This window comes from Callorhinus ursinus, unplaced genomic scaffold (genome assembly GCF_003265705.2).
Source record: "Callorhinus ursinus isolate GAN/ISIS: 27379988/994484 unplaced genomic scaffold, GSC_fseal_2.0 scaffold8, whole genome shotgun sequence".
NCBI lineage: Eukaryota > Metazoa > Chordata > Mammalia > Carnivora > Otariidae > Callorhinus > Callorhinus ursinus.
The window spans coordinates 1904177-2030559 of record NW_027397070.1 but is presented as its reverse complement, the minus strand read 5'-3'; the positions used below and the strand labels follow the sequence as shown (position 1 = coordinate 2030559).

Below are 126383 nucleotides of genomic sequence, written 5' to 3'. Positions count from 1 at the left end.
CATCAAGGAGCTGACCTACCAGGTGCGGGCATGGTGGCTGCTCTGGGGGGCAGTCAAGGGCAGATGTGAAAGCACTTCCTCTGCCCCACTTCCTGGCCACACAGGCCCCACGCACAGCCACTGTCCGGGAATGCCACTCAACCCCCTGGCACCTACTTCTTGAGAAGCTGTCTTTAGATTAATTTTCTTTCACATTCCCTGGAGTCCATTTGGCTTGAGTCCATGATTTTTTCTAGCGAATGAGAACCTATTTCTACTTCTTGAAAGCTCTTTTAACCAGCATTTCCTCGGGTTTTTTTTTAAGAACCCAAAGTGTTACCATAAAGGCTTTAGCACAGTCCACAGAACCTTTCTACCTGCCTGAAAGGGAAGGACATAGTATGGCACTTTCAGGATAAAAGTCAGAGATGGGAAAGACTCAGACCTTCCCCTGGAACTTGTGGGACAACAGATAGATGGCCTTAGATAAAGATGATCCCAAAATGTTCTAAGACCTGCACCTGTGTAGCTCAGAGCTTTTGCCCTTGACCTGTTATTTTCACAGTGCGCCTAGGAAGGAAGGACAGAGAAAGGGGGTATTGGTCCATTTAACAGCTGGATGTGAGAGACACGAGAAAGAGCTACAGCTGGAGAACGGCAGATCTATTGTGTACATAAGTGGGAGCGGCACCCTAGCACATGCAATGATGATGAGATAGAAATGATCAGGTGACATTAGAGCCAGTGATCGTGGTGCCCAAATCTGCCCAATGCAATCTACGTATCTGATAGGTTAGAATGGTCTGCCTATGACAGTACCGCCTTCACCCTGTGTTCCTCATTAGTCCTCCCAGCTCACTCTAAAACCACCAGCCAAGAGCATCGACGGGGCTCCAGGCTGGGGCTGCAACAGCCCCAATAACCTCCATGTTATCAGATGAAGGAATTCAATTTGGTTCTGGGCCCCTTGCCCCACTTCCAGCTTTAGGGCCACAGCCCTCTTTGCTTTTTAGATCTGGACTGAGGACCTTGCCGTGGCCTTTTGACCTACAAGTTGAGGCAGAGCTGGAATCCAACACCCCCCTTCTTTGACCTGGCCCAGCGGAGGGAGGGAAGACAGCTGAGGCCTGGGGAGAAGAGTGACGGATTGAGGGAGGGCACAATGATTGCACTTGCTCCTCCCCCAAATTGGCTTCTCCCATCCATCCGCCCCCAGACAGAGGAGGACAAGAAGAACCTGCTGCGGCTGCAGGACCTGGTGGACAAGCTGCAGCTGAAGGTCAAGGCCTACAAGCGCCAGGCCGAGGAGGCGGTGAGTTCATGATTTTCTCTACTCTCTGTCAACACACCTCCCATGTGTGAGAATCCACGGTGTCAGGCCCAGCCTGGGGGCTAGATGTTTCACGTGTCCGTGTGCTCAGAGCTGGGTCGGGCACTCTGAGCGAGCAATGCCTACAGACTGCTGAAAACCCGTACCCCCATAGACCTGAGGGAAGGCAGTGTAGCTGCTAAGCAGGCCACGGGGCCAGACAGTGCTCAAGGCTGGAAGGTGGCCGTGGAAGTGAGCCCAGGAGAGGACCTGACCATAGGGCAGTGGGGAAGATTCTGGGTGGGCAGAAAAGTGTGAAAGTAAGGTGTCGATGAGCACACATGTGCAGGAAACCCCAGAGCTGGGAACATCTCCGGAGCTGGGAGCATCTATCAGAGTCCTAGTTGGGCAGATGCAGTGAAGCTGGATTCTGAATGGGACTGGACCAGGCAGCATGTAATTCATCTCAGGCAGTGGGTGGCCATGCAGGATTCTGAATGCTGGGCAAGCTGAGGAGGGTGCCAAGCCGGGAGCAGGATACCCTTGACAAGGCTGTTGCAGGAACGTAGAGGGGTGGGAGCCCTGAGCCCTGGCTCAGGGACAGGGAATCTCTCAGACTGGGAGGCTGGGAATTTCCACCTCCTCCCCCTCCCCCTGCTGCCTCTCACCTCAGCCTCCCCATCCCCGAACCCCCACAGGAGGAGCAGGCCAACACCAACCTGTCCAAGTTCCGCAAGGTGCAGCACGAGCTGGATGAGGCGGAGGAGCGCGCAGACATCGCCGAGTCCCAGGTCAACAAGCTGCGGGCCAAGAGCCGCGACATCGGCGCCAAGGTGGGTCCCTCCCCTGGGCCTCACTAGTCGCCCCGTGTCAGCACATCCGCCAACATCAGTGGCCCTCAGAATGGGCACTCCTTACCCTATATTATGGCAGACCTGGGGGTCCCACGGCACCCACACCTGAGAACCCCCTGAACCTCTGAAGAAAGCCCAGTCCCACCCACTAAACTACAAAGGCCCCCAAGTGAGACCCAAGATCCCCAAGGCCAGAACCTCTCCCTCTAAAGCCATCCCCTTTAGGCCCCTGAAAGCCCTAGAGATTCCTCCCCACACCCTGCCTCCCTCTTGCCAGCTGGCCCTTCACACCTTTTACTCCTTTCTCAGCAAAAACTGCATGACGAGGAGTGACACCGCCTCAGGAAGCCCCCTCTTGCCAACCTGTAATAAACCTGAATGCCGGACTCTGCCTGCGCCCTGTCCTTCCCGCCACCGCTGCCAGCCGGCCAGGAGCTGTCTTAAAGCTCCCCAGCGGAGGGAGGCCCTGCCCCTGTGTCAGAGCTGTGGGAGCCCAAGCTTTCCACATCTACAGAGGAGGCAGCCGAGGCCCGGAGAGCCCTGGTCAGGAGGGGAGAAAACAAAGGTACCAGAAGGGTGAGCCGATTCTGTGTGCCGAGAGAATTTTCGTGTCGAAGCTGAAGCTCCCGTCCACCTACCCCAGCTCTGGGCTGCAGGGGTTCAAGGTGTCCTGGGACACCCGTTCCCTCCCAGATGAATTTCCCACTGACACCAGGAGAGGCTCAGGGCTCACTGGGGGTGGAGGTCCATAAAGGGGTTGGTACAGGTCCCATTCTGTCTAGACCCTTAGGAGTAACCGACAGGGAGTCCCAGGCACAGTCGGCTGGGGCCCAGGTCTGACCTCGGCCTCTGTGGTCAGCACCTCACTGTGAGGGGATCCTAAGACCCTGGGACCAGCTGACACCAAGCCTGAATCAGCAGGCTCTGTGGACCAAAGCCAAGCGTTGCTTGTTTCATTTTGGCCTCTCACACGGGCACAGATGGGCACAGGCACATAAGCAGGTACACACTGTAGATCACACTTCCACTCTCTCTGAGCTCCCACCAGGGACAGTCTAGCCCAGGTTATATGCCTGCCCAGGGGGCAGGGCTGGTCCCGGCCCCATTCGGCTCCAGGCGAATCCCTGCCCCCTGCTGGGCTTTATAGCCCAGGTTCTCCTAACCACCTTCTCATCCCTTCACCTGGCAGCCCATCTCCTAAACTGCCCTAAGCCCCTGCTATGCCTCCTCTAAAGCCTTGACCCCACCTCCCCCAAGGGTGCCCAATCAGTGTTGAGAGTGGACTATGCATAGAGCCCTGAGAATGTTAGCAGAAACCCAGAAAAACACAAAATCCAGTTGGTTCTAGCCCTGGGGAGGCTGCCAGTCCTGGTGAGGAGCTCGGATATGAGGACAGGAAAGTTGGAGAAGTCAGACCCAGACAGACCCACGATTATCACCAAGGGGAGCAGAGCCGTTCTACTGGAGTTGTAGGGTTCAGGCAGGGCTTGGGGGCTGGGGCCTGCCTCTGGAAGGAGCACCCCAGAAAAAAGGGAAGGTATTTCAGAGCAGGAGCAAACCAGCACCAGAGGGATAGCAAGCCAGCTTGTATGAGCCACTGAGTTAGGCCACATGGGTGGGCAGGGACATCCCAGCTGCCCTGGATTATCATGGGCCAAGCAGGACTGTTTCCTGGGTGGTCGCAGTGCCTGCTCTCCAAACACCCCCAGCCAAACTCTCCCATAGCATTCACTGCAGGCAGGCATGGCTGTCCTTCACTAGCCTGTCTCCTTGCCAGGCTGTGAGTGCCCAAGGACAGGCCTGCCTGTCACCTCTGAATCCCTGGGGACCAGCACAGGGTCTGCACACAGGAGATGCTCAGGAAATGTTTGCTGAGGCCCTGGCAAGCTGGGAGAGTGGACCCATTGGTGGAGGGAGCTGGAGATGAGGCTGGGCCATTTTTTTCCTGAGTTAGCAGGAGTTCCGTACTGTATCCTGATCACCTGTAGAGATGTGCGGCAAGCTCGGTTCTCGTCCCAGCTCTGTCACAAGTGAAGAGGTCACTTCCTGTAATTGGGCTTGTTTTCTCTTATGTGAAATGAGGGCATGGGACCAGCTGATGTCTAAGAGCTCTTCCAGAGCCAGCATTTCGGGAAGTTCTGCCCTCATCTGGTGCCAACGGCTCGCCTCTCTCCTGTGGCCTGTGGGCCAAGTCCTCCCCACACCACAAGGGGGAGCTCTACACACGCCCCAGGCAAGCACCTGGCTCCAAACCCACTAACAAACCTGTGTGCGCAGGTGTGCCAGGTGGGCACTCACATGGGAAAGGTTGTGCCTTCTCAGACACAGGACTCTGGGAGCCCAGCCACCAGGCCCACCACAAAGTGACCTGGCACACAGAGATCGTAGAGCGGAAGTCTGGTGTTGAAGGAAGTCTTCAGCACCTCAGTCCAGTCCCCCTCCCTCACGGCTCAGACCTGGTTGCAGAGGAGGGACCATGACCATTTTTGTGAATACTTCCCGGCTTTCCTGATCTGCCTAATTCCTAGGGAAGAAAAAGACTCACCAGTAGGATTCGAATATTTTAATTTGGGAATGACCAGCTTCTTCCTGCCCTCCCTCCCCAAAACACCTCCTTCCTGGTAGAGCTTCATCGGGAGACAGAGCTCAGAGCACTGAGCCCCACAGACAAGTCCCTGGTGACTTCTCAGGCCAGACTCCATCTCTGAAGGCCTGGCTGGGGAGCAGTGGGCTGTGCGCTAGTGAATCCAAAGAAAAAGTGTCTGGGCTGCACTGTTCCTTTTGTCTGGCTAGTCCTAGGAGCCAGGTAGCTCAGGGTCACTGCTGGTCCTCTGTGAATATGGAGCCAGGCCGGGAAGGGCGTGTCAGGATCAGGGAGCCCCGGCACAGGGTGGAGGGGGCACGTCCTCTCCCCAGAGCACAGACACTCACCCTGGGTGGTCCTGGGAGCCATCTCGGTCCGGTAGATCTTGAAGGCATCGTAGGCAAAGACGGAGACCAGGATGATGCCAAACACCTGTGGGAGTAGGCACGTAGGCGTGGGGATGACGCAACGAAGGCCGCCGGCCATCACATACTAGGGAGAGGGAGGTGGGCGGTACGGGGCACGGTGTGAGCCCAAGCCCGGGGCGCTGGCTTGGGCTTGTGGGGAGGCACCGAGAGTGTGCAAACGCCAGCCAGAGGCCCTTAGAGCCTGGGGAGCTCTGTGGGGCTGGACTCACAAAAGCAGCGATGGCAGCTCCATCCCGGGAGGTCACAGCTGCAAAGGACACCACCAGGAAGATGATGATGGCACTGACACAGCGGAGGAAGTCCTGGGGGATCGGGGTGGGGGGGGATGCAGGGTCAAAGGGAAGTCAGAGGGCAAGAGAACATCACCCTGAAGTTTTCCAGGCTATTCAGGGGCTTGACCCTCAGGCACTGTGAACCCCTACATGGAGATACCCCTGGGCACGATATAAAGCACTTGAGAGAGAGCCAGGGAAGGGATGCAGGTGAACGCAGAGCGGCCAGGACTAGGAGCCAGGACTCCAGGTGGGGCAGGGCTGGGGCATGCGGGCCAGGAGGTCCAGGGGCAGGGGTGGGGCGGGACCTTCGGTGAGTGGGAGGTCGTCCCCCTTGTCAGTGCCTCATAGCTGTGAAATCCGTGTAGGGGCTGGGCCCCATACTGCCCCAGGGAAAGGACAGAGGCTGGGAGGGAAAAGGAAAATTTTGCCTTCAGAAAAGAAAGGGACCAGAATGGTGAGGGGGCAGGTCCCTCACCAGACAGGGCCAGTTCAGCCGATCGAAGCGCAGGTAGTACTGGGTGGCGTAGAGGAAAAGGAAGGCGAGCGTGATGAAGAACTCCAGCAGTGCTGCGGCCATGTAGGCGGAGATGGAGGCCGTGAAGCAGATGAAGATGATGAAGGTCAGGGCCTGCAGGACCAAGTGTGTGAAGCTTGCCAGGAAGGGGACACAGGCCTGGCCAGATTTTTTGCCTTCCCCTCCTCGGGAACTCCCCCAGGCTGGCCCCCACCACCCATCCTTGGAGGTCTGCCCATCCCTGGTAGCGGGAGCCACACTCCAAGGCGTTTGCCCATTGAGGGCAGTCTCCAGCTTCCCAGCTCCCCCTGCCCCTGGCTCCCAGCAACCCCAGCAGTTTGACCAAGCTGCACCCCTCCAGGGGGCACCATTCTATGGAACCCACAAAAGAGGTGTCCTGCTGAAGCCCAGGGTACAGAGTGAACATCAGCCCCTGGAGTCACGCCCACAGCAGCCCTGCACCCCAGGAGGGACCCCCATCCCACAGTACTTTCCCCACTCCCGGATGTCTGAAACTCCTCTAAACAAAAATCAAAACAAGGCCTTTGGTTCACACCAAGAGACGAGGTTTAGAAGGCAGATGCTCCATGGTGGACTCTAAGGGACGCTTCAGCTCTGGCGATGTCGGTGACACATAACTCAGTGAACTTAGGTTGAGACTAAGGTCTTGCTAAGTGACAGGGGAAGATCCTGTCCCGAGAGCAGATGTTCACGGGGGGGGGGGGGCAGACACAGATAAAGGGGGGCTGCAGGAAGCATGCCCTTTATGTCCTAACTTCAGTTCTTCCTCCTGCCACTGAAGCTGCTGTAAGGGCCTTCAGATGGAGAGGGAGCCAGAGGGCCGGCGGGCGGGGAGGTGAGGGCAGGGCAGCTGGGGCAGGAGAGGTGTCCAGAGAGCCCGGGAAAGGGGACCGCTGAGGGGCGAGCCCAGTGGGGGCACTGGGCAGGGGGGGGGGGGGGGGGGGGCTAAACGCGGGGGGGGGGAGGGGGGGGGGGGGGGGGGAGGAGGATCAAACTGGGAGAGATGGAGGTGCCAGGTTGGGGAGGTGGCCGTTACCAGCTCAGTTTCCAGCAGGATGCCTTTGAGGGAGGAGAGGAAGGTCTTGTCCACGGCGAAGCCCTGGAGCCCCGCAGCTGCCCCCTCTGCGGGGGGCCCGTCCCAGCGATCCCGAGCACTGAGCATCTCCGTGGACCCCACCAGGCACAGCCCCCACTGCCACCAGCCCGAGAAGGGAACTGGGAAGACGAAACCTGGAGAGATGGGAAAGCAAACAGGAGCAGGGAGGCACTTGGAGAAACCTGCAAGAGAAGCAGGCAGGCCGGCCGAGGGGCCTGCGGGAGAGGCTTGCCCAGATGGGCCTTCTCCCAGCTGCCCAGAGTGCCCCTGCTGGTGCCTGCACCGGCCCCCCCAAGAAGCACGTGGGGAAGGGAGGGGAGGGGCGGGGCGGGGAGGAGTGGTCAGCCCTCCCCTTGCTGGAGCCCAACCCCCACCCAGAGAAGGGGAGCAGGGAGGAGGGGGGAAAGGAGGAGGTCCACACAGAAACTGGGAGGAGCTGGGAGGTGAGCCGAGGAAGGAGCTAGACTAGGAGCCCCCCAAGGACCCAAGCCTGAAGAAGTTTGCATCCCCCTCCCCTAACTCCTGTCTTCCTGGCTGTCCTTTCTCCCTTTTCCTTTTAGGGAGGGTGGGAGCTGGAGCCCGGCCCAGGCAGCACCCCCCAGGACCAGGCTGTAGCAGCCAAGACTGAGGACAAAGGCAGATTGTTGGGGGGACAAGGGGGCGCTGTGTGCCTGCTGCAGTGCCTCAATGGGCCTCTGTCTGTCCAGCATGCCAGGAGGGCAGCCTGACCCCCACCCCAGGGAGCCAGAGAAAGGGAGGGATGGGAGGCCACAGCGGAAACTCTGGAAGGCAGAAGGACAGGGTAGTAGGTAAGGGCTGACCGTGCGGGAAGAGAAGGGATCAGGCTGGGGAGCCTGGTGTTCAGGCACCAGGGACGCCAAGACAAATTAGGCCATTTTGAACACAGATTATTTATTTGGATAAGTGTCTCCATTCTCAATAACAGCCTCTTCCTCAGAGCCTAGTAACTGCACCAGGTATGTGCAAAGTAGATGTCACTGAGTGCTGGATGGATGGATGGATGGATGGATGGACGGACGGACGAACACATGAAATGAGGGGCTCTCCATTGGCAAAGGGGGAAGTAGCAAGAAAGTGCTTGTGCTGTGCCAGGGCAGCTGGGGATGGGAGAAAAGGAAGAGATGGGGGTGGTAGGCTCTAGAGCCTTAAAGACCTTTCCCAAGAGGAAATGCCAGGATGTCCTCTTCTGGCAGCCATAAGCAGCTCTGTTGCTTCACCCCACATTTCCCACCCACTCCAAAAAGTGAGACGTGCGGTTCCCCCCAAAGTCCCCGATCCTGCCCCACGGTCCTGCTGCTCCAAGTAGTGCTTTGGAGGGGTCGAGCATTCAGGCGTCCTGGCTCACCGTGGCGGGTGGTCCAACCAGGAACCAGGCACAGGCGGCACGGCTAGGCCATCACTCGTGGCCGCACACACACACAAGCCAAGGAGACACGGTAGAGCTTCTGTTCCAGGCAGTAGCCATCATAGGCACCCTGCTTGCCAGGGCATGGCCGCCGGTAGAAGACGGTCTGGTTGTGGTAGAGCAACTCCGAGTTGCCCAGGGGGTCCATGTGGGAGCCCGTCTGTAGGCTGACACAGTGTGAACACAGGCAGCGGGCGTGGTACAGGTCCTGGGGGAGCCGGTTCAAGTCCCTGTCCAACCTGTGGGGGTAGCACTCAATCAGACCCTGGAGGGAGGCTGGCGGGGCGGGCAGGCAGGGGATGGGGTGGGGTGCCGGAGTGGTGATGCTGGAGGAAGGAAATGTGGTGAGGTGGGCCTGGCTTTTGTCCCAGCTCTTGCACCCACTTCCTGAGTGACCCCCTCCCCTCTGGGAGTTATTTTCCCCTGCGGGCAGTGAGGGGCAGGGACGGAGGGGTGGTTTTCTGGCCTCGGAGCCTTGCAGAGGCAGGGGAAGGTGAGCGATCTCCACCACACAGGCACTGCTTCCATCTGATGTACCCACTGGGCTCGGGCATGAGGTTTCTTTTTGTAATTGTTATTACATTATTAGGGTTTTTTTTAATTATTATTATAAAGTAAAAACAGCTCTTACATCCCAGTATGAAACACTGTAAAGTGAGGACATCAGTCTCCCTACCAGTCCCCCTCCCCAGAGGGAGCCGCTGTCAACCATTACTTGCACATCCTTCCAGACACTTTTCATGCATCTGTTATAAGCACATGTAAGCGTGCACGGTAAGACTTATTTACTTATTCTGAAAGGGTTTTGTGGCCAAAACAAGACTTGAAATGTAGACCCTCCAAAGGTCTGGTCCTCCCAAGGACTAGCAGGAAACAGCCGCTGGGCTCTAAGACCATTCTCTATGCAGACAAGCCCTCACGAGCTGGGGCTCAGCTAGAGCCGCGTTTCCCGGCGTGGGGTCCCTAATAAGTACCCTGCAAGAAAGGGGGCCCGGGGCCAAATGAGTTTGGGAAACGCTGAATTTATGGTTTCTTTTCTGCGGACTTCTTGCAACTTTCAATGTGCTGGGCACATTATGAATCTCCGAGGGGTGAGGGCTGGAACAGCTTTCCCCACACTTCACTGTCATCACTTTTTTCTGAGGAACAGCCTGTGGGATGAGTATCGCAAAGAACACTTTGGGGAAGATCAGCCAAGTAGTCATCAGGGGTTCGCGGCCCCCAAACAAGAGTTCTGGACCCCAGCCAAGTCAGCCATCTGGCACCCAACCTCTCCAAAGTGGTTCCCACCTTGTTGGAGTTAGCCCAGGACCCAGCCAGACTTCCAAGACCACTTCAAAGCATGATGACCTGGAGTCTCCACCTGGGATCTAGTCTCAGCCTAAGCTGACCTTCTCCTTACCCACTGAACTTGTCCAGCCATCCCCAAAGCCAAGGTCAAGCCGGAATTAGACTTATGGGGAATGGGAACCCAGGCACCCCAAGAAGACGCAAGACAGGGATCCCTAAGGCCCTAATTTTTAATATTTTGCACATTGTTCCAATTTCTGTGCTTCCTAATATGTTTTGCAGCATGGCACCGATAGAGAATTTTAATATTTGTGTGGCACACTGAACGAGAGTAAGACCGCCCATAATCACAGATAACCACCCCCAGAGTGGAGGCTTTCACTAGCTTGGTACACTTATAACCCATCCAGGGACCGGGGCAGTCACATTGGGTATTGGGGTGCTTCATACCTGTAGCATACCCTTATTCCCTGATATTTCAGTTAGAAAAACATGTCCCATTTGTGGGGACAGAAGAAGAAGGAAGGGGAGGAGGAAGAGAGGAAAAGGAGAGAACCGACCTTTTTTGTACTAAGTACAGATTTGACGTACAGTATTTCACCTGATCTGCATGTTGGCCTGGGGGGTATTACCTCATTTTACAGATGAAAAAAACTGAGCTTTGAAACCTTAAGGAAGTGGCTCAAAGTCACCCACTAAGAGTGAGAGCTAGAACCCAGACTAGGCCTTGCCTAACACCCAAACCTTTATGGCCTCTCTGAGGGGCAGGCAGGCTGCACTTGGGTGGAACCCCTCCCCCCCCCCCCCCCCCCCGCCCCGGGGCCTCTCACATACACCCTGATGGACAGACATGCTAGCATTCGGGAGGGGGCGACAGACTCACTCATAGCTCCAGGGAGAGATAGACCTGCTGTTGAGGGGTCCGTCTTCACTGGCCCTGCAGGATTCTGGGTGGTGGGTGAGGCTAGTGGCCTCTTGGGGGAGCTTGAGCACAGTGTTCCCCTTCAGAGACTCGTGAGCGGGGTCCTGCCTTTTGCTGGGGCAGCATCTGGGCCAGTGGGTGCAGTCCTTCCGGATCCGAAAATTGAGGCTGTGGGTTCCCATGGCCATTACCAAGAACACGATCACCTACGGGGAAAGGCCAGTGAGAGAACTGCTCTCAACTAATCAGGGTGCTCCCTCCCCAGCTGTTCCCTGAGAGCCTGGTTTCCAGCTCCACCTGGACCCCAGCCCCAAACCCAGAGCCTGGCCTCTCTCCACCCTCAGCAACGCCTCAGCACCTGTCAGGCCCCCTCGCACTCACCTGGTTCATGCCTGATGCTTCTCGCCCAGCCACGGTGCTGCACTGGCTGACAGGTGGGGCCTTGTGGAAGCAGGCTGACTGGAGCAGCTGGGGCGCCCTGGTTTTATTTTCAGCAAACCTGTTTTGTTTATTCAAATTTATTTCCACGACCTTTTGGAGGGAGTGACCTGACATTAAAAAACAAAACAAAACCAAAAAAACCCTGCAAGTGTTTCCAAAAGCTGCTTAAATGTTATATTCATGGAAGTTATAATTCACATCACACCTGGGGAGCCTATTGGGGAAAATCTGTTCTTTGCACCTTTCTGGGTGTGGGGTCAAAGTAATAGTATTCTGCTATTCTGGGCATTGGAGAACTGGCATTATGGGAATTTCTCTGGTTGGCTTGGTACCCCAAATTCGGGAACATCATCTGGTCTGTCTTCAGGAGGCCTCATTTCCATGCCCCACCCAGGGCCTTGTCTCAGCCATTCCCTTTCTTCTCAGAAAGCCTCCTGATCACCCACCTTAGTGAACACTTCCCTCTATCTACTTTGACCCTTAACCCTTCTGTTCTCTGACCCCTTCCTCGCTTTCGATGATGCCAACATCTAGGACCCCCATCACCCAAGACTTCTTTCTCATTGTCCATTACCCACTCCCTAACTTCCCCTCACCCTCTCCAGTGGCTGCCTCACCCTCCACCTCACCCTTCCCTGACCCCCTTTGGGCCAGGGATGCAGGATGCCTAAACCCACAGGACTGCCAGGAATGCCCTGACCCCATCAGTTTGTTGGCTGGACGTGCAGGTCTGTTGGAAGAAGATGTGGGTGGTTGCTTCCATTGCATGAAGGAGGTGAAGCCAGGAAGGGGAAGGGCTTAGTTCTTAACAGCTTCACCTAAGACCCAGCAGGAGGTCCCAGCTCCAGAGCAGGCCTGCCCCTACCCCAACTCAAGGGCGCTGGGGACAAGGGCCATAGCTGGGGTAGCTGCCCTTCTCAGACCATGGGACAAGTCCACCCAACCTCAGCTCCACCCCCAGCTCCGTGGGCCACTGTTGGCCAGGAAGGGGCATATGTGCTCAGAAATGCTTTAACTAGGCCTAACCCCAAAGACGTGAGTCAGCCAGGGGTCACTGCTCCTGCGAGACACTGTGCCAAGAGCGGGCCACCTACTTCCCTCCAAGCCTTTTCTCTCCTATCGATCTTGCCCATTGATCCCCTGCATCCCCCACACCCACAACCCACCCCCCCACACACACTCATACCCAGACATGGTCTCTAGAATCATGTTTTCTGATTTGCATGTGCTTTCCCTTAGAAAATACTCCTCTAGTAACCAGGGACTCCGAAAGTAAACAAAGGGAACCAGGAATAAGTGAAACTGCAGAGTGAGGAGGAATTCTTCAAATGCTGCAGGGAAAAGCAGCTGCAGAGCAGAGGAGTGATGAGATCGGGGGCGGTCTGGAGAATTGGGAGAAGCTGTTGTAGTGGCTTTGGGGAAGCCTGGAACTGGGGGTGAGGCGGGGGCGTAGGGGAGAGAGGTGGTAGCTGGGAGAGCAGGAGCTCTTAGGAAAAGCACTGAGGCGGGGAACATGCCACCCCACTCCCATTGCCCCGCTGTCTGCCCTATGCTCCCCAACGCCCTCTCGCTTCTGCACGCCACTGACCTCAGCTCCTGTGTATCATGTGCCAGGCTAGGGCCAAGCCCTCTACATGCATCAGCTCATTTTATCCTTACAACAAAACCACGAGATGGAAACTAATACACCCATATTACAGATGACAAAACTAAGGCCCAGAGAAATTTAGTAACCTGCCCAAGGTTGCACAGTTAGGAGGAGGCAGAGCTGACTTTTTACTCCAGCCCTGACCAGCTCAAAATCTAATCTCCTGGCACACAGGTGCCACACTGGGCTGACCCCCAGTCAGCTGCAAATGGAAGAGAAGTGCCCCCCCCCCCCCCCCCCCCCCCCCCCCCCCCCACCCCCGTCTGTGCTTTCCTGCTTACCCAGGCTTGGGCCGGGACAGGTCTCACCTGAACCTGCCAGAGGCCACCATGGGACATTCCTGCCCACTCGGGCACTCAGCCCTGCGGTCTGGGATCCACTGCTCTAGCTCCATATTCCCCCGCCTTTGGCCTGGCACATGGTTACCAGGGTGGCTTTTGGTGCTCCTGAGAAACCCCTAACCCCAGAGAAGGCTGTGAGGGGGCACTGCTCTCCCACAAGAGCTGGATCCCTATGGGTGTCCCCCAAACCAATAAGAGCCTCAGAGCCTGACATTGGCCCAGATCTTCCCATCTTGGCCCTGTCCAGGAGGGGTGCTCGAAAGAACTGGAAGTGCTTGTTGGGCTTGTTGATGCTGCCAGAGACCCACACCACCTTTCAGGAGAGGTCTTTGGGGTGTCCTCCTGCCTCTGTACCCGGACGTCCTCTGAGGAAAGCCCTAAGGGGCAAAGGGAAGGCCCCTGCGAGCACACAGTGGCTCCCAGGGCTGGCCTTTCCCCCCACTGTGGTGATCGGCTCTGACCTGAGAACCCGGGCTCTGAGTCACACGCACCCCACCCCCTCCGGTTTGCTCAGCCTCTGTCCTTATCTCCCAGCCGCTCTGTGAGATTCCTTTAGGTGATTCCCTGCCATGAGAAATATTTTCCAGAGGGTTTTCCTCCTGGGGGAACTAGTTTTGGAATCCCTGAGTCACTTCAGCTTCCAGGGAACCCTTGGGGGTGTGGGGAGATAGGGGTGGCAATGGGAAGAACGCTGGAGGCGGAAGCAAAGGAAAGTTCACCTCACACCTGTCCTCACTTGCCTAGGCATGGTCCCCGCAGCCAGAGGGGGCTGGCCAAGCCCCTGGGGGGAGGGATCCGCACCCAGCAGGGAGGGGCAGGGGAGATGGGATGGGAGGCAAGACCCTGCGGGCTTGCAGGAAGCCAGAACGTGGCTGTCCTGCCCTTCCACAGAAAGACACGCCAGTCCTCACCTGCTCTCCCGAAATACTGCTGAAACCACAGGACTCAGCAGGGTCTGCAGAAGCTCATCTGCACACACCTGATGTGAGGGCCCAGCACCGGCGGTTAAAATGCTGAAATCCTTCTGCCCCCACTGGTAAATCCATGCTGTCCTCGGTCCCGGGGGCATCTCTGGGATCACAATCTACCTATAAGCCAGCAACTGAACACCTGGCCCGGATGGAGGCCTCTAGAATACTGCTCCCGTGCCCTGATTACTAAGTGATAATGGTCCTGGTTGCTAGTTATTGGTAGTATCACCTTTAGTTACGAAGATGCTTAGGCTTAGGAGCCTGCTTTCAAAGAGAACCTTCTCTGGGGCCCCTGGGTGGCCCAGTCAGTTAAGTGTCCAACTCTTGGTTTCGGCTCAGGTCATGATCTCCAGGGTCTTGAGATCAAGCCCCACATCAGGTTCCACGCTCCGCAGGGAGTCTGCTTGAGATTTTCTCCCTCTGCCCGCCCCACTCTCTCTCTCTCTCTCAAATAAATAAATGAGTCTTTAAGAAAGAAAGAAAATAAGAGAGAGAAACTCGTCTGGCCTGGGAGACACGTGGAAAATCCGGGTGAACTGGACAAATAGCCCCGCAACTCCCTCCCCTCAGCCCAGTGCTGCTGCCCGCCCATGGAAGCCCTGGGCTTGCTCAGATTTCTCCCATAGTCACCGCTGCCCTGTTCATTCATCCACTCGGCAGCTATTTATTGAGCACCAGTATATGTCAGACACTATTCTGAATGCTACGAGTACAGAGGAGGACAAGCCAGATAAGGTCTCTGCCCCTCGTGAAGCTCACGTTTTAGGAGGAGACAGATGAGAAACAAGGAAACCAGATCATTTCTGATAATAATTAGTGCTATGAAGAAAATGCAACAGTGTTATGAGACAGGGGGCGAAGGAAGGTAGAAGGAGGGTGCTGCTGGGACCTGGAAAGCCAGGGAAGGCCTTTCCGAGGATGAGGAATTTGACTTGATGATGGAAAGCATGTGGGGGAAGAGTGGTCCAGGCAGAGGTGGCAAGATAGGCAAAGTCCTAGAGCTGGGAAAGAGCTGGGAGTATCTGAGAGCAGAAAGGACGATGTGGATGGGGAACAAAGGATAAGGGGAGAGCCAGATGAGATAAGGCAAAGAGGGGGGCAGTGGCCAGATCGCAGAGGGTCTTACCGGTTGTGACAGAGCATTTGGATTTTATTCCAAGGTCCTGACTGGATTCAAGCATGATCTATGTGATGTGAGTTTCTCAAGGGCATGCACTGTGTCCTTGGCCTTCTGCTGCCCCCATAGGGCTTGCATCAAATAGCAATAATAATAGTTGCTTTTATCCAACATTTACATAGCATGGGCCAGGCTCTGTTCTCAGGAATCTCTTAATCCTCACAAAAAGTCTGATGCTATTGATTTCATTATTATTTATTTGTCAGAGAGAGAGAGTACAAGCAGGGGGAGCGGCAGGCAGAGGGAGAAGCAAGCTCCCCACTGAGGATTAGTCTTGATCCCAGGACCCCGGGATCATGATCTGAGCAAAAGGCAGACGCTTAACCGACTGAGCCACCCAGGAGCCCCTAATGATTTCATTATTATTCCCACTTTACAGACAGGGAACCAGAGGCTCCAGGAGGTCATGCCAAGGTCACTAACCAGTGTTGAAACCAGGATTAGAACCCAGACAATCTGGTTGCTGTGGGGTCCCAAGAGAGGAGAACTGGAAGAAGCTCTGAGTACCTGAGTTTTGAGGAGCAAGAGGAACAAGAACACTCATGATATGGGATGGAAGAAACCAGCAGCTGGCCCTGCTGGGAAGGGGAGAGAAACTGGGGCCCAGAAAGCCAGATGGAGGGGTTCCTTCCTTGCTACCCCTGGAATATGGCCCGGACAAGCCCTGAAGGGGAGGGCCCAGCTGCCTGAGGCTGCCACCCACCGCCCACCCAGGGTCTAACTGCCCAGCCGGGGTTCTGCCCAACCTCACCTGGAGCCCAGAGCTCTCCCTGAACAGGTAGAATCGCCTTAAACCTCTGCAAAGGAGAAGGCAGAGATGAGGTAAGGATGGGAAAAGACTCCTCTTGGCCTCAACAAAGAAACACTTTCAGTTTTCATGAAAGTACAAGCGGGGAGGAGGGGGCGGGGGCAAGGAGCCAAGGTGAGGAAAAGCCACGGAGGGAGATCTCTGTGCTAGGCATTTCACATATATTTACTCTTCACCGAAGACACTGCAGCAGATGAGGAGCTGAGACTCAGAGATGTTACATAACTTGACCAAGGTCACACAGCTAATAAACCAGGATTCATTCCTGAGTCCGACTGGCTCCATTCCATGCCTGGGCACTCCAGAAGCACTGTCTCGTTATCCTGCAGGTTTGTACTCTGCTTCCCCTCACCTACATTTATTTCCCCGGGCACTGAGCTCGGACAGTGAGCCCCAGTGCCCTCCTCCCAAGCCACCATTTCGCCTGGTCCTAGCACTTCTTTCCTGCCTAGTCCTGCCTCTTTGGCCCCCATCTATTTCTCCTTGTGCCCCTCTGAGCATTCATCTTTGGGAATTGGATTTCCTGCCCACCTCTATCTTGGGCCCCAATTACCAGGCAGAGCAAAGCAAGTCACTCCCCAGCAACTGAATGTCGGTGTTGCAGGCAGCCGGCCTCCCCCCATCCGCGCCCCCGCCCTGGGGCTGGGGTCTGGAGGAGATTGGACTGGGATGCGGAGCTCTCCCTTCAGATCCATCTGGAAATTTATAAGTTCCTCTACCATCCTGAGGGGTCTAAGTCTATTCAGAATCCCCAGGCCCATGCTCAGGTCTGCACCCCAGCTGTGAGCCAAGCCCAGAACCAATACTGTACTGTCCATCCCCCCACTCACCCCAGAATCTCTTCCTAACCCATCCCATAGGTACCACTTCTCCCCTCCGCACAGGATTCTTCACAGGTGCCCAGGTGACAGGGAGGGGGAGCCAGCCCCCTCCCCTGCTAGGACATGCCTGGATGTGTGGGCCTGTGCAATGGGAGGAGAGAAGGAGGGGAGCACCTGTTCAAGGCCTCAGGTTCACAAAGGGCCTGCAATTAGACTTCTGATGTTATCTCCATATGAGGTTATACATAGAGTCATCGTCTGTTTTATAGGTTTGAAGTGTTAATTTGTTCAAGGTGAACACTGAAAATCTACTACAATTTTTCAATCCTGTGTGGCATCTCACTTTTCAACACCAGGAACCTCAAAAATGGAAGAAGGGAGGCTCCCTTCCAGCCTAAGAGGCCTTGAGGTGTGCCCCAAAAGGAAGAAGCAGGAGATGGGGGTGGGTGGAGGGAAACAGCACACACTAAGGAGAGTGGGGACCCAAGAACCCTGTCCTTTCAGCTGATCCCAGCTCCTCTGAAAGAGGTCTGCCCTTTTGTGCCCGCAGCCCGCCCTCCTGCTCCCCGAGGCCGAGGCCGCAGAGCGAGCCAGAGTGAGGGCGGGGGACAGGCCCAGACTGGCAGAGGAGTGTAAGAGGCGGCACGACCCGCCCGCCCGCAGCTCTGGGACCAGGCTCAGACCCCCACTCGTCGTCCCCTCCCCGCTCGCCCCCCAGGCACGGCCAGCCAACCCTGTCACCGCTGCGGAGGCAACGCCAAGGAGAGGAGACGCTCGGCTGAGGACCCCAGAAAGGAGGAAGGAGCGCGCTCCCTCCCACGGGAAAGACATGTGGGGCTCATGAAAGGGACGCGGAGAGGGGCGCGGGGCTGGCGGGGCAGAGCGGGGGCGTGGCGGGGTGAGGGAAGCTCCCAGGAGCGAGCGCACCAGACCACGGGAGGTCCGTCGCGACGTCCGGAGCGAGAGGCGCCGGGGAGCGGGCCCGGGAGGGGGCGTGCAGTTTGGCCCGAGGGTCCCGAGCTGAAACTCAACACCCGCCTTTGGAGGGATCGTCCTCCTTTCTCCTCCGCCCCTTCCCTTCCCCTCCCTTTTCCCCTCCCTCCTTTCTTTTAATCCCCAGGACTGAGCCCCGCGCCGGAGCGGAGAGGGCCCGAGGGGAAGAGAAAGGAACTGCCCCGAGAGGGAGCCGGGAGCCGGGGAAGGGGAGGGAAGGGGAGCCGCGCGCGCGCGGGGGCTGAGCCCGAAGGCCACGCGCGACCCCTCGGAGCCTTCGCAGCCCCCTCAGTGTCCCCCCTCCCCGACCCTCCTCCAGGCGAGTCCACGGGCCCCTGGCCCCTGCTCCTCCTTCGCCTTCTCTTTGCTGCTTCTTTTGCTTTGTGGCCTTTCTCTCCGTCCCCAGAGACACCCGGGAGCTGCCCCGAGCTCCAGGGCGCGCCGAGGGGCCCTGCGGAGGGTGCGCGTGAGCGGGCCGCGGGGTGGCGGCGCGCGGGGGGGCCCCGCGGAGGCGTGGGGAAGGCCGTCCCGCCCCTTCGGGCCGAGCCCGCGTGCGGGGAGCGAGGTTCCGTCGCGGCGTCCCCCGAGCCCCGGGCGTGCAGAGGGCGAGTGTGCGTGAGTGTGAGCCCGCCTCGCCGCCGGGCGTGCGAGTGTCTGGGCCGAGCGCTGCCCTCGGGCGACGCAGCTCAACCGCCACGCTCTCGGAGGCCTCCGGCGCCAGCCTGGCCTCCTTTCGCCAACTTGGGCGAGTTTGAAGAGGGGCGAACGTCTCAGTGCTCGCTCGCCCCACCCCCTCGCAGCTGGGCAGCCACAGGGCCCCGGGCCGCTCTACCACAGCCCTGGGAGCACCGCTCTCTGCCGCGGCCCCCGGCTGGGGAGCGTTGGCCCCTGAACTCGCCCGTCCAGCCCAACCGCCCCGGCGGCTTCTCCCAGCCCTCGGGGCCGTCCTGAGCGGCCTGGCGAGGCGTCGAGCGCGGCCCCAGCTCCCGCCTCCTCGGTGCCCCGGCCCTGGGAGGGAGCTTTCGGCCCATGCGGACCCGGGGTCCCTCCGCGGCCTAGGCCAGGCAGCTCCAGGGGCCTGGCCAAGCCCGTGGTCCCCGGGACGGCACGGAGCGCACGCCCTTGGATGAGGTCCCGCAGCGACGCCCCGGCCCGCCCCGCTCCTCCTCCTGCCCGGCCAAGCTGCCTCCCATTTGGGGAGTTTTGTGGGTTTTCTTTCTCCTCCTCCAACCTCCGCGGAGGCCACGACTCAGGCGCCGCAGCCGGGGGCCGCCTCCATGGTGCCGGGCGGCCGCTGCTGAAGTCAGCGAAAGCGAGCCTGGCCTGGAGCGGGCCGCGCGGGAGGCCAAGGCCATGGCCATAGCCACGTCGGTGAGTCCACCAGGGAGTGGAGGCTGCGGGCCATAGGCCTCCACGGTCTGCCCTGCACTCCTGTCACTTTTATTTCTGCTTTCTCTTTGTCTTTCTCCCTGGGCCCTTTCTTCTCCGAGAGGCTGTGTCCTCCACCCCCCCCACCCCCACTTTTGTTTCCCTCTCTCCCTCTCACTCCCCTTCCCTAGCTGCTTCTGGGTCTAGGTTCCCCCTCTCCCCTCCTCCTCCCCATTCTCCTCTTTTTCTTTCTAGAGGCTGTCCCTGGATGGAGGGGAGGGGGCAAGCCTAGCCCGAGTCCTATCTGCTGTTTTAGGGGCGGGAACAGATGGCCACCGGTGGTTGGCAGGGGCTTGTGATTGGGAGGCAAGTAAAAGGTTGGGGGGGGGGATTGAAAGAACGGAGGTGGCTCCAGGAAAATGGGAGAGGTCAAAGAGGCCCTTCTCTGGAGGAAGGATGGAGAAAAGGGGGGGGGGGGGATAGAGCAAAAGAGGGAGATCGGGAGGGGAGAGAGAGAAAATAGAGGGAGCAGGAGAGCTGATGTCAGCCAGCCTCTGGCCACTTTCCGGGGACTGGTGACAAAGGGAGGAGACAGCCGGCATGATGGGACGGTGGGAGGAGGCCTCCCAGAGAGCGTGTGGCCCACTGCCACCCCCAAGTTAAGGCAGCCACTCCCTCGCAAGGCAGCCGGGCCCCTGAGGAGCGGGTAGGGCAGAGGTGGCCACACCCATCATCAATCAGTCTATCAGCAACTCTGGCCTGGGTTCCTGAAGCCGTGAGGCCCAGAGGTTTGGCCCCATTGGACGGAATTCAAACCTTAACACAAGGAGGAGCTCTCCACAGCCCCACCTCTGCTTTCTGCCCAGCAAGCCTTGTGGTGTGAATCCAAGCAACTCTGTCCCCTTTCCACCCTTCCCTAGACCCTGTGATTCCCGGGGAAGGCAAGGCTGCTGCTTGCTTTCTGGCCCCCTCCAAATGGGTACTCTGGGAAGGAGGACTGTGAGGCTGGAAAGGCGAGAAGCATGGCTCCTGACATCCTCCCATACCCCTCGAGGACGAGTTCAGTTTTCACTCCTTCTCAGACCCTAGCTCCTTTTAGCTCAGTCTGTATGATGGTGAGAAGACCTTAACTCAGAGCCTGGAGAGGGGGAGGTCCTGAAAACAGTAGCTCAGGGCTAGCTGGTCAGCTGGTCTGCTTTGTAGTCCCAGGAGGTAGATTTTTTACCTAGAGGTGGGGAGTGGCATTTGTGCTAATCAAACTCACAGGGTCCTAATAACAGCTAATAGTTTTTGAGCATATACTGGCCCTGTGCTGGTCCTAAGCTTTGTCTTGGTTTGTCCTGGTTGTTTGGTGCATTATCTCCTCCAGTCCTCGCCGCAACCCCATGAGGATGGTGCTGTTATTATCCGGGACTGGATATTTGGATATGGACATGGAAGTCTACAAAGGAGGAGACCGAAGGCTTGGGAAGGTCAAACAACCTGCCCGAAGTCACCAGTTAGAAAGGGACAGAGCCAGGACTCAACCCTGGGTCTGTCTGCCTCAGAACTGTGCTCTTCACCCCCTGCCTAATCCAAAACACTAATTTCTAATTTACAATTAGAAAGAAGAGTGCTGAGCTAACCAGGAATTTGTGCCATCTGGTTAGCATGTTTTCTTTCTGTGGGATAATATCCTTTAGAAGCCAAAATATAATCAGAAAATGGTTTGATCTGGAACCAGGCAAGAGGAAAAGTCAGTTTGTTGTTAAAATCACCCAGCCATGAGGGCTGGACCACCTCTCCATGCACATGGGAAATGCCAGTCAAGAGAAACATGCACTCCTGCTGGCTGAGCAGGGCCTCCTTCTCTCTAGGGTCTGGGGGCCAAATGCACCCCTGCCGGAGATCTTTAGCTTGAGATGTTTTACTGAATCAGGGCACATGGATTCCCTACTCCGGTGATGCCTAACTACCTGCTTTCCGCCACCGCTGTTTGGGGTCCTGCCAGCAAGCATGGTCACTTAGCAAGCATAACCCAACCAGAATATATTTCGATACTGTGAGTGGTGTAAGATTGATTCTACCGAAGGACAGCATGGGACCGGAGCCCTGTGAGGGGTGAAATGCAAAGGAAAGTCGGGTATAATGAAGACTTCGTATGCGCTTGAGTCATGTTTGAGTCATGGACTCTACTTAACCAAGAGGTTAAGTTACTAATAGAAGAAGAAAGTATAACCTCATTTTTGTGATCGTGGAGAAGCAGTAGGGGTTGATTGAGAGTGCTGGCTCTGGAGTCAAACAGCCTGGGGTTCAAGTCACCTCCACCAGCGGCACCAGCTCTCCGTTGTGGGCGGAGTCCTACCCTCTCTGTCCCGGCCTCCTTTCCAAATGGGGTAATGATGGCTCCTTCCTCATAAGGATGTTTTGAGATTAAATGAGATGAGATGATTAGTGTGAAGACTTGCACCATGTCTGGATACATAATTTGCACTTGATATCTGTGACTTACCACCTGAGCAGGTGGCTCTCAGAGCAACAAAGCTTAGACGTCCCTACCAGACAGGACTGGAAACAGGCTGATAAATGTTTGCTCTTGGTTGGTCTGCCAGGCCCTCCTCCACACACACACACACACACACACACACACACACACACACACACACACACAGTAGAGTGTATACTCTTTCTCCTCTCCATGGTAACGTCAGCTTCCTCTGATAGAACCTTATTTGCCAAGACTGAGAACAAAACAGTTGCTTCAGTCTCTGTTTTCTTCCTTTTTATGCCTAGGCACTGTCTGGGCTGGGTTTTTCCCAGTCTCTCTCGGACTGATGGGTCTCTGCTGCCACTCAATCTAATTCTGCTTGTAGGGGATGCTGACTGGGAAACAGGGAAGGTGAAGGAGATTCTCCGGCAGACCTTAGCAGGGCTTTCTCATGTACACAAAGCTTTGGAGGAAATTCATTCAACACATGTTCACTGAGACCTGATTCCAGGTGAAGCCCTTTCACAGGGGCCAGGAATATAGCAGTCCCTGTTCTCCCAGAGCTTACAGGGTAAGGGAAGAGGTAGATAATAAGAAATGAAATTGGCAAATAGTATAAAGTAAGATGAAGGAAACAATGGTGGAGACAGACACAGAGTGGGGTAGGGAGAAGAGTGAAGAAAAGACCTTTTTGAGAAGGAGACACTTAAGCAGAAGTGAAGGATGCAAAAGGGCCAGTCAGGTGATGAGTCAGGCCAAGAGCATTCTGGGTCAAGGAAACCACAAGCGCAAAGGCCCTGAAGCGGGAAAGAATTTCTCTAGTTCAAGGAATAGAAGGGAAGAGGAAGAGTACAGGGGATGAAGCTGGAGACAAGGCAGGACCCAGTCAAGAAGAGCTGAGTCAGTTCAGATTTGTAGCTTGAGGGAAATGGGGGGCTCTCTGATATTTCTGAGCAAGGGACCTGATGACCTGATATGTGTGTGAGACCCCTCTCCCCGCTCCCGCCTCACCCAGCAGGCCCAGCTGGCCCGGGCACTCTACGACAACACCGCTGAGTCCCCCCAGGAGCTGTCCTTCCGCCGAGGGGACGTTCTACGGGTACTGCAGAGGGAGGGCGCTGGTGGGCTGGATGGCTGGTGCCTCTGCTCTCTGCACGGCCAGCAGGGCATTGTGCCCGCCAACAGAGTGAAGCTTCTTCCTGCGGGCCCGGCACCCCAGCCCAGCGTCACCCAGGTGCCCCCAGCCCAGCCTGGCTCACCACATCCAGCCCCAGAGCACGGCAATGAGGACCAGGAGGTGAGAGCTGGAGCCCTCCCCACCCCAGGCCAGAAGAGCCCCGTTGCGCTCTGCTGGAACCTGCAGCAAGGTGGGGCAGGACGATCCCTGAGACCGCTGCTCTTCACCCACCCGGCACTGGGTGAAACCTGTTTGCCACCCTTCCTGGGCTCTCATCCCATTGGCACGGGGGCCGGGGGGTGGTTGGAAGGGGTGTTAGCTCCTCTATGGCATATATTAGCTGCTTCTCTCGTCCCCACTCCTGACCCACCTGTCTCTCTTGACCCCCCAGGTATATGTGGTGCCACCCCCAGCTCGGCCCTGTCCTACCTTAGGACCTCCGGCTGGACCCTGCCTGCCCTCCCCTGATCCCATCTACAAGGTCCCCAGAGGGAGTGGGGCCCAACCGGCTGCCCCTGGAGACACGCTGGAGGTGAGGGCTAGACATCCATGTGTATGTTTGGCAGGGAACAGAGGGCTCTCACTGGGCGTCCACCGCGGAGTCAGGATAACCGATGGCTCTGCTCCCTCTCCAGGTCTATGATGTGCCCCCTACTGCCGTCCGAGTTCCGTCCAGTGGCCCCTATGACTCCCCTGCCTCCTGCACCCGCCCTCTGGCCCGGATTGCCCCGCAGCCCCCTGGAGAGGATGAAGCTCCCTATGATGTGCCCTTGACCCCAAAGCTACCGCCAGAGCTGGAACCGGATCTGGAGTGGGAGGGGGGCAGAGAACCCGAGCCCCCCCTCTACGCTGCCCCCTCCAACCTGAAACGGGCCTCAGCCCTGCTCAATCTATACGAAGCGCCAGAGGAACTCCTAGCAGATGGGGAAGGTGGAGGCACCGATGAGGGCATTTACGATGTGCCCCTGCTGGGGCCAGAGGCACCCCCTTCTCCAGAGCCCCCAGGAGCCTCAGCCTCCAGTGACCTGGACACCGTGGCCCTGCTTCTGGCCAGAAGCCCCCCACTCCCACACAGGCCCCGCTTGCCCTCAGCCGAGAGCCTGTCCCGCCGCCCTCTGCCTGCCCTGCCTGTCCCTGAGGCCCCCAGCCCTTCCCCTGCTCCCTCTCCTGCTCCAGGCCGGAAAGGCAGCATCCAGGATCGACCTCTACCCCCACCCCCACCCCGCCTGCCTGGCTATGGGGGCCCCAAGGTTGAGGGGGATCCAGAGGGCGGGGAGGTAGAGGATGATCCAACAGGACACCATAATGAGTATGAGGGCATCCCGATGGCTGAGGAGTACGATTATGTCCACCTGAAGGTGAGCTCCCCTCCCACCAGAAATGCCCCCCAAGGTAACCAGAGGGAGGAGTGAGGAGGCCTGGGGCCCAGAGGGACCCTCCGTTTCTTCCCTTCTTCCTTCCTCCACTGGCCCTGCACCCTATGGCCTGGGACCCCAGTACTTGGTCCCACCACGTGTACCGGTGCCACACTCCTAAACCCAGCCTGGGGTCCCCAAGCCATCTGACCTGCCACCAGAACTCTCCGAGACCTGGAGTCAAGGGCCTGCAACCTCTGATGGCCGTAGAGACCTGGGGAAGAAACGGGGAGGGGGAAGGGGCAGGAACACAGCAGGAGAGGGGTGGGGGGCACCTGCCCTGCTCCTCCACCCCTGCTCTGAGACCCTGGTCCCTCCCACAGGGCATGGATAAAGCTCAGGGATCTAGGTCCCTGGATAAGGCCTTCCCAGGGGATCCTGAACTGCTGGAGAGGGGGTCACCGGAGCAGCAGGTAACCCTGTGGGGACGGTGCTAGAGAAGGGGCACAGGAAGGAGGAACAGGAACTTGGAGGAAGCAGCAAGGGAGAGAGATTTAGGGTGGGGGTAAGAACTCAGGGAGCCAGAGCTGGGGTAGAGAGAAGCAAGAATTCGGCAGGAAGGACTGGAACCTGGAAAAGGATATCAGGAATTCAGAAAGAGGGGAAAGAATGTGTTGGAGAGGAATCAGAAAACCAAGCAGCCAAGGAAGCAGAGAGAATTTTGGGCTGGGCCAGGTGACTTCTGAAGCTCCTTCCAACTGAATTCCTGGGTTCCTAAGAGACGGGGCTTCTAATCCCAGCTCCACCAGTAAGAAGCCAGGGCCCTGAAGTCACCAGTTAATCTCTCTGGGCCTCAGGAAAGTAAGATGGTCTCCCCGACTGTCTAGAATGGTCCTAAGCATAGCTACCATTTATCAGGTAGATGCCAAGTGCGGACCCTGTGCTAAGCACATCGCACAGGTCAGCACTAATCACAGCCACAGTCAGTACTGGTACAGTGCTCACCGTGTGCAACGTTCTGTCCTAAGCCCTCTCTGCATGCTGTGGCATTCACTGCCCCGCAGCCGTGGGAGGCAGACGCTAGAACGGCACTATCCAATAAGGTGGCCACTAGCCACATGCGGCTACGGCGCACTTGAAATGTGGCTAGTCTGAACTGAAAGGCACGGTAGGTATAAAACAAACGCACACCAGATTTTGCACTTAGAATGAAAAGAAACGTCAGTCATTTTTATATTGATTACATGTTGAAATTACAACAATTTTTATATCTGGAGTTAGAAAAATCTTTTTACTTTTCTCAACATGGCTACTAGAAAAATTTTGATTACACATGTGGTTCCCATTATGTTGATACTGGACAGCATAAAATGGGACAGATGCCCCATTTTAGAGATAAGGAACCAAGTTCAGAGACTAGTTTGAATCCAGATTGATCTGACATCAGCTCCTCCGGGCACTTTCCTGGCCCTGGCTATGAGAATTTAAACGTTCTGGTGGGCGGAGGGAGGAGCTCGGGTAAAAAGGAGGGAGTGAAAGGAAGGAACGAGGAACGGAGGAAGGGAAGGAGGGAGGAAAGCAGTGCAGGAGTAGCACCACTGGAGCGTGCCTGCCAACCACTCCTCTTGCCGCCAGGAGGCCCCGTCCCCGGGGGAGCCGCTGGATCTGCCCACCGGAGACCTACAGCTCCTGCACTTCTACGCAGGCCAGTGCCAGAGCCACTACTCAGCACTGCAGGCAGCCGTGGCAGCCCTCATGTCCAGCACCCAGGCCAAGCAGCCCCCACGCCTCTTCGTGCCCCATGGCAAGCGGGTGGTGGTGGCCGCTCACCGCCTGGTGTTTGTAGGGGACACTCTGGGCCGGCTGGCAGCGTCCGCGCCTCTGCGAGCGCAGGTCGGGGCTGCAGGTACGGCACTGGGCCAGGCACTACGGGCCACGGTGCTGGCTGTCAAGGGGGCCGCGCTGGGCTACCCATCCCACCCTGCGGCCCGAGAGATGGCGCAGCGCGTGGCGGAGTTGGCAGGGCAGGCCTTGCAGTTCACCTCTCTGCTCTCCAGCCTGGCCCCCTGAGGGTCCCCTCCAGGACCTGCTCCTCCCCTCTCCTGCCTGCTGGAGCCCCCTTTTGGGCCTTGGGTGGCCGGAGGGCTCCGTTTTAGGGACCGGGAGAGGCGGGGGCGTCTTTCCCCTTCCAGTCATCTCAGTTTCTCACAGAGATGTTCCTCCCCCTCCCGCAGCTTTTTGTACGAGCCATTTTGTATAAATTATTTATATTTAATATTATTCCCTGTTTTGTCAGGGGCAAGTGCCAGGCTCTTTGGGGCAGGGAGGAACTGGACTCTTTTCTCTCAGCCTGGGGTGGAGGTTCTTGGTCACTGCACTGGCCCCCACCTCTGGAAATGGCCCCACAGAGAAGCAGGTGCCTGAATCTTGGGTTCACCCGGAGCCCCTTTCTTGTCCTGGTTCTTGGCTCTAGAACGTCAGCACCTCACTGTTGGCCGAGAGTGAGGGCAGGACATTGACCGCCCAAAATGTGGAGGTCTGGGAGAGGCCCGAGGGCTCCTCCCCATGGGAGGCAGGACAGAGCTGGGCCTCAGTAAGCCCTGCTGTCTGGTTCTCTGCCTCTGCTTCTTGGGTGCTTGGGGGAGGAGCTGGGCCTGGTGGCCCTTGGCCAAACCGACGGGACACACACTGTGGGCAGGATGTCCTTAGGTTTGGGGGGAGATTTTGCTGTTATTTTCAGTAACTATTCATTCGGCGGGGTTCAGCTCCCATGATATGTGCCAAGCACAGTTCTGAAGGTACACCGGGATGGGATGGACATAACTGTGTCAGTTAAAATAAGTAAATAAATAAAAAAAAAATACCTGCCACAGATTCAACAGTTGCTGGTAATGGAAATAAACAGGGTGTTATGAGGGACGCTGGTAATGGAAATAAACAGGGTGATATGAGGGACTAACTGGATGAGGGAAAGGCCATTGAAGGAGACTGGACAGGATGGTGGGGAGGTGATATCTGAGCTGAGGCCCCAGGGATGAGAGCACCAAGAAGAGTCTGAGAACCAGCATTCCCAGAAAGCAGACAGATTACTGACTGGGGTGGGGGCCTTTCCTTCAAGACTTCACTGTCACACAATGTCATTAGAGAGGTGCATATGTGGAGGGAGGTTGGCCTCACGTGAGCCTTGAAAGGTGCCATGCTGAAGAGATCACCCCAGTGAAGGCCTATCCTCAGCTTGGCGCCACAGGAGAGCTTTGGCCAACTGGACAGTGCTGCTGGCTGGCCTGGCTGCCCTCTCCCTTAGGTTAACGCAAGAAGGCCTGGCCTCTTCAGTCCCCCTTCCCAGGACTCCTGCTGACCGTCCTTCTAGACACACCTTTTAGAGGAGCCAAGAAGCCAAGTGAATGCAATGTGCTGTTAGTCCATAGTCTTCAAGCGCTGGTGAAATTGACAAGCCATGACTTAGATGGGAGATCACTCTAGCCACTTACCCAGGGAAGAAGTCCAAGCCACAGATCCATTGCTTCCGTTGTACTTTCCCCAGATGACACCTTGGCACCGTGACTGGATTAGAGGCACCCCAAACTTCAGTCACAGTCTGAGTCTCTTGGCCCCCTCTATGCCTTTGCCTTCTCCATTTTGGGTTCCTTCTTTCTCATTTCACTCTCCAAGAGAACTCATTTCCAGGATCTGGGGTCATCCAAATTCACCGATGTGTGTTGAAGACTTATAACAGGGCTATCCTCCATCATGTCCCAGAAAGGATGTCAAGAGATCAACCCGGAAATAGAGTCAGAGGTTTCAGTGCAAGTCCCAGATCTGCCATGCACCTATGTGTCTGCAGGTAAATCCTTGTCAGTCCCTCTGAGTCCTGGCTTTACCTTTTTTTTTAAATTTATTTATTTTTAAGACTTTATTCGGTTGACAGAGAGAGCGGCAGGCAGAGGCAGGGCAGAGGGAGAAGCAGACTCCCTGCTCAGCAGGGAGCCAGATGCAGGACTCAATCCCAGGACTCTGGGATCATGACCTGAGCGGAAGGGAGATGCTTAACTGACTGAGCCACCCAGGTGCCCCCTGGCTTTACCTTTAATAGGAGGATGATCATAATGGTCTCACGGGGTTGTGAGGCCATAACAAAGATAATGCATGTGAATGGCCCAGTGCCACATAAAGTTCAGGGATTATATACAATTTCAGGACAGACACAAGGACAATTGGATCCCCAAGCAATGTTGGCTGTGACTGCACCAAAGTAAATCCTAAAGAGATACCGAAATGAGTCGGGGTAAAGGAGCAGTGGGAAGCTGCTTAATGTATTAGAAGAGTTCCCATATTTGGAAAATTTCTGAACAGAGGAGACAAATTGGAAGTGTGTGGTTCAGTAGAGAGAAGAGGCAATGCATTTCCTGGTTGAGACTAACAGCACACTCCTTTCTAGCCCTTAACCTTAGACTAGGGAATACAGCATGTATTAGGTATTGAATATCTTAGAGAAGTGTATTTCTAACTTGAGTATACATATACCTGGGGCTCTGGTTAAAAGGGAGATAGTGATTCAAGGGCTTGGATTCTGCATTTCTAACAAGCTCCTGGATAACATGGGAGTAGTGTTCTGTAAATCACACTTTGAGTAGCAGGTCTACAGGGGTTAGGGAAGGCTTCTCTGAGGCAGATATGCTTGAGCTGATAGCTGAAGGATGAGAACTTGAGTAGGGGAGGAGAAGCCCTCAGACATAAAGACCAACTTGTGCAAGGGCCCTGTGCCATTGGAAAACCTGAAAGAAGGCCCGTATGATGAGTGCAGTCTGGGGAGAGAAGTGAGGTGAAGCACCAGGGAGCCCATGGGATCAAGCATGCAGGAGCATGTATGAGGCTTCTGGAATATTAGTATTTACCTTGTTGGTGAGGAGGAGACACTGAAGGCTGTTAAGCAGGAAAGGGACACGAACAGATCTGCATTTTGAAAAAAATCACTCCACCTACACTAGAAATAACGCTGGGGGAAGGGGGCAGAAACGATGTGGATGCAGAACACCAGTTAGGAGGCTCAAGCAGTCTGGGCAGCAGGTAGCTTGACTAACGGTGGTAGAGATATAGAGAAGCAGAGTAAGAACTACACAGGAAGTAAAATGGACAGCATTTTGTAAAGCATTTGACATGGGGGTAAGGAGGAGGCCTTGTAAGGGCTGTCACCTGAGCACCTGGCCGAAGTTGAGTGCTGACGGTACCATTCACTGGGGGAAAGCAGCACTAGAGAACAACCATGTTACAGAGGGAAGAGCATGAGTTTGGTCTTGGACGTATAGAGTTTGAGGTCCCTGTGAGTCACCCAAGGGTAAGAGGATGAATAAGTGGTGGCTTCAAAAGTCTGGGGCTCAGAAGCAAGGTGGGAGCTGGAGATGTAGATCTGGAGATCAGGTTTGTATTGTTTATATTGGGGGTGAATGAGGCCATGGACATGGGTGAGATTTCAAGGTGGGAAAGAACAGTGAAATGAGAGGAGGACCCAGGATCACAGACACAATGATGGTGAAAAGGAGGAGGAGGAGGCTGCCATGGAGAAAAGAGGAGCAAGAGAAAGAAAACGAGTGTATGAGACTTAGCAACCAAAAAAGGAAGTGTTTAGAGGAAAGGGTGGTCAACAGTGCCAAATGATGTTGAGAAATGATAAGACAGGGTGGTCTTGTAGAGGACCGCAACCAGGGCTGTTTACAGGGTCCAACCCAGTCCTCCATGAACATACCCTGAACTGTAGTTGCCAGTATACACGGCTGTCTCCCACGTAAGCTACTCCAAGGTGGTCTTGTCCATCCTGTCATCCTCCAAAGCCTAGCACAAGGCCAGGCACATAACAGACGCTTAATAAATTTTACTGATGAATCAGTGGAAGGATGGAAAGATGGCTGGATAGCTGGATGAATGAATGATGAGGAAGAATTGGAAGCAAAGAAGGACTCTCTGGCAACTGCCTGGGTAGCTACTATCCTTCAGCTTTCTTTCCTTTTTACCGCAATGGCCCGCAGACCCCGGGAACAGAGACAGAGCCCCTGGGCCCTGGCCCCCCTTCCTCCCTCTGACGAAGAGTCTGGACTGAAGGTTCTGCTGACGTGGGGAAGGGGGAGGAGAGTCTGGAGGAAGGGGAGGGGAAAGCAGCACATAGATCGCAGAGACGAAGGAGGCGCCCGCGGCTGCAGAGCTGCAGAGCGGGGTCTCTCCGGCCTCTGTGTCCGGGCATCGGGCCCCCCACTGGGCCAGAGGACAGCGCATCCTTTCGGTGCAGGCCGGCAGGGCCCCTGCGGTCGGCAAGCTGGCTCCCCGGGTGGCCACCGGGACCCCCGAGCCTAATGGCGGGGGCGGCAGCAAAATCGACAGCACTGTAGAGATCACCCCCAGCCCCAACGGAGTAAGTGCCCGCACCCTGGGGGCTACGCCATCATCCCCCTCCACCCCCACCCCCCGCAGCCGCGCCAAGCGCCTGGCATCTGCCTCCCGCACACCCCCCGCCCCTGACCGCCTTCCTCGCGCCCGCCCTCTTCCCTTGGTCTGCGGCTTTCTCTGCTTCTCCGCTTCACCCTTCTCCCCCCCCCCACCCTCCCCCAGCAGGTCGGGACCCTCGGAGATGCGGTGCCCACGGAGCAGCTGCAGGGTGAGCGGGAGCGCGAGCGCGAGCGGGAGGGGGAGGGCGACGCGGGCGGCGACGGAATGGGCAGCAGCCTGTCGCTGGCCGTGCCCCCCGGCCCCCTCAGCTTTGAAGCGCTGCTCGCCCAGGTGGGGGCGCTGGGCGGCGGCCAGCAGCTGCAGCTCGGCCTCTGCTGCCTGCCCGTGCTCTTCGTGGCGCTGGGCATGGCCTCGGACCCCATCTTCACCCTTGCGCCCCCACTGCATTGCCACTATGGGGGCTTTGCCCCCAACGCGTCTGGCTGGGAGCAGCCCCCCAATGCCAGCGGCGTCAGCGTCGCCAGCGCGGCCCTAGCAGCCAGCGCCGCCAGCCGCGTCGCCACCAGTACGGACCCGTCGTGCAGCGGCTTCGCCCCGCCGGACTTCAACCATTGTCTCAAGGACTGGGACTATAATGGGTTGCCGGTACTCACCACCAACGCCATCGGCCAGGTGAGGCGGCCTGCTGGGCCGCGGGTCTGGGGGTGGGCCCAGAGCCGGGAGCACCGGGCCTCACGCGGCTATATCCCTCTCACATTCCCAGTGGGATCTAGTGTGTGACCTGGGCTGGCAGGTGATCCTGGAGCAGATCCTCTTCATCCTGGGCTTTGCCTCTGGCTACCTGTTCCTGGGCTACCCGGCGGACAGGTGAGGGCTGCAGTGAGGACAGGGCAGGTAGAGAGGAGGGGATGCTAGGGTGGTTAACACAGACAGGTGGCCCTTGCGCGAGGTGGAAGAGGATTCACTGGACTCTACAGTCTTCTGGACTTCTGTTCAATGATATGCAGCCCCAGCCCTGTCTCAACTTCACTCCCCATCAAGAAATACTCCTTTCATACCTCTTCTGCACAAGGGAATAACATACCACCCATTCCCCCATCCCCATATCCATGGATCAAGGGCTCATCTCCAAAGACAGCCCCATCCCCACTGACCAAAAACCCTGCCTCCACAGATCAAAAGTCCTAGCTCCTCCTCTACTGTCCCTGTCACCACTAACCACCTCCCTATCTTCATAGATTAATAGACTCATCTCCAATAATAGCCCCATCTACATGACAGGTTTCATCTCAATGGCCCTATTCCTACAGATCATTATGTTAATTCCTAAATATCAACGGCCACATTCCCACTGACCTGTGTAGTTCAACTCTACAAACAAATGACTCCACCCTTATGGGTCACCCCATGAATCAATAACCACAATAGCACCCCCCCTCCGAGATTAATAGTCCCATCCTCATGGGTCTTCAGTGCTCTTAGATCCTCTCAGATCAAAAGCCCAATTCACATGAATCAATGGCCTCATCTCAAAGATCAACAGCTTATTCCCACCAACCAATAGCTCTTCCCAGGGATCAAAACTCCCAATTCCTCTGATTCTTGACACCATCCACTGACCAGGTGTTCCATCTCCACTGACCATCCTCATGGATTATTAGACTCATTTCCACCCATCTACAGTCCCATCCAAATGGATTCATAGCTCAACTCCCATGGATCAAAGCAGTCCAACATTCAATAATCCCTAAAATCAATACCTATCTTCACTGCCCAATAGCCACACACCCATTAGGCAAATGTTCCTAAACCCACAGGTCAACAACCCTCATTCTCATGCATTAGTGGTCTCATTCCCACAGACCAGTAGCATCATTCTTATGGAATAATACCCTCATTCCTAAACACGAATAATTCAGTCTCTAAATTCAGTAGCTTTGGCCTCATTAACCACTAAGTTCACCTCCATGGGAAAATGAAGCTTCACTGTCAAGGATCAGTCCCCCTTCCCAATGATCAGTGACCCCTATCTTCATCCCCATAGTTCAGTGGTTTTGTTTTGTTTGTTTGTTTTTTTTTAAGATTTTTATTTATTTGGCAGAAAGAGACACAGCGAGAGAGAGAACACAAGCAGGGGGAGTGGGAGAGGGAGAAGCAGGCTTCCCACTGAGCAGGGAGCCTGATGCGGGGCTCGAACCCCAGGACCCTGGAATCATGACCTGAACTGAAGGCAAACACTTAACAACTGAGCCACCCAGGCACCCCAGATCAGTGGTCTTATCCCCAAAGATCAATAGTCCAGCCTCCAAGGATCAGTAGCCCTGTCCTCATTGACTCATAGTCAGTGACCATCATTACTGACCAATAGTCTCAGCTTCCCTAATCTGTGAACCCCTGCTTACGGATTATCACCATGAATCATACCCCCATAGATTCATTCCCCATTGACCAACAGCCCCCTCCACCCAAGGACTAATGTCCCCACCTCATGAATCAATGGCCTCATCCCAAAAGATATTTGTCCAGTCTTCAAAGATTAATGATCATCCCCATTGATCAATAGTTTACCCCATGGATTAGTAGTTATATTCCCATGGATCACTGGATCGTCTGGCAAGTGACCCCATCCCCACTGACCATCTTTATGGATTAATTGACCCATGAACCAACCCATGGAACAATGGCCTCATCCCCCAAAATCAATGATTCAGTTCTCTAAGATCAATAGCTACATCTTCACTATTATCCCCATGCATAAGTAGCCAATGACCTCGCCTCCATAGATCTATAGTTCCAACCCCATATATCAATGACTTCATCTCCTTTGACCAGTCTGAGCAAGGCAAGCTCTATCCCCATTGGCGAATAGCTCTATCCCCAAGGATCAATGGTTCCGTGTCCCTTAAGCAGTATCTAATCTCCTTTAATGGTCGGTTTCACTTCCACGCTCTCATCTCTGACCAACAGGCCCATCCACAAGTCAATCCCCTGCAGATCCATAGCTACGCCCCAGTGCCCAGAACCCAGACATCGCTTACCCATGGTCCCCATCCCTTCCCATCTTCTCTAGCCTCAGTCCAACTTTTTTATCCCAGGGCCTCATCCTCACACCTCCAGCTTTGAAGCGGGCACCCTGGCCCCACCCAGCAACTCCTCTTCCAGGGAGTCTGGGTGACCAGAGGCCCTCCTCCCTTTCCAGGTTTGGCCGTCGAGGGATTGTGCTGCTGACCTTGGGGCTGGTGGGCCCCTGTGGAGTGGGAGGGGCTGCTGCAGGCTCCTCCACAGGTGTCATGGCCCTCCGATTCCTCCTGGGCTTTCTACTTGCTGGAGTTGACCTTGGTGTCTACCTGATGCGTGAGTGGCAGCTTCCCAGATGTCCTTCCCTTGAGGCTCCTGCCTGCCTGTCTGCATCCCCAGGCTGTTCTAACTGCCCCTTAGGGTCCCCTCAGTCCCTTCTTAGCCCCAAATTTCAGCTGTCCGGGATCTCAGCTGTCTTTTTGCCCTAGCCTTTGAAGAATCCAGGGACTTTGCTTCTCTCCACACCCCTCCTCCTTAGGCCCCCTCCCCCCCGCCCCACAAATCTTTAAGGCCTTCCTTGCCCTTGACTTACTGCTGTCAGAGAATGGTGCCTTATTTAAAAATGAAATGCTGATAGCTGTATGCCCTTGGATAAGGGTTGATATGAAGGTCAAGTAAGAGGTCTGATGTGAAAGGGCCTGTAAAATAGGAATGAACACTTACCAGGGACTCTGGCCCTTGAGCCCTCCCAGGTTTGAATAGGAGAGGAGAGAACACTGAACAGTCTCTCCACTCTTTGCCACTCAGAGGTTAGTCTGTGGGAGGTGATGGCTGCGGCCTCCACTCGGGGTCTGACCTCGTTCTCTGTCCTCCCTCCCCCTCTCCTCTCTCCCATTCCTCCTTCCTCCCTGGCGTATCCTCCTGTATCTCTAGGCCTGGAGCTGTGCGACCCAACCCAGAGGCTTCGGGTGGCCCTGGCAGGGGAGTTGGTGGGGGTGGGGGGGCACTTCCTGTTCCTGGGCCTGGCCCTTGTCTCTAAGGACTGGCGATTTCTGCAGCGAATGATCACCGCTCCCTGCATCCTCTTCCTGTTTTATGGGTTAGTATCATCCTCCACCTGTTGTCTGGCCATCCCGACCTCTCTCTCTAGCCTGGCTCTAGCCCAGAGACCCTTCCTCTTCTCTACTACCCCTTGTCCAGACCTGCCCCAGCCCCGGCCCCTCAGAGGTGGGAGTTTCCCACCCTTGGATCAGGAGATGGGAGACCTCAGAGTGCACCCCCATCCCCACCCCATCCCTAGCTGGCCTGGTCTGTTTCTGGAGTCTGCAAGGTGGCTAATAGTGAAGCGACAGATTGAGGAGGCCCAATCCGTGCTGAGGATCCTGGCTGAGCGGAACCGGCCCCATGGGCAGATGCTGGGAGAAGAGGCCCAGGAGGCCCTGCAGGGTAAGAGACAGGGGTCCCTATAGGTGATACCTCACATGCACACGATAGTACCCTCTCCATGGTTATAGCTGTGTCACCTCCCAGGGTCCCCACCACCCACGTGGGAGGACCCTGGATTCTTAGCCGTTTCTTCTGACAGCCCCTCTCTCTTTCCCAAAGACCTGGAGAACACCTGCCCTCTCCCTGCAACATCCTCCTTTTCCTTCGCTTCCCTCCTCAACTACCGCAACATCTGGAAAAATCTGCTTATCCTGGGCTTCACCAAGTGAGCCTGGGTGTCCGAGCCAAGGGCCAGGCCAGTAGCTGGAATGGGGGCTGGCTGGGTGGGGAAGGCCTGAGGACCCCTGCAGAGGGCAGCCAGGGCAGGGGAAGGCCGTGCATGGGGACTCAGACACTGCTGTTTGCTTTACCCCCCCCCTTCTCACAGCTTTATTGCCCACGCCATTCGCCACTGCTACCAGCCTGTGGGAGGAGGAGGGAGCCCATCGGACTTCTACCTGTGCTCCCTGCTAGCCAGCGGCACAGCAGCCCTGGCCTGTGTCTTCCTGGGGGTCACCGTGGACCGATTTGGCCGCCGGGGCATCCTGCTACTCTCGATGACCCTCACTGGCATTGCATCCTTGGTCCTGCTGGGCCTGTGGGACTGTGAGCATCCTCCCTTCCCCACAGTGTGGGCTGAGCAAAGGAACCCCAGCAGAGGTGCCTCGACAGGCTCAGCCACTGCTTCTGGCACAGGCCCCCCCCCAGGACCAGACCAGACCCTGCCCAGAGCTTCCACAGTCCTCCCCGTGGCCACACAACCCTGTCTGTTCTCCCCATCAGTGGATGCCCAGAGCCCACCCGGCTAGAGCCATGGGATCAGAGAGCCAAGGGGATGATGCCAGGGCCTAGGCCAAGCATGATCTCACCTCCATTCACATCCTCCCTCTTGGTACTCCAGATCTGAACGAGGCTGCCATCACTACCTTCTCTGTCCTTGGCCTCTTCTCCTCCCAAGCCGCTGGCATCCTCAGCACCCTCCTTGCTGCTGAAGTCATCCCTACCACTGTCCGGTGAGAGCAGTGCTTCTCCGGCTAAGGAAGGGCCTGAGGGAGGGAGGGAAGGCTGCTGGAGAAAGGTTGGGGTGAGGCCCACAGCTAGAGGCTGAGTGCCTCCTCCATCTCTACCAGGGGCCGAGGCCTGGGCCTGATCATGGCACTGGGGGCTCTTGGAGGGCTGAGTGGCCCAGCTCAGCGCCTCCACATGGGCCATGGAGCTTTCCTGCAGCATGTGGTACTGGCGGCCTGTGCCCTCCTCTGCATCCTCAGCATCATGCTTCTGCCGGAGACCAAGCGCAAGCTCCTGCCCGAGGTGCTCCGGGATGGGGAGCTGTGCCGCCGGCCCTCCCTGCTGCGGCAGCCACCCCCTAACCGCTGTGACCATGTCCCACTGCTCGCCACCCCCAACCCTGCCCTCTGAGTGGCCTCTGAGCACCCTGGCAGGAGGCTGGCTCATACTGAACGGTGGCATATGGCCCTGGCAAGCAGGTTGGGAGCACTGAGTGAGGAAGGCAGGGCTGCCCAGAAGGCTGAGAGGCACCTCACGCCAGCCATCAAGGAGGGCTCAGAGGGCTGTCCCCACCCCCATCTCCTCCCTGCTGCTTTGTGTTCACTTCCTTGGCAAGAGTCAGGGGACAGGGAGTGAGCTCCACAGTGTTAACCACTAGGTCTGGGCTCCATCCTGTGCCCAAAGACATCCTCCCAGACCTCATTCTTGCTCTATCATTCTGTTTCAATAAAGACATTTTGAATAAATGAGCATACCATAGCCTGGACTTCCCTCCCTTCTGTTGTCCTGTCTGTTGGGGGAAGGTTTTTTGAGTGGAACCAAAATCAGTAACAATCTCCCTCCCCACCTCACTGTGCCTTGCCCCTCTGTTAACTTACACACAGCCACCACCTTTTATGGATGGCTTGCTATGCTGCTAAGACTGGGCTAGGCACTTCACAAACTCCACTCGACCATTTAGTCCTTCCAACACCCCAAGGTCGGTGTCTGGATCAACTAGTTTTTTTTTTTATTGTTGCAAGCAATAAAAACTGACCATAATGAACTTAAACAAAAAGGGAAATTTATTAGAGGGATGTGGTGGGGAGCTCACAGAACAGAAGGAGAAGCAGAACTAGTCATAAAAGGTCAGGAACCAGATAGGCTCCCTCTCCAGGGAGTAGGAACCAGGGCCTCACCTGGATGAATGACCTCCAGTGGGATTCCATCTTTGGATAATCCCACTAATGATTCATTTCCAGACAGCAAATGACTGGCTAGCTTGAATAACATGCCTGCATCCCTACCCATATTACTGACAACTGGGAAGATGGAAAGCCACAACTGAGTGCTGTTTGCAGAAGTAGGATTGGATGTTGTGCAGGTAAAAACAATGGATGCCCACTATAGTATTCTTTTACAGTTAAGAAAACTGATACTCAGAGAGACGCAGTAACTTGGTCAAGGTTACAAAGCTAATGAGTGACAGAGCTGGGACATAGTTAGATCCTGGAGCGAGAGCTCTTCATTGATGCACACTGTGGCCACCTTCCCAACTCCTCCCAATCTTTAGGCACTACTCGTGGAAGCGAGGAGTGAGTCTCGGAGCACCCCAGGAGTTGGCCATAGGGAACTATTACTTTTCCCTCAGTGCCAGGGCCTGGCTGGCTCTCAGACTAGCCCTGGCCTGGCTTTACCACTTTGGGTGGATCTCTTTACCTCCAACTTCCTTCAAGGGTCGCTCTGAAACAAGATCATGTATTATAAATGCCTCTTACATTACCCCACTACGTGGTCAGCTCCTTGAGGGCAGGAATTTTATCAACTTCAAAACACCAAAGCCTGACACGATAGATGTTCAAAAAGTTATTAATGTGTTCATTCTTTCAGCAAATGTTTCCTGTGACTGGTACCATCCTGGATATTTAGGGCTTAGGCCATCCTTTAAGGACCTTACAAATCCATCTAATACTAGGAATATTAATGAGGAGGAAGAGAAGCCAGTGGTTTGGAGCACCAAACAACTGCATCCTGAAGCAGGTGAGACTTCACTCAGAGAGGCAGGAAGTCCTCAGGCAAGGGCTTAGGAGAAAAGTACAGTGCTTGCAACCCAAAGGCTATAGGGAGAGCAAAGGCCTGAAGGTAGAAAAGGGTGAGGTGGTCCTGGAGAGGATTCTTAGGGAAACTATAGAGTCTTGAGACCAGCCTCTTCCAGAGAAGGGAGGCCCGTTCTCCATAGGTTCCTGTAGCACCAGTGTCCTCTCTCCTTCTCCTCTGTCCATCCATGTCTGAGGGCCAAAGCTCTATGCGCTAAGCCATGCTGCAGGACTTTCAATACTAACCATGGTACTGGAGAACTCATAAGAACCTTTCTCATTTAATCTTCACAGCCCTCTGAAGTGGGTATTATTTTTATCCTATTTAACTACTGAGGACATGGAAATGAGAAGGATCTGCCATTAAATGGCCGAGCCAGGACTCAAACCTGGGCCTTCTGGCTGCACTTTCAACTCTACCAGTTCCTTCAGTTATGTACTCTGTATCACACATTCTGTAAAACAATGTCTGTGAGCAATGTAACTGATTCTAATGTTCACTGTTTAGCTTGGGATAGACAATGATAAAATGAGAGATCATACTCACTACTGTCTCCAGAGATTTGGTGAAAACCAACACAATGGTAGATAAAGAAAGCTCTTGTATTTTTGGAAGAGCCCCTGTAAAGCCAAGGAGTTATTTATATGCTGATGACACCGTCCAATACGTACTATGAGGAATGGTGTCAAAGGGGCATTCCAGTAAACCCATTCTTTGCACCCCACTGGAATAAGATTCAGGGGAAAAAAGTAAAACCTCTCAGAAAGTTAGAGCAGCTCCTGTAGGAGGGTAGGTGAGAACAAGATTCTCTGACTCAATAAAGAGGTAAAGGCAAAGAAAATGAAAGCATTTGAGAAGCATCAGTGAAGCACGGGAAGATACAGTCCCTTATCCCTAAGCAATTCATAGTCTAGGTCAAAAGGGTCAGCATGTATAGCTAAAACAACTGGCATCATGTTCTAAAATTCACCAACCACATATGTCACTGGACACTCATCAATAACCCCAGGAGAAACAGTTTTCATTTTTTAGGTTTTTACAAATGGGGAGACTGAGGTTTGGAAAGGTAACTTAATCAAGGTTATGTGACTGTTAAGTAATCAAAGTAGCCAGATCCAGAACACTGAGTCTGCAGTCTTCTTACTGGATGACAGATAGAAAATAGTTCTAAGCACCATGAAAGTATTACTTATCCTGTAATCAGTTCAGAAGATACCCCAGGCACTGGAGATAGCTTTTCAGACAAGTAAGGAAATGACTACTTTCATGAACATGAAACAGATTTTAGAAATGTTTCAGTTGGATTCACAACTATGAACCATAATGGATTATTGAGGGGGAAATTAAAAGAATATACAGGGTACATTTCTAACCTTAAGTTACATGAAATGACATGAAGGCCACTCTGATTCCTCTCATCCGGTCAACCTTGCCTGGCCACCCCGGAACCGATTTCTGCTGATGATCCACTACTGTCTGGTGCTGCCTCAGCGCTGGCGGAAGGGGCATGGTCCTTCCCTGTGAGAGTTCCAAACACTGTGAGACTAATACTTACAATCCTATATGGAAAATGCAGAGAAATGTAAAAAGTGATGCAGCAGCTCTGAGGAAGGAAGGATCTATTCTTTTGGAGACAGTCAAGGAAAGCTTGTCAGATATTTGGACTGGAACAGTGCAAAGCCCAGAGGTATGACAGAATATGAATGGTGTGCAGAGAGAACAGGAAGTGTTAAACAACCACAGAATAGAGGGAGACTGAAAAAACCCACAGCTAATCCTGTTTATCATGACCAACTGAGAGCTTTTCCCCAAAGATGAGGAACAAGACAAAGATGTCTGCTCTCACCATTTCTGTTCAACATTGTACTGGAAGTTCTAGCCAGGGAAATGGGGCAAGAAAATGAAAAAAAAAAAGACACCTGGAATATAAGGACTATGCAAAACTGTATTTGCAGATGGCAGGATCTTGTATATAGAGAATTCTAGGACTAGACATTAAAAAAACTGTTAGAACTAAACAAACAAGTTCAATAAAGTTACTGAACTTAAACTTGTAGGATACAAGATCAATGTACAAAATCAACTGTACTTCTACACAATAGCAATGAACAACCTGAAAGCAAAATTAAGAAAACTCCATTTAATATAGCAAAAAAACAACACTTAGGAATAAACATACTAAAAGAAGCATTAAGACATGCACTGAAAACTACGAAACATTGTTGAAAGAAATTAAAGAAGACTTAAATAGACATAACACTTTCACAGTTTGGAAGACTTAATATTGTTACAATGGCAATCCTCCCCAAATTGTTCTACAGATTCAATGTAATTCCTATTAAAATCCTGGCTTTTTTTCCAGAAACTGACAAGCGGATTCTGAAATTCATATAAAATGTACAAGACCCAGAAGAGCTAAACAATCTTGAAAAAGAGCAAACTTGGAGGCTTCATACTTCCCACTTCCAAAACTTATCACAAAGGTACAGTGATGAACACAGTGTAGTACTGGCATAGGACAGCTATACAGATCGATGGAGTAGAACTGAGACTCCAGAAATAAACCTATACATTCATGGTTAATTAATTTTCAACAGGTCCCAACACCATTTAGTGAGGAAATAACGGCTTTTTAAACAAATGGTGCTGAGACAAATGTGTATCTGCATGCAGAAGAATGAAGTAGCCCTCTCCCTCACACCACACACAAAAGGTCATTCAAAATGTATCAAAGACCTAAATATAAGAGCTAAATTATAAAACTTTTAGGAGAAAACAGGGGCACATGGGTGGCTCAGTTGGCTAAGCAGCTGCCTTTGGCTCAGGTCATGATCTCAGGGTCCAGAGATTGAGCCCCACATCAGGCTCCCTGCTCAGTGGGGAGTCTGCTTCTCCCTCTCCCTCTGCTGTTCCCCCTGCTTGTGCTCTCTTCACGCTCTCACTCAAATAAATGAAATCTTAAAAAAAAAAAAAAAATTTAGAAAACATAGGCACAAATCTTCATAACTTTTGTGCTTCAAAGGATACTATCAAGAAAAGTGAAAAAGCAACCTACAAAATGGGAGAAAATATTTGCAAATTATAAGCATCTAATATTCAGCATATAGAAAGAACTCTTACAACTCACCAATAAAAAGACAAATAAGCCAATTAAAAAGTAGGCAAAGAATCCAAACAGACGTTTCTTCAGAGAAGATATACAGATGGCTAGTAAGCACGAGAAAAGATGCACAACATCATTAGTCATTAGGGAAATGCAAATAAAAAACAGGAGATACTTCATACCCACTAGGATGGCTGTAATCAAAAAGATGGACAGTAATGAGTTTGATGAGGAAGTGGAACCCTCATTCACTGCTGGTAGAAACATCAAATGATGCAGCTGCTTTCAAAAACAGCCCAGCAGTTCCTCAAAAGCTTAAACAGTTTATTACCTGATAACCTAGCAATTACACTCCTAGGTATATACCTAAGAAAAATGAAAAGGTATGTTCACAGAAAATTGTGTAGCTTGTAGCAGCACTGTCCCTAATAATAAAAAGAAAGAAAAGAAAAAAGAAAAAAAAAGGAAAAATGCAAATGTCCATCAACTCATGGGTAATCAAAATGTGGTCGATCGAAACGATACTACCCAGCTATGAAAAGAAATGAAGTACTGATACATGCTACAACATGGAACCTTCAAAACATGATGCTAAGTGAAGGAAGCCAGACACAAAAGGCCACATATTGTATGACCCCATATATATGAAATATCCAGAAGAGGCATAGTCAGAGAAACAAAAATTAATAGTTGCTAGGGGGAGGGAAAGTTAGGAGTGCTTGCTAATGGATACAGGGTTCTTGGGGGTTATGAAGATGCTCTAAAATTAGGTAATGGTGATTATATATATATATAACCATCACCATATAAATGTTACACTAAATACCACTGAATTGTACACTTAAAAAGTAAATTTTTATGGTATGTGAACTATATCTAACACAATCTATACAGCTTTCAGTGGGATGCAAGTCAGAGTTATGGCAAACTGACACTTTCCTTTCAGCAAATAAAATTAAAGTTCTCCTACTAAATGAGTCTTCTTTAACAAATGCTAGCACCCAGAATAGTGCCCAGCACTTGGTAAATAGTAAATGTCTGTTCAATCAGATTACCACAAGCACAAATAAAGAGAAAGAAGCATGAGAAATTAGCATTAGCAGAGTTGAAAGAGGTTTTAAAATTAGATCATGATTTAAGAAAAGCTATTCATTTCAACCATATAGAAGAACAACCATTTTTTTGAAAAAAAAAAAAAAAGGTTTGAAAAAAAAACAGCAACCATTTTTCTCTATTGCTGATGTCAGGTTGGGCAAATCCTATCTGAAAAAGTTCTGGGTTGTCTTCTTTCATTTTGTATCAGTCATAGTCCCTCTAAAGTTCTCTGACTCACTCTCACTCCAGAGAAATCTTGTAGACAGGCTCCCCCAAATCTCTTAAACACTCCCCTCCCCCATAATTCCAGTGAGACTAAGTTCATTCCAATCTCTTGGTTAAGAGGTGGCTCATCAGGAGTGACTGACCAAAAAATAAGCAATCCTTCCCAAGGAAAGCAACTTTCCTTCCATGCCAGTCCCCCTAAAATCACTAAGATACAGGAAAAATTAGAAGACCAGGTAAGGAGGGAAATCTGATTCTTGTGAGGATAGGAACAAGCAGGTCCAGGATAAAGGGAACTCCCAAGAATTAACACCTTCTGAGCACCTACAAAGTTGGCACAATCCATGCCCTCGAGGAGCTTGCAGTCTAGTGAGGAAACAAAGATGTAGTTATTTTAATTATAAAACCATGAAGTGCTCAACAGAGATAGGAACAATTTGCCCTGAGAGCAGAAGTGATTCATTCATGACTAGGGAATGAAGGTTTCTGGCTTTGGTGCTTGGCTTTTACCTTATGATTCTGAGAGTAGATGGAATGAGTACAGCACAATTCAACTGGAACGCACAGGGCATCAGATGTAGAGCAAGATGTGGCAGGGAAACTTAAACAGGATCAAATTGGGAAAGGGCTTAGTTCCACACCTAAGTACATTTGTTAATTATTGGTGGTAGAACAGGGGCCTTTCTGGCAACATGAACAGTTTGGAGCCACACATCTACCAGGAGCCCACTTAAAGACGGAGTTGCTAAAGCAGTTAAAACAGAATGGAGAGAATGCGCAGGATGTTGAGAATTGACTGGACATACAAAATTAAAAACGAAGTGTCAAAAAAATGACATTCACCCTGTCCAAGATCCAGCAATTTATAGGGGTTTTTTAGATAGCTATTTAGTGCCCTCTGGTGGATAGAAGAAACCTTCCCAGCTTCAAGGCATTCACACTTCCCAGCATTAAGATGTTCCACCTTGTTCTAGCCAAGTTGATAATTGAAACTATCCAGACTCCTACTAATCAGCCTCTGCAGAAACCTCCACATTCAGATTACAAGGCAATATTCTAGTTGAATCTAGTTAGAGAACAGACCCCTGAATGCTCAACAAATGACGCAACAGGAGGCAGTAGAATACATGAGCAAATGCTAAAGTGGTCAACACTGATCTGAGAATTCAGAATACAAAGCCATTTGAGAAGTGGGGTAAGCCTTCATGGATATATAGATCCCTCATTTCTTTAACCTAAGATTACTGAAGAGAGCACCTAGATCAGAGGGAACCATAAATATCCTGTGAACAGAAATGAGTGGTACAGTAAAATATATAAAGGTTCCAATATTTAGAAATCCTCAAAGTGGGCGCATGGGTGGCTCAGATGGTTAGGCCTCTGCCTTCGGCTCAGGTCATGATCCCAGGGTCCTAGGATTGAGTCCTGCATCAGGCTCCCTGCTCAGAGGGAAGCCTGCTTCTCCCTCTGCCTCTCTCTCATTAATAAATAAATGAACTCTTTAAAAAAAAAAAAACCAAGCCACTCTCTAAAAAAAAAAAAAATCCTGTAAGTAAGGAAGAAGACCGGAGCAGGGCCAGGGGGCCTATGTAGCACCCAAGAATTTTAAGACCAATCTCACATTAAGAATATAAAATGGAGGGGCGCCTGGGTGGCTCAGTTGGTTAAGCGTTTGCCTTCGGCTCAGGTCCATGATCCCAGGGTCCTGGGATTGAGCTCCACGTCAGGCTCCCCGCTCGACGGGGAGTAAGCTTCTCCCTCTCCCTCTGCCTGCTGCTCTGCCCACTTGTGCTATCTCTCTGTCAAATAAATAAAAATCTTTAAAAAAAAAAAATATACAATGGAGTAATCGGTTATTAATGTGATCAAGTACTAAACTCAAGATACTAAATCAGTGAAAACTAGTTGTTGAGTCCTAATTAACAGTATGATTCAAAATGAGTTAGCTGAGCATATTAAGTGGTCATCACGTGGCTACAGAAGATAGCATAAGCTTAGCAAACTGCTGCCTTTTCCCCTCATTTTTTGAGCTTACCTTGAGATAAAGACAAGAAAGGCTACCCAGACCCCAAGCTAAGACTCCAGTGCTGCTGGTGCGAGTAATTCATTTGCACGTGAAGCTTAATCAGTAGTGCACACTGACATGCTACTAGATCACTCTCATCTGGCCATTCTTTCACATCCCAGACTCATTCAGTGTACCTCTCAAATGCCAATCAGGCCGCATGCTACCCAGAAAACTCATCAGTCTCAACTAAATACACAATGCTCCTCTTGTAATTTTAACTCCTACTCCTTAATTGGTTAAGTGAGAACTTCCCCTCCACAACACCAGCACTTCCACAAAGGAGAATTAACAGCCATCTGGGATCTAAGAGAAAATAGGAAAATAGATAAATAATCCTTACACCCAAAAGGCCAAACAAATTTTTATTTTCAAAAACAACTTTATTCATGACACATATTAAAAAAAAAACTCCCACCCCCTGGAAATGAGCTAAAAAAATAAACAAAATCCACCTCCCACCTCCCTGTTCCCACTTCCTCCCATTCCCTCCAAATAAAAGGGAAAAAAAGGCAAAGGAAAACAAAACAAAACAAAAAACTGAAAAACAAAAAACGCCCCCAAACCCCCCAAAACAAGGTAGTGCATTTCCCCAGGGGGTAGGGGAATTTACACTGGAGCCGCTGGGAGCGGAACGGAGATCTTCCGGCTACAGAAACCTGCAAAGAAAGACACTCAAAACAGAAAAAGAAACACAAAAGGAAACAAAAGAGATCACCAGGCAATCTGGAGGGGCAGGGAGCCGGAAAAGAGGGGTGGGATGGGTGGCAGATCTGGCAGGACAGGAGCAGGTGGAAGGGACTGTGAAAGTTAGGGAGAAGATGGAGGGAAGGTAACAAGCAGAACAGTTTGGTGTCCTTCCAGAGCCCTGGGTAAAAAAACCCCTCCTACCACCCATGCCCACCTACCCTTGAGCAGCCCCCAAGGGGGTGAAGTGGGACAGGGAAACAAGGGGAGCAGCTTGAGCAGTTGAGACGTGTCCATGGCGAATCCCCAGAGTGAATGAGCAGCCCCCTGCCCCACTCCCTGGGCCTTCCCCTACTCCCCAAAGCAGGTCCCTCCTCAGCAGTTAGTTATGGGATTCTCCCCCCTTCCACAGTATATCTTTTTTTTTAAAAATATTTTTTTTTCCATCAAGGTCATCTTCTGTTTTTCTTTTTTTTTTTTTAATTCTTTTTTTTTTTTTCCTTCTTTCCTTTTTTCCTCTCTCTCCTCCTAATACACACTTTTTTTAGTAAGGGGAATACCATGATGTCGCTCTAGCCCGGCCCCTGGAAGAAAGAAGGAGAGTTAGGTGTTAACATGATCACTTAGGAGTTCAGCACAAGCCCCTCCCCGTGGGCCCTTGCCCCAGTTACAGTGCAGGGAATGGGGGAAAGAAATTTCCAAGTATCCTAAAACTGACCCCACAATCCCAGAAATTGTGACACACCTGGCAAATAGGAGGGGGCAATTTAACAGAATACCTTGCCAGAGGCAAAAAAGTGCATCTGAGGTATAGGGGCAAGAAAATGGACTCATTATTTATCCAGTTTCAGTTCTTCACAGCTCTTAAACCCCAGGCCTTCACCATCAGATCCTCCCTAATTCCTGGGAGCAGATAAGTAAATCTTATGAAAAGCCAAGGTCTACATGCCTATTCTGTCTATTTAAAGGCAGAGAGATGATAGTAAAGCAACATGGGCACCACACAAGGCCCAGAGAGAAAGTTAACCTTGCAAAACACCGGCTCAGTTAAAGAGTAAATATCTCAGTATCCTCCCACGTGGCTGTTGAGGAGGATCAACTAGCCTCTGGTATTCTTCCAAGGGAGGTTCAATCTTCAACCCCTCCTTAACTCTGGGAAAAGTAGCAAATGTCCAAGCAGTGCCTTCACTACTCTGAGGCCGTTCTTCCTGGCCTGCTGTGTAAACACCTTCACTGCCACCAACTCTCAAGGAAAAAAAAGGCTGGGGGAAGAAGCATCTCTCAGAACAGAGTGGAGAGATCCAGCCCTTATCACCAATTCCTGCTCCAGAAAACGATGGATGAGACTGGCCTCCTGGCCTGGCCTGCAACTACCTTCCTCACCCTGCACAGGCAGGAGACCAAGTCCCTGGAGACCAAGGGGAGGGTAAGTGAGGGAGGTTCCTCAGATCAGGAAAGAAGGAAACATACAGGGCTCATGGGAGGCGGGGGAGAGGAGCAGCCCATCTATCCTGACCTGTAGACGCGACCCCGGGGCCTGCTGTTAAAACCACTGTAGAATCGAGAGCGGGAACTGTTGTAGTTGGTGGTCCGGGCACGGTATCGGGCTCGTGGGAAACCCCGGTCTGTTGTGCTGATGCCTGGTCTGTTGGTTCGTTTTGGGATCACCTGAGAGTGAGAGATGTACAAAAGAAAGCGTTAGAAATAGGCCTGGCGTGTTTACACAGAACCAGAACAGCAATGGGCAATGGAGCTTACCTTGATTTGTCTTCCTCTAAATAGGGACTCATCTAAGGCCAAGGAAGTCCTCACTGACTCTTTGTCTGAGAACTCTATATATGCAAACCTGAAAAAAATAATTGTCATTTCATCTATCTGAAGTTACAAATAGCAGCTTACATGTCAAATCCAACTTGCAGGTATGCTTTGCTTAAGTAACAGTGTAGACACATTTTTAATTATTTGTCGAAAATTTTTTGAATGGAAGACTTCAATCTAAATTTCCAGCTACTCTTGGAAAAGTATAAAATAGTTTACACACGGCCTGGATTTCCATATAGCAGAACCAGCTGGGGCTAAACAAAAGCTGTCACTCCCTCTTCTAGTTCATGATCCCACCCACACTAGCCTTCATCTTTACCTGTCTGGTCTCTGAGGCATTTACGTGCAACCCGATATATAACATTAATGCCCGAACTTGTAAGATGAACACCGCTTATTTTAACTTACTGATCAATATAAAACATAATTTATCTATTTCTAAAATATGATTACCATGACCTGATTTTACTTCCCTACTTACCCTTTAGGATGGCCACTGAATTTGTCACAGAGTATGGTAACACGGTTTACTGAACCACAGCCATGAAAGTGTGCTTCCAGCTCTTCTGCTGTTGCACCATAGTCCACCTGTGGGGGTAGAGGCAGTCATGTTTCACAAGTACCCTGCCTAGCCTCTAGGCTGGGCCACCCATATACGACAAGGCACATCAAATCTGGTTCTCTAAGAAACTAATCTTTTCTCTTCCAACTCCAGAGCCTCTGCTGATCACCACTACCTTTTACCTCCTCCAAACCCTCCCAATACTCCCCAAATCCACCACCTATCCTTGAGATGTTCCTTTCCCCAACCCCAATCAGGACCCTAATACATACATTGCCAACATAGATGGAACGGGCATCGGCCTCCATCTTCTCTTCAATGGACATGATCACTGGGCCAGCTTGGAAGAAAAAAGAATCAGGGGGAAAAAGCTGGTTTTCTACTTGACCAATTTTTGCACCACTACCACTAGAGTGAAGGAATGATTTTAGTCTGTTTTGTTCCCTGCTGTACCCGTTACCAAGAATACTGTTTACCACACAATAAGAACTCGCTGAACATTTTAACAAATCAAGCAACAGATTAACACATTCTTAAAAATCAGAGAAAATGGTATAGGAATTCCCTCCTGCCCCCAAATCAAGTCCCTGTTGAAAAGCTTTGACTGAAATCATTTGAAAAGTGAACAAAATCAAGGGAACCCAAACTCAACATTTCTAGATTAAAGGGAAAGCCCCCCCCATCCCCCTGCAGTCGAGCAGTTTCTCTTAGGACTCCTAACTAAAGGGTCTCCAACTAAAGGAAGAACTATGAGACTTGAAGGTCAAATGCCAGTTAGCGACCTCCACAAAGAGTAGAGGTGGACTACAGAACAAAGAAGAACACATCTGTAAAAAGGACAAAGAAAGGCACAGGATTACCATCACCAAAACATAGGTTTTTGCCTCACTAAGGTCAGAGAAACACACAATGGACTATGACCGCAGCACCTGCCCAGTAATTGCTCAGACAAGCAGTTCCAAGGTCCCAAGCATCTAATCCCATACAACCCGTGCTCGCACAACCCTTCCGAGGACCCCGGGCTCCGCGTGCAACCGCCAGTTACTCACCATTGCCTGGAGGTGGACTCATATTCATCTGTTTTTCTACCTCGTTCTGTAGCTCTTTTAGCTTCTCAGCTTCTTCCTCCATCTCCCTGACTCGAGCTTTGATTGCTTCCAGCTCCTACAAGGAGTGGGGAGGGTATGGAGAAGAGCTTAAGAAGAATCAACGCAAGGGCTGTGCCCTGCTCTCGGTCGGAGCGCGGCCCTAACCATGCTCGGCCATTTCCCTCGCCCCACGCGCGGGTCACGATGAAAAGAAAAGCAAGCTACCTTCTCTAGAGCAACACTAGGCACCCATAACGCCCGAATCAACCCGGCTGGGCCCCTTCTGGCGGTCGAGGATCCGTCCCCAGCCCTGCCCCAGCCACGTTATTCCCCGCCCCCCCCCACCCCCCGCCTGCCTCCCGCTCGCCCGAGCTCTGGGCCTCCCGTGACACGGCCGGGCCTGCTCGCTCGCCCTCCTTCCCTCACCGGGTCCTCAATGGCGCCGTCCCCCGGGTCACCCTCGACCAGTCCCGGCTCCTCCTCCTCCTCTTGGCTGCCGGGGGCTCCCGAGCCAGGCCCAGGGCCCGGAGCTCCCGGGGGGGCGCGGGGCCGGGGCGGCTCCTCTTCGGGCTCGGGCTCCGGCTCGGGCTCCAGCAGCAGCTCCTCAGGCTCCAGTTCCTCAGACTCCAGGCCGTTCCCGTAGTCCCCTGCGCCCCCCGGGGCCCCCTCCCCGGCCTCCCCACCGGCCCCGGGCACAAGATGGCGCCGCCGCCCCGGCCCGGAGCCCCGACCGCCCGCAGCCCCCGCTGCTGCTGCCGCCGCCGCCGCCGCCGCCATCGCCGCTCAGACTGGGGCCCGCCAGCCGGCGATTGGAGAACTGCGCCGGGCACGCCGAGGATTCATTAGTCTAGCAGCCTGCCCGTCACCATGAGCTAGGACTCCATTGGGGAATATTACTTGGCAATCAAATAAGACCCCACCCCCAAGGCGGGAATATTGCGCCAAATTCTCAAATCCCGGTAGGGGAATTAGTCTGTCAATCAAGATACGTTCCACCTCCTCTCAAGTCCTTAGGTAACAATACCGCCACGCTGTGACGACATTCCTGCTCCCCCCCCCCCCAGCCCGCCTGCAGGCGGGTCCGCGAAGCATATGATGCCCGGTGATTGGCCGCTGGCTGGGCGAGGGGAGAGGGCCAATCTTCCGATCGCCTCGCCGCAGTGGCCGTCTCAGATGCCGATTGGCTCGTGAGATTCGAAGGGCTAACACCCGTTTCGAGACAGGTGAACCTTGCCCCGCAACGGACCGCCAGGCTTCCAGCAATGGAAACCCGAGGTCACATGACTAGTCCTTAGAGGGGCCGCCATCTTGACACTACTGGTTGCCAACTAGAGAGCTGTTGGAAAGCAGAGGCCGAACACCTTGAGGCGGTTTCTGGAACTGGGTTGCTGACCAGGAAAGGACCGGTAGATGGAATGTTGCTGGAAATGGAGGTTCTGAATGGAGCTCTCCAGTAAGGAGCTTACTTTTCCCATCGAGGTTATTGGTACCAACATCCATCGGGTCTCCCAAACCAGAAAGCGGGAAGAAATCCTCATTCCAGAGCTAGTATTCCTGTCTGATCTGTCTTCCTTGCACAGGCATACTTTCCAAGTCCTCTGCTTATGCCCCAGTTTCAGCCTGTTTCTAAGACTGCTACAGCCCCCTAATAGGTCTCTCAGATTACAGTGTCACCCTTCCATTGCTACCAGACTGAGCTGGCTCCCCTTTGCTGGCCAGGTACAAGTAAAACTCTACCGTGGCCTTAGAGGCCTCAGGACCAGCCTACTTCACAATGTTATTTCTACACTCCTCATTCCAGGGGGTGTACCTGCACCCGGCTCTGTGCCTCTGTACACAAAGTGACTCTTCAACCAGACCACTGCAAGCCCCAGCACCACCTCTGGTGCAAAACCTTCTGCTAGCCTCCTCTCCTTTCCCATGACAAGCAGGCCTACCTCCATCCACTGCGCTTAATCATTTTGTCCTACATTGTCAGAGTATGGAGATAAGAGGCTGGATCCTATTTATATTTGCAGCTCCACTGCTTTGTACATAGTAGGTGTCAGTAAATGTTTGCACTGATTGGGGATCTGGGTGCCACCCTCATTCTTCAACGCTTTCCCAGCCCCCAAACCTTCCTTCAGACGCAGAGGAATTCCTCCAGACGCAGAGGAATTCCTCGAGGCAGGTTCCCACCACACGTTTCCACTCTGAGATAACCTGTGAGACCTGGCCCTGGAAAGCAGGGTTGCCATTTTGTAGTAGTGATACTATACATTTATTAAAAGCAAGGAACGACGGTGCTAAGTTTGCAAGAGGGTTATTTGTAGCCAGACCAAGTTTCGGCTTTACAGCCAGATTCAAATGAGCCCAACCAAATTAGTTAATCAGACAACCCCAGTAGGATGTGTATGGCTGGAGTGGGGAGATTTGACAAGAGGAGATCCCTTGGATCCTTTTGACAAACCAAAAGTCAAAAGCTTCTCAGTATACCCCACTCTTTCCCTCACCCTCACTTTTTCTCACAAATCCTTACCTCAGGAACAGGGGGATTCAAAGCAGTCAGAGTCGCTTAAAATTTCACTGAAAATTACTTCAGCAGCCATCTCAGCTCCAGCGGTCTGGGAGAACTAACTTGCGCTGGGAAGACAAGCTCTAAAAGACTGTGGGGTCACTGGAAGAACAAGGTCTTCTACTAATCCTAATCTAATCAATATTTTTGTGTTTTATTGGTGCCTGGTTTAAACATATCAAGGGAAATGGGATTTTTTTTATAATCCCTCCAAATCCAATTTTTGTTGAGTACTTGATTTTGTAACAGGCACAATCCTAGACTCCTTATTATCTCATTGAATTCTCACAACTCTATGAAGCAAATATTTCCAAAACTATAACCTCTTTGAGGGGGTGAAGAAAGAGTGAAGTAACTTGCCCAAGTCATGGAACTAATTAAAAGTGAGCGGAGGAGGAAAAAAAAAAAAACCAGGGAACTCAGAGCTAGCTTTCAAAGCTTAGATCAAAATTACTATAAGGTCTGCTTTGATACACAAAGATTACATTATATATGATGTTAAAATTGGAAAAAGACTAAATTCCAATAATAGACAAATGATTAGGCAGACTGTAATTATACCCAAAGATTATTATACACCTATTAAGAAGGCTACACATAGCATGTAATAACATGCAAAAATAATTCTTGTTAGGCCAAAGAAGTAGAATGTAAAATTGTATTTAAAGTATGATTAAAGTGTGATTATGATATCTTATTTTTAAAAAAATAACTTGGACTTGGGGAAAAAAGGGAGAAAGAACCACTTCAATCTTTTCTTTGGTAATATGTACTAAAAGCTTTCAAACTGTTGAGATTCTTAACCCAGTGATTGTATTTCTTATACTCTGCTCTAAAGAAATAATCTAAAAACTGGATAAACATCTGAGAATAAAGACGTTCATCAAAGTGAAAAAATGTAAGCAATTTGAATGTCCAAGTGGGCACATTCAGAAAAATTATTATACACACATAGATATAACTTTTTATAGTCATTTTGCCTTCAAAACATTTTTAATGACAAGGGAAATTTGTGCAATAAAACAGTAAGCAGAATTGTAGTATAGAAAATTGTACATACAGTATGATCCTAAATGAAGCACAGATAGAAGATGGGAAAGAAATATGCCAAAATGTTAACAGTGGTACTTTCTGAGTAGTAGGATTATACTTGATTTATACTTCTCCATGCTCTATGATTTTTCCACAATATATTATTTTTATTTAAAATTAACCCTCCAACTTCCAAACTTACTCTAGTAAGCATGATTACTTTTAAAGACACATTTAAAAAGATTTGAATGGTGACTTGTAAAGTAAGATACTTCCCTATTAGACTGTAAACTGCAAAAGGCAGAAACATCGTCTTAATTATATTTGTATACCCATTGCCCATTACTGTGTGCTCAATAAATGCTAACTGAATGATCTTCCATAATAATTTTAATATCTTGCCCATTGTTGATGCATAGAAAACATCAAAGAGATAAGTTTCTAAGAATGAATTTGTAAGAAATTAGTATGTAATGATGTGAAATTTACCCATCATGAGTATAATTTTCCTTCAGTAATAACCTCTCAGTAGAGGCCATGGAGTTTCGGGAAAACTGAAAATCAGTGATGCTGTACCCTAGAAGGAAAAATGTGTTAATAAAAGTGAATGGTTAGTGGACTTAAGAAAAGGAGAATTAAATCAGTACAAAATGGATGAGGGCATCTCCAGTTCTGTCCAAAAGGAAAAAGCTGTCTCACTAAACTACATAAATACTTGGCTCCTTGGTAGTTTCATCCTTATTTTTAACTCTTGCTTTTTTTGCCTGCTATAATAATTCTCTATAATCTAGAAATATATTGTTTAATATGGTACCCACTAGCACACATGCCTTGAGCACTTGGAACATGAGTAGTCTGACTTGAGATGTACTGAAAGTGTCAAATATACACAAAATTTCAAAGACTTAGTATGAAAAAGCAACTGTAAAATAAATTAATAGCTGTAATATTAATTATAGGTTGAAATTATAATAATTTTTATATACTGGCCTAAGTAAAACACTACTAAAATTAGTTTTATACCTGTTTCGTTTTGCTTTTTTAATGAGGCTACTAGAAAATGTAAAACTACATATATGGCTTGCATTATATTTCTGTTGGACAGTGCTGATATAGAAGCTTGAAGCCTTGATCATTTACTTACCTCTACTGGGGAGTGGACTCCAATAATTTTCTTTGTTGTTTTTTGGGGGGGCTGAGCCCAACATGGGGCTTGAACTCACAACCCTGAAATGGAGACCTGAGCTGAGATCAAGAGCTGGATGCCCAATCAACTGAGCCACCCAGGTGCACCAACTCCCAATTATTTTCTAATGCAAAGTCTAGCCTTGCCTACCTTAACTCCCTAGGTCTGTCCTTGCAGGGAAGTGAGGTGTCCTTATTAAATGAGAAAGAACCTCCATTGGGCTGCTTATTTTCTATTCTGCTTGGTTAACTTCTTAAAAACTTTGTACCTGGAAAACTTGTTTTAGTATACTGTACAAGAAATATGTGTTCTTTATGAAAAGATCAGAAAATACTGACGGTAGGAAGAACAAAATAAAATCACCAGTAAAATCCAACACCCAGAGATAACACTAATGATATTTTGGCATATACCCTTCCTGAAATTTTCAATACATGAATACATATAGAGGCACACACACACATATATTTATATATTTATTTTAGCAAACTGGGATCATACTGTATATATTATTTTCTATTTTCTTTTTTACTAAGTCAGAAACATCTTTCTGTATCAATAAAAATATTTTTCCAATTTCATTTTCCATGACTTTACTCAAAAAAGTCACCTTAGAAATGAGGGCTTCCCTGACTATTCTATTTAACATTGAAATCTATACTAACACCTTCCCAATTCCATACTAATGAATTATTTTTCTTCACAGCATTTACCACCTCGTAACGTGAAATGTCATGTTAATGAATATTGCGAGATGAACTTATGTATTTAGTTTTTGTTTGTTTCCCTTATTAGAATGTAACTAACATGAGGGCAGAAATTTGTGTCTGTGCACTTCTCTATCTCAGTGCCTAGAACTGTGCTTAGCACACAGAAGAGGCTTGAATATTTGCACGAATGAATGATTGAATCGGTAAAGAACTACATAGATTTCCATTATATTACGTTTTCTCATTGATTTTTAAAATATTCTTAATTTATGTCACACTATCCACATTTAAGGCAGCTTTTAAAGTTTTCAAAGGATCTGCTCCTAAGAAAAAACACAGAATGTCTATAATCCATCTATTTGCTAGAAACTGTAACTAAATGTTGCCCAACTTTTATCAAAAGTACCATTTGGAGAAATGACATTCATGAAGAAATGTCTGAAGGATAATCCATCTATCTATTTAGATAGTCTGAAATTTAGCCCTATATTAGAGCATCATAGGGTATCTTTGGGCTAAATTGTGATGAGCCTGATAAAACAAGCTTAGGACCTACTGAATCCCCATTTGGTGTTTCTATGAGAAATACTGGTGCAAAACTCAACATCATATTTACTGTCAGGTGTTACAGAGGGTGATATCCTCTATATCATCTCAGAAGAGCCACAGAAGTTTTCACCCATCAGGCGCCTGGGTGGCTCAGTTGGTTAAGCGACTGCCTTCGGCTCAGGTCATGATCCTGGAGTCCAGGGATCGAGTCCCACATCGGGCTCCCTGCTAAGCAGGGAGTCTGCTTCTCCCTCTGACCCTCCCCCCTCTCATGTGCTCTCGCTCTCTCAAATAAATAAATAAAATCTTAAAAAAAAAAAGAAGTTTTCGCCCATCTTAAGGAATTGACAGGCTTTTCTAAATCCTAACAGGAATGTGAATCTTCTTGTGTTTTCCAATTTGCCTTAGCTGCCAAGAAAGCTCAAGGCCAAATTCATAGCTTAACTTTAGTATTCAGAAATAATACCTATAGAATGCTTTTCTGTACATTAATTTTCCCTGTGCTGCCATCCTGTTGTAATATTTCAATTTACCCTTTACTTCTACTTTAAAAATCCGTATTTTCCTATTGTTTTGTCTTTTGTGTATTATGATAAGATGTTGCAAATGCTTTTTGGAAGGAACTAGTCAAATACAAATCAATCAATCAATTCAGTCACACTGCAGTGAAGATAAATGCTCTCATAGCCTGACAATATTAACTATTAAGAGCATCTAATTCTCTTTCCCCTAATGTCATGTTCACCAAGCCACTCTCAGATTTTAATATGGCTTGCCCTGTTGATTTTCTATAGAGAGAGAATGGAAACTCTCCTCTGAGCAGTATATTTCTAACTACAATTTGACACATAAATCCAAATGCAATTTAATTGCACTGGATTATATAAAGACTAGAAATTCCTGCTTAGAATTTGAAATTACAATCACTATTTCTGTCAGATATTATTTTGACGTGGTCCTAGACTAGAAGTACAGAGGGATGGGCTGAATAATTCCTGTAGATTCCATCCACTTTAGCTGTTTGCATTAAAATGGCTGAAACCCAGGATCTCGGGGCCAGGAAAGAAAGCAGGGACTCCATTTTTGCCAGAAGTAGGCAGCAGGGTACTGGGGAGAAATGCTCATTATCATTAGAGGCTGAACCACAACTGGGGACTTGATTACCATCACACAAAGATTTGGGGTAAGTTTTCTTTGTTTTGGTTTGTTTTTCATTTGTAGCCATCCCAAAGTACTGTAGACACACACCCTCTTAAGATTTGGGTTGGCACAGATGGAGCTCTTGGCTTTGGGCATTTGGCAGGAGTTGGAAGACAGGGGAGCAACTCTGATTTTCTTTTCTTTTTCGTCTCAACACTTTCTGAAATCCCTGTTACCCTAATTCTTGCCCTTACCAAGGTCATGAAGAGATGATTAGATCAAGAAATGTCCTGACACCAGGCTACAGAGCGTAGAAGTCACAAACCCTGCTCAGTACTTCTCATTAAACTTCTGGGCTTTATTTATTTTTTTTAATACGACCATTACATATTACACAAAAATAAAAGTCAAATGAACTTGGTATTTATAAATTATTAAATAAAAATACAGGAATATATATTTATATTTATAGAGCTTTTTCTTTTCTTCTAAACTAACCAAATCTGTTCTCCCGCCATTTTATGATTTAAAAAAGTAAAATAGTATATACCCTAGAATAAGTGGGGAGTGGGATTAATAATTGCAGGACCTAGTTGCCCTACTTCTGCTCCTTCCTTGGCCTAAGCAAGTCCCTATTTGTCCCTTTGGGCTCTGGAAAGCAAGAAACGCCCTCTCCACCTATTTAATCTCTGAAAAATGGCAATTAGATTTTTTTTTCCCTTATTTTTAAAAAAAATGAAATAGATTTAAAAATTGGGAGCCATACTCAGCCTTCCTGGCCAAGAGCTAATCCCAAGGAACTATATGGCTCTAGAAGAGAGTCTCTAGTTTTCCCTGACAGAAGAGTCTCTGGGGTTTCCATTGCCCCTCAAGCTAAAAAGGACAGGACAACAGATCAAAACTGCCCGCTACGGTCCCAAGCAAGCTATGCTTCTGGGAATCCAAGCCCTTTCCCCTTTCAGAAAACAACCTCTCCTTCCACCCAGGTGTGAAGGCCTCAGAGCAGAGAATTTTGATTACCTGACCATGGTCCCTGCTGCTCTGGTTTGCTAAAGGCCCCCAGGAGAGCTAACAGGGATAGGCGTCCTGTGGTAGAAGGGAGGGTGAAGAGTCTGCCCCAAACCTGGGGGAGCGCGGGCTCCAATTTGGAGCTGATGGTCTAGTCAGTGGTTTTTCCAACATTGTTTTTCTCTTTTCAGCAGCAAACCCCTTAATGCAAATAAAATCTTACCCTGAACCCCGATATGTAAGACAGCTACAAGGGGAGCTATTCTGTTTAAGGACATGTAGCCCAGCCTGCTTAGCACCCCCTCTTCACCTCCCCAAGGACTCCTGAGGCAAGCCCTAGGAAACTTCAGGGCTCTGCCAAGCAGTCTGAAAACCACTGGTCCAGTTTGTCCTGAGCGAGTCAGAGACCCCCACCCCCAACTTCTTGCCACAGACCAGCTCTGAGTTTCTGGTATCAGCATACTCACAACAGACCAAGGGGCACATGCAGTCTACCACCTCCCCTGTAAATACCATTAAAAAGTGCAGCCCTCTCTCAAAAGCCAAAGTCTGGGCTAAACACCTGAGGCCAATTTTGGTCCCACATTCTTGTGAGTACAACTATGTTGCCACATCCTGGGACCAAATGAAAATCTCCAAGAAGAGTCAACCATGGTCTAGCTAAGCTGATCAGTGCTCAGGATCAAGGGCAGGGTTCTAGAGCACTGTGTCTGAAGTCAGCATTGGAGAGCAGCAACTTGAGGACCTTGGGAAGTGCAGCAGTGAGGTCTGGCTCAGGACATGCATCTGGAGTGAAATCATTTCTCTCTCAAAAGAAAAAGCTATAATCTGAATCTGTTCTAGAGGACTGCGAGCTCTAAAGTTAGTGTCCTCAGACTCTGAGGTACAGACAAGTAACACCCATGCAAACAGCGTGGCTTCAAAGAAAATATAAATGCTTCTAGGTCATGGTAGGTACTCTAGAACCCATACACCTGGCCCTCGACAAAGCAGCACCAAAGCCCACTACATGGAATAGGCCAGTCACGGAGTACAGGTCACCCTCACACCCATGGGGTTCAGAGCTGGAATGTTCCTCTCAAGGCATCAGCAGTCTCACTGAGACACAGTGCAGGACCCAGACTGTACTCTAGATCAACATTTACCTCCACATACTCCAAAGGAAAATCAGAGTCCCAATTTAGAGTTTAAGTTTGGGTACAGAAGGTCCCAGAGACAGGGAACACTTTAGGCACCAGTGTGCCCCAGTGGGAGAGGAGGGTGGCAGATAGGTCCAGCCCCTCCCCCCCACCCACCCGCTGCAGGCTCCGCAGCCCTGTTTTTGTTCAGAGCCCAGGAGGCAGCAGCAAGTATGATGCACAAGGAATGGGGTTGGTGAAGCAACAAGGCCAGCCACAGAACTTCTCTTCTCTCCAAAGCCCTGCTAATGATAATGACTTTCTGCCGGAAAGTGCCCAAAGCCCTCTTCTGGATACAGTGTTTCTCCCACAGCCTTGAGGCATGGGGACAAGGAGAGGGGGGAGGAGAGGGTTGGGAGGAGGGACAGAGAACTGGCCCTTGTTCTTGCCAGTCCAACAGGGGAAGTTTTCTCCTTGAATACGGCCACCAGCAGGTTAGACAAGCAGCCCAGCATGCACACGAGCATGCGTGCACATGCACACGCGTGTCCAAGCAGCCCACCATCACAGCCACCTCTCCCTATCACCCGAGAACCTCAAGCTTCCATTTCAAGGGGTTGTACCTTCTATGTTTTCCCCAAATCTCACTCATCCAAAGGAGACACAATCCCTTATGCAAGTCAACCTCCCTCAGGGCTACAAATTAGGCTCTAGGTATAGTTTTGTGTGCCTACACCTAGAGACATGATCTCTCCCACCTCCTCCCAACCCTGGAATGACTTCATCTCCTGGCCCCCAAATACTTTCCAATACATTCCCTAATGTCTCCAGCTCATCCTTCCAACTGCCTGCCTGGCACACACAGCTCCTTCACACAGTACCCTGCCCCTTCCCATCCCCGTTCCATGCTCATCCATTCACCCCACTTCTTCCAAGGGCATTTCTCTTGTTCTGTTCCTGCTCTCCTGTCCCCCAGCCACACCTAGCCCCACCTGTCCCTGGACTTTCTCACTTGCTAGCAAAAAAGGCCCCTACAGTTACCAGGGCCCCCAGTGCCACGGCCCCTGTCAGCACTGTCCTCACTGAGGCCCAGTTCCCCTCCCGCAGACGCCGCGCCTCCTCCAGGGCCCCGTCCCCGTATAGAGCTGTGAACTCCGCCTGTGGGAGAGAAGGGAAGTAGGAGAGAAAGAAGGAGAAAGGGATATCAGGAGAGGAAAGAGTGGAGGAAAGAGGAGAGGAAGAGTTCCAGTTCCATCCACTGCAAGCACTACCCCATACCCAGCTCCTCTCCAGCCAAAGCTCTACTGGCGGCAAGCCCCCATCATCCCCCATGAGCGCCTGGCTCATTTGCCCTCTCTGCCTCAAGTGAATCCCAGCCTCTCCCTGGCCAAAATTTTTGCTCAGAACTGGCATCCTTTGCCAAGGCTTTCCTGACCACCGCCCATTGCTGAAACCCCCCACCCATGTCACCTACGCTGGTGTAAAAAGTTCCCGACAGCTGGATGCCATTTCCCTGCAGGCACTGTGTATTCTGTCCTCTGCTTTGGACCATGAGCCCATCCAGTGATGACTGCATGGCAGCCCTGGAGTGCAGAGTCCAGCGTGACACCCAGAGTGAGGGCATCTGATTCCACCCAAATAGGGAGACTCAGCCCCCAGCCTCCAGCCAGAGCCCCTGTCTTCCCTCTGGAGACCAGCTTTGCAGAGGGGTGTGCAGAGCAGCAACTGAGAAGCTCCTTACCCAGCCCCCACTGCTGTGGATCCAGTCGGCCAGCCGTGTCTCCAGGTAGGCCACCATCCACTCTTGCACTTGTCCCACAAGTGGCTCCATTTCTTTGTTGACACTCTCAGCACACAGTGCAGCTCCAAAGACAAAGAAGGCCACAAGGCGGCCCCAGTTGGGGCCCCCTTGGAAGAGTTCATCAGAGACCTGGGTGAAGCGTTGCTGGGCTGAGCCTGGGGTCACATGCAGCTGGGCTGCCAAATCAGAGAAGGTGCGCCGGAAGCGGGTCTCAAACTCATCTCCAGCTGCCCGCATGGCTTGGTGCAGTGGGTCAGCTGCTGGGCCCTCCCCAGGGCCAGCTCCACAAACATAACCCTTCTGCCTCAGCTTATAGCCTACAAAGTCTGCCACTAGAGCCCGTGTGTCTGGGGCTGAGGCTGGGGTCGCCATCCGGGCGGCTGTAAGAGTCAAGGATGAAAGACTGGCATGAATATATGGTCAGAGAGCCAGAAGGGGTACTTCAGGCTTGGCCAACCCAGTGAGACAGGGAGAGAGGTGGGAGGAAATGCTCAGAGACCACTGGGCAGGGAGGGGCAAGAACACGGGAATTAAGTCAAGGTGAGAGGCCCAGGCATGAGGGGCTGGCCATTAAATTCGTAATATGTCACACTAAATGCATAACAAGTAAATTTTATTTTTAAAATACTTTAGATTCTTTCCATAATAGGAGAATACTAGCTCTATAACACCCCCCTACAACCCCCCTTTCCACAGTACACACCTTTTTGGCTAAAGGAAGGGGCTTAGTACCTCCCCAGACGGAAGATGTAAAGATGCTGGCAGAGGCACAAGATGGGGGGAGGAGACAGGGGCTGAAGGGAAAGGTGGGAGAAGCAAAGGGCTGCCCAGAACAGAGAAGGAAGGGGACACTCACCCAGCCTGGATGGCAGCTCTTAGGACCCAGCGCTGGTGGCAAGGAGCCCCCAGCTGGGGCCTTTCATCCTCCTGGCCAGCGTGGAGCCCTGGGAAGGGGAGGGGGAGAGCAGAGCTAGGCGGGGAAGGCCAGGGATCAGGGTCTGGACTAAAAAGGCTGGGGTTGCAGCTCCCCGGACCGGCCCCTGCCCCCAACGTTCTACCAGCTGTGTGGCCGAATCCATGTTTAATGACTGTCCTCCCGGGAAACCCAGGGCCAAGGGCTTCCTGCCGATACCATCTCTACTCCGGGCTCCCCCCCAGTGCAGTCCAAGAGCCCAACTCCTCCTTCACCCCCACCCTCAGCAAGTCTCCAACCCCGCCTGCCTGCCAGGTTAGGGATCTCACGGGTCAGGCCGCTGCCAGGATCCAGGCCGTTTCCTGGTGCAGGAGCTGGGAGGGAGGGAGAGAGGGAGGAAGGGAAGGAAGGAAGGAGGGAGGAGAAAGGGGGGGGCGGGAGGGAGGGCCCGGCGCCGGGTGATGATGGGGCCCAGAGATGCGTCCAGAGAGAGGGGCGGGGCTGGGAAGCAAGCTTGGGAAGGGCCACAACTCCGGAAGAGAGAGAGGGCCGCTGGAGGCCAAGAAGAGCGGGCCAGGGAGAACACAGAGGGCCAGGCTGGGCTCCTGAGCCTGAAGGCTGCCCAGAGAAGCCGGTTAGGCCTCAGGAAACCTCGGAGCAAATTCACCATTTCCAGAAGGTCTCTGATGTTCCATGCACTTGTTGAATTTTTCCAGCCCTGGAGTGGATGCCTGGATTAGAGGAGCGGTTCCCATTGCAGTGGGAACTGCCTGCCAGGTGCCTCGCCCTGTGGGACTGGCAGACATGACATGGACACTGAACATTTTACTCCCTCTTTTTCTCCAGGACCTTTAACCCAATAGTCTCTTTGTGGGCTGGGGCTTTAGCCGGGCATCAAGACTTGGATCGCAAGAAATTTCTGCAGGTAACTTTTCTTTACCTTCTTTCATTTTTTTGGTAATCACATTGGTTTCCTTTTTAATTCTTTTCACTCAACACATGAACTTATTCTCCTTCTGACAAGTTCAAATAATATAGAGGTCTAAGGGGAAAAAATACAAGTCCTCAATCTCCCTCCTCCCACTCCTTGCCCAATTCCACCTCCCTTTCTGGAGGTTGCCAATGTCAAGGTTCATGTTTACCCTTTCAGATTTTTTATGTGTGTGTGTGTGTGTGTGTGTACAGACACATACATATATGTATGCCTATTATTTATGCACGGCAGTATATTTACACAGGGCGGTTCACAGGATGTGAAGCAGTGTGACTACAGGTGATCCTCAGGAGGGCTCTCTCACGCATTCTGACTGGGCCCCACTGGCTCTTGCCCTGACACTTCCTTCGGCTCTATTCGGAGGGACCTCTAGCCAAAGGATAGAAAGAGGCAACCCAATTTTCCTTTCCTTTTTTTTTTAAGATTTTATTTATTTCTTTGACAGAGAGACACAGCAAGAGAGGGAACACAAGCAGGGGGAGTGGGAGAGGGAGAAGCAGGCTTCCCGCGGAGCAGGGAGCCCGATGCGGGGCTAGATCCCAGGACCCTGGGATCATGACCCCAGCTGAAGGCAGACGCTCAACGACTGAGCCACCCAGGCGCCCCCCAATTTTCCTTTCCTGCTGGTTCCCTTTGCTTCCACATCCAGTCCAAGCCTTGATATTCCTAACTGCGCCTACAGTCTCTGGAGAAGAAAGGTCGTTTCTGTAACAATAATAGTAACAACTAATACATTTTGATGACTTATTAGGCACTAGGTGCTTTCTTTACATGCATGATATTTATCCTCACACCAATCCCTATGCTGCTTTATTCTCATTCTATAGAGGAAGAGAGGGAGGCTTGGAGAGGTTACTTACCCAAAGCCATGTACTTAGAAACTGGTACTTAATTTTGTCTGACTGTAAAGTGTGTCTTAACTTTAAGTGCATTGCTATAAGTTCATCTCTCTGCTTCAGGTAATCTATGTTGTAACTCAGTTATCCCCTCCATTCTGAATGCACAGCAGATTCCACCCATTTATGACTATCCTTTCAACCATCCTCCTTACTTCTTTGCTCTTGGGATGATCATTACAGCTGCCACCAGCAAGGCTGCCTTCTTCTTTAGAGAATAACCTAGTCCACTCCTTCATTTGCAATCCTGATTTCTTCTAAGACACTTACTTGAAATAACACTTTTAGGTCTCAGAATCCAAATATATTTCTGTCTGCCCTCCCATTTATTTATAAACCCTGTGAGAGCAGGAACAGAATTTCATTCACTGTTACATCCTTCAGGCCTAATAGACCCTCAGTAAATGTTGATTGAACAAATCATTCAACTCCCGTGGCCAGTTATTGAGCAGGCCCACTCCGATGTTTGAAGGTAACTATAGTGGCTATTTAAGAAACAAAGACTGAACTATGGAGAGAAAAAAGAAAAAGAAAAGAAACAAACGTTGATTTGGAATAAAGGTTCAATGTCAGTCTGAGCAGCCAGAACAGAGCTGCTAGACCAACACAAATTATACCTGGTCCAAAGCTGTGTACCTCAAGGATCTTCTCAGACCAACACCATGGAGTTCAAACTATAGACAAAGCACACTTGTTTTTATCAGAAAACCTCAGGCCATATAGGCCCACTTTGAACCTTATCTATTCCTTCAATTATACATATATAAATATTTATTTCAATTGAAATATATATATATTAAAGATTTTATTTATGTGAGAGAGAGAGAGCACGAGCCGGAGGGACAGAGGGAGAAGCAGAGTCCTTGCTGAGCAGGGAGTCTGATGTGGGGCTGGATCCCAGGACCCTGGGATCATGACCTGAGCCAAAGGCAGATGCTTAACCGACTGAGCCACCCAGACACCCCTCAATGATATATTTTACAAGAGCAAGGAAGGCAGTTTTAAAATGCTTGACTGTAACACAAATTAGTAACATTATTTTATACCCTAAAATAGGAAAAGAATATGTCCATGGATTGTATATACATGTATAAAATCAGAAAACTCAGTATCACTTTAAAAATGATTCCTGGCTAAATAGCATTGCTAAAGTTAATTTGGAGTTAAAATGCAAACAAGAATGACTCGTATAATAAGATAGTATGTGTCTCACCGTTTATTTCCAACTTAGTCCAACTTGTGATTTTACAGTTAAACTATTGTGCTGTTTTAAATTTAGAGATTCCAGGGGCACCTGGGTGGCTCAGTCGTTAAGCATCTGCCTTCGGCTCAGGTCATGATCCCAGAGTCCTGGGATCGAGCCCCGCATTGGGCTCCCTGCTCGGCCGGAAGCCTGCTTCCCCCTCTCCCACTCCCCCTGCTTATGTTCCCCCTCTCGCTGTGTCTCTCTCTGTCAAATAAATAAATAAAATCTATAAAAAAATAAAAAAATTTAGAGATTCCATTTCTACTCTAAGATTCCTCATTACAATACTCTGAAGATGTTAACTATTACAACTAAACGTTTTAATCTTACATAACCAAGTGGATAAGAGTGGGCTCTAGTGCTGGACTGCTTATGTTCTAACCCCAGCTCCTCATTCATTGCCTATATGACCCTGGGCAAGAGTCCTAGCCTCTCTCTCCCTCAAATTTCTCATCTGTAAAATAGGCATACTAGTACTTCCTACTCTTTTGATGGCTATTTATAGGAGTTAATATTTGTAATATTCTTACAAGTGTACCTAGTACATTGTAAGTGTTATACAAAATCAGTAAGGGATTTAGGGGGAAAAAAAACCTACACAAAATACTTCACTTTTTTTCCCCATAATGTAGAACAAAATGAAGGAGAAAAAAGCCAGCTCTGTGCCCCTGTTGGAAGCTCTCAGTGGAACTAGAACTCCACAGTCCCAGCTCCAAGAGAGTTGTGTGTTCATTCATTCAATAATTTGAGAGCCTACTATGTGCTGAAACTGTGAATCAGACACAGCCTCTGCCCTCACAGGACTTGGAGTGGGGTTAGAGATCAGAACCCTAATCTACTTTTTCACAGATGAAAAGACTGAGGTCCAGAGAAGTTATGCCATGCTTAAGGTCACACTGCAAAATACTACCAGAGGTGAGACCAGAGCTTTCTTCCCACAACTCAGTTCAGAACTCTTTCCCAATGGACCACCCACCGTTTTGAGGGCCACATCTCAGCTTCTATTTGACACACTACCTAGTTTTCATGTCCTTTCCTTCTGTGCACCCTCTGCAACCCCCCTCCAAAACCTGGAGCCTAGGGTTTGGAAAAGAAAATGGTGAGCCCTGAAGAGAAAGTCACACGCTGGGCATTTTGAACCATCCTCTGCAAGAAAAGGAAATGTTACTTTATCCTCCCTTAAGCATTAACTCTTCCTATGCCCGAGACGTTGAAGCCGTTAAAAAAAAAAAAAAAACAGCCTGAGTGGTCTCACTCAGGACCGGAAGGTGGATCCCCGCCCCCTGGTACGCTGCTAAGACAGATGGGGAGCCACCTGTCAGAGGACGGTGGGCGGGGGCCGGGCCGAGAGGGCCCGGGGACCGGAGGGTGAGCGCCGCTGAGCGCACGCTCAGAGGAGACAGCTTGCTGGAGGCAGGAGATGATGGTCTAAAACCCTGAGAGCTGACGATCAGAACGGAGGGGGGGGGGAGGTAGTCACGGAGGGGAGACAGCTATAGGAGGTGGAGGAGATGGAGGTGACAGCAAGGAGAGTACGCAACGACTAGGGGCGACTTCTGCGCCGACGCCGGGCAGTCGGGCGAGAGGAAAGCAGGGCAACGCTGCGGCGCTGCCGGCGGGCCCCGCCCGGGCAGGGGGTGCCATGTCTCGAGAGCGGCCCCCCCGCACCGACATTCCCCGCAACCTTAGCTTCATAGCCGCACTAACAGAGCGTGCCTACTACCGCAGCCAGCGGCCCAGCCTCGAGGAGGAGCCGGAGGTGGAGCCAGGCGAGGGCGGGACGCGCCTTGGGTCCCGATCCCGCGCTCACGCTCCGAGTCGGGGTCGCCGGGCCCTTTCTGCGCCCGCCGGAGGCGGCGGGGTCCGGGCGCCCCGCAGCCGCAGCCCCGACACCCGCAAAAGAGTGCGTTTCGCCGACGCGCTTGGGCTGGAGCTGGCCGCGGTGCGCCGCTTCCGCCCCGGAGAGCTGCCCCGGGTGCCCCGCCACGTGCAAGTCCAGCTGCAGAGGGACGCCCTCCGCCACTTCGCGCCGTGCCAGCCTCGTGCCCGCGGCCTCCAGGTAGGGAGGCGGCAGCGGCATGCCCCTTTCCCGGGACCTCCCTGACCCGGCCGCCGTGGGCGTGTGGGAGAGAATTTATCAAGCAACACCTATCTCCATCCCCAACCCTAGACTTATTCTTGCTCATTCATTTTGGGTCCACTCTCTCAACTGGGCTCCACTCCGACTGCCCTCCGCCGGGGTCGGCCTCGGCTTGGTCCAGTGCCTCTCCCTGACCCCGCCCCCGTCTCTCCTCTCCTCCCCCTTCTCCCAGGAGGCGCGCGCCGCCCTGGAGCCGGCCAGCGAGCCTGGCTTCGCCGCCCGCTTGCAGGCGCAGCGCATCTGCCTGGAACGCGCCGAGGCGGGCCCGCTGGGCGTGGCCGGGAGCGCGCGCGTGCTGGACCTGGCCTACGAGAAGCGCGTGAGCGTGCGCTGGAGCGCCGACGGCTGGCGGAGCCAACGCGAGGCACCGGCCTCGTACGCCGGCCCGGCCCCGCCCCCGCCGCGCGCAGACCGCTTCGCCTTCCGCCTTCCGGCGCCACCCATGGGGGGCGCCCTGCTTTTCGCCTTGCGCTACCGCGTGACTGGCCACGAGTTCTGGGACAACAACGGCGGCCGTGACTATGCTCTACGTGGGCCCGAGCACCCCGGGAGTGGCGGAGCCCCGGAGCCCCAGGGCTGGATCCACTTTATCTGAGACGCTTGGGCCGACGGCGGGAAAGCCAAAGGCACCCAGGGGCTGGGGGAGCCCGAAGATTTGGCGGGGAGGAATGAGAGAAACCGAGATCGGCTGGGAGCTGTCCAAGAGAGTCAAGTGGGGGAGGGCGAGGAGGATGGGAAAAATCAAAGGGGTGTGGGGGAGTGGGCGGAATGAACGAAGGTCGGGGAGATCGGGGTGGAAAAACATTCGTTGGATGTGAGTGATAGGAACCCAAGGCATAGAAGAAAGGAAACCAGAAAGGGCACTGGAAGGATTAGAAAAAAGCGAAAGATGGGTTTGATGGTGATGTCCTATACCGTGAGCTAGTATTGGGAGAAAGTTAGTGGGCTTGTCAGACCTAGGCAGTTGAAGGTTAGAGTACCTCTTTGAGACAGAGGAGGTATTTTGTTTGAAGTAGGAGCCCACCCTACTGTGGTTATTTGTATTGCCAGCTCATTCCCTCTTCTTACCCGCCGTTGCCTCCTCAGGTCCTCCAGTCCTGCCCGTCCTAGCTTTATACTCAGCCATAATTGCCTTGCTTAAGTCCCAGGAACTGCTCCCCAGTCCCTGGCATTATGACAGGATTCTCTTGTCATTCCCAACGATCCCTGGCTTCGTTTTCCCCTGACTGGCTGGGGAGTGATGGCAGACTGCAATCAGAGCTCCTTCCTCCTCCTCCAGGCAGCCCTGGGGATTAAAATGAAGGCAAAAGCAACTCCAGGCCTGTCCTTGTAGCCAAATAATGTCGTGCCTGAGGAGTTGGTACACTCAGGGGCTTCCAGAAAAATGCCAGCCTCACCTTTCTGGAGTGCCTTTTAATGACCTCTAAGCACTTTATGCACTGTGTTTGTCAGGAACAGTGAATCACAAAAATCACTATCACGATTCTGCCTCAAGGAAAGAGTCACTGACTAGCTGTATTACTTTGGGCAAAGTTACTTCACCTCTCTGGGCCCCAGTCTCCTCCTTGGGAAATTAGATTTTGACTAGGTGATCTGTCACAGTCTCTTCTTGCTTTAACATTTTATGATCTATGAGTGGCAGAGTGTAGATTAGAAGCCACATTCTCCAACATACAGTTGGGAGTGCTACAGTTCAGAACACACAGCACTCCCAGCATTTGGTTGGAGCTGAGGATGGGTCCTCCAGTTTTTGATACAGATATCCCAGAGCCCAGGAAGCATCCTATAACCAGCTTGCAGCCTGATGGTATTCCAGGGCCTTTTTCAAACTGCAGCTCATCCTCTGCCCAATGCTTTTTGCCCTTGCCTGCACAGACTTCCAGTCTAGGTACTTTGAGACAATTTTGGGCAGGTGCATCTCTGTTGGGGAAAATGATGTTTGGGAGCCCCAGAGATGAAACAACGTTGAGGCTCTTTTGAGGATAAAGGATTATGGATATAAGATAGGGAAAACATTTCAATTCAAGAATTAAAGCCACTTAGTAATTAAATGGTACCAGAAGATGGCAGTCTGTTCCATACCCTGAGCAAGTGAAATGGGAAAGCTGGACTCCTCTACCCATTCACAATCATGCCTTAGGTCTCCCTAGTTAACCTCTGCTGGTAGTTTTTCCTTTCCTCTTACACTATTCCTAAGCTCTTTGCTTTTTTCTTTCCTTGTCCCTCTCATCACTTTCATTTTTCTTTTAGCATATAGGGTATTTACCTTCGTTTTCTCTTTTCCATTTGCCTCCATCTTCATCCTTATTGATTTCTGCTATTCCTTCTCCCTCCAGAAGGGGTGGAGAACCTACTGCCTTTTCTCCAAGACCATGGTTGATCCACCTTCCTCCCTCAGGCTCCTTCTTGACAGTCTTCTAGAAGGGAGAAGAGGGAAAAGAAGCAGTTCCTGATGCAGATGAACAGCTGCTCCCAGGTAACCAGCTCCCCACACCCTTTTCTACCTGTAACTAGTTTCTCAAAAATGTCTGAATCCTCTTCCTTGTTACTAAGTCAGAGAGTGCATGCACATGTGCCCCATACATGCATTCAGAACAGAGTATGGAGTGTGTTACCAGGCCCCTCCTGTCTAAAGCCTTAGTCCTTTGAAGGAAGATGGCCGAAAGAGAGGAACCCCGAGTCGCTCCTCAAAGAAATGCCGGTTTAAACATCATCCTTACGTGATGAAGAAAACAAAGGATTTCATGCATCTTGTGGATCGCCTTCAGGTTGTATTTCCAGCAGAGTGAAGAAAGAACCTCCTCGAAGCCACCAAGCAAAGCACTTTTTAGTCATCAATGAAGAGCCCAAGGGAGGATGATGGAGGGAGCCTGGGTCGAGGCTCAGTGTATACTAATCTCTTGCCTAATGTGTATGCGCTATTGTCATGTTGTATTAACAATCATAATAGCTCACATTTACTTATCCACTCAAATCTGGTGTCTTGCATGCATTATAATTCTCAGAACAACCCTATCAGTTGAGAAATACTATCCCTGTTTTAGAGATGAGGAAACAGCTCAGAAAAGCATAGTAATTTGTTCAAGATCACACCACTGGTAAATGGCATTGCTAGGATTGTGAACTCAGGCTCTCCAGAGCTTCTGTATATAACCATGTTACTATATTTTTTCCTTTAAAAACAAAACTGAAAATTTTGCCATATATAATCTCTTATTAAGAAAAGACCACAGTTTCTAACTGCTCTGCCTTCCCATCCTCCCAGATTATTGAACTGGCTTAGGGAAGGCAAAGTGCTGAGGGTCCCACAATCCCATGCAGGAACTTGCTGCTCTCTCCTGTACCAGTGTCCCAGGTCTGCAGAAGCAGCAAGGGACCACACTGCCTGCCTGCTAGAGAACTTGGGAACCCATTTGAACTCCAGCTTTTCCTTACATTGGGATTCTCTCCTGGCCTTAACCAACGTTCTACACCTGTTGGTGTGACACCCCTTTCTACTCCCCTGACTGGTCTTGAACTGACCAGTCCTTAAAGTTTCCACTAAAAGGTATCCCTGACTAGGACAACTGCTGAATGGTCTGTGCTTGGTCCCTCTCTGAGAGCCCTGGTATTACTGAGTGGATAAATGTAAACTGGTTGGAGACGGAACCAAGGATAATCCATTTTTCCCTGAGCTTTCTCTGTAAGAAGTACTATGGTTCACCCACTCCCCACCCCCCATCCTCAGCTTTATAGAACCAACACCTGAATCTTCTAGTTCTTCCCATGTAGAGCTGCCCCAGGGCCTGGGGGTAAGCTGATAGTCTAATCTGATATGGGGAACACTAGGAGTTTGGTGGAATCTTTAGAGATGTGTTAGGTGTTAGGCATTGGGATGGGTCCTTTCCCCTGAAGGCTGATGACTATATGAACAGGAGCAATTTAGTGTATAACAGGTCAGCTGTGGACTAGGCAGTGCTAGAAGAGAAAACATTGCCTTGATCAGGGGCTTGGGTCCTTGAAGCCACACAGCTGGAACACTTTTGCCCAGTCTTCCTACACTTAACCTGTCTGACAACCTTCCTCTCGTACCTTTGTTTCTCTTTATGCACGTAGCTCATTTCTCTTCACAATAAGCCCTAACTCCTAAACTTTCCAATCAAACTCCCACATTCCCTTGCTTCTAACACCTGCGTTTCTCTGGAGCTCCTCTGGATCCTTGCAATCTGCAAGGTCATAGAATCAGAGACCTGGAAAAGCTTGTCTTTAGAGATCACTGGGTCCATTCTCCAGTACAAATGAGGACACAGGTCCAGAGACGAGAAGACTTCAGCAGGGTCAGAGAATTTGTTAGTACAGCTCGAGATGGGGCTTGACCCCAGCCCTCCTGACCATATTCCACTCCCAGGCTACAAAACGGGCCTCTACAGTCAGACCCGCAGTTTTTCATGGCAAGCAATAGTATCACAAATGTTTCATTTTCTGTTGCTAGCTTCTATTCCCTTCCCCATCCAGGCATAAAAAGAAACAAAAGGCACTTGTAGTTTTCTGTTTTCCCAGCCTTGGCACTTCTTTGGGTGATATTGCTAAGGAACAGTGAAGTTGCTAAAAAGACTGAATAATCCACCTATTGACAGTTAACCTGGAGAGGAATTGAAAGTTTGCTTTGTGAATCCCCCCAAACCACTGTTCTCATCAGGCCCTCCCAGAGTGTCCTCACTCTCTTCACAGTGCAGCCCTGTTCACTGGGCCCCAGACCCACTAGTATTGGGCCTCACTTCAGCTTCCTCATGCAGCTGCCCTCCCTTCTTGATAAAAGACCTCATATTTGAAATAAAGTTGAAATATGAAAGTATATAATAAAATACTGAGAAATACTGTTTGTTTGGGGTGGAGGGTGGCAAGAGACCCAGAAGTGAGATTCTTCTCTCCCACCCCCCATATCTTGGTTATCTCATAAAAGTTCTGTCTGCTGGTGTCCTATTGCTATGCAAAAGTTGGGTGGGCAAAAGATGGAGGAGTTGGGCAGCCCTGGTATAAGATACCCCAATAGAATCCCACCACTATATTGGGTAGTGGTAGGAAAGTTATCAGGGCCCAGCTTTAGTCCCCTGGCACCCAGCACCAATTCCTGCTGCAGTTAAAGGGTACAGCTTGGGTAAAAGCGCCGAGTATCCCCCCCGGTTGAGGGGGGGCTCTTCTTCCTTAAGGGGGCCATCTAAGTTACATTCTGCTCCTTAAACACTGAAGGAAAGAGCAAAGCCCTTTTCTCTATCAAGGGCAACCCTAAAGCAAAGCTTAGGAAATACGATGAAGAGGAAAAGCAAAGACTTCTGTCTACTCCAGAATGGAGCAAAAGGTATTAAAGTGAGGCATCCTTGAGAAAGATCAAGTTCTAACATAATTTTGACTCCCACATGACCTGAACAATGAGAGAATCCAGTTACCCACAAAATAATGAGAACGTTTCTGATAGGGAAGCCCTAGCCTGAGAATAATCAGATGCCTCCTCATTACATCATAATGGCCAAGTTGTGATGTCACGGCAGAGCACCCACACTTACTTTGTCAAACTAGATATGTTAAAGGGTAGAGTCAGCATGAGGAGCAGACACCCAAAGAGAGGTAAGCGGGGGCTTCCCAGGGTTTTCTCTGTGGCTTTATTGCCTAAGGTTCCTCTATGGCCCTAATGTCTTTCCAGGCTTTTCACACCTTAGTCTAGTGCTAGGTCTGTCTGAAATCCTTCTTCCACAAACTCCACTGCAGCTTTTGCTATCCGAAATCTTTAAAAGTTGCAGTTCTGACTGGTCAGTCCTCAGCTTTTGTATTTCCTAGGAGACAGGGCACAGAATGGTGGAGCATGGTTCCTGTAAGTGAGGCAGAAACTCACCATATCCATTTGGGTTGTCCCAAGGGTAGATCCAAGTTTTGGGGCACCTGAAACACAACTTTTGGAGCCTTTTAAAAGAAAAATAAAGGGCACCTGGGTGGCTCAGTTGGTTAAGCGACTGCCTTCGGCTCAGGTCATGATCCTGGAGTCCCGGGATCGAGTCCTGCATCGGGCTCCCTGCTCAGCGGGGAGTCTGCTTCTCCCTCTGACCCTCCCCCCTGTCATGCACTCTCTCTCTCTCATTCTCGCTCTCTCAAATAAATAAATCTTAAAAAAAGAAAAAATAAATACATTAGGCACAAAAGTGAAAATAGTTTAGAATGAGAAAAGATAAGATAAATTTTTAAGTGACAAATACTATATCATAAAATCAAGAAAAATAACATTTTAAAAATTATCTACTTGACAAGCATTTTTTTTTTTACAATTTTGTTTTTGGGTACATGCTCCTTGATTTCTTATATTGATGATTATATTTCCTATAAGGAGTACAGAAAAGTAATTCAGCCTTCTACATGATAACTTTTTTTATTTTTTTTAATATTTTATTTATTTATTTGTATGAGAGAGAGAGCACGAGAGGGGGGAGGGTCAGAGGGAGAAGCAGACTCCCCGCTGAGCAGGGAGCCCGATGCAGGACTCGATCCCGGGACTCCAGGATCATGACCTGAGCCGAAGGCAGTCGCTTAACCAACTGAGCCACCCAGGTGCCCTGATCACTTTTTTTTAAATTCTTAGTGATTTAGAAAATTTTCACCCTCACACTTTATAAGTGATAATGTTACATAATTTTTTTAGAATTTTTGTCAAACTTGAAAAAAAACTATCAAATTTCTTTGATATATGTGTACAATTTCAGAGCATTTCAAATTTGTAATGACTAATATACTCTGGATTGTTGACACTAGGATTAATGTATATGTATTAGTTGGCTTAGAGCTGCCAAACAAAATGCAATCCATTGGGTGGCTTAAACCAAAATTCTCTCACAGTTGTGGAGTGTAGAAGTCTGAGAACAACGTATCTGTAGGGTTGACTTAATTCTGAGGTTCCTTTCCTTGGCTTATATAGTCATCTTCTCCCTATGTCTTCCCGTGGTCTTTCCTATGTTCATGTCTGGGTCCAAATTTCCTATTATAAAGATACCAGTCATATTGGATTAGGACTTATCCTGAAAACCTCATTTTAACTTAATTACCTCTTTATAGAACTTATTTCCAAATACAGTTACATTCTAAGGCATCAGGAGTTAGGACTTTATCATATGAATGCGGGGTGTGGGGTAGATGACACAGTTCAGCCCCTAACACTATACTGGCTATTAAACTATTTACAGAAGTAACTGCAAACGACAGTCATATACCTACTCAACCCAAACTAAATTGTATCCCCAACTCCATTTCCTTAGCCAATCCCAAAATACCTATGGCCTTCCCACTAACACCTGACAAAAGGAGAAGTGTGATGGAGGGGAAGTTAGAAAGGAAAGAGACATCAATCTCAGCCAACTGCAGTTTATTTTTTTTTAAGATTTTATTTATTTGAGAGAGACAGATAGTGACAGAGTTAGTGAGAGAGACCACAAGCTGGGAGGAGAGGGAGAAGCAGGCTCCCGCCAAGCAGAGAGCCTGACATGGGGCTTGATCCCAGCGCCCCGGGATCATGACCTGAGCCGAAGGCAGACGCTTAACGACTGAGCCACCCAGGCGCCCCTGCAATTCAAATTTTTTTTTTTTTCAAATTTTATAAAACCCCACGACCATGTTAACACATCCTGGGGCTCCTCCAGTGCTCCTCTGTGCAAGGGATGACCCTGAAGTTTCAGTTTCCTTAGGTATACGGTAAATGTGCCTCTGGTTAATCCTGCTAATATCTAAGCCACGCAAAGGAAGAGAGAATTTTCACTAAAGATGGAGAATTAACATCTCTACATTGAGGATGACATGATGAGTCCGCATTCTTCAGCACTAGTCCCTGGAAGAACTGGGAAGATTTGTTGTGTTGCTAAAGGGGGGGCCCTCCCTTCTTTGATATTGTCAGCCTGGATCTATTCCTCTCTTGCAATCCCCATCCCAGTCCAGTCCATCTTCTAAAGCTTTAAGGTGAAACCCACACAAGAGGGAGGCTTCACGGGGCACCTGGGTGGCTCAGTCGGTTAAGGGTCTGCCTTAGGCTCTGGTCAGGTCCTGGGATGGAGCCCCATGTCAGGCTCCCTGCTGAGTAGGGAGCCTGCTTCTCCCTTTGCCCCTCCCCCTGCTTGTGCGTGCTCTCTCGAATGAATAAAATCCTAAAAAAAAAAAAAAAAAAAAAAGAGGGAGGCTTCAGCACACACTCCAGAAAAGGGGCAGATGAGTTTCCTCTTGCCTTGGATTTCCCCTCTCCTAAACCTATCTTCAATTCTGTTCCCTACTCCTGAGTCTCGGGAGTGAGTGTCTTGAGACAAGAAAGGTGGCAGAGTTGTCCACCTTTCATATTTCCAAAACCTGGTGATAAGTGTTGCCCAGAGTGCCTAACTGAACCCTCTATAGAGGGGCAGGCACTAGGTTCCCACAGATATTGTCTGCCTGGCTTTCCAGCCAGATAAGCATGAGTTCTTCCCAGTCAACCCAGTCTTGCAATTTGTTTGGATTATGGGAGAACAACTTCTCCACTGAAAACTGAGGACTGCTGCTGCCTAAAATGTTTCACTTTTCCTTTTATCATATACAAACTATTGGGGCATGGTAATAGTCATTCATGATTTAGGACAAAGTCTGTATATACTACCAGCCCTGGCTTAAACCCTGAGGGATCAGAAGTTTCAACTCTAAAGCTGAGTTTATATCTACCTTAACCTTTGTTTACACCTATGATGTATTTGCTGGATGCTAGTTTGAAGATCGTAGGGCTGGCTCTTAAGGAAGTTGAAATTTTTACTGAATGTAATGGGGCTGGGGAGTGGCCAGGTACAAATACAGGCATAATAACATAAAATAGGGCTCAGTGCTGAAGTGGAAATACATTTCTGATGTCTGACAACCATGAAAGTGCTCTAGACCTTAAATTGGAGCAATAAAGAATCCGTAGTGGGGGTTGGTTTTGGGGGGAGTACATGGGAAGGGTGATGTCTTTGGAATACAGAGCAAAGTCTGAAATTGTTTTATAAATTATTGTAGCTATGTAAACTATTAAGTTACCTAAATAGGCAAAGAGACTTTTTCAAAGACCAGCATATGAGAACAAAAGAATCACTTCAGAAAGTGCTGTTTCCAAGTTTTAGTCTGAAGACCGAGAATCCTAAATATACAAACTTTTGGCCCAAATTCCAAATATACGAACTTTTGGCCCACAACTTCAGAGTCTGTGACTACTTTGGTGAAAAGTCCATTTTATTGCCATCCCTTTCTTGACAGCAAAAACCAAGGTCCCCAAATAAGAGGCAGGTCCTCCTCACTGGGACAAAGAGGGGGATCTAGGGGTCTGGTGAGTCCCAAACAGGTGCCCCTTCCGGCACTTAGTCTTTGGGAACACCTGTCCGGTTGTTCCGAAGGCGCCGGGCTGCTGGGATCCTCGTCTTTCAGGCGGCAAGACATTTGATCCATCTGGAGAACAAGTTCCCGGTTGCTCTAGACGCTCCGTTTACAGTGACGCTGCTGACGGCCCTCGGCTGGGCAGGCGCGGCTCGGCTCGGTTCTACTCGCGTGTAAGCCTGGCTGAAGGAATGCTGAAAAAAGTCTTCCTTCAGGAGGAACAAATGGGGAGTAGTTGCAAGGCGGTCTTGGACAATTCAACAAACTGCTGTGAATTCCTTGGGAGAATTCCGGGAGGACCAGGGCTCAGCGTACTCCGAAGGTCCGACACGGAAAGGTCGAAGCCGGGGCGGGGGGGGGGGAGGGGGAGGTACCATTCACAGCACCCTGGCCCGGGGGACATCTTCCCTGCCCCAAGCAACCAATAGCCACCCCGGCTGAGGCCCATGCAGCCAATAACCGACTTCGGCCGAGACTCACGCAGCCAATGGCCGGCCCAGTGCGTTCCGCTGGTCCCCGCCTGCCTACTTCCACCAATCGGGACTCGGGCCACCTTGGCACCGCCTCTGGATCCCGCCCCACCCATCCGCCCCGCCTCCAACTCGCTCGAGCAGGGTTGGGCTAGACGGGCGCGCTCTCGGGGACGGGGGGGGTTAGTCCCGGTCCCGGCCCTCCGCGCGGGTGGGCTTGGAGCAGGCCGCACCGGGCGGGAACCCCATTCCCACCCCGGAGGCCCCCTGCCCTTTCTCCCCTTTTCCCCCCGGCCCATGGTGCGAGGCTGGGAGCCGCCGCCCGGGCCGGACTGCGGTGAGTGATCCCCAGCCCCTTCGACTTCCCCTCCCAGCCCCTATACGATCTCCGACCTCCGGATCCCCATCCCCACGCGGGGGGGGGGGGGTGGTGTTGGAGAATTCTAGGCTCGAAGTCGCACGGTTCTCTCTCCTTTCTCCTCTGGACTTTTCGGTTCCCTGTTGTAACTGGGGGAGGGTGAGTGGGTGTGTAGGGAGGAGGGGAAGGCTGGGTTGGGACGCCCTCCGCGAGGGGAGGATAGAGATTCGCCTGCTCCCTGGGGCTCATCGCCCCAAGTGCAGCAACTTTTTGTTCTCTGACCCAGTTTGGAGCCTTGTAGACTGCCTGCGAAATGGAGGATAGGAGAAACGTTTCCTTCCCAGGCCTCTCCTCCTCCCCCCACGACTACCTCCTGACGACCTCAACACACGGACAGAAATCTGACCTTACTTCTGGGGAGCAGTGGTCTTTGGGAATGAAAGGTTTGGGAGAAACTGCCCCTTCTGACCCCCTACCCAGCCATACTCAGAAAACAAACCAGAAAAGTGAAAACCCAAATCCTCAGAGGTTCCTGGTTTTGCGTCCTAATCTGAGACTTCTAAACTGAAAGAAGACTCAAGCTGAGACCTGTTTGGTAATGTGGGCCCAGATCAGGAGATCTTTTATCATGTGAACCTCCTTCTCACCATACATTTGAAGCCCTTTTATATGACTAGGACAGGTAGAAGGCAGTGATTGAAAAAAAAAAAAAAAAAGCCAGTTAAACTTGGGAATTTTTTAAATGCTGCATACATATCTTAAGCATTGTCATTAAAAGTATGTTCGTTGCACCAATCTTTTGGGGTAGTGTCCAGGCGTTTTCTTTGTGTAAGTCTGCTGATTAGAGTTCCCAGTTGTCTTTCTAGTATAAACTACACAAGCGAATTTCAAATCTGGCTGCACCCTGAGAACTTTTAAAAGTACTGATGCCTGGGCCCCAGTCCAGACTAAGAATGAGGAGGAGAGTTCCTGGTTTAAGTTTCCCAGGTAATTCTAATGTGCCACTGCCTCTCATCTATGATTTCCAGGTTTGGTGTTTTTTTTTGTTAATGCAGTGAGAATTTAAGCACTTTTGGAGCAATCTGAATGCAGAATACTTTTGAGATTTTTAAGTCCCCTGCCCCTCCAATCTTTTACATTTGCCCTACTACTCCCAACTCAGTTGTACACTCCTTAACATTTGACTTTGTTTTCACAGAAACAATTTTTAGTGCACTAATTTTTCATAGGTTTCTGTGATATTTAATTACATTATTATATAAATTAAAAAAAAAAAGACATAAATAGGTTGGGAATCACACACAACTGGTCCAGGCACACAGGGCAGCTGAAGGAAGCAAATGATTTTGGCACACTAGAGAGTAGACTACCAGCCTCTAGTACGCAGCACACTGTGGGTGTTGGTCATATAACCCAGTGGATCAGTTAAACCAGGCTCCTGGCCCAATTGAACACCTCTCCCTTCCACTCTCTCCAACTAATATCACCAATACCCAGTCCCTTCTAGACTTAAATTCTCTTGAGTGTTCCATCCACTCTTTCCATTCAATCACATCAAGCTGTATGTTCCTCTTGAAGCAATTACCAGCACTCCTTTTTTATAAAAGTTGGCAGAACATAAGGCAGAGGTTCTTAACTTGGGCTTCTGGGCAGCCAGTGAACCTTCTGAGATTATATATATAATGTGTAAGTTTGGATGTTTATGGGGGGTAGTCATAACTTTCTGAGGGTCCATACCTTTATCTGATTCTCAAAGTTCATGACCCAAAAAGTTGAGAAGCACATAAGTTGAATACCACTCAAAATTCTTTAAGGCCCTTAAAACTGTATCACCAAAACACATTTCAGGCAGTACTTCAATCCTTCTCTGAATAAAGATAATAGGGTAATTTTGCAGGATCATTAGTTTCTCATTGAACTGTCTCCTGCTTTAACCGTAAGTCTAGGCCCAAGCCTAAAGTTGTGAACACCTCTTTTTCCTAGGATTGTATGTATACCTAGACTGGAAGTTTAAGGTAGTCCATTCTTTTCTGCCACCTGTCCACGGGTATGGAAAGCCTAAAGGGAAAGAAGGGTTGTTATCCTCTCTCTATATGTTTTTCTCATTATGTTTTTTATTAGCTACTTGGAAGTAGCAGTAGGGCATATCCAGCATATTTAATAAGGATACAAATTTAGTAATTATTCAGAATTGGTAATCCCACCATCACTACCACCTCTGCTCATAGGAGTCCTTACTTATACAGTTTTGATTCCCTTCTTTTTCTACCCTCTCCAAATGGAGGCATAAGAACACAAGACACCATAGTGTCTTCATTGTGGTTTTGATTACTGTGGGGTCTACCCTCCTTGTTAAAGTTCTCATGAGCCACTCTCTGGTTGTAGTTTCTTCCTAAGTCAAAGCCAGATTCTTCCAGGGAGGTACCAGGTAGCTATACAGCTGTGCCCTATCAGGAAATCTTCCACAATTTGTTTTGTGTAATTGGAAAACTGGATGTATACAGTACACCAAATATGGCATTTGCATTACTGCATGTTATACAAAAACATCAAACTGGTACCATGAGAATCCGGAGGACAGCAAACCACATGAAAGAAGGCAGAATGCTTCCCTGTAAGGCTTAGAGCTATGCTTGCCTTATTTCCTGTCTGGCAGTCTTCATCCTTACAGTGCACTGCTTTATTCCTTAGGGTACAGTTTTCTCTTATCTAAAGGATAATTGTGTCCTTAAAAAACAGGACACAAATAAGGTTAAGTAGATGTCAAGTGTGGCAATCATAAAGTCTTCTCCAGCTTAGGTTTGGTGGTGTTCCTGGTGGGCCACAATGTCTAAACGGTGGTTTAGCACCTGTCTGTGCAAGCTTGCTCACAGGCCACTCAGTTGTGTCTGGGATAAACCTGGAGCTACTAATACATTGGCGATTCATCTGGCAATCAAAAAGGATTTATATCCAAATTACGGATTCAGTTCTCCTAAAGCTGTGATTTTCATACTTCCTTTAAAGCAGCATAATCCATTCTGGAATTATATCGAACTCCCAAAATGTAAAGAGCATAAAATCATGGATACCCTGGTTTCCCCTACTGCTCATTACAATTAGGAATCTCTGCAAAAAGAGATTGAAAACAATGATTTTAAAGAATGCAGTCTTTGCTTCATTTCCCTCCTTGTCTAAGAGGAGAATGGATGGCATTCCCTTATATCAAAATTACCCTGTGAGGCTGAAGTAATGAGAAAAACTATTTATTGAGCCTTTACTTTGTTCTAGACATCATGTCAACTGCATTTTTTTCATTAAGCCATAAACTTGTGAGGAAGGTGCTGTTCTGACCGCCTTTCTTTCTGAGGGGAAACTAAGGCTTCGTGAGGTTAAATAATTTGCCCAAGGACAGGCAGCATTCTAGGACGGGGTGGGGCTGCAATTAATCTCAAATCTGCCTCACCCCAGACCTCCATCCCACCAGCTGCTTTAGGTCTTGCCTAAGCAGGACACCTAGCACATAGTAGGTGCCTGGTAAAAATATATAACTTTACAGACACTTAGTACTGTGCATTTTTTACACATGAAGAAACGAAAGCTCCTTTAAGTTCAGTAACTTGCCCAAGATCACATAGCTGGTAAGTGGCAGAACTGGGATTCAAACTGCAGGCTGGCCTTACTCAGGGATCATATTTCTACCCACTGTGCCATGTTGCCTCCATTTACCCTCTTCAGCTTCTCTTCAAGTTGAAGGATCTGCATGGCCTTTGATTCATTAGATCTGCTTGTTAAAAGGAAATGGTGACTCATTAAAATGCTTCCAAATTTTTCTAATCGTCATATAAAATCCCTTGATACCATACTACTATAACTTCCTGGACTTGAGATTCTTCTCAGTTCATCATGTAGCATTTACATAGGAATCCTGTCCCATCCTTAACATATCCAAGGTAAATATTTATAAGCTCAGATGGGCTTCCTCTAATAGTAAAGGGTGACAGATGTGTTAAAGAGTTTCTAATGCCCAGACAGGGAGCTGAGTTAAATTTGGTCAACGAACTTTCTGGGAAATACCCTGAGTAGGTATTTCGGGAATGATGCAGAATCAGGGGCTCTCCCTGCAGCCCCCACACCCACAGCCCGGGAGCAGTGGTGCTGCTGGGGAGCTTGCAGGACCTGGCTGCAATTCATAGTGAATCTGCCCACCTGGCCCTGAGAAGAAAGCTGGGCTGCAGAGATAAGACTGGCAGGCCTTCCACCCTGTGCGGAGGGGCTATTACAGTCTGAGGGAGCTCTCCAGGCTCCCCGGAGAGAGATTGAGCTGTTGGAAGAGACAAAGGCTGGGGGGAGGGGCTAACCTTTGTTCCAAGGATGACTTGGTGGAAAGAGTTCCCTCTCTACCCCCACAGGACCTCCAAACCCAGGAAGAGTAAGCCCCACTTATCCCAGATACCTGACCTGTCTCTTATCCTACAGAGAGAAAATAAAGCTTAGCAAGTTTGGGTTTAGGCTTAAAGGCACTATCATTCCCCTCCCTGAAGGACTCCACCACCAAGAAGGGAAGAGGAAAGGGACCTGGGGGCTGGGCGGAGGAACAGTGCTGTCCTGCCTTCTAGATACTCTCTTGTACCTGTCCCCCCGCACCCCCCCGCCCCATCTCCACATTCTAGAGGTAATCATAAATTGTCAGGAGTTAAAGCATTTGCATCAGTTCTGAGATTACTGCACTTTATATTTTTGTGGTTGATTTTTCATTTTGTGACACCTGTTCCATGAACTTAGAGGATGAAGTGAGTTTGAATTAGAAAAATAAAGGCAATATAAGGATGAATTTTCCTCCTAACCTTAAAGACAGATTTTTGTCCTGGTGACAGTATTCAGGAGTCATGTGACTTGGGGTAATTTAACTTCTATGGACTTTGGTTTTTCCATACATATGACAGGAATTATAACAGGCTCATAAAGTTAGGAAAATTAAATGAGAAATCGTTAAAGCACTTTAAAAGCAATCCAACACGGTACACATAGACAGTTGATTGTATTGGAGTCCAGCATTTTGTTTGGCAGAAATTGAACAATGGGCTGAAAGAGGAGCCCCAGTGATTGAGCTATTTCTCTTCTTATTACAGCTATCTCTGAAGGGCACAAATCAGAAAGCACCATGCCTCCTAATAAAGAGGCCAGCAGTCTTAATAGCTCCCCGGCGGGGCTCATCTGCCTCCCTCCAATCTCCGAGGAGCTACAGCTTGTGTGGACCCAGGCAGCCCAGACCAGTGAGCTGGATGGCAATGAACACTTGCTACAAACCTTCAGCTACTTTCCCTATCCCAGTCTAGCAGACATTGCCCTTCTCTGCTTACGCTATGGGCTGCAGATGGAGAAAGTCAAGACTTGGTTCATGGCCCAGCGCCTCCGCTGTGGCATTAGCTGGTCATCTGAAGAAATAGAAGAGACCCGAGCCCGAGTGGTCTACCATCGGGACCAGCTCCATTTCAAATCCCTTCTCTCTTTTACTCATCATGCAGGGCGGCCCCCAGAGGAGGTGCCTCCTTCTCCAATGCCACCTCCAGAACAAGTGGGTCTTGGAATAGTGCCCCTGACTCTTAGTGAGCCCACCCAGATGAAAGGATTGAAGGTGGAGCCTGAGGAGTCCTCAGAGCTGCTGAGTCACCAGAAAGCAAAGGAACCCCTGATGGCACCTGGCAGTGGGACATTCCCCCACCAATCCGATTATTGGCAGAATCTTCAAAGCAGTGGCTTCTCTAAGGAGCAGGCAGGCAGGGGTCCCAACCAGTCACATGGCCTAGGTTCTGCTTCATGGAATCACTCCACAGCTGTCCACCAGCCACATGCTCGGGATAAGCCCCCACCAATGTCACTACTTGCTAGTAGTTGTAAGCAGGAGTCAGCATCTAATATGACTCCTCCTTCTTCCTCTACCTCTTCTTCCACTTTCCCGGTACTGGCTAACGGAGCTACTGCCACCTCTAAACCCCTCCAGTCACTGGGCTGTATCTCACAGCCACTGTCACCCAATGAACAGGCACTGCCCCCACATCTGGAGCCAGCCTGGCCCCAAGGGCTAAGACATAACTCAGTATCAGGTAGGGTTGGCCCTGCAGAGTACCTTTCCCCAGATATGCAACGCCAGCGAAAGACCAAGCGCAAAACCAAAGAGCAGCTGGCTATCCTCAAATCTTTTTTTTTACAGTGCCAATGGGCACGGCGTGAGGATTACCATAAATTAGAACAGATCACTGGTTTACCTCGACCTGAGATCATTCAGTGGTTTGGTGACACACGCTATGCCTTGAAGCATGGGCAACTAAAATGGTTTCGGGACAATGCAGTACCTGGTGCCCCTAGTTTCCAGGACCCAGCAATTCCCACACCCCCGCCTTCAACCCGCTCCTTGAGTGAATGGGCTGAGACACCACCTCTGCCGAACCCCCCTCCCCCACCGGATTTACGACCCTTGGAGAGGTACTGGGCAGCCCATCAACAGCTACGGGAAAGTGATATCCCTCAACTGAGTCAGGCATCAAGGCTTAGCACCCAGCAGGTACTGGATTGGTTTGACTCTCGATTCCCTGAGCCAGCTGAGGTGGTGGTTTGTCTAGATGAAGAGGAGGAAGAGGAGGAGGAAGAACTGCCAGAAGACGACGAGGATGAAGAGGAGGAGGAGGAGGAGGAAGATGAGGATGACGATGATGATGTGATCATACAGGACTGAGTCGGGGGACTAGGGGAGGGAAGGTCTGTTACTAAAAGATGAACCAACTTAGTAACTGTTTAAACAAAGAAACCACATTTTTTTAAATTACCTTGTGGCAAAGAACTGAAAAGCTTTGTGTTCTTGAGGTTGGGGAATCCGGGATGTAGTGAGGGTGGACCAGGGAGGATGACCATAGGACCCAGAGAGAGGTAGGGACTGGATGAGCAGAAATCAGGCATCTCGTCTCAGTGAAGAGAGTGTTAAGGATCTGGTCCAAACCATGGGTTGGGGAAAAGCTTTTGCTCTCTTCATGTCTGCTGTTCTTTTACCTTAGTGTACTGTGGAGAGCCCAGACCTTGGCCCCACATCTATAGGAGGACTGAAAAGGAGGAGTAAAGAATTTTGATTCAATTGATGATTCCAGTGCATCCCCCAGTCCCACCATTTTCCCTGGAATGTAAGGCTGCCTCACACCCCTTTTCTTTCTGAGCACGAGTCCATGCATAATACAGCTAAGAGTCTTTGTATGTCCCAGTCTCATCACAAATCTTTCCCTAACGCACACCAACTTAGACTATATGTTCTACCTTCCTCGTTACTGAGTTGCACAGGTAGCAGAATGTTTTCATTTCTGATACTGGGACCATTTTGCCTTGTACTTTTTTTTTTTTTTATCTTTTTCCAACATCCCCATTCTGTTCACTATTTGTCTCAGGGTAAATCTTCCCCATGGAGCTTGTGAAAAGTTTAATAATTGGGTGGAGAATAATTTAGACTGGATATTTATTGGATGTGGGAATTAGGGGAAATGTCCTTTAAAAAAGTAGAATTAGGTTGGAGAGGGATGGTTTCTACTCTTCAGAAGATGGGTGCAGGTAGGTTCCAGGTTTGGTTTTACAAACCTGAAACTCCCTCCTGCCTAGCTTGACAGAGACTAATTTTTCATCTTTTTGGTGTTGGTTCAGTTTGTGTCTGTAATTGAGACTTTTTCCTCTCTTTATAGGATCTGTCTTGGGGACAGAGGGACCCTGGTCTTTAACTGAATTGATTATTGATGTTTTAGAATGGTTTTCATCAGATGGAGTCAGATATAAAGATATCAATGGGTTAACCATCTAGAAATAAGAATGGAAGCCCCAGATTGCTAGAATAATAATAAAAGGCCACAAATAAAATTGTTTCTCTCTCCTCCACTTTGCCATTTCTGTGGTTTAGAGATTAATGGAGCCAAATCCATTAACATTCTGATTTAGTATACTTTTTTTTTTTTTTTTTTTAAGCAGAAGGATATATTGAGGTAGATTAGGAAAACAAAAACTTGGGGCACCTGGGTGGCTCAGGCGGTTAAGCACCCGACTCATGGTTTTGGCTCAGGTTATAATCTCATGGGTTGTGGGATCGGGCTCCACGCTCAGTGGGGCCTCTGAGGATTCTCTCCCTCTGTCCCTTCCCCCACTCACATGCGTGTGCACTCTCTAAAATAAATAAATAAATACATCTTTAAAAAAAATTTAAAAGAACAAAAACTTTAAAAGGCAGTACATCAGTATCTGTCTATCACTGGGCAGATTTTTTCCTGTACTTGCTATATAGCACAGGCTCTTGCCCAGAAGAGGTGTCTAGATAAATGCCTTTAAAAATAAATTCAAAGTTCCAGAAAGAGTAGGGAATCCTAGTTCAGCTTCAGGGTCATTCCCAGGACCTAATTTATTTCTGGCAGGTGTTTGCTATCTTTACACTTTTTCAATATTTTTGCTTATGGCCTGCCTGCCCGTGGCTGACCCACTTAACTTCTCATTTCTATTTAGTACCCAAAGAAGAATACAGGTTTCGTGTCCGTGGTGGTGGTCTTTGCCCATTCCACCATTCGAGAGCTTAGAATATAAAACCAATGCAATAACAATAAAAGGACATCTTTATTTTATCTATATACTTCAGTAAGCTGAAAGTCTGGGTCTCCAACAGAAAGGAAAGTCAACATAGTTAACTAGGAATAGAGCAAACAATAGGCAAACAGAAGTATAATAAATGAGGACATGGAACAGAGTTGTTGCTTATTAACACTGGCAATGGAAGAATATACCCAATGCTAAAAGAATGAAATATAGACATAAACCATCCTTAATGAGTATATTACCTCTCACCCCCAGTGATGCCAAGAATTGTTTTTACAACCTTTAAGTTGCAGGAAATGAGAGAACTACATGAGTGTGGGAGAGATCTAAACATCCTCCTGAAGTACTAGCCTTATATAACGCCTGACCATTTTCCTAGGAGGTAATACAGAGTGTATATGGTAAAGGTCAAGAGAGGTAAGGGTACACAGTGAAACCAGGAAACAAGGCAGGGAAACATTTTCCAAGGCTGTCACACTTAATGGGTATTGTATGCTACAGGTCTTCCTTAAGCAATATGTATAGATCAGACCTTGAAGACGATCTATCTGGAAATAGTCCATGCTTCTCTTGACCTGGCTAATCCCATCTGTCTCTGTTCGTAGAGAGTCTGCAGCAGAGGGCAGGAAGGCAGATATGGGCATTTATAACAAAAAGGGTAATTAAGGCCCTCAAACCATTACATGAAGTTTATCAAGATGGCACATCACCACTGCTGCTGCCCCAGTTTTCTCCATTGTGTGATAACTAACTTTTCCAAACTAAGATTTGACACACCTAGTGTGACAAAGGCTTTGTTGCTAATTATGAAACTCTCTAGAACATTTTAGTGGCTTATGGTAAGAAGGCCAGAATATTTAAACAAAACTTTTGGAAGACCTGGGGAGGAGACTGGAGACCTGGAGACTATGCCGATAGAGGATTACCAGCAAGGCAGGATTCTTATGCCTCTGGGGAGGTGGTACTTCGTTTAATACCTTTTTTAAAACTTTATTATTGAAATTTTCAAAAAATACGAAAGTAGAGTAGTATAATGAGCTGATGAGTATCCATCACTCAACTTCAACAAATAACTCCTAGCCAATTTTTTTTCATTTCTACTCTCTCTGTCCTATGTCCACTAGATTATACTAAAGCAAAACCCAGACCATCATTTAACTTCCTATCTTTAAACATTTTAGTATGTTATCTCCAAAAAACAGACTATTTTTAAAAACATAATCATAATAGCCATTATGCCTACAAAAGAAAACAATTAACAATTCCTTAATATTAAATATCCAAGAGGTATTCAGTTTTCAACTTTCTCATAAGTTTTTGTTTTTTTACAGTTTGTTTCAGTCAGGATCAAATTAGGGGCCATATATTTGTAGATGGTTTATATGTCTCAATTCTTTTTTCACCTGTAGGTTAATCCCTCCACATGTGAGGATCTCAGGGATGTTATTTCCCCAGTGTTCCCTCTTAGGGCTTAGATCCTAATTTTTTGCCAATGAAAATAAAGGGCATTTGGAATATGAGAGCAAAATATTTACCTACCTTAGGATGTCCTCGGGGTCACCAGGAGCTTGGCATTGAAAAAGGGCCTAAATATCCTCAAAACCTGGGCCATAAAAGTTAACTTAAAAGGCAAGACTGGACTTTTCATGTAGAGCTCCTTACAAACCTCTCTTCTTGTTCCCATGCCCTTTTCCTCTTGTTGCCTACATTATATCAGTCCCATAAATTTATAAAGCATTATTCTAACCATCTCTAGAGACGTGCACATGGTTTTTCCCTATTCAAGCAGTACCTCTACCCAAAAGATATATTCATTTGAAATACTTTTTTGTGGAACTTTTGGGAATGTTAGTTGTGTCTACACACTTTGTTCACACTGGCCAAGACCTCTCAGTTTAAAGCCATTCACTACCATGTGACCTAAGTTTTAAACCCCAAACTAGGAAGCTAATCTGATAGTAGGATAGAATCTTTGAAATTGAGACCATCCTGGAAGATTGTGAACATATGATTACCACATTTGAAACTTCTGTCATTTTCCACTGGTTATATTCTACCACCTTAACAGGTGACCAAAAAGGCATTTCGTGTGCAGGCCTAACCATGTGAGTTTTTCACATGCAGGCAATTAGATTAGCCAGGGCTCACCTGCTGGACTGGTAGCTGGAAACCAGGAAAACTCTCTAGTGGGGTTCTGCTTTCCCTCTGACCTGGAGGATAGAATTGGAATGGTGAAAGTTAACTCCCTTGGGCAGTTCTTTGGCAGTGTTACTTATGGGTCAGGGTAAATAGGTAGGTTTTTTTTTTTTTTTTTTTTTTTAAGATTTATTTATTTGACAGAGACACAGCGAGAGAGGGAACGCAAGCAGGGGGAGTGGGAGAAGGAGAAGCAGGCTTCCCGCCGAGCAAGGAACCCGATGCGGGGCTCGATCCCAGGACCCTGGGATCATGACCTGAGCCAAAGGCAGACGCTTAATGACTGAGCCACCCAGGCGCCCCAATAGGTAGGTCTTAATCTGTAGAACACTACTCAGAAGAAAAAACACTTGGCTAGGCAATTTAAAAGGTAGGTTATAAAGTCCGCCCTTTTCCTAACTTCTTTTCACCTTGAAAATCTTCATTTTAGTATATATGCCAATGGTTGAAGCTCCATTCCTTTGGGAATGTTATTTAACATACCTGAATTGTTGGGGGTGAGGACTCTTGTGTGGCCTGAATCCCCACCATTTGGGGATGGTCTGAAAGAAAAAATCCCCTGTCCAGAAGAGGCAGGTGAAGGCCTACGGAGGGGAAATAGAAGCATCAGCAGAGAAAAGGAAGGTAAGGGTAAAAACCATATGGAAAGGGAGAGCCTATATATTTAGACAAGACAGGAAATAAATACCCTGCTTGTGACTGAAAGTAATTTGGACATATATAAGACACAGTACTATTAAATGCTCTCTTGTTTACAAGGTAGATTTATAAACTTAAGTGGTATAAGCCAGTAGAAAAGTAACCCCAGGGTGCTGGCAGAGTGTCAGTGTGAACAGATCCCCAGTGAAAGAAAGCATAATTACTTACCTGTAAGATAGGCCGTGAGTAGAAGCCGGTGAAGGGGTTTCTGGAAAACATAAAAATGAGCCTGTGAGATAACCCATGAACTGGAGAAGAGATTCATTCAGGTATACTTGGGACCAGGGCAAAGAAACTGGGGACCAAAGATTTTCAGTATATATGTTAGGCTTAAGGGCTAATAGCAAGTGAAAAAGCTCACAAATCACCCAGCAGTGTCTCCTAAAGGTGCTTTCCTCTCTCTCTCTCTCTTTTTTTTTAAAGATTTTATTTATTTTGAGAGAGAGAGAGAGAGAGCACCAACGGGGTGAGGGGCAGGTGGAGAGGGAGAAGGGAGCCCCATGTGGGGGCTCAATCCCAGGACCCCAGGATCATGACCTGAGCTGAAAGGCAGGCGCTTAGTGGACTGAGCCACCCAGGCCCCCATCTCTTTCATTAATTTGTGGACCAGGATTTACTACTGCTTTGATGTGCTCTAATATATCTGTGCTTTCGTTTCCCCTCTAAGATGGGGATTACCAGAAAGAATGGCTAAAGACAAAGGGTCATTAAATTGGTTAGGAGTGACAGCAAAAATGATGGCATAAGGACCTCCAAAAGTTCTTTCCATAAAAGGAATGAGAGAACTGGCAAAAATTGTCAGAATCAACTTTTTCAGAACTCTGTAAATTAACAAAGGGCTTGCAGCAGTCTGGGGAATGTTTATTCCAGAAAAATAGCCAAATGAGGTTAAAAACAATGAACTTTGTGGCATTTTAACTTGCCCTATTCCCATTTCTCCTCCAGCTCCGTGGTAGCCTTGAAAACCAACATTCTGGCAGTCATCGTGGGGATGGAATGGGGTTGGAACTCTTTCAAAGCCTCATTCACAGAAAATAATCATTTGACCCGTCCAGTGGCAACTGGAAGACTCCACTTGCAAGGCTGCCTTTATTTGACCTGACCTGGAGCGCAAACTCATCAGGAATTGATGCTTAGAGTTTACCAGCTGTGAAAAGCCTTCTCCCCAGGAGTGTTTGCTGTAAACAATTAGAAGCGCATGTTTGGGCTGCCTGAGAATGTGCATATCAATTGGGGCAAATAATAGGCTAATGGGAAAGCTTAGATGGAAGAGATGGGGAATGAGTTTTTGGTGGGGACTCTGAAAACAACACATTCTTGGGATCTAGACCATATGCATATGCAGGACTGTATGCATGCTTAGAGAAGACCTGAAAAGTCCCCAGTCTCTTACTGTGAGGTCATACAAGCAGGTTGAAGGCTAAGGCTCAGTTGTCAATTGCCTGGCTAAGTGCTGAAAGTGAACCCCAACACACACACACACAATCCCTCAGCAAAGACTGAGAGACTTACTAGTTCAAAGTGTTTAAGGGATTCTCTGTCCAATCATTAGGTGACCACTAAACTAACTGAATAGAGACTTTGGAGGCTCCACATGACAATACAGAGTTTATAGAATTATTTTTAAAAAGTCACTAAACAACAATAAACAGAAAGAACAAAAAAACCCTGGGGAGGGGGAAGAATCTGATTCCTAGAATTGCCATGTTATATTAATTTTAAATGTCCAGTTTTCAAAAAAAAAATGAGGTATGCAAAGAAACAAGAAAGTATGACCCATATAAAGAAATAAAGCAATCAACAGAAGCTGTCCTTGAGGAAGCCCAGACATTGAACTAAGCCCAGCCTAGACTTTGTCTAGACAAAGACTTTAAATCAGGTATTTTATTTAAAATATTTCATTTATTGGGCACCTGGGTGGCTCAGTTGGTTAAGCGACTGCCTTCGACTCAGGTCATGATCCCGGAGTCCCAGGATCGAGTCCCGCATTGGGCTCCCTGCTCGGCGAAGAGCCTGCTTCTCCCTCTGACCCTCTCCCCTCTCATGTACTCTCTCTCTTTCTCACTCTCTCAAATAAATAAATCTTTAAAAAAATAAATAAATGAATAAAATATTTCATTTATTTATTTGAGAGAGAGAGAGAGATAGCGAGAGAGAGCTTGAATAGGGAAGAGAGGGAGAAGCAGGCTCCCTGTGAACAGGGAGTCCCATGAGATGTTCAATCCCAGGACCCTGAGATCATGACCCGAGCTCAAGGCAGATGCTTAACCGACTAAGCCACCCACGTGCCCTAAATCAGGTATTTTAAATATGCTCAAATATCTTTGGAAACCATGTCTAAAGCACTAAAGGAAAATATGCGTATGGTATCTCAACAAATAGAGGATACTAATAAAGAAAAAATATATTTAAAAGAACCAAATATAAATTTTGCAGTGGAAAAGTATAATAACAAAAATTAAAACTTCACTAGAACGACTCATCAGCACAACCAGAAGAAAAAAAATCAGCAATTTAAAGCCCACTGAGATTACCAAATGTGAGGAAGAGAAAGAAAAAATGGAGAAAAATGAAAAGAGCCTCAGAGACCTTGGTGGAATACCATCAAGTGTATCAACATATGCATTATGGGATTTCTAGAAGAAGAAAAGAGGAACAAGGCAGAAAGACTATTTGAAGAAATAATGGCTGACAACTTCCCAAATTAGGTAAAAAAAAAAAAAAAGGAATCTACACATCTAAGAAGCTTCTAAAGAAGTCTGTTAGATTTAGTTGGTATATAATGTTTTTCAAATCTTCATTCCGTTGCTTATCTTCTATCTAGTTCTATTTGTTATTGAAAGTGGGGTATTAAGTCCAGTAGTTTCCCTCTAATTCTCTTCAATTCTGTTAGTTTTGCTTCATGTCTTTTAGGACTTTGTTGTTAGGTGTGTATATATATATATGTATGTATGTGTATATATATATATATATTTAAGGATTTTATTTATTTGAGAGAGAGAAGAGAACGAATTGGGGAAGGGGCAGAGAGAGAAGGGGGCTCCCTGATCTGTGGGGAGAGTACAAGCAGGGGCAGTGGCAGAGGCAGAGGGAGAAGCAGACACCCCGCTGAGCAGGGAGCCCAATACAGGACTCCATCCCAGGACCCGGGGATCATGACCTGAGCCAAAGGCAAATGCTTAACTAACTGAGCCACCCAGGCGCCCCAGGCCATACATTTTGAAGTATCTAAATTATACAAAGTAAAATACTTTGTAAATACTTAGTAAATACTTAGTAAAATACTACCACAATGGAATGAAATTAAAAACAGGAGGAAATCTGGGAAAATTAAACATATGTTGATATTAAAAACACAGTGCCAAATAACCAATGGTTCAAAAAAAAAAATCACAAAAGAAATTAGAAAATACTTTGAGATGAATGAAAACAAAGCCAGAAAATACTAAACCTTATAGGATACAACGAAAGCAGTGCTTCGAGTGAAATTTATAACTGAAAATGTCTACATTAAAAATGCAGGTCTCCAATCAATAATCCAGACTTTTGTCTTAAGAAACTAAAAGAGAACTAAACCCAAAACAAGCAGAAGGAAAGAAAGAAAGCTTAGAGCAGAAAGAAATGAAATAGAGAATAGAAAAACAGAGAAAATCAACAAAACCAAAAGTAGTTTCTTTGAAATGTTCAACTAGATTGGCTAGTCTTCAGCCAGGCTGTCCAAGAAAAAAAGTAGAAAGCTTCAAATAACTAAAATCAGGAATGAAAGAGAGACTATTACTACTAACCTGACAAATTCTCTAGAACTTCTACATTTTTCAAAGGGTGAATATGAAAGAATCGGAGGGAAACTATTTGGTGATTTTCAAAAATGGTTATCCAGAAAGAAATGTGCAAATTTCACAATTGCCTCTTGTGAAAGAAAGGGAAATCCTCTCTGATTAAGTATTTTCTATGGACTGGCTAATGCCCTTGAAAACAGGAATAACAAAAATAGTTCTAAGAGGAAAGGGACAAGAAATTAAGTGGATATTCTTCACTGGAATATTTTTAAGTTTAATACACAGTGAAGAAGCCTGATAACCCTGCAGGCTAACATAATCAGTGTCTAGTTAACCTTCCTTTTAGACCTAACTTCTACTGCCATCTTGTGGCAATTAAAAAAATCCAAATCTATTTTACTCAAGTTATCCTCCATCTCTTGACCAGAGGTTTTCAATGACTTTCTATTGCTTAAAAAAAGTTCCTCCTTATCAGTTTGAGAACAGGAATATCATTACTTGAAAAGTAGTAATATATCTCTGGATACATGGAATCAATGTCTGGAGAAAAACAAATGGCATTATATTATGCACAGAAAATGCATAATGGCATTATATTTGCAGAGAAAACCAGAAATCTGCTGGTATCTGCACAAAACATGTTGGTTTCTGACCCTTTTTTTTCCCTTCTCACCAATATAAGAGTCCCTGGGAGTGCTTCTTCCCTGCAGGCCTCTGGCTCCCTAATGGACAAATAATAAACATCAATTAATAAATATATCCCAATTCTCTGGCTTCCATATTCTGTTATTTCTCTATATCTACACATTGAAGCATATGTTGTTCTGCCAGAATAGGCATGCTAGTCCAAGAAGGATACACACTCTATTACTTCCAAAATGAATTATTACTGTTAATTCAGTCATTGAAAAGTTTGCACTACTTTCATCCCATTCATTGTTAGCTTCTTTTTTTAATTTAATTTAATTTATTTTTAAAGATTTTATTTATTTGACAGAGACAAAGCAAGAGAGAGAACACAAGTAGGGGAGTGGCAGAGGGAGAAGCAGGCTCCCCACTGAGCAGGGGGCCCGGATGCAGGGCCGGGATCATGACCTGAGCCGAAGGCAGATGCTTAATGACTGAGCCACCCAGGCGCCCCAGATTCTCTTTTTTTATTAAGACATATTTATTTATTTTAGAGAGTGAGAGTGAGTGAGTTTGGGGAGGGGTAGAGGGAGGGAATCTTTCAAGCAGACTCCCTGCTGAGTGTGGAGCCCCACCCATCCCATGACCCATGAGATCATGAGGTCAAGAGATCATGACCTGAGCCAAAACCGGCCCAACTGACTGAGCCACTCTGACACCCCTCTCTGTGTTAGCTTCTAACATTTTTTCTTTTTAGCACTGCCAAAAGAAAAGAGTCCAGGCATGGCACTGGATAATTTATACCAAAACCAATATAAGCTTAATATTCTTGCCTGACATCTTTGCTTTCATTTAGCATTAGAAATCAAGATAGCAGGAGGGGAAGAATGAAGTGGGGGAAATCAGAGGGGGAGACGAACCATGAGAGACGATGGACTCTGAAAAACAAACTGAGGGTTCTTGAGGGGAGGGCGGTGGGAGGATGGGTTAGCCTGGTGATGGGTATTAACACCCAGTTCTGCATGGAGCACTGGGTGTTATATGCAAATCATGAACCACGGAACACTACATCAAAAACTAATGATGTAATGTATGGTGATGAACATAACATAATAAAAAAAAAAAAGAAAAGAAATCTCAATCTGGGAAGAGAAGGTAAATATTACTTACTTGTCTATTACTTACTTGTCCCAAACTACTAAAGCCAGATATTCTGTAAGGGATAGATTCCACTGAGGGGGACCGACTGTACAAGGTGAGACAAAAAGAAAACAAACAAACCTGTGTGAAACTTGACATAGACCTAAAGTCTCCTCAGTCCCTACCTCTGACGTGTCTAGGTATTTCTTTTATCTTCCAACTTTTGCCAGCAGTTTTCATGTGGCTGTGTAGGCTTCCTACTCACCTGACCACCTGGCTGCTATGCTGAGAACTGGGTCGTGGAGTGACTGGAAGAGAATCAAGTGAGGAATGAAGAGCTGCCATCCATGTCGTGCCCTGCCCTGCCTAGCCAACCTGTCACAAATGGGCATCTGGTTGTATGTTCTTCTCATATCATACACAAGATTAGGAAAATCTCATTATAGTCTCTGAGAGGAAACGACCCTCTATATGGGAAAAGGAGATTTATTCATCTCACATAGATATTTGGGCAAACAAATGTTCTCTACCTGACTGTGAGGGAGAAGTAATGCCCACTGGTCGAGGTGTGGCCAACCTGCAAGGGAAAAAAAGATGAAGCTCTAAGCAGAAGTTAAGTGTCCTGTGAGAGGATCAATCAGATCATTGTCTATAGAAACAACAGCTTACTATCTGAGCGCAAATTGCTTACTATCATGTATTACAGGTATCATCTCAAAATATGGAGGCAAAGTTTCCATATGAGACTCCTTGGCTCTCTAACTCTCTAAGTGAAACCTTCTCTACTGCCCGTAATAGGAGAAATTTTGAAGTCCTCCTTTCTTCCTTCCTTCAGTGCCTTACCAAGTACTCTCAATTTTACATGTATCTATCCATCTGTTCATCCACTCATAAATCCATCATTCCTTCACTCCTGCCATCCTCTCATCCATCTCTCTAACAAGTATTTATTGTTTATACATCCTCGATCCTGAGATTACAAAGATAACTAGAATAGAGTTCCTATCTTTGAAAGGTTCACAGGCTAGTGGGAGAGACAAAAATAAATAAAAGCAATGTTTAAATGTTATGATGGGAAGAGCAGAAGTACCGAAGCATGAAAGAACACTAGACTGTAACTTCTGTGAGTGCAGGAGCCATGTCTCTTAACCCACCAATACAGGGCTGAGGTAAAAAAAAACATTTAATAGTTGGTAGCTTACAGACTAACTGGTGATGTACACCCAGCACCTGGCATGGTACCTGATAAAAAAGAGGCACTTAATATTTGTTGAATAAATGAATAATAGAACATCAAACTCTGCTTAATGAAGTCTTGACAGAGGAAATGATATGTGAGTTGAATTTTGAAGGATGAGTAGGATTTCATAAGAGTGAGCATTACATTCAAGATTTCACTTCAGCCCTTTTCAGTGAGTAACTGGAGAAGTGAAAGATAAATTCACCAACCATCTCCTCCACCTTAGAGCCCACACAGGTGTTGCAGTCAAGAGTCAAAAAAGAAGAGCAATTTTCAAACAGGGCTAGTATGGGGCCTGATAAAACTGACCTGCTTCCTTGGTACCGATTTGGAGATTCCTGTAGGTGAAAAAAATGGGAGTGAAGGAAGCTGCAGCTAGGATTAGGGTTCTAATCAATGAATGTTAACTTGCTAGATAACTAAGCTGCAATGTCCTCTAGCTGTGGTTGCTAAGATGCCCAGTAGGAGAAAAAATAGCAGCAATGTTTCCCTAGGAAATTATTAGCTTTGACGGAATGAAATTTTAGTTCCTTTTCATAAAAACACATTGGGAATCCCAAAGACTGATTTATGTGGGAAAATATGGAGAGTCTATGGGGGAGAGAAAGGAAAATGACAGGATAAAATGTGCTAGAATAGTTATAGCAATAGGATCAATAGGAAAATCATATAAATACAAAGAACATTCTTAGGAAGAAAGAAACGTCTAGGAAATAGAGTTGGATTGGAGGAAGAGGAAGGGTCCTAAGGTGCTTTGGGATTCTTGAAGAGAAATTTTAAGTTACAACAGATGTCTCTTCAATAAGAGAGTTTCCTAAATGGTATGTCGTGACTTATTGATGTTCGAGAATGGGTTACCAGTGTGCTACATACTGATCCTTTCGGTCCTCCTAGCTCTTCTGTGGCCTTGACCATTTATTACAGTGCACTTGTATAAATATTATCAGTTATTTATGCCACGATGTGGAAAAGGTTAGGAAACATTTTCTATACAGTATCTAGTCAGCTAGATAGATGGGAAAAGTAGGAGAGAAAATAATAGTAAGGAAAACCTGTTTCATTCACCTTTAGAATGGCAAGACATTTCTTCAGTTCTCCATTTTCCTTCTTTAAGACTGACAGCTCTCTAGGCAAAAAATGGAAATAATCATCTCCAGGAGGTCATGATACAAACCCCAGTTTTTATTGTTGTTGACATCTAGTTAATGCTTACAGAGAGATGCTTGCCCCTATACAAGGTATCTCTGTCAGAGATCTAGGGATTCAGTAGACAGAGGCAGAGTTTGATGGCCGGGAGAATGAGGTGGACAAAAGAAGCAGTCACTGGGTACGATTTCAGATGAGTTTACACAGAGTTCCATTTCCTCTCCACACACACCCCTGGCCTGCTGCTGTCTGAAAACGTCCATTAAGGATTCCATCTTTTGGCTTAAGATTTCCAAAATATGCTCTCCTAGAGGTAACATTTTATTTATTTATTTTTTAAAGATCTTATTTATTTATTTGACAGAGCGAGAGAGCACAATCAGGGAGAGCAGCAGAGGGAGTGTGAGAAGCAGGCTTTCAACTGAGCAGGGAGCCCGATGTGGGACTTGATCCCAGAACCCTGGGATCATGACCTGAGCTGAAGGCAGATGCTTAACCATCTGAGCCACTGAGGCACCCCTAGAGGTAACATTTTAAATGCCATCTCTCGTCTTTATCACTGAAAAGCTATGCCTGATTTCTCCAAAGAAGCAGTTTTTGACAGGGAAGTACAAGAGGAAAGCTATAAAGTGAGGAGGGCCCCTACAGGGAAGAAAGAGAGAAACAAAATGGGGATTGAGGGGACCAAAAATTCTGTACCTGATTTACCCAAGACAAACATAAACACATGCAGCAATGTTCGGGCTTTGCAACTGTAAGGAAATAAGGGCTACAGCTCCTCTGAAAGAAAAAAAAGCTCTCTGGTGATTTAATTTGTCACTTACATTTCCTGGTTGGTCACCGTCTGCTGTGCCTCCTGCATGGCTGCTTCTAACTTTGTAATTCTATGCTTATAAAAGGCGATGAGGAGATCTGTTTGTTTCTTCTGGAAACTCCACACCTATCAGGGAAAAATAGATCTTTGACATACACCCCCATAACTCCTTTCCCCTTAGTTCTGGCAACAAAGGGAAATCCATCAATTCATCTTTTAATACTGAGCATTTTCTTCCAGAGCATCTGGCCTAATCCATGATTCCCCAAAACTAGAGGATTCGGCAGTAAGGAAAGCCAAAGTTTCTCATTTCCAGGACAAGGACTTTTTAATATCTTAATGAGAATATTCTGGCATGGTAGAACGGTCCTTTAAAAACATAATCTTTCATCTTGAGCAAGAAGAGTGATACCAAAAAACTTTTTCAAGCTTAGAACTGGTTCTGACCTAACTTGTCTACTATTAGTCCGGACTCAACTTCCACATTACAGCTATTACAGAACACTGGTAACCAATTTACTTTCCCCAAGGTATTCACACAGGGGCACTTGCAGGCTGTTTATGTGGCTACAGTAAAGGGCAAAGAAGCACGGAAGGAGATTACCTATTCCTGAATTTTAGTTCTGGGCATGGGCAAATAATTTTTTTTTTTTTGCTTTGTTTTACCATTTGATATAATGATGTGCCTTTCAGGGGATTACTGAATCAGAGCAAAAGTTAATATTTAGAAAGTGTTTTAGCTTTGTCAGGCTCTACTTTTGAATACACAGCAGTATTTATGTCTCATCTGCTTCCCTCCCTACTCAGACTAGAAACCTTTTGTCTAAGGTCCTTCCCTAGATCTTGGTACTTTTGTCATAAATTTTTTGTTCACCCTTAATTTCCAAGTTGCTTTTGCCACCTTACTATGGAATTGTTCTTAAAAGTTTATATAGGCTCTAGGCTCTTTCCTTTCCAATCAAAAGCAAACTCAACTAATTCTAGTTACATAAGATTTCATTATAGTCTTCTTTAGTTTTTTTTAAAAAGTGGTTGTTTTCATAAAAATAAAATATTATCATTTAAAAAAATCTGAACAGTGCAGCTGCAGAAAAAGCCACTCAGAATCCCAGGAGTTACTTAAAGTGGCAAGGGGTTGTGGAGCAGTAGGAGACAGTATCCCAAACATCTTAACCCATTCTTGGGAGCAGTTTGCAGTGAAATACGCCTGATCCTAACTCAATTTACTTCAAAGGTATTGGTAAACTCATTATCTACCTTTGACTCTCACAACCTATTGGTTTGTGTTATCTTTTTTTTGTCTTATCTATCTTTTATGAAACTGACTCCTTCATTTCATAGTATCTAAAGGTCTTAGTATTTTAAATTATATCTCAAGGTAATCATACAGTTGAGTAAAGGAAGTTTCTCTTTATAGAAGTATTCCACCTAAAAAATTAGCTAGGAATGACAGAATTAAATATTAGCATTTTGTAGCTCCTATTGAATTAATGGATCCATGTAAAGTTCATCATTGGCTACCATCACACAAAACAAGAGATGGAAGACTATTACGTACCTCTTGGAGGAGCACAACACTGCTATAAAATAGGCTTGCCTCCCACCCACTCTCCCACCCTCCCACCCACCCCTGAATTAAGGAAATACAAAGCACAGACCAGCATTATTAAATGACTCCACGAGGGTACAATGAACAAAATCCACACTGGGAACAACTCTGTAGGACAAAAGACCATTTTCTTCAATAACAATAAAAAAAGAGGGACACCTGGGTGGCTCAGTGGATGAAGTGTCTGACTCTTGATTTCAGCTCAGGTCATGATCTCAAGGTCTTCAGATGGAGCCCTATGTCTGGCTCTGTGCTCAGCTGGGAGCCTGCTTGAGATTCTCCCTCTCCCTCTGCCCCTCCCCTGGTGCACACACACTCTTTTTCTCTCTCTAAAATACATAAATAAATCTTGGGGCGCCTGAGTGGCTCAGGTTAAATGTCTGCCTTCGGCTCAGGTCATGATCCCAGGGTCCTGGGGTGGAGCCCCGTGTTGGGCTCTCTGCTCAGTAGGGAGCCTGCTACGCCCTCTCCCTTTGGCTCTGCCTACTTGTGCTTATGCTCTCTCTCTCTCTCTGTCAAATGAATAAATAAAATTTTTTTTAAAAAAAGAGTTAACTATTTGGTCTTCAGAGTGTGGAAGTCAGGCATTCCAGGCACAGAGGTATGAAACTATACGGTGCATAAAAGAACTGCAAAGAACTAAATCTACCTTATAGATTAGGTAATAAATAGCCTACATAAGAACTTACGTTGGTATATAAGATGTGAGGTAGTCATTGTGGATGTGATTGGAGAGGTCAGGAGAAACCAGACCATTAAGAGAACTAGGTGTCACTCTGAAAAATCTGAAATAATAGGTGATGAAAAGCCACCAAAGGGTCTTGAAAAGGCAGTCACGTGTTCAGATTTATAATTGAAGTAGATTATTGTGGGGCTCAAAGAGAACAGATTTGAGCAGAAAAGACCCCTAAAAATGCTTCCTTATCAAAAGCAGTTAGAGGACTGTTAATAAGATATCAGAGGTACCCACTCTGAATAGGAAAACCATAGCAGCCCACCAGGTAGGAAGTTAAGTTGTTTGTTGTGTTTTTTTTTTTTTAAGATTTTTTATTTATTTATTTGACCGAGAGAGACACAGTGAGAGAGGGAACACAAGCAGGGGGAGTGGGAGAGGGAGAAGCAGGCTTCCTGCTGAGCGGGAGCCCAATGCGGGGCTCAATCCCAGGACCCTGGGATCATGACCTGAGCCAAAGGCAGACGCTTACTGACTGAGCCACCCAGGCACCCCGGGAAGTTAAGTTTTGAGTTGCATAATTTGTGATCAAAGCAATATTACTTCTCACACTACAACCTCCTGCTCAGTAGTGCTTTTAAAAAAACCTCAAGTATACTGATTCAGAAGTCCTAAATATTGACAGATTACCTCCTACTTCTCAGGTAAAATAATTTTAGACTAAATAAACCTTTCTTGTTCAAAGGCATCATTGATTATCTCAGTTGTTCAATTTTTAAATTCAAGTAAGGGATGAAGAACTGGTCTGGTCTATTGATGAGATCAGGCCTTGACCTGATTTTCTCAAATGGCATATGTGGTAATTACTTACGTATATGGTAGCAAAACATATGACCTCAAAGTCAGCAAGCTACTGACCATGGCCAGATGCCTGTTTTTGTAAATAAAGTTTGCTGGAACACCATGACCATTTGTGTACATACTGTCTATTGCTGCTTCTGTACTACAACAGCAGAGTTGAGTAGTTGCAACAGAGACTGTATGGCCTGCAAAGTCTGAAATATTTACTGGACTTTTAAGAAAAAGTTTATCAGGGCGCCTGGGTGGCTCAGTTGGTTGAGCGTTCAACTCTTGGTTTTGGCTCAGGTCAAGACCTCATGGGTCATGATCTCATGGGTTGTGAGATGGAGTCCCATGGGCTCTGCGCTCAGCAGGGAGTCTGCTTGAGGATTCTCTCTCTCTGCCCCTCCCCCCACTGAAGTGCATGCTCTCTCTCTGTAAAATAAATAAATAAATCTTTAGGGAAAAAAAAGAAGGGGCACCTGGGTGGCTCAGTCGTTAAATGTCTGTCTTCAGCTCAGGTCATAATCCCAGGGTCCTGGGATCGGGCCCCATGTGGGACTCCCTGCTCGGCGGGGAGCCTGCTTCTCCCTCTCCCACTCCCCCTGCTTGTTCCTTCTCTCTCTGTCTCTCTTTCTCTCTGGCAAATAAATAAATAAATAAATAAACAAAATCTTTTAAAAAATCAATTAAAAAATTAAAAAAAGAAAAAGTTTATCAACCCCACACTAAATTTATGAAAGTCTTTATATATCCATTTCTTTTTCTCTGAATTTTGTGTGTGAATTTATATCTTTCCCTCTTTTTCTTTCAATCTCTCCTATTTCCTACTCTATTCAATGTCCTATTTTGTCTGTTCTTCCTATTTATATTTATTTAATGGACATTGGGGTCAGTTGTTCTTAATTTTAAGATGGATGGGCCCAAAGAATGGGAGAAAATGTATGCAAATCGGAGCACCTGGGTGGCTCAGTTGGTTAAGCAGCTGTCTCTGGCTCAGGTCATGATCTCTGGGTCCTGGGACTGAGCCCCGCATTGGGCTCCCTGCTCAGTGGGGGAGTCTGCTTCTCTCTCTGCCCCTCCCCCCACTCGTGCGTTCTTTCTCGCATGCTCTCCCTCTGTCAAATAAATAAAATCTTAAAAAAAAATAAAATGTATGCAAATCATATATCTGGCAAGAGACTTGTACCTAGATAGAATACATAAAGAACTCTTACAACTAATAGCATAAAGACAATCCAATTTAAAAATGGGCAAAGGATCTGAATAGACATTACTTTAAGGAAGATATATAAATGGCCAGTACCACATGAAAAGATGCTCAACATCATTTGTCATCAGAAAAATCCAAATCAAAACCACAATGAGATACCACAGATAAAAACAAGAGTTGGTGAGTATATGGAGGAATCAAAACCCTCATACACTGCAGGTAAAAATGTAAAATATTGCAGGCATTTGAGAAAACAGTCTGGCAGAAAACCAGACAGGGAGACAAACCATAAGAGACTCTTACCCTCAGGAAACAAACTGAGGGTTGCTGGCGTGGAGGGGGTGGGAGGGATGGGGTGGTTTGGTGATGGACGTTGGGGAGGGTATGTGTAATGGTGAGCACGGTATATTGTGTAAGACTGATGAATCACAGACCTGTATCCCTGAAACAAACAATACATTATATGTTAATTAAAAAAAAAACGGTCTGGCATTTCTTCAATAATTTAAACATAGAGTTACCACTTGACCCAGTAGTTAACTCCTACATATATATCCAAGAGAAATGAAAATATATGCCCACACAAAAACTTGTACACAAATGTTAATAGCAGAATTATGCATAATAGCCAAAAAGTGGAAACAACCCAAATATCTCTCAACTGATGAATGAATATGTGAAATGTATACCCATCTATACAATGCAATATTATTTGGTCATAAAAAGGAGTGAAGTATTAATGAAGTCTTAATACATGCTACAACATGGATGAATCTTAGAAACATCATGCTTAGTGAAGGCAGTCACAACAGATCATACATTGCAAAATTCCATATTTATGAAATGTCCAGAATAGGCAAACCTATAGGGATAGAAAGTAAATTAGTGATTGCCTAGGGCTGGGGAGGGTATAGAGGATTTGGAAAGTGCCTGCTAATGGATACAGGGTTTCTTCTGGGGGTAATAAAAATGTTCTAAAATTAGGTAGTAGTGACTGCATAATTATGTGAATATACTAAAAACACTGAAATACATACTTCAAAGGGGTGAATTTGGTATGTAAAGTATATGTCTATAAAGTTGTTATTTAAAAGCTAGGCAGGGGGTGCCTGGCTGGCTCAGTCGATTAAGCCTTCAGCTCAGGTCATGATCCCAGGGTCCTGCGATGGAGTCCCACATCAGGCTCTCTGTTCAGCAGGAGTCTGCTTCTCCCTCTCACTTTCTCTCTGTGTTCTCCCTCTCTCTCTCTCAAATAAATTAAAAAAAAAAAAAAAGAAAAAAGCTAGGCAGGTATTTTATACTTCCCTTTGAAAACAACTTAAAAATACAAAATTCTTTCTACTTATATGATCTTTATTTTCCTGTAGGTTTGTGACCTTCCATAATCTACTATGAGTTTTTTTCCACATTATTCTTTAAACTAATATAGTACTTTACAGCTTTCAGAATGCTTTCATAGACTTATTTCATTGGATCTTTATAAGAACCTAGATGAGTATTATTATTTCACATTACATGTGAGGGCGTATGAATGAATCAAAGAAAGTTTAAGCTAGCAGGCAGATTTAGTTTCAATATTTCTACTTCAATAATTTTCTCAGTATTACCACTTTACCATATTTCATATACTACATTAAGGGAAAACTCAGTAGGAAAGATTACTCAATTCATTCTTTCAAAAAGTATTTACTGGGGCACCTGGGTGGCTCAGTCCGTTAAGCATCTGCCTTCGGCGCAGGTCATGATCCCAGGGTCCTGGGATCGAGCCCCGCATCAGGCTCCCTGCTCCGTGGGAAGCCTGCTTCTCCCTCTCCCTCTGCCTGCTCCTCTGCCTACTTGTGCACTTCTCTATCTCTCTGTCAAATAAATAAATAATTCTTTAAAAAAAAAAGTATTTACTGAATCCTACTATGTTCTGGTACTATGTCAGGAGCTTATAGAAAAGATGGATAAGATTAATTAATACTGCTCCTATTCTCATGGAATGATGCAGATGAGCAAACAGAAAATTATAATATAATACAGCAATATGGTATTGTATTATAAGTACTGTGTGTACTTATCCCTGTATATGTTTGGGGACAAGAATATTCTAGACAGATGAACAGCATGTACAAAGGCCCAGAAACAACAGAGAAAATAATTTATATAAACAATTAAAATAAATTCACTGTGTCTATATTATAGTTGGGGGTTGGGGGGCAGGGTAAGAGATGAGACTAAGAAGATAAGCAGGGACCAAAACAGGTCTGGCTGTCTGGGACATGTTAAAGGTTGGACTTTATTCCCAGAGCAACAGTTGTACTGAATGGTTTTAAAGTAGGGAAATGAACTGATCATAGCTACATATTTTTTAAAGATTTCATTTATTTATTTGAGAGACAGAGAGCAAGAGAACATGAGGAGGGACAAAGGGAATGGGAGACTCAAGCAGACATGGAGCCCATCTCACCACCCTGAGATCACCACCCAAGCAGAAACCAAGAGTTTGTCAATTAAATGACTATGCCACCCAGGCACGACCTGATCATACCTATATTTAGAATGATTTCCTGGCTTGGGCACCTGGGTGGCTCAGTCGTTAAGCGATTGCCTTTGGCTCAGGTCATGATCCCGGAGTCCCAGGATTGAGACCAGCATCAGGCTCCCCACTCAGTCAGGAGTCGGCTTCTCCCTCTGACCCTCCCCCCTCTTATGCTCATTCTCTCTCACACACACAAATAAATAAATAAAATCTTTAAAAAAAAAAGAATGATTTTCTGGCTTCAATATGGAGAATTGATACGAAAAGAAAAGACTAGAGGTCAAAAGATCTGTTAGGAAGCTACTACAATAATCCAGGATAGAAACAACGATGAATTGGGGCGCCTGGGTGGCTCAGTTGGTTAAGCGACTGCCTTCGGCTCAGGTCATGATCCTGGAGTCCCGGGATCGAGTCCCACATCAGGCTCCCAGCTCAGCAAGCAGCCTGCTTCTCCCTCTGACCTTCTCCCCTCTCATGCTGTTTCTCTCTCTCTCTCTCAAATAAATAAATAAAATCTTTAAAAAAAATAAAAAAAAAACAATGATGAATTGAACTAGAAGGCTGGAGATAAAGTAGAAAGATTCAGGGTTTTTTTAAAGATTTTATTTATTTATTTTGGTGGGGGAGGAAGTGCACGTGCACACAAGAGTGGGGGGAGGGGCAGAGAGACAGGGTGAGAGGGAGAATGTTAAGCAGACTCTGCGCTGAGCATGGAGCTTGACATGGGACTAGATCTCACAACCCTGAGATCATGACCTGAGCCAAAATCAAGAGTTGGATGCACAATCAACTGAGCCACCAAGGTACTCTGAAAGATTCAAGTATTTTAGACAGACAGAAATAATATGATTTAATAATGGATTGGAAATGCAAAGAGAAGGGCGCCTGGGTGGCTCAGTCATTGAGCGTCTGCCCTCAGCTCAGGTCATGGTCCCAGGTCCTGGGATTGAGCCCCGCGTGTTGGGCTCCCTGCTCAGTGGGAAGCCTGCTTCTCCCTCTCCCACTCGCCCTGCTTGTGTTTCCTCTCTTGCTGTGTCTCTCTCTGTCAAATAAATTTAAAAATCTATTTAAAAAAAAAGGAAATGCAAAGAGAGGAAGGAATCAAGAATGACTTATAAAGGGCGCCTGGGTGGCTCAGATGGTTAGGCGTCTGCCTTCGGCTCAGGTCATGATCCCAGGGTCCTGGGATCGAGTCCCGCATCGGGCTCCCTGCTCCTTGGGAGCCTGCTTCTCCCTCTGCCTCTCTCTCTCTCTGTCTCTCATGAATAAATAAATAAAATCTTTATTAAAAAAAAAAAGCAAAAAAAAAGAATGACTTATAGATTTTTGGTTTGGTCATTCTGTGGATGGTAGTTATTTACCATGAGAAAGAATAGCCTGTTCTGTGTGTACATGAAGGGTGGGCCAGGTGGAGGGGTCTTAAGAATACTGAGTTAAGTTTGGGACATATGGAATTAGTGAAGATATCAAGTCAGCAAATGGATATATGCCTCAGGTTGGTGGGGGCAGGGAGCACTCATTCATTCAGCAAAGATTTACTGAGTGATTCCTAGGTAGCTAAACTGTGATCTTTGCATGGGATACAATGATGAACAAAACAAAGCCAGTCTCTGCCTCTTTGGAGCTTACAGTCTATGGAACATATAATAAGCACCTCAAAAATTGCAAATTATCAAAGTGTTATTAAGGAAACAAAAAGGTTTCTAGGACAGGGGCACCTGGGTGGCTCTTGATTTCAGCTCAGGTCATGATCTCAGGTCCTGGGATGGAGCCCTGATTCAGGCTCACTGCTCTGCTTCTTTCCCTCTCCCTTTTCCTCTGCCCCTCCCTCCGCTCTCACACACTCTCTCCCTCTCTCCCTAAAATAAATAAATAAATACATTTTTTTAAAAGGTTTTATTTCTTTTTTTTTTTTAATGATGAATTTATTGCTCCTATCTTTCTGCAATTAGGCAATGTTATTTTTTTATTTTATTTATTTATTTGAGAGAGAGAATGAGATAGAGAGCATGAGAGGGGGGCGGGTCAGAGGGAGAAACAGACTCCCTGCTGAGCAGGGAGCCCGACGCGGGACTCGATCCTGGGACTCTGGGATCATGACCTGAGCCGAAGGCAGTCGCCCAACCAACTGAGCCACCCAGGTGCCCATAAAAGGTTTTATTTCTTTATTTGACAGAGAGAGACACAGCGAGAGAGGGAACACAAGCAGGGGGAGCAGGAGAGGGAGAGGCAGGCTTCCCGCAGAGCAGGGAGACCGACTTGGGGCTCAATCCCAGGACCCTAGGATCACAACCTGAGCCGAAGGCAGATGCTTAGTGACTGAACCACCCAGGCGCCCCTAAATAAATAAATCTTAAAAAAAAAAAAGGTCGGGCGCCTGGGTGGCTCAGTTGGTTAAGCAACTGCCTTCAGCTCAGGTCATGATCCTGGAGTCCCGGGATCGAGTCCCGCATCGGGCTCCCTGCTCAGCAGGGAGTCTGCTTCTCCTTCTGACCCTCTTCCCTCTCATGCTCTCTCTCATGCTCTCTCTCTCAAATAAATAAATAAAATCTTTAAAAAAAAAAAAGGTCTCTAGGACAGAGCATAAAGGGGAGGTACCCATTTTAAATACAGCAGTCAGAGAAGGCTCCATTTAAGCTGAGATCTTTACTGGACATAATAGAATTGGAAGTGATCCCTATGCTGATGATAACTGAAGCATGGGAGTAGATGAGATTATCCATGGAGAGTGTAAGTGTCTAGTATAGAACTTGAGAAATATAACTATTCAAGAGATGGACAGAGGAAGATAACTACAAAAGAGAGAAAAGTTGGTTACAATAGCCAAAGAAAGAATATTTTAAGGGGGAGAGAGTGGGCCTAGATTGCTGCTGAGAAATCAAGTATGGTAACAACAACAAAAAAGTATCCATTGGGTTTGATAACAAGGAAGCTGTTAATATCCCTAGCAAGAACAATTTCAGTGAGATAGTCTAAATGAAGCCAGATTGCAGAGGGTTGAGAAGAGGTTTGGGAGGTGAAGAAGTGAACAGAATGTAGACACATACCTACCAATGCACTCCAATGTGTTTCTCTTTCTGAAGATTCTCCACAATATGCTTTTGTGAGTGTCATCAATAATCCTCAGGTTGCCAAATTCAGTCCTCCCTCCTTTGCCCTCATCTTCATATCTCAACAACATTTGACCCAGCTGGTCATTTCTTCCTTCTTGAAACATTTCCCTTTCTTAGTTTCTGTGATACCATACTCTCCTTGCTTCCACTCACTCACTGCTACTCTTTGCTAACTTCTCTTCCTCCTCTACCTGATCACTAAATGTTGAAGGGGCTCCTTCCCTGGGTGATCTCATTCAGTCCCAAGGCTTTAAGAACATTCTATATCCTAATGAGTTCCATATTTATATCTCTATCCTTGACCTGTGCCCTCAGCTTCAGAATAGTAACTTTATCCACCTTTGTGATTTCTCCTCCTGGAACCCTAACAAGCATCTGTAACCTAATACATCCAAAATGGTATTTTCCCTCAAAAGGTCTTTTCAGCCATGGTAAAGAGTATAATTATCCCATAAATTTGTCTTGTTTTGCTCAAGACAAAAACCCAGATGTCTTCCTCAAATCCTTTCTTTTTCTCATCTTCCACATCCAAATCAACAACAGTTCTACCAGTTCTTCCTAGAAAACATCTCAGATTTGATTGCCCCTCTCCATTTCTATTCCTACCACTTTAGCTCAAGAAGTCTTACTTAGATTTCTCCCATAGCCTCTTACGTGGTCTCCCTGCTTCTACTCTTAACTTCTCTATGGTCCATTCTCCACTCAGCAGCCAGATTCCCTTTTAAAATTATATATCAGATAATGCCATTTCTGTGCTTAAAACCCTTCAGGGGTGTCCACTGTGACTTAGAAGAAAATCTAAATTCCTTACCATGGCCTACAAGTCCCTATATATAGGTTCAAGCCTCTCTCTCTGACCTCACCTTGAACCATTTCCACCTCCCTCCCAGCCTTAATGTGCATTCATTCATTTAACAAACATTTCTTATTCACTTAATTTGTGCCAGGTACCTCATTGGCCATTGGGCAATACAAAGTTGATACCTGCCTTTCAAAAGTTTCAGTTAAGTGAGAGAAACAGACATAAGAACAAATAAATTAAAACAATTTTGCAGAGGTAAGAAAGAGCAAGGGTTATAGGATTACAAAGGACAGTGCAAATATCTGCCTACAGGAATCACGGAAGGTTTTACTGAAGAAGGAACAATTACTGGATGCATTTGAAAGATGACTAGTTATGGATAAGGGTGCAGTCTATGACCTAGGATTAGAGGAAAGCTCACAGGCCTATAGGAGGCTCTCTAATCCCCAAAGATACTTAGATAGTTTTATCTAGAGGTGAGTAAAGATTTCAAAACAGGAAGTTTTAACTATTGGCCATGGAGTAGTACAGCAGAAAAATGTCCTTGGCAGGTCATTACAGAGATCTGGGATGATTAAAACACAAGTGGATATTTAGATCAATATGCCATTCAATCATTTAACAATTTTTGAGTGTCTATTACATATTAAGAACTATCCAAAGAGCTGGGTGTATAACAACAAACAAAATCTACCAAATCTCTGAATTTATGGAGGCTACATTCCAGTGCAGGATTCAGACAATAAATAAGTATATGTTAGAGATAAGAGTTATAATGAAAAATAAAGCAGGGTAAGAATTAGACAGTGCTGGGGCTACCATTTGATATATGAGAGTCAGTAAAGGTCTGACTGAGAAAGAAAAATCTGAGCTGAGGCCTGAATGAGGAAATCTAGATATTATTTGGATCAGTTTTTCAACTTCACAGACTAGGAAAACACATTTTCAGACATTGCTGACTTCACCAAACTGGCCCTTCACTAAGGTGATGATTAACTGACACTTTCCATTTATTTTATCTTGATTATTTGACCATGTGTAATTGGTCTCTTGATTAGGCAGGTTAGAATTCAGACTACATATAATTTCTCTACTGATCATTAGCTAATCCTGAGTTTAGTTATTAACCAAAAGTCTGCTCTTTCTCTTGCTCACGTGACCTTGTTTACATTTCTCCTTGAGTCTCAGCTAGATTTTATCTCCCCATAATGTTAAATAGTATCTCAAATATGATGGCTCACCCAAGCAACTAAAAGCATAATGCAGCGAAAGCTTTAATTCCCCTTCCTCTATTTCCGGAGTTAGGATTGAAGGGTGAGACACCAACAAAAAATTAAATCTACTATCTTCAGCCAGAACATGACAAAGGATCATCTTCACATTAAGGAAAGGACTACTCTTCTAAGAATGAGAAGTAAGAGTACAGAAGAAAAAACAGTGATAAAATTTCTCAAGAAACATACCAAGATAGAAATCCCATTAAACTGTAAAATAATCTCAGTGGAGAACTGGAGAGTGGAAGGAGAAAACCAAAGTTTTTACAATTTGGGAACACTCAAATGGTTATTCTGTCTTCTCTCCACTTCCTACCACATTCCTATTGCTCTTGACCAAGTCAATGGTATGCAAACATATGATGCATCAGGAAAGAAAAATATTTTCTAAAATTCAGGCAACCAATTCTAAACACGAAAAGAATTAAATATATACGCATTACTAAAAAAGATTACTGAAAAATGAGACTGGGGAACAAGAAATCCCATCTTGAACATAGGTCTTTAAGCAAAAGTTTGAGAGCTAGCCCACTAAATCCACTGACTACAGGGTCAGGCCTATATATCCAAAGCAATTTTTAGAAGATTCATTAGACTGCACAGAAAGATGATAAAGCTTTTAGAACCTTCTTTATTCTTTTTTGGGGGTGGGGGGAGGAGCTGAGGGAGAGGGAGAGAGAGAATGTTAAACAGGCTCCATGCCCAGTGTGGAGCCAGATGGAGGTTTGATCTTACAATCCTGAGATCATGAGCTGAGCCATTATTGAGAGTCAGACACTCAACCAACTGAGCCACCCAGGTATCCCTAGAGCCTTCTTTATTCTTAAAAATTATTTAATAGAACCAAGAAGTATAAGGCAAGATATCAGCTACATAGTGGTTTTTACAGTCTATCACAGGTTTGGGGTCAGTAAAAAAGTTAACTGTTGAGATTTGTATCATTAGGTAAGAAAGCAAATGAACAGTCAATTCTCTCCATTGTGTACAAATACAAAAATACTGTGTACAAATAAATCAAAGAGAATCTTTGATTTAAAAAAAATAAGATGCAGGGGCGCCTGGGTGGCTCAGTCGTTAAGCGTCTGCCTTCGGCTCAGGTCATGATCCCAGGGTCCTGGGATCGAGCCCCGCATCGGGCTCCCTGCTCGGCGAGAAACCTACTTCTCCCTCTCCCACTCCCCCTGCTTGTATTCCCTCTCTCGCTGTGTCTCTCTCTGTCAAATAAATAAATAAAATCTTAAAAAAAAAAAAAAGATGCAATTAGAATTTGCCTGGTGAATCTGATTTTCTTCATTTTTGTTTCTCATACCTGAGAGATGTGACTAAAATACTGCAAAGCTGTCTCCACAGGGCTTTTGAAGTATATCTTCTCCTGAGGTTTCAGCTATGAAGAGATTAAGACAAACACTGAGCATATCCACAATGGAATGAAATAAGATACTGACAAATATGGCAAAGGCTGTATCACTCTTTTTAAAGCATCTGGTATTATTCCACTATGCGAAGTATGAGGAAGCTCACCACTGTCCTAGGAGATGTCGATTTTACGTTCTAATCTTCCTTACCTCATGCTTCTATAGCAGCCTCCCACAAACAATTCTATCTGTTGTTTAACCCTTCCCCCTTTTTTTACAATTGCTATCTGTGAGTTTTGTTTCTTTTCTTTCTTTTTTTTAAATTTCAGTGCTTAGTCACTCATTAACTGTACTCCTTGTATACTTCCTACAGACCAGGAATGGGATAAGATAGTTTGTGGCAGGGGGAGAAAAACTTACATTATCAGAAAGAGCCAGATGCTTGCAAGCAGTTCCACAAACAGCACATTTTTCTAGGGGGAAAGGGAAAAAAAGTTTGGTTCTTACGGGCAAGAGGTAAGATCTTCCTAAAGTACATGGTAACTGTCAAGTAGGCTAGCAAGAAACAGGTTCTTACTGAATTTAGGATATTTTTGTACTATAAAGGACATCATCTTGAGCTCTGTTCTCAAAATCAGTATTTCCAAACTTGTATGTTGATGACAAGTACGGCTTTCACACTGTAGCTCTACCCATCTCTTTTTTTAAAAAAAGATTTATTATCTATTTTGAGAGAGAGAGAGTGCACACATTGGGGGAGGGGCAGAGGGAGAGAGAGAGGGAGACAGACTCTCCGGCAGACTGCCCACTGACCTGGGAGCCCGAAATGGGGCTTGATTCCAAGACCCTGAGACCATAACCCAAGCCGACACTTAACTGTCTGAGCCACCCAGGCGTCCCTGCCCATCTCCTCTTTATGAATTCCCAGTTTTCTTCTGCAGATGAGGGGGCAGCAAAAGTACTAGAGTAAACTTATGAGAGTACTAGGAAGAACACAAGAGTACCAATGGTTTCAACTGTAGGTTGCTCTTTTTTTTCCCCATCTACCCGACAGTAGGCACACTGTAGATACTATAAGAAACTCCCCAATTATTCCTGCCCTGTTCTCACTTTGTTAATATTCCCGGAACTTGCTTTGAAGCTCTCCTGCTCTCATTCTCTAATTAACCCAATCTGAAAGATGTAAAAATTAAAATTCCTAATCCTTCTCTAAATTTTGGTAGCGGTGCTGGTTATTGGTTAAGATAAATGCCACATCAAGAGAAAACATCACATGACACAGGCTTCACCGAGACAAACCTCTCCAAGGTGAGCTGCTGTTACCATAGTAAACAGTTTTGTTACTTTAGCAGATAAGTTAAAAGGGTCACGAGATCCATATAAAGAAAAAAAAAGCTTCTCCAGAGGCTAGTAACCTCCCTCTTCTTTCCTTGAGGACTAAAGGTTTTTCCCAGTCTTCCCTCCATATTATTGCCAGATTGAGCTAGCAAGTACAAAATGCAAAACAAAGAAACTTCCCCAACTCTCTATCACCTGCAGGATAAAGTTCAGGCTCTTCAGTCTTGTATATAGAACTTTCCATCATGGTAAGTCCATCAGAGGTAGTCCATTGCCTACCTCTCTAGCCTCATCTCTTAACCATTTCTTACTTTATTCTCTATGCTCTACCAATCCTAATGATGTGTAGCCCCCTGCACTATGGGTTTATAAGGGTTTATAATGTGGTATGCCTTTATATATACTGTTCTCTTAAACTAGAATGATCTTCCCTGCCTTATCCACTTGGCAACTCCAGTTTATTATTCAAAACTCTACTGAAGCAACAGCTCTTCTAAGAAATCTTTCCCTGATCAAAGCACCCTATCCTAAGTCCCTCTTCTGGGCTATTTCTATACCTTGTATGCATTTTAGCATGAAAAAAAACCTTAAATTCAAGTCTCATTTCTAAGACTTAATAGCTGCAAGAAGTTGGTCAAATCACTTATCCTATCTGAACCATTCCTCATTTGTAAATGGGTCTACTAATAACTACCTCCTGGGACTGTGGTAAGGATACATAAAATTCATACATGTGGAAAATACTTTTTATTTTTTTTTAAAGATTTATTTCCTTATTTTAGAGAGAGAGAGAACACAAGCGGGGACAGGGGCAGAGGGAGAAGGAGAGGGAGACAAGCAGATTTCCCGCTGAGCAGGGAGCCAATTTGGGGTTCAATCCCAGGACCCTGAGATCATGACCTGAGCCAAAATCAAGAGTTAAACGCTCAACCGACTGAGCTATCCAGGCGCCCCTGGAAAATACTTTTTATTTTATTTTATTTTTTTAATATTTTATTTATTTGAGAGAGAGGGAGAGAACACGAGTGGGGTGAGGGGCAGAGGGAGAAGCAGACTCCCCACAAAGCAGGGAGCCCGACATGGGGCTTGATCCTGGGACTCCAGGATTATGACCTGAGCTGAAGGCAGATGCCTAACCGACTGAGCCACCCAGGCTCCCTGGAAAATACTTTTTAAATTGCAAATGTATCACTACCACCACCACCACCACCACCATTATTATCATCATCATCATCATCATTTCTAATCAAATTGATTTCACAGGCTAGACCCCTTCCCATCAGAAATGACTCTTGTTATCAACCAAATTTCCCCAATTCCTATTCATTACACTTATTTTTTTCTCTATTCTCTAATTAGTCTGATAACCTGTGGTTGTCCCTGTCACAGGTCTCAAAACACTGACAAGTACTTTTGGTGTTCAAGTATTAGATATTCCATTTGCTAAATTATTCTTTATTAATGGGTGCCTCAAATGTCCATAATCAATGGCTTCCTACTGTATCCATACTAACTTTGGCCCAATATGTGATTTTTATCCCAAGTCACACAGAGAAATGGCTAATCATTATTTCTAGATTGAAAACATTTTTGCCTGAATCTGAAAACAGTTAAGGCACTCACCCAGAGTCACACACTTTTTACAGAAAATATGGCCACAGCTGGTGACAAAGAAATGGTCCCCATCTTTTCGGAAACACTGGTTGCAGTGAAACCAATCCATTCTGGAACAAAGAGAAAGAGGAAAAATAACCTGGAGCATAATATAATTATAGCTGTTCCAAAATCTATGTAACAATGTTTGCTTAGCTTCTGTTATCTTTTGGGGATATAGGCACTATTATTGTGGGTATTCCAGTTGGTTGTATGGAAGTACATACACCTCTGAAGTGAAAAAAAGCAGACCACAAACTATGTTATACCATTTTTAAAAAAGAAAAAATACATATATATTTAGAAAAGTAATGGGACAATGAGATTTTTTTTTGAATGGTAAGATGATGGGTATTTGTGTGTGTGTGTGTGTGTGTGTGTGTGTGTGACCTTTATATTTTTTTTGTTTTCCAAGTTTTCTGGATTAATTCATGTACTAATTTGTAATCAGAAAAAAAATCTTAAAAAAAACCAAACACATCCATTTCTTTCCTAATAGTTCCCTGTGATACAGTGAGGTGGAACAAGGAAGAAATAGTGGACCAAATAATAGATCTCATATTAGCCACTCAGGACATATTTTATCTAAGGGAAACATGGTTTGTGAATGATAGTGTTGCCTCAGCTTGTACACTTTCCCTCCTACTCTACAGACACTCAGAATCATAGATCTGGAAAGGGCTTCAAAAATCATTTAACATTTTGTCCAATCCCATCATTTTTCAAAAGATATACTGGATGTTCACAGAAATTCAATGACTTGTCCAAAGTTCCATCTTTAGTTAACGTCAGCTCTAGGATTAGAACTCAAGTCTTCTTACTCCCTGTGTCAGGCTCTTGCTACCACATCAAGTAAGCCTTTGTGTTAGAGAGGGCAACCATACATCCTGTATTTTCTGCCAATACTAATCCCATCCATATAATTGGTGAGATACATAATTATGTAAATGTGACTTTGTAAGATGTTTAAATGAAGAAATTGACATATTACAAAACATTAAAAAGATTTTTAAATGAAAAAATTGACATTAAAAAAACCCACGTTTTAACACATTAAAAAAACGTAAGTGAGCTGAAACATATTGAGCTGTAATTAGTTTATACATATAATGAATTCACATGTTTTGTTCCATGAATGTGTTATTTAAGAATATAGTATCTATTAGTTTGATTTCCTTTAAAATTACATTAGGAAAATAACCCAAACAGAAGGTAACATTTTCTTCTCCACCTAGGTCTTTTCTTTAAAAACGTTTTTTAAGCAGCTTATGGAGGTTCGCTAAAAAAATGATGGCTAGTTTGCACCACACTTTAACATTTTTGTCACAAAAAACAAGATTCACAATAAAAACTTGCTGAATAATCAGTTCAATGCAAAGGCATTATACAGGGCCCTAAGCTTTAGATTTCGGTTTATTGCTCACAATACACTAACTTCTACCAGGAGGTGAGTCTGAAGAACTACTGAAAAGGCCCCACTAAATATACCCTGCTTTGTAAAAGGGCAGCGACAACAGTGTTAATCAAATGAGTTGTCCACAGGAAACCCCTTATAAGAAGGGCAGTTAAGGGCTTGTGAGGGCAAAACTTGCGGGACTTCTAGAGGTGATGGCGATTTAGCGGTCTCATGACCACTAGTTCTTTTCTAGCTACATTCCCTACCCGCTTGGGCGCCACGATCTCAGAGGCCCTCGGATCTCACCGAAATCATCCAGTTCTCCTCACGAAGAGCTGGAAATGGCGGGAAAATACACAGCAAGCCTAGCACCAGCCAGAAGCAAGAGGCTGGGAGTGGCCGCGACGGCTCGTGAGAGGCGTGGGCGGGGCTCGAGGCGGGGGGGCTGAGTGGGCGGGGCCCGGGGCGTGCGTGAGGCGTGGGCGGAGCCCACGGCCGCGTACTAAGCTGGAAAGTTGGGTTCGCGGTAGCAGGCGAGAGGCAAGGGTGCCTCTTCTTGATAGTTGGGGAAGATTTACCTTGTTTAAGAATGGGAACAAATGAGGCATATGGCCTAATCCCATACAAGTTCCTGGGGAAACAAGGTAAGAGTAAACCTAATAATATTCCTATAGATAATAACACACTAGAAAAATGTGGCCACAGAGCAGATGAAAATTTCAACCACTTTTTAGTGAGGTAAAATAATGGATATTTTGAAAGAATAGCATAAATCAGAAAAAAAGCTAAAAAGTGATATGGATAGAGAATATATTAAATAAGAACCAACAAATCTCAGGAAAAAATTTATAACTTTTTTCAGAAATAAAAGAATGAGAAAACACAATTAATGGCTGAAAGAATAGTTTTTCTTTTAAAAAAAGTAAAATATTTTAAGAGAAAGTGATAGATACAGAAAACAAGCAAAAGAAATTTTACACACACACACTCAAACACATTTATTCCTCCAAGGAAAACCAGAGAGCAATGTAGTAGAACAAATATTTAAAACAAAATTTGGAACAAATTTTCCTGAAATAAAATAAGACTTAAGTCTGCATATCTAAAGGGCACACCGTATATAGGAGAAAACTGACCCAGAACAGTCAAAACCAAAATATTTTTTTAAAAGATTTATTTATTTTGAGAGAGTGAGAATGAGAGAGAGAGAGAGAGAGAGAGTACATGAGAGGGGGGAGGGTTAGAGGGAGAAGCAGGCTCCTCGCTGAGCAGGGAGCCCGATTCGGGACTCGATCCCAGGACTCCAGGATCATGACCTGAGCTGAAGGCAGTTGCTTAACCAACTGAGCCACCCAGGCGCCCCCAAAACATTTTTTTTTTAAGATTTTAATTTTTTGAGAGAGAGAGAGATCACGAGCTGGGGGGAGGGGTAGAGGGAGAAGCGAGCTCCCAGCTGAGCAGGGAGTGGGGTGTGGGACTCCATCCCAGGACTCTGGGATTATGACCTGAACCGAAGGCAGATGCTTAACCAGCTGAGCCACCCAGACGCGCAAGACCAAAACATTTTCTAATAAAATGATTGGTCTTAAAGATAAAGAAAGACCCCTTTGAACATACAGACAAAAAGTACTAGTCACTTATAAGGGGAAGAAAAGTATATTGACATCAGACTTCTTTCTCTACAACAGCACTTCATTCTAGAAGCAATGAGGCAGCATTTTCAAGATTTTCACAAAGAAAATATGATCCAAGAACTTTGTTTCTCCTTACATTGTGTTCGAGTATAAAGACTGCTGACAAAAAATGTGAATATGAGCTTTCCACTAAGCAGTGGTTCTCAAACTTTTTGGCCTCAGACCTCCTTTACATTTTAAAAATTATTGAAGACCCTCTTCCCAAAAAACCTTTGTCTATGTGGATTGTATCTATCAGTATTAATGGTATTGGCGATTCAAACCAAGACATTTAAAAAATATTTATTAATTCACTTGAAAACAATAATAATAAGCCCATTAGGTAGTAATATAACCCATGAAAAAGTTATATTTTCCAAAATAAAAACTAGTGAGAAGAGTGGCATTGTTTTACAGTTTTATGATCTTTTACTATCTAACTTTATAGAAAGCAGCTGGGCTTGTGCATCTGCTTCTACATCCATTCTGTTGCAGTATGTTGTTTTGGTTGAAATGTGTGAAGAAGATCTGGGCTCACACAAAAATTTAATTAGAAAAGGCAATAGTATTTTAATAGCCTATTCAGGTAATTGTGAAAATTTTCTTTGACACTCCACCAAAATTCAAGTGGGAGTTTGTTAAAAGCTAGTTGTGATGTGGGATCTAACACCATATTAATGAATGTGTAACATCTTATGTTAAACGAAACCAGTCATTTAGAAAATATCGGTTCACTGAGTTATATACATTGACATATTTCATTATACAATAATAAATATTGACACATTTTATTATATAATTTTTAAAAATTATTTTTGTTAATATTACTACTTATGTCTTTAGAAAAATCTTTGAATATTGGGAAGTTGTCAGGCTCACAGTCGCAGATACAAGTTTTCCGAAATTCTAATTTTTGTCTGAAAGCTTAAATTTTATCATTGGCAACAAATACTGTCACTGTTTTTCTTGAAGTGACAGCTCATTTTATTTTTGAGAAAATGTCTACCAAATACCCATCACTATATAACTATAGTTTGTTAGTTGTTCTTTCAAGTAAAAATGGTGTTCCATAAAATAAGTGATTAGTTCAGCTCACAACTCAAACCATCACATAAATGGCTTTTCTAAATATAATCTTAATTCTACTCAAATATTCTGGGTCATAGAAAAAGGAGACTTTTAAAATTATGATCAGTCTCCCTGCTCAGTGGGGAGTCTGCTTCTCTCTCTCAAATAAATAAATAAAATCTTCTTAAAAAATAAATACATTTTTTATGAAATGAACTTAACATTGATAGCAAAAAATGAAAAAGATTGCATAAACACATAAAACAACAGAACTGTCTTACTTGAGAATATGGATACAAAGATCTTTAAATAAGATATTAGCAAATAGAATCCAACAACACATTTTAAAAAGTATACATTATGGGGTGCCTGGGTGGCTCAGTTGGTTGGGCGTCTGCCTTCAGCTCAGGTCATGATCCTGATGTCCTGGGATCGAGCCCCACGTCCGGCTCCCTGCTTGGCGGGGAGCCTGCTTCTCCCTCTCCCTCCACCTGCCACTCTGCCTACTTGTGCTCTCTCTCTATCTCTCTGCCAAATAAATAAATAAAATCTTTTTTTTTAAAAAGTATACATTATGACCAAGTGATGTTCATTACAGGAATGAAATAATGGTTCCATATTAGGAAATCCATGAACATAATTTATAATAATATTTCTAATAAGAAATATCACGATCATCTCCATGGTTGCCATAATACCATAACATTTGTCATAATTCACATCCATTTCTGATTTAAAATCTCATTGAAGTAGAAATCAGTGGATGTTTCCTTAACATGATTAAAAAATGTGTGTGTGTGTGTGTGTGCGTGTGTGTGCATACATACGTGCACAAAAACCAGTCTCTTATGGTTTGTCTCCCTCTCTGGTTTCATCTTGTTTCATTTTTCCCTCTCTTCCCCTATGATCCTCTGTTTTGTTTCTTAAATTCCACATATCAGTGAGATTATATGATAATTGTTTTTCTCTGATTGACTTATTTCGCTTAGCCTAATACCCTGTAGTTCCATCCATGTCATTGCAAATGGCAAAATTTCATTTTTTGATGGCTGTATAGTATTCCAGTGTATATATGTGTATATACTGTGTAGGTATATATATATATATATACATATATATATATGTATATACCACGTCTTCTTTATCCATTCATCTGTCGATGGACATCTGGGTTCTTTCCATAGTTTAGCTATTGTGGACATTGCTGCTCTAAACATTGGGGTGCAGGTGCCCCTTCAGATCACTACATTTGTAAATACCCAGTAGTACAATTGCTGGGTCATAGGGTAGCTCTATTTTCAACTTTTTGAAGAGCCTCCATTACTGTTTTCCAGAGTGGCTGCACCAGCTTGCATTCCCACCAACAGTGTAGGAGGGTTCCCTTTCTCCACATCCTTGCCAACAAATAGAAAAATTAACTCTGCTTAAATGACTGAGCCACCCAGGTGCCCCTCAATAGTTCTTTCATTTTTGTTGCTTGACTAGTATTTTCACTTTACTTCATTTCACATTTCACTTTATACTGAGTAGTATGTATATACTACAATTTGTTTGTCCATTTATCTGTTGATGGACATTTGAGTTGTTTCCAGTTGGGAGCTATTACAAATAAAGCTGCTATAAATGTTCATGCACAAATCTTTGCACCTATGCTCTCTTTTCTCTTGGGTAATTTCCTAGAAGCTGAATGGCTAGATCATGTAGTAGGTGTGGTAAGTATATGTTTAACTCTTGAAGAAACTGCCAAACTTCTCCAAAGAGGTTGTACCCTTTTACATTCCCACCAGCAATGTATGAGAATTTCGGGTACTCCATGTTATTGCTAGCACTTAGTATGTTCAGTCTCTTTAATTTTAATGATTCTAATAGATATGTAATACTACCTTATTGTGGTTTAATTTGTGCTTTCCTCATGACTCATAATGGGGAACATCTTTTCATGTGCTTATTTGCCATTTGTATATATATTTTTGGTGAAGTGTCCAAATCTTTTGCCCATTTTTAAATGTTTTTTTTTATTATTGATTTTGAGACTTCTTCATACATTCTGAAGAAACTCCTTCATCAGATATATGCCCAGTTTGTGGCTTGTCTTTTCAGTCTCTCTTAATAGTAGTTTTTGAAAAGTAGTTTTTATTTTTGATAAAGTCCAGTTTATTAATTTGTTCTTTTATGGAGCATTTTTTGGTGTCATATCTAAGATATCTTTGCTTAACCCAAGGTCACAAAAAGTTTCCTATGTTTTCTTCTAGAAATTCTGGAAATCTAAACTATATAGTTTTGAATTTATGTTTAGGAATATGACTCATTTCAAGTTAATTTTTCTATATGGTATGAGGTATGGATTAAAGTTCTTTCATGTGTGTGTGTGTTGTTTTGTTTTTGTTTTCTGCATGTGGACATCCAATTGTTCCAGAACCATCCATTGAAAAGATTATCTTTCTCAACTAAATTGCCTTTGTCAAAAAATTAGCTGTCTATACAAGAAAAATTCCATTTATGATAGGATCAAAAATAATAAAATACTTGGGAATAAATTTAACCAAAGAGGTGCAAGACTTGTACATGGAAAACTACTTAACATTGTTGATAATTCTACCCAAAGCAATACACAAATTCAATACAATCCCTATCAAAATACCAATGGTATTTTTTGCAGAAATTGAAAAGCCCATCCTAAAATTCATATGGAATTTCAAAGGATCCAGAATAACCAAAACAATCTTGAAAAAGAAGAAAGTTGGAGAACTCACATTTCCCAATTTCAAAACTTACTACAAAGGTAACTGGTGCTGGCATAAGGGTAAATATATGGACCATAGAATAGAATTCAGAATCCAGAAATAAACCCTCACATTAATGGTCAATTGATTTTCAACAAGGATGCTAAGACCATTCAATGGGGGGAAAGAATAATCTTTTCAGCAAATAGTGCTGGGAAAACTGGATATCCACATGAAAAACAATAAAGTTGGACCCTTACCTTATGCTATATACAAAAATTAACTAAAAATGGATCAAAGATCTAAATGTAATAGCAAAAACTATGAAACTCTTAGAAGAAAATATAAGGGAAAATCTTCATGGCCTTGGATTTGGTGATGCTTTCTAAATATGACAAAAACACAAGGAACAAAAGAAAAAATGGATAAATACTACTTTATTAAAATTAACTTCTTTGTATCAAAGAACACTATCAAGAGAGCAAAAAGGCAATCCACAGAATGGGAGAAAATATTTGCAAATGATATATTTGATAAAGGTTTAATATCCAGAATATATAAAGAACTTCTACATACAACTCAACGACTAAAAGACAAACAACTCTGTTAAAAACAGAGGAGGGCCCCTGGGTGGCTTAGCTGGTTAAGCATCCAACTCTTGATTTCAGCTCAGGTCACGACCTCGGGGTCATGAGATCGAGCCCCGCATTGGGCTCCGTGCTCAGTGTGGAATCTGCTTGGGATTCTCTCTCTCTCTCGCTCTGCCCCTCCCCACACTCCCTCCCCCACTTGCTCACTCTCTCCCTAAATAAATAAAGTCTTTAAAAAAAAACCAGCAAATGATTTAAATTGATATTTCTACAAAGAAAAGATACAGACAGCCAATAGACACATGAAAAATGCTCAATATCATTCCTCATTGTAGAAATGAAAATCAAAACCACGATGAGATACCATTTCACTTCTATTAGGATGACTATAATTTTTTAAAAGGAAAACAAGAGTTGGAGAGTTTGTGGAGAAATTGAAACCCAGGTATGTTACTGGTAAGAATATACAATGATGCCTTTGCTGGAAAACAGTCTGGTGATGCCTCAAGAAGTTAAACATAGAACTGCCTTACCATATGACCCAGCACTTCCATTCCTAGGTATAGGCCCCGAAGTATCAAAAACAGGGACTCAAGGGGCGCCTGGGTGGCTCAGTCGTTAAGCGTCTGCCTTTGGCTCAGGTCATGATCCCAGGGTCCTGGGATTGAGCCCCGCATCAGGCTCCCTGCTCCGCGGGAAGCCTGCTTCTCCTTCTCCCACTCCCCCTGCTTGTGTTCCCTCTCTCGCTGTGTCCCTCTCTGTCAAATAAATAGATAAAATCTTAAAATAAAACAAAACAGGGACTCAAACAGACACTTGCACATCAATGTTCACAATATTAATGAAGCATTACTCACAACAGCCAAAAGGTGGAAACAACACAAGTGCCCATCAACAGATGAATGGATAAACAATGTGCTATACCCATACAATGGAATATTATTCAGCCACAAAAAGGAATGAAGTTCTGATACATGCCACAACATGAAGAAAACTTGGAAACATGCTAAGTGAAATGAACCAGGCGTAAAAGGATAAATATTGGGACGCTTGGGTTACTCAGTCAGTTAAGCATCTGCCTTCAGCTCAGGTCATGATCCCAGGGTCCTGGGATTGAGCCCCAGGTTGGGCTCCCTGCTCAGCATGGAGTCTAATTCTCCCTCTCCCTCTGCCCCTCCCCCATTCCTTCTCTCTCTCTCTCTCTTGCACTCTCACTCTCTCTCGAATAAATTTATCCGAGAGAGAGTGAGAGAGAGATTTATTCGGGAGAGAGAGTAAGAGAGTGTGTGCGCACGAGTGGGGTGAGGGGCAGGAGAGAGGGAGAAGCAGACTCCATGCTGAGCAGGGGGCCAGACCTGGAGCTCAAACTGAGCTAAAGGCAGACGCTTAACAGACTGAGTCACCCAGGTGCCCCAAAATAAAATCTTTTTTTTTAAAGGACAAATATTGTATGATTCTACTTATATGAAATATCTAGAATAGTCAAATTCATAGAGAAAGTAGATTAGAAGTTAGCATGAACTGGGAGGAGAGAATTGGAGAGTTATTTCTTAATGAGTACAGAATTTGTTTGAGGTGGTGAAAAATTCTGGAACTAGAGGTGATGATTGCACAACATTGTGATGACACAGTTTTAAAAAGAATACCACACAGGGGCTCCTGCATGGCTCAGTCAGTTAAGAATGCCACTCTTGATTTTGGCTCAGGTCATGATCTCAGGGTCGTGAGATAGACCCCGCATCAGGCTCCGTGCTCAGTCCAGAGTCTGCTTGTCCCTCTCCCTCTGCTTTTACACCTGCTTGTGTTCGTGTGCTCTCTCTAAAATAAATAAAATCTTAAAAAAAAAAAAAGAATATCACATAGACGCAAGTGCCCTTAAGCACCACCTCCTATAAGGAAGAATATCTACATAACATTATTTGGAATTCTTCTGTAAAGAAGAGTTGTTTCTACTCCACCATTCAGTTATGTTTTCAATCATTTATCTATATCAATATATTTATTTCACACTTTGGATTTTAACCTAATACCACACTATTTTATTGCTCTAATTATTCGATTTGGCTATTGGGGAACTCTTTCAGGTTGACTCCTCCAACCCTTTAAAACTTCTTTCCTTTCTGGTAACACAAGATGCTCCAGACTTATTTTGTATTTTCCTTGCCCCAGTTCTAAAATAAGACATTTCTCCAGGGATCCTTGGCTGCTTTTATTGGAGAATGGTATTTTGAAACCAAAATCTGAGCACAAGGTGTGACCATTCATGTCATTGCTTCTAGGCCCTCTCAGTGGACAGCCTAGGTAATATATGTATGTATACAAATTCATGTATACACACATTTCTGTCAGTTTCTTTTTATCTACATATGTGTTAAGTTAAACATGAGTTCATACTGATGTCTCCAATTCTAACCATTACCACAGGATTCATTCTAGGCTTTCCTTCTTGCTTTCTTCCTGTCTTCTTTCTGACAGTGAGAACCCTGGCTCCCAACATCCATTATACATTTATTTATTAAATCAACCCCAGTATACATATAAACCGGTTTCAGAATTGTTAACCCATACACCCCATGAGAAGTAAATTTACCAGCTAGAGTGCAGTGTTTATATACAGCATGTGAACCTTTTTCGACACTTGATATTTGATTATGGACTGGATATTAGTTGATACTAAAGGATTATTTTTAACTTTTTAGATATGATAATGGCCTTGTGATTATGTAAGAAAATGTCCATATTTTTAAGAGATGCTTTCTGAGATATGTAGAGATGGAATGATGTCTGGAAGTTTCTTCTCTTTTTTTTTTTAAGGATTTTATTTATTTGTCAGAGAGAGAGAGAGAGCACAAGCAGGGGGAGTGTCAGGCAGAGCAGGCTCCCTGCTGAGCAGGGAGCCCGATGCGGGACTCGATCCCAGGACCCTGGGATCATGACCTGAGCTGAAGGCAGATGCTTAACCGATTGAGCCACCCAGGCATCCCTGGAAGTTTCTTTAAAATATTTCAGCAAAGGGGCACCTGGGTGGCTCAGTTGGTTAATCGTCTGACTCTATCTCGGCTCAGGTCTTGATCTTAGGGATGCGAGTTCAAGCCCCACCTTGGGCCCTACACTGGGCATAGAGCCAAATAAATAAATAAATAAAATTCAGCAAAGAAGACAAAAGAAACAGGGGGAAAGAATAAATAAAGCAATATGACAAAATCTTGATAACTGTAGAATTAGGGTAATGATTCTGGCACGTGGGAGTCATTGTATTCCTCTCTGCTTTTGAGTATGTTTGAAATTCTTCATTTTGCAAAATGTTTTATTATTGTAAATTATATTTATTTTTGGTAGGCAAATTATTTACTTAGTGAAAATTCAAAAGTTATCAAAGGATATACAATGAAAAATTAGTCTTCCTTTACCCTGTTCCTAGCCACTAAATCCTCATTTCCAAAGGCATTAATAGTGTTGCTTCTTGCATATCTTCCCATAGATCATTTATATATTTAGAAATATATGTATATATTCCATTTTCACACACACCCAAATAGTAGCATTCTTTATATTCTGTTCTATACCTTTTTTTCAAAAGCATTTTTATAATTTCAGAATTACAGAGGAGTACATAGAATTTCTGTTTACTTTAGTCCAGATTCTCCAAATGTTAGCATTGACCACATTTGCTTTGTTATTCTCTCTCCATTATTATTTTTTTCCGTTCCATTTGAGGATAATTTGCAGGCATAATGCCTCATTACTCCTAAATATTGTAGTGTATATTTCCCATAAACAAGGACATTTTCTCCCATAAACACAGTACCATTATCAAAATCAAGAAACTAACAGTGATATGGTACTATTATCTAATCTAGAAACCTTATTTAAATTTCACCAGTTGTCCCACAAATGTCCTTTATAGAAAAAGAAAAAAAATTGTTTTTTTTCTGTCCAGAACCACATATTGCATTAAAAAAATTAGTTGTGCATTAAAAAAAATTAAAACAGAAGTTTATAAATTGGGAAGTGAAAGCCTACTGCCCCTGATCTTATTCCCTGAAGACAAACATGGTTGACAGCCTTTATATAAATCCTTCTAGAATTTCCTTCCTTTTTTTATTTTTTTTAAAGATTTTATTTATTTATTTGAGAGAGAGAGAGAGAGAGAGAGAGAGAAACAGCATGAGAGGGGAGAAGGTCAGAGGAGAAGCAGACTCGCTGCTGAGCAGGGAGCCCGATGCGGGACCCGATCCCGGGATTCCGGGATCATGACCTGAGCTGAAGGCAGTCGCTTAACCAACTGAGCCACCCAGGCGCCCTCCTTTTTTTTATTTTTAAGATTTTATTTATTTGAGAGAGAGCAAATGAGAGAGAGAGAAAGCACATGAGATGGGGGGAGGGTCAGAGGGAGAAGCAGACTCCCTGCCGAGCAGGGAGCCTGATGCGGGACTCGATCCAGGGACTCCTGGATCATGACCTGAGCCGAAGGCAGTCGCTTAACCAACTAAGCCACCCAGGCGCCCTAGAATTTCTTTCAATGCATATACCAACACACATATACGTTATACACCTTTAAACAAAAATATGATATACATAATATCTATAATTTGTTTCTAGTTAATATTTCATTTTTATACATCATTCTTTTTAAAGTTTGCATGTTTTGATTAATTGTACCTTATTTAATAAATCCCATATTGATGGACACAGAGTGTTTTCAAATTGTAACTATTACAAAAACAAGCTGTATTTTTTATTAGAGAGAGCAGCAGTACGCGGCAGCGGAGCGGGGAGGGGGGAGAGGGACACGTAGACTCCGCACTCAGCATGGAGCCTGACATGGGGCTTGATCTCATGACCCTGAGATCATGACTTGAGCTGAAATCAAGAGTGGGACGCTTAACAACTGAGCCACCCAGGCACCCCTAAGCACTATTGCTTTCTTGTAGTCCCTCTTTTTCCCTGCTTTGATTAATAGCCTCCTAACTGCTCCCTGCCTCTAGATTTGCGCAACTCCATTCCATCCTACCACTGCTGTCAGATCCATTCACTCTTCTTTTTTTTTTTTTTTTTTTAAAGATTTTATTTATTTGACAGAGAGAGACACAGCAAGGGAGGGAACACAAGCAGGGGGAATGGGAGAGGGAGAAGCAGGCTTCCCGCGGAGCAGGGAGCCCGATGTGGGGCTGGATCCCAGGACCCCGGGATCATGACCTGAGCCGAAGGCAGACGCTGAACGGCTGAGCCACTCAGGCGCCCCTATTCACTCTTCTGCTTAAAACGGCCCAACGCTTTCAAGACCATTTACTGAGCATGGCACTCAAGCTCTTCCTGATCTACCTTTCTCTTTGTATCTCTCAATGTTTGGTCAGCATGCACTTCAGTCTCATTGAATTTAAATCACACTCTCTCACCTGTGTGCCTTTGTGCAAACTGTTTCCTTTGCTTGGCATATCATCCTCATTAACTTTTATTCATCCTTCCAGACTTAGCTCAGAAATCACTTTTCTCCAGGGGCACCTGAATGGCTCAGTCAGTTAAGTGTCTGCTTTCAGCTCAGGTCATGATCCCAGGGCCTGGAATCGAGTCCCGTGTCTGGCTCTCTGCTCAGCGGGGAGCCTGCTTCTCCCTCTCCTTCTGCCTGCCAATCCCCCTCTTGTGCTCACTCTGTCAAATAAATAAATAAAATCTTTAAAAAAAAAAGAAATCACTTTCTCCAGATGCCTATTCTGGCCTGCCCACATAGTGGAGCTCCCAGAGCATCCTTTGCATATCTCTATCATGGCCCTTGTCTCACTGCTTTATAATTGTTCACTTCTTTCTCTCTCGCCAACCAGACTGGGAAAATATATATATATATATATATATATATATATATATATATATATATAT

The 126383-nt window shown here is 46.8% G+C and overlaps 10 protein-coding genes across 31 annotated transcripts in view; 5 read left to right on the top strand and 5 right to left on the bottom strand.

The window, feature by feature from the left end:
* Window positions 1–2514, top strand: part of LOC112821947 (myosin-7-like) — a 9076-nt gene extending 6562 nt beyond the window's left edge. Inside the window, exons 14-17 of the mRNA XM_025869220.2 lie at window positions 1–22; window positions 1196–1291; window positions 1987–2121; window positions 2452–2514. The exon at window positions 1–22 is cut by the window's left edge and continues 96 nt beyond it. Coding sequence (XP_025725005.2) covers window positions 1–22; window positions 1196–1291; window positions 1987–2045 — 177 coding nt within the window. The 3' untranslated portion in view covers window positions 2046–2121; window positions 2452–2514. The remainder of the gene's footprint in view (window positions 23–1195; window positions 1292–1986; window positions 2122–2451) is intronic.
* Window positions 2515–4696: 2182 nt separating this feature from the next.
* On the bottom strand, window positions 4697–7579 carry CMTM5 (CKLF like MARVEL transmembrane domain containing 5). 2 transcript variants are annotated; one of them, XM_073894841.1, is made up of 6 exons: window positions 7001–7133; window positions 6500–6633; window positions 5905–6057; window positions 5364–5456; window positions 5074–5158; window positions 4697–4973 (listed from the first exon to the last, which is right to left on the bottom strand). In XM_073894841.1, exons 2-6 carry the CDS (start codon window positions 6530–6532, stop codon window positions 4960–4962), a joined length of 378 nt encoding a protein of 125 aa, XP_073750942.1. In that variant the 5' UTR covers window positions 6533–6633; window positions 7001–7133; the 3' UTR covers window positions 4697–4959. The 2 variants fall into 2 exon arrangements, with proteins under 2 accessions (XP_073750942.1, XP_025724940.1); XM_025869155.2 differs by lacking the exon at window positions 6500–6633 and having other exon boundaries at window positions 7001–7579.
* Window positions 7580–8449: 870 nt separating this feature from the next.
* On the bottom strand, window positions 8450–11253 carry IL25 (interleukin 25). Its single transcript, XM_025869222.2, has 3 exons — window positions 11080–11253; window positions 10660–10904; window positions 8450–8725 (listed from the first exon to the last, which is right to left on the bottom strand). The coding sequence occupies exons 1-3, from the start codon at window positions 11251–11253 to the stop codon at window positions 8470–8472; spliced, it is 675 nt and encodes a 224-aa protein (XP_025725007.2). The 3' UTR covers window positions 8450–8469.
* A 7241-nt stretch (window positions 11254–18494) lies between these two features.
* On the top strand, window positions 18495–27119 carry EFS (embryonal Fyn-associated substrate). 2 transcript variants are annotated; one of them, XM_025869157.2, is made up of 6 exons: window positions 18495–19269; window positions 22752–23030; window positions 23302–23442; window positions 23546–24268; window positions 24649–24738; window positions 25901–27119. In XM_025869157.2, the coding sequence occupies exons 1-6, from the start codon at window positions 19252–19254 to the stop codon at window positions 26333–26335; spliced, it is 1686 nt and encodes a 561-aa protein (XP_025724942.2). In that variant the 5' UTR covers window positions 18495–19251; the 3' UTR covers window positions 26336–27119. The 2 variants fall into 2 exon arrangements, with proteins under 2 accessions (XP_025724942.2, XP_073751068.1); XM_073894967.1 differs by having other exon boundaries at window positions 18496–19269; window positions 22749–23030.
* Window positions 27120–30393: 3274 nt separating this feature from the next.
* Window positions 30394–36973, top strand: SLC22A17 (solute carrier family 22 member 17). 3 transcript variants are annotated; one of them, XM_025870309.2, is made up of 10 exons: window positions 30394–30668; window positions 30869–31375; window positions 31467–31570; window positions 33903–34057; window positions 34655–34820; window positions 35022–35167; window positions 35327–35432; window positions 35595–35866; window positions 36108–36219; window positions 36337–36973. In XM_025870309.2, exons 2-10 carry the CDS (start codon window positions 30968–30970, stop codon window positions 36623–36625), a joined length of 1758 nt encoding a protein of 585 aa, XP_025726094.1. In that variant the 5' UTR covers window positions 30394–30668; window positions 30869–30967; the 3' UTR covers window positions 36626–36973. The 3 variants fall into 3 exon arrangements, with proteins under 3 accessions (XP_025726094.1, XP_025726095.1, XP_025726093.1); XM_025870310.2 differs by having other exon boundaries at window positions 30866–31375; window positions 35595–35812; XM_025870308.2 differs by having other exon boundaries at window positions 30866–31375.
* An 8908-nt stretch (window positions 36974–45881) lies between these two features.
* On the bottom strand, window positions 45882–49844 carry PABPN1 (poly(A) binding protein nuclear 1). 2 transcript variants are annotated; one of them, XM_025870315.2, is made up of 7 exons: window positions 49363–49844; window positions 48898–49012; window positions 48121–48188; window positions 47768–47874; window positions 47224–47311; window positions 46982–47133; window positions 45882–46049 (listed from the first exon to the last, which is right to left on the bottom strand). In XM_025870315.2, the coding sequence occupies exons 1-7, from the start codon at window positions 49711–49713 to the stop codon at window positions 46010–46012; spliced, it is 921 nt and encodes a 306-aa protein (XP_025726100.1). In that variant the 5' UTR covers window positions 49714–49844; the 3' UTR covers window positions 45882–46009. The 2 variants fall into 2 exon arrangements, with proteins under 2 accessions (XP_025726100.1, XP_073751057.1); XM_073894956.1 differs by lacking the exon at window positions 49363–49844 and adding an exon at window positions 49162–49182.
* A 141-nt stretch (window positions 49845–49985) lies between these two features.
* Window positions 49986–61404, bottom strand: BCL2L2 (BCL2 like 2). Of its 4 annotated transcripts, XM_073894966.1 has the most exons (5): window positions 61277–61404; window positions 60891–60978; window positions 59975–60414; window positions 53667–53749; window positions 49986–53099 (listed from the first exon to the last, which is right to left on the bottom strand). In XM_073894966.1, exons 3-4 carry the CDS (start codon window positions 60404–60406, stop codon window positions 53669–53671), a joined length of 513 nt encoding a protein of 170 aa, XP_073751067.1. In that variant the 5' UTR covers window positions 60407–60414; window positions 60891–60978; window positions 61277–61404; the 3' UTR covers window positions 49986–53099; window positions 53667–53668. The 4 variants fall into 4 exon arrangements, with proteins under 4 accessions (XP_073751067.1, XP_073751066.1, XP_025726101.1 ...); XM_073894965.1 differs by having other exon boundaries at window positions 49986–53749; XM_025870316.2 differs by lacking the exons at window positions 49986–53099; window positions 53667–53749 and adding an exon at window positions 57318–59391.
* A 65-nt stretch (window positions 61405–61469) lies between these two features.
* On the top strand, window positions 61470–69197 carry PPP1R3E (protein phosphatase 1 regulatory subunit 3E). 8 transcript variants are annotated; one of them, XR_012378940.1, is made up of 4 exons: window positions 61470–61626; window positions 61794–61872; window positions 68560–68699; window positions 68859–69197. XR_012378940.1 is itself a non-coding variant. In XM_073894959.1 (4 exons), the coding sequence occupies exons 1-2, from the start codon at window positions 65726–65728 to the stop codon at window positions 66816–66818; spliced, it is 840 nt and encodes a 279-aa protein (XP_073751060.1). In that variant the 5' UTR covers window positions 65442–65725; the 3' UTR covers window positions 66819–66930; window positions 68560–68699; window positions 68859–69197. The 8 variants fall into 8 exon arrangements, 7 of the variants coding, with proteins under 7 accessions (XP_073751060.1, XP_073751064.1, XP_073751059.1 ...); XM_073894959.1 differs by lacking the exons at window positions 61470–61626; window positions 61794–61872 and adding exons at window positions 65442–66142; window positions 66396–66930; XM_073894963.1 differs by lacking the exons at window positions 61470–61626; window positions 61794–61872 and adding exons at window positions 65442–66142; window positions 66396–66935 and having other exon boundaries at window positions 68622–68699; window positions 68875–69197.
* A 2549-nt stretch (window positions 69198–71746) lies between these two features.
* Window positions 71747–84314, top strand: HOMEZ (homeobox and leucine zipper encoding). Of its 5 annotated transcripts, XM_073894952.1 has the most exons (3): window positions 76195–76408; window positions 76716–77416; window positions 81541–84314. In XM_073894952.1, the coding sequence occupies exons 2-3, from the start codon at window positions 77356–77358 to the stop codon at window positions 83142–83144; spliced, it is 1665 nt and encodes a 554-aa protein (XP_073751053.1). In that variant the 5' UTR covers window positions 76195–76408; window positions 76716–77355; the 3' UTR covers window positions 83145–84314. The 5 variants fall into 5 exon arrangements, with proteins under 5 accessions (XP_025726097.1, XP_073751054.1, XP_025726099.1 ...); XM_025870312.2 differs by lacking the exons at window positions 76195–76408; window positions 76716–77416 and adding an exon at window positions 71747–71827; XM_073894953.1 differs by lacking the exons at window positions 76195–76408; window positions 76716–77416 and adding an exon at window positions 75635–75774.
* Window positions 84315–85495: 1181 nt separating this feature from the next.
* On the bottom strand, window positions 85496–114848 carry RNF212B (ring finger protein 212B). 3 transcript variants are annotated; one of them, XM_025870318.2, is made up of 15 exons: window positions 114759–114848; window positions 113027–113127; window positions 110486–110538; window positions 110020–110094; window positions 96673–96788; window positions 95768–95828; window positions 95012–95040; window positions 93993–94039; window positions 93728–93770; window positions 93493–93568; window positions 92369–92417; window positions 88085–88124; window positions 87701–87801; window positions 87170–87231; window positions 85496–85631 (listed from the first exon to the last, which is right to left on the bottom strand). In XM_025870318.2, exons 2-15 carry the CDS (start codon window positions 113124–113126, stop codon window positions 85566–85568), a joined length of 918 nt encoding a protein of 305 aa, XP_025726103.1. In that variant the 5' UTR covers window position 113127; window positions 114759–114848; the 3' UTR covers window positions 85496–85565. The 3 variants fall into 3 exon arrangements, with proteins under 3 accessions (XP_025726103.1, XP_073751056.1, XP_073751055.1); XM_073894955.1 differs by having other exon boundaries at window positions 93508–93568; XM_073894954.1 differs by having other exon boundaries at window positions 114719–114763.
* Window positions 114849–126383: the final 11535 nt, after the last annotated feature.

Coding starts and splice junctions, on each gene's coding strand:
- EFS (XM_073894967.1), top strand. Junction 23,031..23,301: donor ACGGCAATGAGGACCAGGAG/GTGAGAGCTGGA, acceptor TTGACCCCCCAG/GTATATGTGGTGCCACCCCC. Junction 23,443..23,545: donor CCCCTGGAGACACGCTGGAG/GTGAGGGCTAGA, acceptor CTCCCTCTCCAG/GTCTATGATGTGCCCCCTAC.
- BCL2L2 (XM_025870316.2), bottom strand. CDS start 60,406: ATGGCGACCCCAGCCTCAGCCCCAGACACACGGGCTCTAGTGGCAGAC. Junction 59,392..59,974: donor TCCACAGCAGTGGGGGCTGG/GTAAGGAGCTTC, acceptor TCTCTCCCACAG/GCGGAGTTCACAGCTCTATA.
- IL25 (XM_025869222.2), bottom strand. CDS start 11,253: ATGTCAGGTCACTCCCTCCAAAAGGTCGTGGAAATAAATTTGAATAAA. Junction 10,905..11,079: donor AAGCATCAGGCATGAACCAG/GTGAGTGCGAGG, acceptor CTTTCCCCGTAG/GTGATCGTGTTCTTGGTAAT. Junction 8,726..10,659: donor ATCTCTCCCTGGAGCTATGA/GTGAGTCTGTCG, acceptor CTACCCCCACAG/GTTGGACAGGGACTTGAACC.
- PPP1R3E (XM_073894959.1), top strand. CDS start 65,726: ATGTCTCGAGAGCGGCCCCCCCGCACCGACATTCCCCGCAACCTTAGC. Junction 66,143..66,395: donor CTCGTGCCCGCGGCCTCCAG/GTAGGGAGGCGG, acceptor CCCTTCTCCCAG/GAGGCGCGCGCCGCCCTGGA.
- SLC22A17 (XM_025870309.2), top strand. CDS start 30,968: ATGGGCAGCAGCCTGTCGCTGGCCGTGCCCCCCGGCCCCCTCAGCTTT. Junction 35,867..36,107: donor GCAAAGGAACCCCAGCAGAG/GTGCCTCGACAG, acceptor TTGGTACTCCAG/ATCTGAACGAGGCTGCCATC. Junction 36,220..36,336: donor GTCATCCCTACCACTGTCCG/GTGAGAGCAGTG, acceptor CATCTCTACCAG/GGGCCGAGGCCTGGGCCTGA.
- RNF212B (XM_025870318.2), bottom strand. CDS start 113,126: ATGGATTGGTTTCACTGCAACCAGTGTTTCCGAAAAGATGGGGACCAT. Junction 110,095..110,485: donor ATCTGGCTCTTTCTGATAAT/GTAAGTTTTTCT, acceptor ATCTCTTCATAG/CTGAAACCTCAGGAGAAGAT. Junction 87,232..87,700: donor CCTCACCCCCAACAATTCAG/GTATGTTAAATA, acceptor TCTATCCTCCAG/GTCAGAGGGAAAGCAGAACC.
- CMTM5 (XM_025869155.2), bottom strand. CDS start 7,126: ATGCTCAGTGCTCGGGATCGCTGGGACGGGCCCCCCGCAGAGGGGGCA. Junction 5,457..5,904: donor GGCTGAACTGGCCCTGTCTG/GTGAGGGACCTG, acceptor CCGATCCCCCAG/GACTTCCTCCGCTGTGTCAG. Junction 5,159..5,363: donor GAGCTGCCATCGCTGCTTTT/GTGAGTCCAGCC, acceptor CTACTCCCACAG/GTGTTTGGCATCATCCTGGT.
- HOMEZ (XM_073894952.1), top strand. CDS start 77,356: ATGCCTGGGCCCCAGTCCAGACTAAGAATGAGGAGGAGAGTTCCTGGT. Junction 77,417..81,540: donor TCCTGGTTTAAGTTTCCCAG/GTAATTCTAATG, acceptor TTCTTATTACAG/CTATCTCTGAAGGGCACAAA.
- PABPN1 (XM_025870315.2), bottom strand. CDS start 49,713: ATGGCGGCGGCGGCGGCGGCGGCAGCAGCAGCGGGGGCTGCGGGCGGT. Junction 49,013..49,362: donor ACGGCGCCATTGAGGACCCG/GTGAGGGAAGGA, acceptor CACTCCTTGTAG/GAGCTGGAAGCAATCAAAGC. Junction 47,134..47,223: donor TTAGAGGAAGACAAATCAAG/GTAAGCTCCATT, acceptor TCTCACTCTCAG/GTGATCCCAAAACGAACCAA.